Below are 144179 nucleotides of genomic sequence, written 5' to 3'. Positions count from 1 at the left end.
GGTTTGTTCTGGAAAAATGTTCTGGCCCATACTCAAGGGTTGAAGGAATGTCCACGATTTTGAGATAATCACAAAGCCACATATAAAGTAGGTGGAGGCTTCCTTTGAATCTTTTTCCCTCATCATTTTTCATTGCATCTAAACCCGAGAAGGTTTCAGCTAGAATGAGAGATACAGGGTTGGCTTTACCTGAGAGTTGGGAGGTTATGTATATGAAATACTTAGGGACAGTTTAACCATCACTTTTAGAGGTCAGTATATATTGGGCTAGGATTCATAAGCACAATCGATAGTCTTTAGTGGTTTGTCAGGCTTCTGGTTTTACATTGACGGGATGACTGTGGGAGCGATACGGGCCCAGTAAAGGTACTACGTCCAATTTCCCATTATGGACTAGGGTCTTGGCTTCTTCTTTTGAGATGTCTAATCCTGTGGCGAGTTTACCAGCATATCTTGTCTCTAATGATGGCCTGACTAGAGGTCCTGAAGTAGATATCCCCATGACGCCACAATATTCTTCATGAGTATGACACAAGTTGTAGACACCCCATTTTTGCATTCGCCTGATTAATCAATTCGTCAACTCGATCGCAACGATTCCCAATGATGGATGTTTATTCCATTGCTTTATTTTGTTACCAGACATGTTTCAGAAATTCAGATGAGTTATCTCGAACTGACAAAACCTTAGAAACCACGCTACGCTAGGAAAATATGACCTCAGAAACATAGAAATCATCATTTTTCAAACAAAAAGAAGCTTCACAATAAAAATCACTAAAAAATGATCAAATTATCAAAATACCCCTAACCTTAAAATATCTCTAGAGCCTACATTACGCTTAGAAAAACTTATTCAAACACATACAATAATAAATCGAAACCAAATAAATCATTTCGCCAATTTTCACAGACTTCAACAAAATTACGAAAATGCCCCTAATAAAGTTCACAATCATTTCACACAAAAAATCTCATAATGACAAAAACCAATATTTTCATTGAAATCCTTATGAAAAATCGATTCTAAAACATCTTAGAACATCAAAAACCGACTTAAAACGCGAAAAGTCCTCTCCGGGGGTAAAACAATAATTTCATAATTTCCATAATTAAAAATTTTAAAATTAATAAATAAAATATTAAATAATTAAAGTGAAACATTAGAAAAATTAATTTAAAAATTTAAACTAAAAAAATCGATCAATCAGACTCTCAGGCAAAATTGTTGAGGATTGCCAAGATATTTATTCAAGGACCCCTTCCATTTGGGGTCTAAAGAATTAAAGATATAATAGAGGGGGGTTCTCCAAAAAATTAAATTCAATCAAGCAAGACTAAAGTCAAGGTATTAAAGTCAATCAAGTAAGATTAAAATCAAAATTAAAGTCAATCAAGTAAGACTAAAGTCAAGATATTAAAGTCAATCAGTTAAGACTAAAGTCAAAATCTTAAAATCAATCAAATAAGATCAAAAGTCAAAACCCTAATAGAGTTCTAATTAAATAATAACTCTATTTAATATAATTCTAACTAAAATATAACTCTACCCAAAATAATTCTAATTAAAATACAACTCTACCTAAAATAATTCTAACTAAAATACAACTCTAACTAAAAGAATTCTAATTAAACATTAATTCTATCTAAATCAACCCTTAAAAAAATCTATAAATAGGGATCCTCACACCCTATTTTCGTATCAAAGAAAAACCCTAGAAAAAGTAGGTCAAGAAGCCTCCACAACCGTCCCAAAATCTTAATTTTGAAGCCCCAACTCCTTACCTAACACCCATACTTCGATTTTAGCCTGAAAAACACCTAGAAGCCCTTCAAAAACACCCCAAAATCCATAAAAAAAAGTTTGAAGAATCCAGATCTAAGAAAGAGATACCTTGCCTCGGAGATCAGAAATCAGATCCGAAAACAGAACGAAGCAAGGAGTACGGTACAAGGAGCGGTTTTATCATATCTGAGGGAACAAAATCGTTGCGCTCGAAAAAGGTGAGTATTTTTATTTTTTATTATTATTTAAGTCTTGTTAGCAATGTAGTTTTTTTTTTGGAATTAGTAGAGACCGACGTTTGTCAGGTGGAGTTGGTGCCTAACACCTTCCAACCGCGTAACGTGATCCCCGGACCTGTATTTTTTCTTTCGTAGATTAGTTTATTTGCCTTTTAGAGTCAAAGTTTGGTTCCTAGACCGTAATAACTAGGTGGCGACTCCCAAATCTCAAAGGTCAAAAGCGGATTTAGGGCGCTTTCAGTGGCGTCTCCACTAGGGACTCTTGAGGATCAAACTTGAAAAGCCCCAAGTATGAAAACATTGCCAATGACCTAATTTTTTTTTTTGTTTTTTTATTAATTTGTTAGTTAGTTTCATTTTATTGTTTGTTTATCGGCTTTACTTATTACATAAATCATTCGGTTCTACTTAGAGTACCGTGATTCAACATATTATTTTCTATGGTTTAATCAAGGGCTATTCGGAATAACTCTAAATAATGTGAGATTTGAAAAGAATGACAATGGTTGGACAACGAATTTTATTTTTTTATTTGTTCCTTAAGAAACGTGTGTAGTTTTTTTTTTTATTAAAAAAAAAAATTTAGGTAGGTGCGATCTATGTTCCAGCAACATTTTTTTTATTTTACTTTATTTATTTAAAAATAAATAAATAAGATAAATTCTTTTTAAGTAATGTTTGATTAGTTGGTAGGTTTATTATTAATTTTTCTTTTTAGTCATGCTGCCCTTTAGCAGCAAGAGAAAAAAAAATGGTTTTCTTAGGTTCTGTTAGGAAGTTTACATGAACCTTAGTGATGGTGGGCCCCTAGTAAGAATTCACTTTCAAGTGTAAAACACCTAATGTATTTAATAGTGGGTGGAGTGCTGGTAGTTTTTTTTAAATTTTTCCTTTTTCTATCTCCTTCTCCAAAGAGAAAGAAAAAAACCAGTAAAGAGAGAGAGACGTCTCTCTCTCTCTCGCTCTCTCTCTTTCTCTCTTCACCACATCTCTCCCTCTCTATATCTTCACCACCATTAATGAAGCAACAGCCTCTTTTTTCATGTTCTTCGCTGTAATAACAGCCCCAACAAGCCTTCTGGTTGTGTATGCTATAGGCAATAAAACGTCATACAGTTACATACTTCAAATTGCAATTTCTCCAGCTATATGGAACCATAGTATATTTCTTTACTTCCTACTTGGAAGGCGACAACTTTTCTGCAAGCCCATTTTACTATTATGCATACTACGTGTTTGCAAATTGCTTTTGGGTTGTGATACCAATACTCATTGTTATCAACTACTGGAAGAAGATATGCACAGCTGTCCAACTCCAGAAAAGAGCAAAGCTAGCTGAGGTAAAGTGCAACTGCAAATTCAAGATTATAAGAGATTCTGATTTTGCCTCTTCTCCATGATTTTTTGATTTTTTGTTCACTTATGCATTTGATGTGTTAATCCAGCATTACTATTGACTTATATTTGTGCTTGATTAATCCAAAGAACTGAGACCTCACACCTTGTCATCTATCTGAACTTCTTTAAGTAAAGCTTTCCAAGCAATGGTTGGTCAAAAAGAAGAATAAATTGTGAGATGTGTGTGCTAGCAGCAAAACAAAAGAACAAATGGGTGTTTATGTTGTTGGCAACAGCAATAACATTTAGCTTGTACGTAGCAACATGACAATAGAAAAAAAAAAGGTTGGAGTGTTGAGTTGTTGGCAGCATTTTGGTAGCATTTTGCATGTTGACAACAACATGATAATTCAAAACGGGTTGTGAGTGTTGCTGGCAACAACATAAAAAAATTAAATTTTTGAAAAAAATGCTTGGGCTAGTCTTACTAGCTTAGTAAGGTTTTAGAGAGAAAAAAAACTGAATAAGCTAGTTTTACTAGCCTAGTAAGGTTTTCTTCCTTACTAAGGGTCATTGACCTCCCCACGTAGCAGCAATTTTTTTGAAATTTTTTTTAAAATGAGTTAGAATGTTTTGTGTGTATTGCCAACTAAAAAAATAAAATAAAAATGCGAGTTGTGTGGTGGTGGTGGTAGCATGATGTGGTTTGTGTGTGTTAGCATAAAAAAAAAAGATTGCTTTTCTTATTAATGTAGCAAGATTTCAAGTCTTGTTAAAGATTTTTTATCTCACCACGTGGCATTTAAGAGCATGATCCAAAACCATATGCTTATGGCGGATAAAATTCTAAGAATTTTTAAAAGAAAAATTTCAAGAAAATTTTTAAATTTAATTTTTATTTCGAATGTTGATCTTAGATTTCATCGCCACCAATTTTCAAAATCTTGGATCTAAATAATAATAAAAATTGAATTTTATTGTCGGATCCAATTTTTTTTTCCATAAAAAAAGGCTATGGTATTGAATTACAAATGAGATGATCACGTTCGTTTATTGACCCTTAGTAAATTTTGAAATCTCTTTGTGTAGGTCAAATTAAATTACTTTTCAATTAAATTTTTTTTTGCATAGATTGATCGATGATTAATTATTTTTGGGCTATTCTGGTTGATTAATCATTTTTGTTTTGCCCTATCTTGACTTATTGCCTATCTGATATGCCATAATCTTAATTGATATATATCTTTGATGTGCGTACATTGATCTTGATTGATGTTATGGATATTTATGCTTTATGATCATGTTTTTTTTAATATCCATATTGTGATGATCTGATCTGACCCATGGGCCCATGTGTTTTAAAAGACTTCGAGCACACCCCACCCTATTTTGTACACCACATGCATGTTTATTGTTTTGCACGCTTGCACGTCCCATATAGCCAATGTGGCACTAGTGCGTGGCCCAATCTCTTCGGAGACGCGACGTTATTCATGAAAACCACAACTCCAGTCACGTACCTTAGGGTATATCAAACTGGGGCATCAGTACTGTCTGATCAGGTGACTCTGAAAGGTATATCAATGCACCCAGGCTAGAGCCACCTGAGCCTTTGACCTATTGTGAGCCACACAGTCACATGTCCCGATTGCCAACTTAGTACTAATACGTGGTCGGTCTCCTCGTGGGATGTCAAACCATTTATGAAAGCTACAACTCTTGACTCGTACCCGTAGGTGTATAAAAGATAATCTAAGTATATCAATTGCACTTCTTAGTCAAAATCAATGCCTAAGCGAAATCCTGGCCCGCTGTACCCTATTGTACGAGGGGGATAGACTACGTCTATTCTAGATGAGAGGTATTTAAGTAGGCCCTTACTCAGCATCGTGCGCCACCTCTCAACTGGGGATCAAACTGGCTATTTTTTACTTCAGAGAAGTGAGTTGAAGTTTTAGATTATCACCTATACGGTATATCAAACCAAATCACCACGTACCGTCTAATTGAGTATGCTCGAGAGGTATATATGTATACTTAGACAAGGGTATGAAAGTGCCATCAATCAGCAAGGTGCGTGGATCCGCTTTTGACCTTTGAGGTTTGGGAGTCACCACCTAGTTATTATGGTCTAGGAATCGAATTTTGACTCTAAAAGGCAAATAAACTAATCTACGAAAAAAAATACGGGTCCGGAGATCACGTTACGGGGTTGGAAGGTGTTAGGCACCAACCCCGCCCGGTAAACGTCGGTCTCTACTAATTCCAAATAAGACTACATTGCTAACAAAAAACCTAAATAGAAAAAATAAAAAAGATTTTACCTTTGAACGCAATGGTTCTATTCCTTCAGATTTGATAAAACTGCGTAACGTACTCCTTGCTTCGTTCTGTCTTCGGATCTAATTTCGGATCTCCGAGGCAAGGTATCTCTTTCTTAGATCTGAATTCTTCGAATTTTGTTATCGATTTTGGGGTGTTTTTGAAGGGCTTCTAGGGGTCTTTCAAGCTAAAATCGAAGTATAGGTATTAGGTAAGGAGTTGGGACTTTAAAATTAGGGTTTATGGGAGGTTAGGACAGTTTTTTCATCTACTTCTCTTAGGGTTTATGATTTGATACGAAAATAGGGTGTGGAGACCCATATTTATAGATTTTTTAAGGGTTGATTTAGATAGAATTAGTATTTAATTAGAATTATTTTAGGTAGAGTTGTATTTTAATTAGAATTATTTTAGGTAGAGTTATATTTTAGTTAGAATTATATTAAATAGAGTTATTATTTAATTAAAACTCTATTAGGATTTTGACTTTTGGTCTTATTTGATTGACTTTAAGATTTGGACTTTAGTCTTAATTGATTGACTTTAATATCTTGACTTTAGTCTTACTTAATTGACTTTAATTTTGACTTTAGTCTTACTTGATTGACTTTAATACCTTAACACTAGTCTTGCTTAATTGACTTTAATTTTTTGGAGAACCCCCCTCTATTATATCTTTAATTCTTTGGACCCCCAAATGGAGGGGTCTTTGAAGAAATATCTTGTCAACCCTCAACAATTTTGCTTGAGAGTCTGATTGATCGATTTTTTTAGTTTAAATTTTTAAATTAATTTTTCTAATGTTTCACTTTAATTATTTAAATTTTTAATTATTAATTTCAAAATTTTTAATTATAAAACTTGTGAAATTACCATTTTACCCCCGGAGAGGACTTTTCGTTTTTTAAGTCAATTTTTTATGTTCCAGGATGTTTTAGAATCGATTTTTCATAAGGAATTCAATGGAAATATTGGTTTGTGTCATTTATGAAGTTTTTATGTTAAATGCACGTGAACTTTGTGAGGGGCATTTTCGTAATTTTGTTAAATTCTGTTAAAATTGACGAAATGATTTATTTGGTTTCGATTTGTTATTTTATGTGTTTGAATGGGTTTTCCTAATCGTAACGTAGGCTCTAGGGTTATTTTGATGCTAAAGGTATTTTGGTAATTTGATCATTTTTTAGTGATTTTTATTATGAAACTTCTTTTTATCTAAAAAATGATGATTTCTAAGCTTTTGGGATCATATTTTCCTAGCGTAGCGTGATTTCTACAGTTTTGTCAGTTCGAGATACCTCATCCGGATTTCTGAAACACATCTGATAATAAAATAAAACAATGGAATAAACATCCATCATTGGGAATCATTGCAATCGGGTTGACGAGTTGATTAATCAGGCGAGTGCAAAAATGAGGTGTCTTCAAGGTGGCTAAATAAAAATGCATTGCACGTAGTAAGCTTAGAGTCTAGAAACCTTCCCTGTAGGTTACAACTCGAACTTATCGTGGGTATTCCCGGGTTGTTCATTGAATGAGACTTTGTGATTGATGAATGTATGTAAATGATGTATGAGATTAAAATGTATGGTTGTCCTCAAGGATAAAAAATTTTACTTTTAGAAATTAAAATGGGTGCACCGACCCAATAAAGAATCCATTTCTTGTAATAATCCATAATAACCCAGTCCATCTCGATCCAACAATCATAATGGGCCGGGCCATTTAGATTAAAATGGAAATCAAATTCTTTGTTAAATTCGGATTTCAACCCATTTTCAAAGAAAAAATGATTTACAAAAGGAAAGTATTTTTCAGGAAAAACGTTTTCCAGAAGAAAAGAAAATGAATGAAAAATGATTTACAAAAGATCTATTTTTGCATGAAAAATTTTTGAAATATGTTTTTTACCAAAAATCTATTTTTTACATAGACCTTGGAAAATTATCAAAATATGTTTTTCTAAAAAGAAAATGATTACAAAAAATAATCAGAATTGTGAAAATTGTTATTCAATAAAAACATTATTTTTTAATAATTTTCAAGTGTGCAATAAAATTATTTTTCCTTCTGAATAATCATTGAATGGATGAATTATTTAATGGATTGGTGCACAGAATTCAATAAAATCTCAGGGTTCATTTAAAATGTTATCAAGAGAGTAACATTGAAATTGGTTAAATTCACCTTCAAAGAGGTTTAAGGGTTATTAGTGTACCTAAGCTCAATCGTCCATCATCTAGTTAGGGTTGTTAATCCGGTCAGTTAGAACGAACGTCAACGCCAAATCAATCATCAGAAATCTTTTAGAAAATCTCAACATTTTCCAGCTATTTTTTGAAGATCATAATGCCTCAGTCATGGCGGTTGTAAGCAATGTCTCAGTCCTCGGTCCTAATCAAGTCCATTGTGGGTAGTCTTGAGTTTTCATGAGTTATTTGGGTTAGTCCGAGTCGATTTTTTTCAGCGAGGTCATGTCTTCTTTTCTGGTCGACTCTTTTTTTTGTTAAGTCAAGTTAGTTTGTCGAGTCATAAAGGTATTTGTCGCCCCATTTGAATTTGATTAGATAAAGGAAATTTTTGAATCCCTCGAGAGCATTAACGAATTAAATACTAATATGGCTTCAACGATAGATTTCTTTCTGGAGTAAGAAGATAAGAGTTAGGTGTAGACACCCCATTTTTGCACTCGCCTAATTAATCAATTCGTCAACCTGATTGCAACGATTCCCAATGATGGATGTTTATTCCAATGCTTTACTTTGTTACCAGATATGTTTCAGAAATCCGGATAAGGTATCTCGAACTGACAAAACCTTAGAAACCACGCTACGCTAGGAAAATATGACCCTAAAAACATAGAAAACATCATCTTGTAGACCAAAAAGAAGCTTCACGATAAAAATCACTAAAAAATAACTAAATTACTAAAATACCCCTAAACTCAAAATAACCCTAAAGCCTACATTACGCTTAGGAAAACCCTTTCGAACACATAAAACAACAAATCGAAACCAAATAAATCATTTTGCCAATTTTCACAGAATTTGATAAAATTATGAAAATGCCCCTCATAAAATTCACGACCATTTCACATAAAAAATTTCATAAACGACACAAACCAATATTTTCATTGAATTCCTTACGAAAAATTGATTCTAAAACATCTTAAAACATTAAAAACCAACTTCAAACGCGAAAAAGTCATCTTCGAGGACAAAATGGTAATTTCATAATTTTCATAATTAAAAATTTTAAAATTAATAAATAAAATATTAAATAATTAAAGTGAAACATTAATGAAATTAATTTAAAATTTTGAACTAAAAAAATCGATCAATCAGGCTCTCAGGTAAAATTGTTGAGGGTTCGCAAGATATTTCTTTAAGGACCCCTCCATTTGGGGGTCCAAAGAATTAAAGATATAATAGAGGGGGGGTTCTCCAAAAAATTAAATTCAACCAAGCAAGACTAAATTCAAGGTATTAAAGTCAATCAAATAAGACTAAAGTCAAAATTAAAGTCAATTAAGAAAAACTAAGGTCAAGATATTAAAATCAATCAATTAAGACTAAAGTCAAAATCTCAAAGTCAATCAAAGAAGACCAAAAGTCAAAATCCTAATAGAGTTCTAATTAAATAATAACTCTACCTAAAAGAATTCTAACTAAAATATAACTCTACCTAAAATAATTCTAATTAAAATACAACTCTACCTAAAATAATTCTAGCTGAAATACAACTATAACTAAAAGAATTATAATCAAACACTAATTCTATCTAAATCAACTCTTAAAAAATCTATAAATAGAGGTCCTCACACCCTATTTTCGTATCAAATCATAAACCCTACGAAAAGTAGGTCAAGAAGCCTCCCTAACCTTCTCAAAACCCTAATTTTGAAGTCCTAACTCCTCACCTAACATCCATACCTCTACTTTAGCTCAAAAAACACCCAAAAACCCTTCTAAAATACCTTCAAATCCATAAGAAAAATAAAAAAACTCACAAATCTAAGAAGAAGATATCTCAACTTGGAAATCAGAAATCAAATCCGGTGACGGGCGAATAGCAAAGAAATACATACGCAGATACTCTTCGCTAGTGCTGAGGGAATCGTTGTAATCGGCAAGGTCACTTTCTTTTATATTTTTTATTATAATTATTTGTTATTTTTGATCTATTTTGCAATGTAACCGATTTTTGGGAAGAAGTAGAAACCGGCACTTGCTGGGCGGGGTTGGTGCCTAACACTTTCCAACCCTATAACGTGATCCCCGGACCCGTATTTTCTTTCGTAGATTAGTTGTCTTTGTTTTTAGAGTCAATGATCGATTCCTAGACCGTAATAACTAGATGATGACTCCCAAACCTCAAGGGTCAAAAGCGGATCCGCGCACCCCGCGGATCGAGGGCGCTTTCAATGGCGACTCCGCTGGGGACTCTTGAGGATCAAACTTGAAAGACCCCAAGCATGGAAACATTGCCAATGACCTAGTTTTTTTTATTAATTTGTTAGTTAGTTCTTTTTTATTGTTTGTTTATCGACTTTACTTATTATTCTTGTTGGTTCGTTCATCAATCATTCGGTTCTACTTAGAGTACCGTGATTCAACATATTATTTTCTATGGTTTGATCAAGGTCTATTCGGAATGACTCTAAATAATGTGAGATTTGAAAATGATAACAATAGTTGGACAATGAATTTTGTTTTTTTTTTTTAATTTATTCCTTAAGAAACGTGTGTAGTTTTTGTTTATTTGTTTTTTATATTTAGAAAAAAATATTTAGGTGGGTGTGATCTATGTTTCAGCAACATTTTTTTTATTTATTTAAAAAAAAAGAGAAAATCTTTTTTTAAGTGAATGTTTGATTAGTTGGTAGGTTTATATATATATAGTCGTGCTGCTCTTTGGTAGTAAGAAAAAAAAAAGACAAAAAAAAAAACAAAAAAAATTGGTTTTCTTAGGTTCTATTAGTAAGAACCGTTTTCATGAGTTTTAGGGATGGTGTGCCCCTAGTAAGAATCCACTTTCGAGTGTAAAACACCTAATATATTGGGTATATTGGGTGAGGTGCTGGTAGCATTTTTAAAATTTTTCTTTTTCTTTCTCCTTCTCAAAAGAGAAAGAAAGGCAGCAAAGAGGAGAGGGCGCCCCTCTCTTCCTCTCTCTCTCTCTCTCTCTCTCTCTCTCTCTCTCTCTCTTGCCATAACCCCTTTCTTCTCCTGTTAAAATGAGTCAAACCCAAGCCATCGAGCACATCGTCCTATCCAAAGTCAAAGGTGTCTACAGATTCGATCATGTTATCAACTCAAAACTGTAACCCGCACTCACATTCACTGTCAAAAAGGGGACAAACTCGTCCATGTTCTCGCAGGGATTTCATTAATTCCAATCTGCATCATGCCTTCATGATTGCTCTTCGCACTCGGTCTCTGGTTTGTTGGAGAAGCGATTGAATGACTTCTTGAATAGGTTCACCCCGAATTTGTTATCCCACAGATTTTTTTTAAATAAAATAAAATCAGAAGAGAAACATTCCAAAGAGTGAACTCAGCCAGTGACTCTGTTTCGATTCTACTTGTTTTGCTTACCCAAAAGACACTGTTAGTGGAGCACGATTTGAGTCCTTGTTGTGATTGGTGCGGGTCTCATAATAAGCCTAAATAAATACCTATGTTCTGCCTTCTTCATCGTGGGCTTTAAGGTGTTCATCCCCCTATTAATTATATTTGTAACTTGGCCAATACTTGGGCTACCAGCCCTGGTTGCAGTGACTCCATCCCTTTTTGGTTGTATTACTCAACTTGTTTTTTAGCGTGTGGATACACTGGCAATGTGCACTTGGGTCTTCATTATTTTGAGTCCATGGTTCATGACTTTGGGTCGGATCTAACCCGGAGCATTTAGTTATGTGGTTGATTTGCTTTATAAGGGAGGTGAGTTGGAGAAAGAGTGGAAGTGAGTTACTAAGATACCCTTTGGAGTTAGTGATATTAGCAGTATTTATATGTGGGGGCTTTGCTTAGTGCTTGTACAGAACAGGGAAATGTCGAGATAGGTAAGCTGCCCCTCAAGGGGCCCTTTGAATTGGTTTCCTAGAATGCAGGGACTTATATTTTGTTATCAAAATTGCATGCTGGGATGGGTACGTAGGGAGTAGAAGGAATGTTTGGCCACGGTTTTAATGTTGTTTTACTGTTTTGGTGGATTGTGTTGAGTTGGATTTGTACTGTAATTTGAATAGAAAAAGATTTTAAAGATTGTTTTATCAAACAAACTTTGGAAGAGACCTACAATTTTGACTTGCATCTTGTTTTTTTTTTTTTTTTTGAAAAAAAAGGGGCTACGTTTCTCGGCAGCTCAAGTCTTTACATTATTCAATGTGGGTCTCGCTCCAAATTTGGATAAATGACAAAACCATTTTCGTCAATTACCAAGAAAAGTTGTGTGACTTCAAATGTGGATGGCCCTCAAGCTAAGCCAACCTCATTAACCTAGTAAGTTTTCCTACTTACTAAGAGAAGGTGAGTTCACCGTGTGCCACTCAAAATCACCATCTAATGTCATAGAGTTATGGAAGCCGAGATTTAAAGAACTTTCAAAAGAAAATTTTCAATCTTTATTTTGAATTTTAATTGTAGATTTGGGATTTCGTAATCGCTCATTTTCAAAAGCCTTGGATCAAAGTTATAAAAAAAAAATTAATGTGAATTTTATTTTAGGATCCAAATTTTTCCATCAAAATCTATAAGGTTGTGACATTGGATTGGGCATGACGAACCACGTGGCCTAATTACCCATAGTAATTTTGAAATCTTAATGGATTAATAACCTAAGGTCCCATTGAGAAATTTGTTGAGTCCTAAATTCAAAAATGCAGAAAATTCATAAAATTCCAAAAAAAAGAAAAAAAAATTTATGCATGTTTCAATATTGGATCTGATCGATTATTCTGTGTTATGTGCATTGATTGATTATCTAAAATTCCATGATCTTAATAAATATATACATGCTTTGATTTCGAATGGGATATTTTTGATATTTCTGTATTTTTTATCAATATTTATTCGATATCCATATGTTGATGGTTTGATTGGGTTGATCTGGCCCATGGACCTATGTGTTTGAAAAAGGCCCTGAGAACACCCCACCCTGTTTTGCATACACCACATGCACGTTTACTGTTTTGCACACTTACACGTCCCATTTAGCCAACGTGGCACTAGTGCGTGGTCCGGTCTCTTCGGAGATGCGATGTCATTCATGAAAATCACAACTTCAGTCATGTATCTTAAGGTATATCAAACTGGGGCATCAGTACCATCTAATCAGGTGACTCTGAAAGGTATTGATGCACCCAGGCTGAAGCGACCTGAGCCTTTGACCTATTGTGAACCACACAGTCACGTGTCTCAATTGCCAACGTAGTACTAGTACGTGGTCGGTCCCCTCGTGGGATGCCAAACCATTTATGAAAGCTACGACTTTTGACTCGTACCCGTATGTATATAAAAAATAATCCAAGTATATCAATTGCACTTTTTGATCAAAACCAATGCCTAAGCGAGATCCTGCCCCGATGTACCCTACTATACGAGGGGGATAGACTACGTCTATTCTAAACGAGAGGTATTTAAGTGGGCCATTGCTCAGCATTGTGCTCCACCTCTCAACTGGGGATCAAACTGGCTATTTTTGGCTTCAGAGAAGTGAGTTGAGATTTTAGATTATCACCTATACAGTATATCAAACCAAGTCACCATGTATCGAGAGGTATATAGGTGTATTTGGGCAAGGGTGGCCAGATAAAATGCATTGCACGTAGTAAGCTTAGAATCTAGAAACCTTCCCTGTAGGTCACTACTCGAACTTATCGTGGGTGTTCCCGGGTTGTTTATTGAATGAAACCTTATGATTGATGAGTGTATGATGATGAGATCAGAGTGCATGATTCTCTTCAAGGATCAAAAATTTTATTTTTAGAAATTAAAATGGGTACACTGACCCAATAAAGAATTCATTTCTTGCAAAATCCAATAATGACCCAGTCCATCTCGATCCAACAATCATGATGGACCGGGCCATTTAAATCAAAATGGAAATCAAATTTTCAAAGAAGGAAAATAGTTTACAAAAGGAAAATATTTTTCAAAAAAAAAAGTGTTTTCCAAAAAAAGTGTTCTCTAGAAAAAATGTTTTCCAAGAAAAAAATATTTTTCATAAGAACAAGATTTTTCGAAAGAAAAATATTTTATAAAGGAAAATAAAAAGAATAGTAATTGATATTTTACATGGACCTTAGAAACGTACTAAAATACCTATGGATCTAGTTAATTCGTAGCTAATCGATTGACCTATTTGGAATAAGCTTTTGATCAACTTTTACATGATCAAATGGATCAATTGATTACAAGCAAAGAAAAGTCTAATTTAGTCCATTCAGTTAGATTGGTTTAAATAGAACTAACAACTTGATTGGACGCATAGTTTCAAATCAACAGGTTCCTATTATTTCATTATGCTTGCTTCTAATCAAATGAATTAAATTGGTCACATCACTTTGCCAATCGGACTGTAAATCATTTTATTAATTTCTTATTTTGGTAAACCTGATAATGATAAAGGATGCGTCCGGATTCAAAAAAGAAGGAAATATTTTATTTGGTCGAAATTGCTCTAAGACATTCTATATCAACCTATTTTGTGTCTATTCTTTTAATACATCTTTACCCCGATCATTCTCTCAAATCACCTAACTGGTCGTCTAAGCATAATCTCTATTATTTGATCAAATCCTTTACCTTTTTTGATCGTGATCTCTAATTTGTTTCCGAAGGATTATCAATCTTCAACACGGTTAATCTACGTCAAATCATGCAAGATTTTGTGAACCAGATGAATTATGCTAGCCAATGCCACCCGATGGGGGCATGCCAAGATAACGAAGACAGACATAAAGAGGATTCAACGACTAGAATCAATACTTCAAAAAAATATGAATTACTAAGCATGCCTAAATACGACGGAACTTCCTGTCCAAGAACTTACTTATGCTCGTATGTTGGGGACATACATCTTCGAGGTTTAGGAAGTGAACAAATGGCACAATTATTTTGCACCACTTTCAAAGGACCCGCTCTTGAATGATTTATATTGTTAATACAGTCTCGACTTCATACTTGGGAAGAAATCATGGAGGAGTTTATGAGGCATTTTAGTCCGAAGATCGCTAACTTAAATCCAACACAATCGACAGTTAATATTATTAAACGATCTAAGCCTAGAAGAAAGTTTGATAATCTCAGGATGACTTTGAGTGTTGCCTTGAGGATGTTAAGAAAGAAATGATTATTACAGCCTAAATCCCCAATGCATCTCAAAGTAATGATGAAAGTCACCAGTTCTGCGAGTCTCACTAAGTTACAAGTCATTACACCAACAAATATATATTTCTCCGCCATGCTATTCAAGACCTCATCGACGCAGGGAAGATAACCTTTAAGTAAAATGTTGAGTCTGCTAAATAAAACACCATTTAGTTGTCCTAGTCTTTCCATTATTTCTTATCTCGTTAATTTTCAAGTAGTGTTAAGTTTCAAAGAATATTTCTTTTTACAAAAGTACTTGTTCTAGGCTAATAATGGAATCCTTCTATTCCAATTAAATAAAAAAATTCTTTCGATTATCATGTGTGCAACAAGTCTTCAAATTTTGAAAATGAATTGAATCTAAGGATAATTCTTGAGAAGTGCGAATCAAAATTATCCAATCCCTAGAGGAACATGAGAAAATAATGGACTTACTTAAGGAGTTCAGAGATATTTTCGCATGATCCTATGAGGATACACCTAATGTGAACATTAATATTTTTCAACAATGAATCTTTGGTCTAATGATATGGGCATGAAATATATCTCTAGAATCGAAGGTTATTCTGATAGTTTGAAGATACATCGCATCTCAAGGGAGTCATGGTTAAGAGATAGAAAATTTGTAGCATGAATTACATTCAGAAGGATCAAATGTCACCAATGAATTCAAATACTCAAAGTAATCCATCAAATTGGATTAAACACTTTAAGATCACGGCGTTCAAAATTTACCATCCCAGGTGTCAAGGAAATGAACATTATATAATGGATACCAAAAAAGGGACATCAAGTAAGGGGCAAATTTTTTTCTTTAGAAAAAATATTATTTCTAAGAGTCAGAATCAACACTATAAGAGAAGACCAGCTCAAGTACTCAATGTTAAAAATAAAATCACTCGTTCAGAAGTTTGAGCCCAACTAGGGCAGATTAGGTATCATCAAAGAGACCATACAAGGCAAAGCATTAACTAACCTCAATCAAATTATGTGATACCCCATTTAAGGAGGTCTTTCTTTGATCGATGCACTTTTCCCAATCTTACCATTTTTCAAAAAAATATATATATTTCCCTTCGCTAGCCCCTCTATCCAATATGAAAAGATAACCATTTTTTTTCTAAACCACACCAACCAACCAACCTAAGGGAGAGTATTTCGAACTACGTTTAGACCTAATTCCAAACTAAATTGGGATACATAGGCAACCTGAGAAGTTACTTCAGGCCCGGTTCAAAAAAAAAGATTTTTACTCCTAGAAAAAAATGAATAAATAATGGAGTATTTTTCAAAGAAAAATCTTTCATCCAAAGTATAGAAGAAAGAAAATTAAGAATGCCAAACTAGGGGCATTTTTTTTTTTAAATCAAAGAAAAAATATACTTAGAAATAGATAGTATATTAGACTGGGGGCATTTTTTTGGGATTTTGAACCATATATCCTTTCTTTATAAACCTTCCTAAGCCCACCTAAAAAGTCCTCCTAGGTATTACGTAAAATGGTCAAGAGACGTTCGTGCTATCGCTAATAAGGATTTCTTAATAAAGAAAAGTAAAAGCCTGCTAAGTTGAAAACCCGTAAGGGTAACTTAGGCAAAAGTCAAGGCAAAAAAAAAAAAATCAAAGCTCGTTAGATTGAAAATTCGAAAGGACGGTCTAAGCAAAAAGAAGAGCATATAAAAAAATAAAAATAAAATTCCTAACCTGCTAGATTGAAAACCCAGAAGGGCAATTCTGACAAAAGTTAAGGCACCATCAAAGAAGAATCCGAGAGGAGAATCTAAGAAACTTCCTTCAAGGCTCATGCCGTAGTAGAAAGATCAGACGAAGGACAATATCAAAGTCAAAGTTGATAAAAACTCAGAAGACATCGAAATCATCTTTGATTTTCAAAGGAATGTTCATCAGATTAAATGATCTGAAAGGGAGAAAGACAGATTAATTTCAAACTTCGAAAGAAAAATCCAAACTTTCAATGTTCATCAAATTTTGAGTTTTTCAAATAATGTTCATCTATTCAAAGTTGCACATATATTGCTCTTAAGAGTCTCAGCATTTCAAAGGATGAGGTCACTTGAGTCAAGCATATTCGTCTAGTCTTTATATCTTTAAATAAGGGCGTTCTTTTTTATCTCAGTCGTAGAAGTTCTTATTATGTTTCATATGTTCAAATTGTCTGTTGAGCAATCTTGACCTAATAAAAATTAACCATCTCAATAAATCCAGATATTGTCAAACTAGGTTTATCAAAAAGAAAGAAATTCTGATTTAAAGATCGTTTTGGAACATGTGCCTAAAGAGAATGAGATGCCTAATATGTTTTTGAATAAAAGTTTTCAAGGTTTTTCTTTCTTTCCATTAGTGTTTATTCAATTTTTTTTTTGGGATAAAAGTATCGTAAAACTTGTTGATAACTCAGATCTTTTCCCAGAGATTTTCTCAACCTTTAAGTTTTATTCTACTCAAAAAAATTTCAAATTCATTTATTTCCCAGATTCATTCATTATTTCTATGATTCTTTCCAAATTCACTGATTATTTCTCAGATTTATTCATTCCTAGATTCAATCATTCTTTTCCAGATTCATCATTATTCCTCAGATCTGTTCATTCCCAGATTCAATCTTTCTTTTCCTTACTTTCTCTTTCCCAAATTTATTCATTCTTTCTCAGATTCATCCACTCTCTCCTAGATTTATTCGTTTTGCTCAAATGCCGCCAAGGGTTAGCTTGGATTTTGCTCAGTTGCCGCCAAAGGTTATCTTGGATTTTGCTCAGCCAGATGTTGCCGAGGGTTTGCTCGGATTATGTTCAGCCAGTTGCCGCCGAGGGTTTGTTCGGATTATGCTCAACCAGATGTCGTCGAGGGTTTGCTCGGATTATGCTCAGCCAGTTGCCGTCGAGGGTTATCTCGAATTTTGCTCAGTTGCCGCCAAGGGTTATCTTGGATTTTACTCAGCCAGTTGCCGCCGAGGGTTTGCTCAAATTATGCTCAGCCAGTTGCCGCTAAGGGTTATCTTGGATTTTGCTCAGCCAGTTACCGCCAAGGGTTATCTTGGATTTTTCTTAGCCAGTTGTCGCCAAGGGTTCGCTCGGATTATGCTCAGCCAGTTGTCACCGAGGGTTATCTCGGATTTTGCTCAATTACCGTCAAGGGTTATCTTGGATTTTGCTCAACCAGTAGTCGCTAAGGGTTATCTTGGATTTTACTCAGCCAGTTGTCGCCGAGGGTTTGCTCGGATAATGCTCAACCAGTTATCGCCGAGGGTTTGCTCGGATTATGCTCAGCCAGTTGCCGCCGAGGGTTATCTCAGATTTTGCTCAGTTGCCGCCAAGGGTTATCTTGGATTTTGCTCAGCCAGTTGCCGCCGAGGGTTTGCTCAGATTATGCTCAGCCAGATGCCGTCAAGGGTTTGCTCAGATTATGCTTAGCCAGATGCCGTCGAGGGTTTGCCCAGATTATGCTTAGCCAGTTGCTGCCGAGGGTTATCTTGGATTTTGCTCAGCCAGTTACCGCCGAGGGATTGCTCGGATTATGCTCAGCCAGTTGCCGCCGAGGGTTTGCTAGGATTATGCTCAGCAGTTGCCGCCGAGGGTTATCTCAGATTTTGCTCAGTTGCCACCAAAGGTTATCTTGGATTTTGCTCAGCCAGTTGCCGCCGAGGGTTTGCTCAGATTATGCTCAGCCAGATGCTACCGAGGGTTTACTCGGATTATGCTCAGCCAGTTGCCGCCGAGGGTTATCTTTGATTTTGCTCAGCCAGTTGCTGCCGAGGGTTATCTTGGATTTTGCTCAGTTGCCGCCGAGGGTTATCTTGGATTTTGCTTAGCCAGTTGCCGCCGAGGGTTTGCTCAGATTATGCTCAGCCAGATGCCGTCGAGGGTTTGCTCAGATTATGCTCAGCCAGATGCCGTCGAGGGTTTGCCCAGATTATGCTTAGCCAGTTGCTGCCGAGGGTTATCTCAAATTTTGCTCAGTTGTCGCCAAGGGTTATCTTGGATTTTGCTCAGCCAGTTACTGCCGAGGGTTTGCTCGGATTATGCTCAGCCAGTTGCCGCCGAGGGTTTGCTCGGATTATGCTCAGCAATTGCCGCCGAGGGTTATCTCAGATTTTGCTCAGTTGCCACCAAAGGTTATCTTGGATTTTACTCAGCCAGTTGCCGCCGAGGGTTTGCTCAGATTATGCTCAGCCAGATGCTACCGAGGGTTTGCTCGGATTATGCTCAGCCAGTTGCCGCCGAGGGTTATCTTTGATTTTGCTCAGTTGCCACCAAGGGTTATCTTGGATTTTGCTCAGTTGCCGCCAAGGGTTAACTTGGATTTTTCTCAGTTACCGCTGAGGGTTTTCTCAGAATTATGCTAGTCGATGCTCAATTTATGATCAAATTATGCTCAATTTATATTCATTTTATGCTCAAATTTTACTCAGTTCCAACTTAAACTCTTTAAAATTTATCTCAGATTTTAAGTGTGCACACTTGCACAGTTGTTACATCAGTCAATGAGAATTTTCTAAAATTCAAGGATCTGACACTGCCAGTGAGAGCTCGCACTCAAAAACCTGACATTTTTTAATTTGGGAAGAGTTTTACCCTCAAGGATCCGAACACCCCGATGAATTTCTGAATCAGACTATAAAATGAACTGTCACTATCTTTGGCATTCGGATATTGCACTATTTACCAAAATAGATTTGCTATCTAGTTTGCTTCAACCCTCCGCCAAAGAGGGGCATCTATAGACATCCCATTTTTGCACTCGCCTGATTAATCAACTCGTCAACCCGATCGCAACGATTCCCAATAATGGATGTTTATTCCAATGCTTTACTTTGTTACCAAATATGTTTCAGAAATCCGGATGAGGTATCTCGAACTGACAAAACCTTAGAAACCAGACTACGCCAGGAAAATACGACCCTAGAAACATAAAAAACATCATCTTGCAGATCAAAAAGAAGCTTCACGATAAAAATCATTAAAAAATAACCAAATTACCAAAATACCCATAAACTCAAAATAACCCTAGAGCCTATATTACGCTTAAGAAAACCCTTTAGAACACATAAAACAACAAATCAAAACCAAATAAATCATTTTGCCAATTTTCACAGAATTTGATAAAATTACGAAAATGCCGCTCATAAAGTTCACTACCATTTCACATAAAAAATTTCATAAATGACACAAACCAATATTTCTATTGAATTCCTTACAAAAAATCGATTCTAAAACATCTTAGAACATTAAAAACTGATTTAAACGTGAAAAATCCTCTCTAGGGGTAAAACGGTAATTTCACAATTTTCATAATTAAAAATTTTGAAATTAATAAATAAAACATTAAATAGTTAAATTGAAACATTAATGAAATTAATTTAAAATTTTGAACTAAAAAAATCGATCAATCAGGCTCTCAAGCAAAATTGTTGAGGGTTAGCAAGATATTTCTTTAAGGACCCCTCCATTTGGGGGTTCAAAGAATTAAAGATATAATAGAGGGGGGGTTCTCCAAAAAATTAAATTCAACCAAGCAAGACTAAATTCAAGGTATTAAAGTCAATCAAATAAGACTAAAGTCAAAATTAAAGTCAATTAAGAAAAACTAAGGTCAAGATATTAAAATCAATCAATTAAGACTAAAGTCAAAATCTCAAAGTCAATCAAAGAATACCAAAAGTCAAAATTCTAATAGAGTTCTAATTAAATAATAACTCTACCTAAAAGAATTCTAACTAAAATATAACTCTACCTAAAATAATTCTAATTAAAATACAACTCTACCTAAAATAATTCTAGCTGAAATACAACTCTAACTAAAAAAATTATAATCAAACACTAATTCTATCTAAATCAACCCTTAAAAAAATCTATAAATAGAGGTCCTCACACACTATTTTCGTATCAAATCATAAACCCTACGAAAAGTAGGTCAAGAAGCCTCCCTAACCTTCCCAAAACCCTAATTTTGAAGTCCTAACTTCTTAACTAACATCCATACCTCAACTTTAGCTCAAAAAACACCCAAAAATCCTTTCAAAATACCTTCAAATCCATACGAAAAAACAGAAAACTCACAGATCTAAGAAGAAGATATCTCAACTTAGAGATCAGAAATCAAATCCGGTGACGGGCGAATAGCAAGGAAATACATACGTAGATACTCTTCGCTGATGCTGAGGGAATCATTGTAATCGACAAGGTAACTTTCTTTTATATTTTTTTATTATAATTATTTTTTATTTTTAGTCTATTTTGTAATGTAATCTATTTTTTGGAAGAAGTAGAGAACGGTACTTACCAGGCGGGGTTGGTGCCTAACACCTTCCAACCCCGTGACGTGATTCCCGGACCCGTATTTTCTTTCGTAGATTAGTTGTCTTTGTTTTTAGAGTCAATGATCGGTTCCTATACCGTAATAACTAGGTGGCGACTCCCAAATCTCAAGGGTCAAAAGCGAATCCGCTCACCCCGCGGATCGAGGGCGCTTTCATCGGGCTTAACATTTAATCGATAAAACAAAGTTCATTGACCTCGGAACAAAAAATAATTCCTAAAGAGATTCAAATAGAAACCCTCCTATCCCTAGAGGAGCACAAAGAGATGATGAATTTATTCAGAAAATACAAAAGACTTGCTTACATGGTCCTATGAGGATATGTCGATTAAATTTGGAGTGTTGTTTAACATGAAATATATACCCATCCTGTGAGAACACCACATATACAAACCAGAATAGACTCACATAGTCAGAGGAGAGATTATAAAATGTATCAGTATGGACTTTTAAAATCGATGGAATAGTTGAAGTAGCCAGTAAAAATCTCAAGACAATCATCATGAAAATGTGTCAATCACACATCACACCGGGATTAGCCAGAGAAGTTATCATTCACGTTATGGACATATTACACTTCAATACAGTTTTCCACTAGAGTCATTCTAGTGTATGGAAGCAATCTTACCAGTTAAAAGAGAAAATCATGTATCTCAAGGTTTTGATGGAAGTCAATTGTTAGAAACAGATTGGGTTTGTCAATGGAGAGGAGTCACTTGCATCTTTGACAAGAAAGTCAAAGTCAAGGATCTAACCATCAGACTACTAAAAAAATTTGAGCACTCTTCCTCGATCATAGGAGGAAGCGGGGAGAAAGAACAAATTCTATGATGAATTTCAAAAAGAAATATTTTGTTCCAATTTTTTTGAACCTGACTCAAAATCTTCAATATAAAAAGTCAAAATTAAAAGTTAAACCTTTATTGCGCTTACGGTAATCAAGGATTTTAAACTTTCATAACAAGGGCACTTCCTTTTTCTAAAGAATATAGTTTCCCCCCTTATACTAGGGGCATTCGTTTTCAAATTATGTTCAATTATCCCCAGTGCAATGTTCCTTGTCAAACTAGGAGCATTTTGGTTCTGAAACCTGGTCAATTCAAACTCCAAAGGATAAGGTTAACTTTGAATTAAAGGTTACCCTCTTGATAGCAATTTTGAAAACTCCTAAGATTCAAAGATAGTTAAAATGTTTACCAGACCTTCATAAAATCTAACTTTTTATTAAAAAAAATCAAATACGAAGTTAATCCCCCGTTTGTTCCCTCAAAAATTAGTTTATTACTCTTTCACTCCAAGTAGGTAGAGTAGAACTTTCCAAAAAGTTTAGTTCATTACTCTTTCACTCCGAGTAGGTAGAGTAGAACTTCCCAAAGAAAAAATTAGTTCATTACTCTTTCACTCCGAGTAGGTAGAGTAGAACTTCCCAAAAAAAAAATTAGTTCATTACTCTTTCACTCCGAGTAGGTAAAGTAGAACTTCCCAAAAAAAAATTAGTTCATTACTTTTTCACTCCAAGTAGGTAGAGTAGAACTTCCCCAAAAAAAATTAGTTCATTACTCTTTCACCCTAGGTAAGTAGAGTAGGACTCCCAAAAAATTAGTTCATTACTCTTTCACTCCGAGTAGGTAGAGTAGAACTTCCCAAAATAATTAGTTCATTACTCTTTCACCCTGGGCAGGTAGAGTAGGACTCCCAAAACAATTAGTTCATTACTCTTTCACTCCGAGTAAGTAGAGTAGAACTTCCCAAAACAATTAGTTCATTACTCTTTCACCCTAGGCATGTAGAGTAGGACTCCCAAAATAATTAGTTCATTACTCTTTCACTCTAAGTAGGTAGAGTAGAACTTCCTAAAAAAAAATTTGTTCATTACACTTTCACCCTGAGCAAGTAGAGTAGGACTCCCAAAAAACTTAGTTCATTACTCTTTCACTCCAAGTAGGTAGAGTAGAACTTCCAAAAAAATAATTAGTTCATTACTCTTTCACTCTGGGCAGGTAGAATAGTACTTCTAAAAAAATTAGCTTATTACTCTTTCACCTAGGATAAGTAGAGTAAGACATTCAAATTTTACTCAGATTATGCTCACTTTTGCTAAGATTATGCTCAATTTATGCTCAGATTTTACTAAGATTATGCTCAGTTTTTCTCAATTTTTACTCAATTTTACACAGTACACACACGCACACTTGCACTTTTTAGTCAAAGAGAATTTTCTAAAATTCAAGGATCCGACACCATCAGTGAGAGTTCGCGCTCAAGGACCTGACATTTTTTAGTTCGATTAGAGTTTTACCCTCAATGATCTGAACACCCCGACGAATTGCTAAATCAGGCTGTAAAATGAACTGTCACTAACTTTGACATTCGGATATCGCACTATCTACCAAAATAGATTTACTATCTAGTTTGCTTCAACTCTCTGTCAAAGATGGGCATCTGTAGACACCTCATTTTTGCATTCACCTGATTAATCAACTCGTCAACCCAATCGCAACGATTCCCAATGATGGATGTTTATTCCATTGCTTTATTTTGTTACACACATGTTTCAGAAATCCAGATGAGCTATATCGAACTGACAAAACCTTAGAAACCACGCTGCGTTAGAAAAATATGGCCTCAGAAACATAGAAATCATCATTTTTCAAACAAAAAGAAGTTTCACGATAAAAATCACTTAAAAATGACCAAATTACCAAAATACCCATAACCTTAAAATATCCCTAGAGCCTATATTACGCTTAGAAAAACTCATTCAAACACATAAAATAACAAATCGAAACCAAATAAATCATTTCTCCAATTTTCTCAAACTTCGACAAAATTATGAAAATGCCTCTCATAAAGTTCAGGATCATTTCACACAAAAAACTTCATAAATGACACAAACCAATATTTTCATTAAATTCCTTAGAAAAATCGATTCTAAAACATCTTAGAACATCAAAAACTGACTTAAAACGTGAAAAGTCCTCTCTAGGGGCAAAACGATAATTTCACAATTTTCATAATTAAAATTTTTAAAATTAATAAATAAAATATTAAATAATTAAAGTAAAACATTACAAAAATTAATTTAAAATTTTAAACTAAAAAAATCGATCAATCAGACTCTCAGGCAAAATTGTTGAGGGTTGCCAAGATATTTATTCAAGAACCCCTTCCATTTGGGGGTCCAAAGAATTAAAGATATAATAGAGGGGGGGTTCTCCAAAAAATTAAAGTCAATCAAGCAAGACTAAAGTCAAGGTATTAAAGTCAATCAAGTAAGATTAAAGTCAAAATTAAAATCAATCAAGTAAGACTAAAGTCAAGATATTAAAGTCAATCAATTAAGACAAAAGTCAATCAAATAAGATCAAAAGTCAAAACCCTAATAGAGTTCTAATTAAATAATAACTCTATTTAATAGAATTCTAACTAAAATATAACTCTACCCAAAACAATTCTAATTAAAATACAACTCTACCTAAAATAATTTTAACTAAAATACAACTCTAACTAAAAGAATTCTAATTAAACACTAATTCTATCTAAATCAACCCTTAAAACAATCTATAAATAGGGATCCTCACACCCTATTTTCGTATCAAAGAAAAAATCCAAGAAAAAGTAGGTCAAGAAGCCTCCACAACCTTTCCAAAACCCTAATTTTGAAGTCCCAACTCCTTACCTAACACCCATACTTCGATTTTAGCCTGAAAAACACCTAGAAGCCCTTCAAAAACACCCCAAAATCCATAAAAAAAAGTTTGAAGAATCCAGATCTAAGAAAGAGATACCTTATCTCGGAAATCAGAAATCAGATCCGGAGATAGAACGAAGCAAGGAATATGGTACAAGGAGCGATTTTATCAGATCTGAGGGAACAAAATCGTTGCGCTCGGAAAAGGTGAGTATTTTTATTTTTTTATTATTATTTAAGTCTTGTTAGCAATGTAGTTTTTTTTGGGAATTAGTAGAGACCGACGTTTGTCGGGTGGGGTTGGTGCCTAACACCTTCCAACCCCGTAATGTGATCCCCGGACCCATATTTTTTCTTTCGTAGATTAATTTATTTGCCTTTTAGAGTCAAAGTTTGATTCCTAGACCGTAATAACTAGGTTGCGACTCCCAAACCTCAAAGGTCAAAAGCGGATCGGCGCACCCCGCGGATCGAAGGCGCTTTCACAAGTGCATATGCCTAATATGAAAGACATGGAGATAAGAGTTCCGACACTTTTCATAGCGCATAGAAGGTTCCAATCTATCTCAAACTAGCAGAAATACAAGGCACATCTCAATATGAATTTTCCAAAGTTGATTTTCTCTACTGGGTGCATCCCTATAATAGTTGTTCTTACCAATTGGTCAACTGGGTTATTGCCTACGGCTAGCATCCTAGTTTGACACAGAAAGGTATTTTAGTACATTTCCAAGGTCCATGTAAAATATATTGTTATAAGTCATTTTTCCATGAAAGACTAAATCATTTATAAATCATTTTCTTTCCTTTTAGAAAGTATTTTCTTTTGGAAAATATTTTTTTTGAAAAATATTCTTCTTCTAAAAAATATTTATCTTCTTTTAAAATGGGTTGAAACTCAAATTAGCAAAGAATTTAAATTCCATTTTGATTTAAATGGTCTGGTCCATCATGATTGGTGGATCGAGATGGACTGGGTCATTATGAACCATTGCCAAGTTTTTTTATTTTTTATTTTTTAAATTTCTTTTTTTGAAATGGATTCTTTATTGGGTTGGTGCACCCAATAATACAGTAATTTCGAATCAGGTTTAAATAAAAAATTGCTCCTTAAGGATAAAATCGTATATTCATGTTCTCATCATTTGTAAGGTCCATTTCCAACAAGCAAACCGGGAACACCCACGATAAATTCGAATCATGACCTATAGGGAGGTTTCTAGACTCTAGGTTCATTACATGCAATACGATTTATCCGGTCACCCTTGTCCAAGTACACCTATATACCTTTCAATATGTGGTGACTTGATTTGATATACCGTATAGGTAATAATCTAAGACTCCAACTCAAATCTCTGAAGTCAAAAAGCAGCCAGTTTAATCCCCAGTTAAGAGGTGGCGCATGATGCTTAGCAAGAGCCCACTTAAATACCTCTCGTCTAGAATAGACGTTTTTTATCTCCCTCATACAGTAGGGTACAGCGGGGCAGGATCTCGCTTCGACACTGATTTTGACCAAGAAGTGCAGTTGGTGAACTTAGATTAATTTTGATATACCGTATAGGTACGAGTCTCGGGTTGGCAATCGGGACATGTGACTTTGCGGCTTACAATAGGACAAAGGTTCAAGTCGCTCCAGCCTGAGTGCATCGATATACCTTTCAGTATCACCTGATCGAACGGTACTGATGCCCCAATTTTATATACCACAAAGGTACGTGACTGGAGTTGTGATTTTCATACATGATGTCGCATCTCATGAGGAGACCGGGCCATATACTAGTGCCACATTGGCTAGAAGGGACATGCAAGCGTGCAATACAACAATATAAACGTGTAAGTGATGTGTGCCAAGTAGGGTGGGATGTGCTCTGGGCATTTTTCAAATCAATGGGCCTGATCATATCATCACAACATTGATACTACATTTAACCAAAACAAATACCAAACCAATCACATCATTAAGATCAAAATAACACATCAAACATATATCTCAATCAAGATTATGGCACATTAGATAAGCAGTGAATACAAATACTAATAATTGGTTCCAATCATTGGAATGAACATATAATTTTTTGTCCAAACCAAAGTGATTTTTTTATTATGAGTCAATCAAAAGTTATTTTGGGTGACCCTACGCAAATCGAGATTCTCAAAGAACATTGAATTGATGACAGATTGATATAAGGAAATGGGGAGGGATACCCCATTTTTTAAAACAGGTTGATTTTTATTTTGCCAAGCAACACAAAAACAAAAAACTCTTCTTTTTTTTTTAATTTTAAATAAAAAGAACCCTTTAAAAAAAAACCTATTACTGATAAAAAAAACCTTTTAAAAAAATAAATAAACAAATAAATATTTTACGGATAAAAATTGGTGTGCTAATAGAATTTTTATTTATTTATTTATTTTCTCATCCAACGCAAACCCAAATTTCTATTTAACAAAACTCAACCAAATCATTAGGTTCTCCATGGTAGGGACTCAAATCAGTTGGAATCGCATGAATCTGAGATTCAGTCCCACTATACCCCTTCGAATTGGGTGTCATTACTCTTATCTTGGCTACAATGATCTTTGGTCCATCACCATTGCTCTCAGAACCTTCTTCAATGATGAGAGATTTGGAACCGAATCTCCTAAATTGGTTTAGTGTAGTCATTGTTCTTGAACCGATTGGGAAAAAATCGAAACAAAAACTGAGGCCTCTCTGAGTTTCAAAATTAAGATCGTCGAAATTTAGATCTTAAACAAATCCAAAACATCAATAATTGTTCTAAACGCATAGAAAAGATCTAACAATTTCAAATCGAGGAAGAAAAACTCAAAAGAAAGAAAAAAAAACTTCAAATCAACACACTAATCACAAATTTCCTCTCAAAAAACCATTAGATTTCTCAAACTCAATCGAATAAGTTAGAGAAAACGCAATAAATGTGCCGAAGACGAAGGCTGAACAGATCACCAAGAACAACGATTTTCGAGTTTATTTAAGGTATGAACAGGAACTGATTTACGTTCTGTATTTTGACCAGTTTTCCTTTGAATCTTTGAATTTTTAAATGACCCGAACTAGCAAACTCTAAATTTTTCTTCGATCGAAAGAAGAGAGATCGATCTTTTCTTAATGAAATCATTTAATTTGAGTTGGTTTCAAGAGAAACTACTAGTTCTAAACTCTAAATCAGGAGAAATCAACAACTTCAATAGGAACTAAAATCGATCGGACTGAGATTTCCACCGATCGGTCTGAGAGACGGACTTGGTCTCTATTGAAGACAATGTAGCTATTTGGAAGAAAAGAGGTTTTAAAAGATTGATTAAAACAATAAGGGTTTTTAAAAAAAAATAAAAGAACGTTTTTACTAAAAGCACCCCATCTAAAAAATCAAATTAAAAACGTTAAGGGTTTGAAAATTAAAAATGATTTTTTTTTTAAAACACACCACCCATTCAATTGACTTAAATCGCAAGTCATTGTTGTTGTTAACAGCACTGATATAATTTTTTTTATTGTCAAAGATCAACGTATGTACCTAAAAAAAATTAAATAAATAAATAAAAAGCTAAAATTAAAATAAAATAAAATCCTTATGATCAAACCACCCTTATTCCATCCTTATTTTAATAATCTTTGAAATCTTGAATTATTTAGGGTTCTTCCAAATGACCCTTGATTGAACCATAGAAAATAATATGCCAAAACCAAATATTTAAAGTCCAAACAAATGATCAATAATTGAGCCAACAAGAATAAAAAAAATAAAAATAAAAAGATAATCAAACAGCTAATAAAAACAAACTAAAAATAACTAGGTCATTTTGGCAATGCTCACATACTTGGGGCTTTTCAAGTTTGATCCTCAATAATCTCTAGTGGAGTCGCCACTGAAGGCGCCATCAATACGTGGAGTGTGCGGATCCGCTTTTGATTTTTGAGGTTTGGGAGTCGTCACCTAGCTATTATGGTCTAAGAACCGAGTATTGACTTAAGATGGATAAAAATAACTGATTTACAAAAAGAAACTAAGTCCGGAGATCACGTTATGGGGTTGGAAGGTGTTAGGCATCAATCCCGTCCGGCAAAAATCGATCTCTACTATTTTCTAAGAAGATTACATTGCTAAAAAAACCTAAAATAAATATATAAAACAAATAAAAAAGATAAAAGGAAAATATACTTATACGATAGTAATAAGTCGTTCCCTCAAAACTGGTAGAGTGGTTCTTCGTAAGATATTCATCATTTCGTCTTTGTCTCTAGATCCGCTTTAGATCTCCAAGATGAAGTGCCTCCTCCTTAGATCTGAGTATTTCCTAAATTTTTTGATGGATTTCTAAGTATTTTATGAAGAGTTTATGGGTGTTTGTGAACAAGAACTAGGGTTTGAATGATAGGTAAGGGGTTAGGACTTCAAAATCAGGATTTTGGGAAGGTTAGGGAGGTTTTTTAACCTACTTTTTCTAAGATTTTCTTTGACCTGCGAAATTAGGTTGTGAATGCTCTCTATTTATAGAGTTTTATGGGTAAAGTTAATGTTTGATTAGGTTTCTTTTAAGGTATTAATTAGGATTTTGACTTTAGTTTATGAGATTGACTTGGTCTTTTTAAATTAGGATTTTGATTAGGCATTTGATTTTAGTCTTATGAGATTGACTTAGTCTTTTTAGATTAGGGTTTTAATTAGAAATTTGACTTAAGTCTTATGAAATTAACTGGGTTCCTTTAGATTAGGATTTTAATTAGGGTTTTGACTTAAGTCTTATGAGATTGACTTGATTTCTTTAGATTAGGGTTTTGACTTAAGTCTTATGGGATTGATTTGGTTTAGATTTTTAAATTAATTTTATTAAGGTTTTAATTTACGTTAATTAATATTTTATTTATTAATTTTGAAATTAAAAATTTTAAAAATTAAAAAATTACCGTTTTACCCCCAAAGAGAACTTTTGCGTTTCAAGTCGATTTTCGATATTTCGAGATGTTTTGAAATCTATTTTTTGTAAAGAATTCAATGGGATTATTGGTTTGTATCATTTACAAAAAATTTTAGCATGAAATGATCACGAACCCTATGAAGGGTATTTTCGTAATTTTATCGAATCTGGTGAAAATTGGCGAAATAGTTTATTCGGTTTTACTTTATTATTTTATGTGTTCGAAAGGATTTTTCTAAGCATAAGGGGTGCTCTAAAGTTGTTTTAATGTTAGTTGGTAATTTGATCATTTTTAGTGATTTTTATCGTAAAACTTCTTTTTATTTGTGAAATGATGATTTCTATATTTTTAGGGTTATATTTTCCTAGGTAACGTGATTTCTACAGTTTTGTTAGTTTGAGATACCTCATCTGAATTTATGAAACATATCTAATAACAAATAAAGTATTGGAATAATCATCTATCATTGAAAATCGTCACGATCGAGTTGACGAGTTGGTTAATCAGGTGACTATAAAAATTGGGTATTTACAAATAGACAAGAGCATTAATATACAAAAACAACGGGTTCGGTGATTATGTTACGGGGTTAGAAGGTGTTAGGCACCAACCCCGCATCTCTACTTTTCCCTAAAAAAATTACAGTGTTGAATATACCTAAAAATAAATAAATAAATAAATAAAATACATGGTTGATTGCAACAACTGGTTCCCTCAGAACTGGCGGAGAGTGACGTCGTGGGAGTTTTTTGACTTTTTATTCGTCACTGGATCCGCTTCTGATCTCCAAGATGAGGTATCCTCCTCCTAGATCTGAGTATTTTCTATTTTTTTATATTTTTTGAAGAATTTCTGAGTGTTTTTGAGTAAAAATTGAGATTTGGATATTAGGTAGGGAGTTTGGACTTTAGATTTTGGGTATTGGGAAGGTTGGAAGATGTTTCTGACCTTTCTTTCCTAAGATTTCCCTTGACCTGCGAGATTAGGTTGTAGAGGCTCCTATTTATAGAGTTTTTTGAGAGCTTTTTAGTTTGACTAGGTTTCTTTTAGATAAGGTGAGTTAGGATTTTAATTCATACGTACAATGAAAGAATATATTTTAAGTTTTTTTGGAGAACCCTCCTGATTATACTTTTAATTCTTTGGGCCTTTAAATGAAGGGGTTTTTTAATAAATGTCAGGTGGGCCCCACTTGAATAAGTAGGTCACCACTTAAAATTTGGCCCGTGGGCTTAATTAATTGGTTTTAATTGTTTAAAAATTTTAATTCAATTTATTAAGATTTTACTTTATGTTAATTAATGTTTTAATTATTAATTTTAAAATTTTAAATTTTTAAGATTGAAAAATTATCGTTTTAGCCTCAAAGACAGTTTTTGAGTTTCGAGGTCGTTTTTTGATGTTTTGGAATGCTTTGAAATTAATTTTTCGTAAGGAATTCAATGGGATCAATGGGAGTATCAGTTTGTGTCACTTATGGGTTTTTGGCGTGAAATGGTCGTGGACCCTATGAGGGGTATTTTCGTAATTTGGTCAAAATTTGTGAAAATTGGTGAAACAGTTTATTTGATTTTAATTTGTTATTTTATGTGTTCGAAAGGATTTTTCTAAGCGTAATGTAGGTTCTAGGGATGTTTTAATGTCAGGGGTATTTTAGTAGTTTAGTTATTTTTTAGTGATTTTTCTCGTAAAACTTCTTTTTGTCTCAAAATGATGATTTCTATATCTTTAAGTCATATTTTCCTAACGCAGCGTAGTTTCTAAAGTTTTGTTTGCTTGAGATATCCCATCTAAATTTTTAAAACATATCTAGTAATAAATAAAAAATATTAGAATATTCATCCATCATTAGGAACTATCGCAATTAGGTTGATGAGTTGATTAATCAGGCGAGTGCAAAAATGGGGTGTCTACAATTGGGTTAAGAGAAGGTTAGAGAGGTGAGGATGGATTTTGATAGAGTTTACGGTTAAGAGATGGGCTTGAGAACATAAATTACTATAAGAAATGGGGATATTTATAGAGTTTTTAGAGAATTTTTGAGGATAAAATGGTCCAACCTTAAAAATAAAGATAATGGACATGAGGTTTAAGATATTTTTTTTTTGAATTTTTCATTTTTATGAGAGTAAAGGTAAGATTTGTGAGAAAAAACAAAAGTATTTTTGGTCTTTAATTTTTTGGTAAATAGAAATGAGAGAATAAAAATACTTTTGGAAGGGTGAGTAGAGGAGTGACATGTGTAAAGGTGTAGTGATAGGTAAAAAGTAGAGCTTGGTTCATTTGTAAATAACTTCAAAAATAATGGTGGATGATATTTTTAAAATGGATCAATGTGAGAACTCCATGTATGTACTTGAAAATTCTCACCTTTTAGGGGGTAAGATTGGATGTTTTGCTAACTTTAAGAATTTTTACCAAATACCAAAGTACCTTTTTTGTTTTACCACATTTTTTAAAAAGGTATTCTTAGGTTTTCACAATGAGAGTTGACTATCTAGTTAGGTTGGAGCATTGGGGGTTTATGAGCGATCAACATGTGTCATCTTTTTGGAGGAGGTGTAAAATTATGGACTTAGAATGGACTTGGTTTTGGGGTTAGAATGGATTTGACTTTAGATTTTGATTTTGGGCTTGGGTTATAGGCTTAGGTTATTTAGGTTTGGGTATTTGGATTAAGTTAAAATGTGAACTTGATGTTGGATTCGGATATGAGTAATGAATTGGTTAATGGATAGTAGGTTTGGATTAAGGAGTGTGTATGAAATTGGGTCGGTCAATAGATTCAGAGACATGGGTTAGGAAAGCAGATATAAAATTGGATTGGATTAGGGACAAGGTTTGGGCATGTAAAACAATGTGAGATGATGCATATATGCATGAAAATGATGCTAAGTTGCAATGTGGGTCCGTTAAAAGGCTTAAAGCTCTTAATTGGAATCGACTTGAGGAATTTAGATTTTCTAATGGGTTTGTGCAAATTGGGGTGTCTACAAGAAATATGGTCCATTTTCCCATACTTAAAACATTTATTTTGCTTTAGGTGTGCATAAGGATTAAGTTAGTGGGATTTAGGATGTGAAAATGGAGCTTGAGAGGTAAAAGTATGGTAGTTGTTGTCATAAGGGAGCTGATTGTGGAATGGATAAGGTTGATGAGATGGGGGGTAGATTGTGGATAGTTAGACCTTCGATTATTAGTATAAGGACGAGAAGAAATACAAGAATCAAGCATAAATGATTCTACCTTTAGGGTATTGTTTATGGTTGTGTGCAAGTTTGTTTATTCTTGTGTGACTAATTTCTCTTGAATTATTTTATTTAACCTATTGATGAAGTGCCTAATAGTTTGGTCTTCATTTTCTTGAAGTTCATTCATTGAGAGAAAGTGAAAGAAGTCATCAACATATTCTTATACACTTTGGGATCCTTTCCTATAATTTTGTAGGTTGATGAACAAGGTCTCAATGTAATCTGGTGGTAAGTATTATTGCTTAAGCAATTCCTTCATGGCTGGCCATGATTACACTTGTTAAAAGCCTTAACATAGTCGATCTCGTTGGAGATGGTCCTATCAAGAGGAGGCTATCCTGATTAGGTTAAAAGTCACAAATTTGACCTTATTATCCTCCCAAAATTTCTATGTATTTGAAAAATCATTCAACATTAGAGATCCAATCAAGAAAGTGCTCAATGTGCAAGAGCTTGTTGAAAGTAGGAATATCCACTTTAAGCCTATAGTCAAAAGATTGTTTTGATTGCCCATTGTTGCAAGGATGTGGGGGTGCATTATGTATGAACACACGTTCAACCTCCTCAAAATCATGAAAGGGCTGATTTGTGGGTGATGGATAATGGCTTCGTCTTGCATTGGCTTCACAATATGGAAGTAGGAGAGTATAAGAAAGGATAGGGAGAAGTCTATGATAGTCAAAATAGGGATGTTTAGTTAGGGGAAGTGTAGTATAAGGATTCAATTCATCTATGTAATTCATATATGGGGTTGTTATGGTCGTTGAAGCGTCATTGAAATTATTTGATGGGTTTGAAGGGTATTTGGAGGATTAGGATTAGGAGAAACATTTTGTTGGAGCGAATATGTAGCCATTGGAGGGTGAAGGATTTTTTTTGGAGGATATATGAGTGATACGATATGATTAGAAGGTTGAGGGAAGGTAATATGAGGTGTGGGTAGTAATGCGATTTGGGCAAAACGAAAATTATGGGTAAGGTTCTGGTTATGAGGGAATTCGACATCTCTAGAAGAGTTTCTAGGGTCTGAATTATGAGGGAAATTGTGGGAGGGGTGGTGAGAATCCTTTGGGTCGTCATCTCCAAAAGTTTTCTTACCTTTCTCATTCTCAATGGTGTTGAGAACCATGCCTTGAACACGGGACTTCAACATAGCCATAACTTTATTGGTGATTCTTTCTTCAAACTTTTCGAATTGAGCTTTCAATTCAGTTTTAGTAATGAATTCTCTTTCACCAACCATGAATGTGGATCGTAGCAAGAGCTTTGATACCATTTGATGTAGCGGAAATGTGTGAATCAATATATTCGATAGGTTGTGTTCAATGAAACACTCTAAATAAATTTGAATAAATAAATTCAATTGATAAACAAACAATAGCTTGAAAGAAAATATAACACAAAACTAAAATATAATTAAAAGAGAACAGATAATTAAATTGATTGATTGATTTTCATATTTGGAGCTCCTTACATAGATAACTCAATCATAACAATTTAGAATCCTACTAAAATACTAAAAATTAATATTTCTAGCATATCTATAACAAATACTGACTTTCTAATCCTATTAGAACTCAAATTGGACACTTTTAAATACTTCTAATTATAGCCTAAATAATAAAAACTAATTTAAAACAAATTAGAAACTAACAAGGAGTTGTCCTCCTAACATAACCATGAAATAGACATCCTACTAGAACTAGAAATATAAATTAAACCTAACAAAATTAGAAATTTATTTAGAGTTGTAGATGTCCTACATCACCAACTATGGTGGAGGAATTCAAACCCATTGCTTGTTGCAATGTGCTTTACAAATGCATCTCAAAAATTATTGCTTACATACTCAAAGGGACACTAAATGATTTGGTTAGCCCCTTCCAATCTACATTATGCTTTCCCATGAACTGGTAAGAAAGTTCCAGAGACAAAGGGCCCCCGAGATGTGTTGCAGAGGTGGACTTAAGGACAGCTTATGACTTTGTTGCATGGGAGGTGATCATTTACCATCTGGAGAAGATGAAAATTTTGAAGTGTTTCATAGCTTGGATCTGGGGTTGCATCTCCTCCCTAATATATTTCATCTTCATCAATGGATGCCTCAAAGGTTATTTTGCTGGCAAAAGAAGACTTCGTCAAGGGGATCTTATTTCCCCTTATCTCTTTGTGCTGGTCATGGAGTTGCTCTCAGCTAAGCTTAAGGACCTATCTAGTAAGGGCAGCTTGGAGCTGATGTAGAATTGCAAGGACTCAGTATTGAATCACCTTATATTTTTTTATGACCTCATGGTCTTCTTCAAAGGATCTCACTCTTCTGATAAAGTAATCAATGAAGCTCTGACATGGTTTAGCAAGATCTCAGGCTTGTAGATAAATGTCAATAAGAGTAGTATTTACTATTTTGGGGTAAGAGACAATGAAAAAAATGAAAATTCTTCAAGTTCTTCAGATCTCTGAAGAAGTCTTCCCTATGAGATATCTGGGAGTGCCTCTCATCTCCTTAAGACTCAAGTTTAATGATTGCCTACCTCTTTTGTCCAAGCTCACCAACAGAATCAAGACCTAAAAGGCTAGATTCTTGTCCTTGGCTAGTCGGATGGAGTTAATCAAATATGTGCTCAGTAGCATGCAAGTTTACTAGACTAGTGTGTTGATGCTACCAAAGAAAGTTCTTAAGGGAATTGAAAGAATATGTTCTAGGTTCCTATGGGTTAGGCCTAACTTGAGCAACAAGATGCATTGCAACAATAAGAAGAGAATTACGAGAGACATTAAGGAAGAAAGGCTGAGATTTCATGACTTGGAGCTCCAAAATAGAGTTGGGATAACTAGGCAAATCTAGGACATTGCTTCAAAGAGAAACATCATTTGGGTAACCTGGATTCATAGGAAAATGATAAAAATAAGATATTTCTGGACCATTCCAATTCCTACAAATGCTTCCTAGATGTGGATGAAGGTGTTTTAGTTTAGAGAGGTCATTCTGAAAACGCCCTCGATCCGCGGGGTGCGCGGATCCGCTTTTGACCCTTGAGGTTTGAGAGTCGCCACCTAGTTGTTAAGGTCTAGGAACCAAACTGACTCTAAACAAAGGCAAACTAATATACGAAAGAGAAAAAGGTCCGGGGATCACGTTACGGGGTTGGAAGGTGTTAGGCACCAACCCCACCCGGCCAAAGCCAGTCTCTACTAACTTCCCAAATAAATCACATTGCTAAAAACCTAAATAAAAATAAAAATAAAAAATTTTATACCTTTTCGATAGCAACGATTTTGCACCCTCAGATCTGACAAAAATAGCTCCTTGTACCGTACTCCCTTGCTTCATTCTGTCTCTGGATTTAATTTCGGATCTCCGAGATCAAGGTATCTCCTTGTTTTTGGATCTGAAATCTTCAAGTTTGTTGCGGATTTGGGGGTGTTTTTAGAGGGCTTTTATGTATTTTCTAGGCTAAAATTAAAGGAGGGATGTTAGGTAAGGAGTTGGGGCTCCAAAACTAGGGTTTATGGGAAGCTATGGGGGCTTCTAGACCTACTTCTCTTAGGGTTTATGACTTGATACGAAAATAGGGTGTGAGCACCTCTATTTATAGATTTTTTTAGGGGTTGATTTGGATAGAGTTAGTATTTAATTAGAGTTATTTTAATTAGAGTTGTGTTTTAGTTAGACTTGTTTTAGGTAGAGTTGTGTTTTAATTAAAATTATTTTAGGTAGAATTATTTTTAAGTTAGAACTCTATTAGATAGAGTTAATATTTAATTAGAACTCTATTATGACTTTTGATCTTATTTGATTGACTTTTAATGTTTTGACTTTAGTCTTAATTGATTGACTTTTAATATCTTGACTTCAGTCTTGCTTAATTGACTTTAATTTTGACTTTAGTCTCACTTGATTGACTTTAATACCTTGACTTCAGTCTTTCTTGATTTACTTTTAATTTTTGGAGAACCCCCATCTAAAATATCTTTAATTCTTTGGACCCCCAAATGGAGGGGTCCTCAAAGAAATATCTCACGAACCCTCAACAATTTTACTTGAAAACCGGATTGATCGATTTCTTCAGTTCAAAATTTTAAATTAATTTCATTAATGTTTCACTTTAATTATTTAATGTTTTATTTATTAATTTTAAATTTTTTAATTATAAAAATTGTGAAATTACCGTTTTGCCACCGGAGAGGACTTTTCAAGTTTTAAGTCGGTTTTTAATGTTCTAGAATGTTTTAGAATCGATTTTTCGTAAGGAATTCAATGGAAATATTAGTTTGTGTCATTTATGAAATTTTTTGTGTGAAATGGTTATGAACTTTATGAGGGGCATTTTCGTAATTTTGTCAAATTCTGTTAAAATTGGTGAAATGATTTATTTGGTTTCGATTTGTTGTTTTATGTGTTTGAGAGAGTTTTCCTAAGCGTAACGTAAGCTCTAAGGTTGTTTTGAGGTTAGGGGTATTTTGGTAATTTGATAGTTTTTTAGTGATTTTTATCGTGAAGCTTCTTTTTGGTCTGCAAGATGATGATTTCTATGTTTCTAGGGTCGTATTTTCCTAGCGTAGCGTGATTTCTAAGGTTTTGTCAATTCGAGATACCTCATCCGGATTTCTGAAACACATCTGGTAACAAAATAAAGCAATAAAATACACATCCATCATTGGGAATCATTGCGATCAGGTTGACGAGTTGATTAATCAGGCGGATGCAAAAATGGGGTGTCTACAGATGCCCCTCTTTGGCAGAGGATTGAAGCAAACTAGATAGCAAATCTATTTTGGTAGATAGTGTGATATCCGGATGCCAAAGCTAGTGACAGTTCATTTTGCAGCCTGATTTAACAATTCGTCGGGGTGTTCGGATCCTTGAGGGTAAAGCTCTCCCCGAATTAAAAGATTGTCAGGTCCTTGAGCACGAGCTCTCACTGGCAGTGTCAGATCCTTGAATTTAAAAAATTCTCCTTGACTGATATAACAACTGTGCAAGTGTGTGATTTAAAATCTGAGATAAATTTGAGTAAAATCTGAGTATAATCTGAGCATAATTTGAATATAAACTGAGCAAAGTTTCGAGAAAACCCTCGGCGGTAACTGAGCATAATTCCGAGAATACCCTCGGCGGTAACTGAGCATAGTTCCAAGAAAACCCTCGGCGGCATCTGAGCATAATTCCGAGAAAACCCTCTGCGACATCTGAGCATAGTTCCGAGAAAACCCTCGGTGGTAACTGGGCATAGTTCAGAGAAAACCCTCGGCGGCATCTGAGCATAATTCTGAGAAAATCCTCGGCGGTAACTGAGCATAGTTCCTAGAAAACCCTCGGCGGCATCTGAGCATAGTTCCGAGAAAACCCTCTGCGGCATCTGAGCATAGTTCCGAGAAAACCCTCGGTGGTAACTGAGCATAGTTCCGAGAAAACCCTCGGCGGCATCTGAGCATAGTTCCGAGAAAACCCTCGGCGGAAACTGAGCAAAACTGGCAGAGGAATGAAGGAATTTTGGGAAAGAATGAACGAATTTGGAGAAAATTGATTAGAACGAATCGCAGAACGAATAAATCTGGAAGATAATGAATCTGGAAGAGAAATGATCGATTCCAAGAATGATTGAATCTGAAAAAGAATCTAGAGAATGAAAGAATGCCATATCTCCTATGTGAGATCCAAATGCTTTGTTTGAACCTCAAGGATTTATCAAAAAGTTTTATGAATTTAAAACCTGAGTTTTTATTTCTTTTGAACCTCAAGAGTTTTTTCGAAAAACTATTATCAAGAGGGTAACATTAAATTTGGGGTTCCTATTATTTTTTTAGAATTAACATTGCTCGAAGACAAAATGCCCCTAGTTTGACAATGTACGTGGCATTGAAGATAATTGAACACATCATTAAAAAAAATGCCCCTAGTATAAAGGGGAAAAGTTACATTAAAAAAAGAAAGAAAATGCCCCTTGTATGAAGGTTTGAAATAATTGATTACCACAAGCGCAATAAAGACTCAACTTTTAATTTTGATTAATTTTATTGAAGGTTTTTGAGTCAAGCTCAAGAGTACAAAATTATTTCCTTTCGAGTTTCATCATAGAATTCACCCTTATCTCCCTTGGTTTACTTGGGGGAGTAAAAATTTTCAGATCGATCGTAGACAAGATACTTGTGACTTCTGAGTCTATGCCTGGTTCAAACTAAGTATTGACCTTAATTATTCGGACTTCTGATGTTTCAGCTCAGACCGCTCTCAGCTTGGGATTTTCTTCTGTTTTTCTTTGTTGCCCTAACTTTTGCCTAGATCGCCTTTTCAGGTTTTCAATCTAGCAAGCTTGCTCTAGCTTTTGCCTAGATCGCCTTTTCAAATTTTTGATCTAGCGAGCTCTTTTCTTTTTTTCTTAGTTCTGATTGTTGTCAAAGTTGTCCTTTCAAATTTTTCAACCTTGCGAGCTTGCCTTAATTTTTATCTAAGTCGCCCTTTTCGGGTTTTCAACTTAGTAGGCTTCATCATTTTTTTATCTTTTTCTTCTCCTCTGAACTTCTGGAGTTGCTGTTTGATCATGCTTTGTTATCTTCCTTGACTTCTCGCACGGTACTTAGGAGGACTTTCATGGGTAAGCTTAGGACTGGATATAAAAAGAAAGAGATTTTGAGGCTCAAAAACCCAAATGCCCCTTGTGTGACATTTCCTTTTAAATTATTTTCTTTTTCTTTAAATTTTCTTCCCCATTTTGGATGTCTTTTTCTTTTAAATTTTTTTTCTTAATTTTTTTTATTGTGTGGGGAACTAGATTTTTTTATTTTGATGTGGTCGGGCCTGAAGTGACTTCTCAGGTTGCCTACGTACCCTAGAATTTTGGGATCAGACCAAAACGTAGTTCAGAGCTTCCCTCCCCTAGGTTAGGTGATTAGGCTGAGAAAGAAAAAGGCATAATTTTTCTTTTTGAAAATGCTGCAAATAGGTTGAGAAAGGATATGTTGAACTAGGTAATAGGAGAATTGATTCGGCCAAAGATGGCCTCCTAAATGTAGTACCGTTTGATTTGGTCAAGGTTGGTTGGTTCTGGTAATTCGATTCCATCATGATCTTGAAGTCTGACAGTTTTTCCTGGTAATATTTCCTTAACAATAAACGGACCCCCCCCCCAATTTGGTTTGAACTTCCCTCTAGGGTCAAAGATAGGTGTCCGATTTTCTTTGAGTACGAAATCCTCGACTTGTAAGTGACGGGCCTTGATCTTTTTGTCAAACGCACGGGCAACTCTTCTTTGATAAGCTTGCATGTGATACAAAGCTCTTAGTCATTTTTCTTCGATCAAACTTAATTCTTTATACCGTTGACGAACCCAATCTGCTTCTGGCAATTGACTTTCCTTGAAGGCCTTGAGATACGAGATTTACATTTCAACTGATAAAATTGCTTCCATATCATACACTAGAAAGTAGGGAATAGCTCCAGTGGAAGACTGTATTGAAGTATGATGTGCCCTTAGTGTGAATAGTAACTTCTCTAACTAATTTTGATGTAATTGACACATTTCCCTGATGATTGTTTTAAGATGTTTTATTAGCTGCTTCAACCTTTTCATTAATCTGAGGATGGTAGAGAGATAATGTGATGTCGAATCTCGAACTTTGAACACAAAGTGATAACCTAAGCTTTGATGTACGTCCCATTATCCGAGATCAATACCGTTTCAACTGTTTCATAATCTGATAATGGTAATCTATTCTGGGAGCTCTACTATGTTGAGAAGTCTAGCACTAATACATTTTGTAAGATCTTCTTTGATCTTATTTTATCAATTCAATATCTAATCCGTGTCAGACAACACCCAAGCTTGTACCTAACATATCCTCATAGGCCCACGTGAACAAGTCTTTGAAATTTCTGAGAAAATTCATTTTCCCCTTGTGTTCCTTTAGAGATAAGATGGTTTCTATTTGAATCTCTTTAGGAATTATTTTTTATTTCGAGGTCAAAGACCTTTCTTTTCTCGATTAAAGGTTGAGCCCGACTCTTATCTTCTGGTTCAGAAATGAAATCTATCAAATTATTAGTTAATTCGTTAATGCGCGCGAGGTATTCAAAAATTTCCTTTATCCTATCAATTTCAGATGGGGCAACAGACACCTCTATAGACTCGATGAACTAACTTGACTCAATAGGAAAGAGTAGACTCAATCTAAGGAAGACATGACATTGCTGGAAAAAATGACTCGAGCTAACCCAAATGACTCATGAAAACTCAAGACAAGTACCCACACGAGTTTGATTAAGACTGAGGACTGAGATATTGCTTATAACCGGTAGGATTGAAGCACTATGATCTTCAAAGAACAACTGGACGATGTTGAGAAATTTTGAGGTCATTTCTGACTGTTGACTTGATATTGACGTTTACTCTAACTGACCGGATTTACAACCCTAGCTAGACGATGGACGATTGGGTTTAGACACAATGATAACCCTTAAACCTCTTTGAAGGTGAATTTAACCAATTTCAGTGTCACCCCCTTGATAACATTTTAAATAAACCTTGAGATTTTATTGAATTTTGTCCACCAATCCATTAAACAATTCATCCATTCAATGATTATTTAGAAGGAAAATAATTTTATTGCACTCTTGAAAATAATGTTTTTATTGAATAAAAATTTTCACAATTCTGATTATTTTTTGCAATCATTTTCTTTTTAGAAAAACATATTTTGATAATTTTACAAGGTCTATGCAAAAAATAATTTTTTGGTAAAAAACATATTTCAAAAATTTTCCATGCAAAAATAGATCTTTTGTAAATCATTTTTCCTTCATTTTCTTTTCTTTCGGAAAATATTTTCTTCTGAAAAATATTTTTTCTCTGAAAAATATTTTTTCTCTGAAAAATAGTTTGTTATTTGGAAAGCATTTTCTCTTGGAAAATCTTTTTCTTCTGGAAAACACTTTTTCTTAGAAAACATTATTTTCTAGAGAATAACACTTTTTCTGGAAAAGACTTATTTTGGAAAACATTTTTTCTAGAAAACACTTTCCCTTCGTAAACCATTTTTCTTCTTTGAAAATTTGATTTTTATTTCAATTTAAATGGCCCAACCCACCATGATTATTGGATCGGGATGGACTGGGTCATTATTGTAAAAGAATGGATTATTTATTAGGTCGATGCACCCATTTTAATTTTCAAAACAAATTTTTGATCCTTGAGGACAATCATACACTTTGATCTCATCATTCACATCATTCACATATATTCATCAATCCAAAGGTTCCATTCAATAAACAACTCGGGAACACCCACGATAAGTTCGAGTCGTGACCTACAGGGAAGGCTTCTAGACTCTAAGCTTACTACGTGCAATGCATTTTTATCTGACCACCCTTACCCAAGCACACCTATATACCTTTCGATACGTGGTGACTTGGTTTGATATACCGTATAGGTGATAATCTAAAACATCAACTCACTTCCCTGAAGTCAAAAACAGCCAGTTCGATCTCCAGTTGAGAGGTGGCGCACAATGCTGAGCAAGGGCCCACTTAAATACCTCTCGTCTAGAATAGACGTAGTCTATCCCCCTCGTACAGTAGGGTACAGCGGGGCAAGATCTTGCTTAGGCATCAGTTTTGACCAAGAAGTGCAATTGATATACTTAGATTATCTTTTACACCTACGGATACGAGTTAAGAGTTGTAGCTTTCACAAATGGTTTGGCATCCTACGAGGGGACCGACCACGTACTAGTACTACGTTGGCAATCGGGACATGTGACTGTGTGGCTCACAATAGGTCAAAGACTCAGGTCGCTCCAGCCTGGGTGCATCAATATACTTCTCAGAATCACCTGATCAGACGGTATTGATGCCCCAGTTTGATATACCCTAAGGTACGTGACTGGAGTTGTGGTTTTCATGAATGACTTCGCATCTCCGAAGAGACCGGGCCACGCACTAGTACCACGTTGGCTATATGGGACGTGTAAGTGTGTAAAACAGTAAACGTGCATGTGGTGTGTGCAAAACAGGGTGGGGTGTGCTCGAGGCCTTTTTCAAACAAATGGGCCTATGGGTCCAATTGATCCGATCACTACAACATTGATATCACATGAATATTAAAATACCAATCCGATCACATCCCTTCACATCAATATTATGATCAACATCAAACATGTATCTCAAACAAGATTATGGCATGCTAGAAGGGCGATTAAAAATTAAATCGAATCATTGAAATAAGTCCCTAGTTCCAAGTCTCAAAAATTTATATGGCCCAATCAAGGTTTAATCCGGAATATCCTAAAACAAATTAGGATTTCAAAAGAAATTAAATTGAAGATAGAGATGTTTGGGGGTGGGGAGATTTCCTTCAAAAGTGATTTTTCTAAAAGTTATTGCCACATCAATCTTTATAAATAACAAATGCCGATAGTGAGTTTTAGAGAAAAAAAATTGACGTGATAAAAAACAATCCCCTTAGTGAAAGGGGGCCATGTCCCTTAAAAAATTGATCTCAATTTTTGATTTAAATCGGAATATAAAAACAGCATTAAGTTGATGATTTGAAAGGTCAAATTTTCAAATTAATCTCTTCCATTCCCAAATAAATCGGCAATGTCCCTTTAAAAAAATGATCTCAACTTTTGATCTAGATCGAAATATAAAAACAGCATTAAATTGATGATTTGGAAGGTCCGATTTTCAAATTGATCTCTTCCATTCCCAAATAAATCGGCAATGTCCCTTAAAAAAAATTGATCTCAACTTTTGATCTGAATCGGAATATAAAAACAGCATTAAATTGATGATTTGGAAGGTCCGATTTTCAAATTGATCCCTTCCATTCCCAAATAAATCGGCAATGTCCCTTAAAAAAATGATCTCAACTTTTGATCTGAATCGGAATATAAAAACAGCATTAAATTGATGATTTGGAAGGTCCGATTTTCCAATTGATCTCTTCCATTCCCAAATAAATCGGCATTTAAGCTTTTCTTTTCTCTAATTTTTTTTTTACCATAAAACAGAAATTCTCATTCAAAGAACCAACACGTTTTTTTTGTAAAGAAACCAACAGAGATCTGGTTTTGAAAAAAAAAAAAATCGACTCTTCGAGAGAGATCAACTGTTTTATAAGGAGCTTCCCATCAATTTGAATTAGCACCACTTTCTTTGAGAAAAAAAAAATCAATCTGGTAAAATCGTTTAAGCTTGAGTCGATCTCAAATGGAGGTTATGATTCCAAACTCCTTCTCTCTGCATCATGAGGAACTTGCAACCTTGTACACATTATGGTATCCTTTGTACCTGGTTGTGATGAAGATCTCATGGGCGATCAGAGAAGAAGAAGCTGAGAAAGGAAAATAGAGAGTGATAGATGGGAACGTTGTGGATTCTAGAGATGAAACTCAAGCTTCGATCTGTGATCGGATCGATCGGTATTGTCTTCCATTATTGTCGATGAGGGGATGCATCGATGAGAGAAGCATGAGAGAACGCCTAGGTTGCAGATCTTCTCTGCATGTTTAACTAGGTTGCTATTGGATCGATTTGAAAAAAATTGACAAAGAGAGAAAAGAAGAAAACTAAATTTTGGGCAAAGGATGAAATCGAGGAGCATGGCAGAGTTCTTGCAAATCTGTGGAAGACGATAGAATGAGGTATAAAATCAATGAAGAAGATGGTGTGGGAGAAAAATAAAACAAAATTTACGCACGGCACACCACTCTCATCAGTATGCTGTAAGGGGGGTGTAAAAATTTAAAAAAACTTTTACTTGCGGCACCCCAAGTATACCAGCACATTGTTACTGTTAAAAACTCCATTTTTTTACTTGTTGTCCATGGCAGCACAACTAAATTTTTTTTATTTTTTTTATTTTTTTTATTTTATCAAATCCATCATCACATCACATGCTTATTTAAAAATAAACAAGTTGTCGATGTATCGATACATCGCATCTACTAAAAAAAATGCTTGAAGACAAACCCCTAAAACAACAAAAATAAAAGTAAAAAATAAACTTCAAAATCCATTAGTCACTACCCCATCCTCAATTAAACCTCTCGATCTCCTTAATCATTCAGGATTATTCTAAACAACCCTCGATTGGATTATAGAAAATAACAACATACTCAAAGTTCAAACAAATAATCCACAATTGCACCATAATAAAAAAATAAATAAATAAAAAAGAAGTAGAATAAATCAAACTAAAAAATAAAATAAACTAGGTCATCCTCGCAACGCTCCCATACTTGGGGTTTTTCAAGTCTGATCCTCAATGTCCCCAGTGGAGTCACCACTGAAAGCGCCCTCGATCCGCGGGGTGTGCGGATCCGCTTTTGACCCTTAAGGTTTGGGAATCGCCACCTAGTTGTTAAGGTCTAGGAACCAAACTGACTATAAACAAAGGCAAACTAATCTACGAAAGAGAAAAAGGTCTGGGGATCACGTTACGGGGTTGGAAGGTGTTAGGCACCAACCCCACCCGGTCAAAGCCGGTCTCTACTAACTTCCCAAATAAATCACATTGCTAAAAACCTAGATAAAAATAAAAATAAAAAATTTTATACCTTTCCAATAGCAAGGATTTTGCTCCCTCAGATCTGACAAAAATAGCTCCTTGTACCGTACTCCCTTGCTTCGTTCTGTCTCCGGATTTGATTTCAGATCTCCGAGATCAAGGTATCTCCTTATTTTTGGATTTGAAATCTTCAAGTTTGTTGCGAATTTGGGGGTGTTTTTAGAAGACTTTTATGTATTTTCTAGGCTAAAATTAAAGGATGGATGTTAGGTAAGGAGTTGGGGCTCCAAAACTAGGGTTTATGGGAGGCTATGGAGGCTTCTAGACCTACTTTTCTTAGGGTTTATGACTTGATACGAAAATAGGGTGTGAGCACCTCTATTTATAGATTTTTTTAGGGGTTGATTTGGATAGAGTTAGTATTTAATTAGAGTTATTTTAATTAGAGTTGTGTTTTAGTTAGACTTGTTTTAGGTAGAGTTGTGTTTTAATTAGAATTATTTTAGGTAGAATTATTTTTAAGTTAGAACTCTATTAGATAGAGTTAATATTTAATTAGAACTCTATTATGACTTTTGGTCTTATTTGATTGACTTTTAATGTTTTGACTTTAGTCTTAATTGATTGACTTTTAATATCTTGACTTCAGTCTTGCTTAATTGACTTTAATTTTGACTTTAGTCTCACTTGATTGACTTTAATACCTTGACTTCAGTCTTTCTTGATTTACTTTTAATTTTTGGAGAACCCCCATCTAAAATATCTTTAATTCTTTGGACCCCCAAATGGAGGGGTCCTTAAAGAAATATCTCATGAACCCTCAACAATTTTACTTGAAAACCCGATTGATCGATTTCTTCGGTTCAAATTTTTAAATTAATTTCATTAATGTTTCACTTTAATTATTTAATGTTTTATTTATTAATTTCGAATTTTTTAATTATAAAAATTGTGAAATTACCGTTTTGTCCCCTGAGAGGACTTCTCACGTTTTAAGTCGATTTTTAATGTTCTAGAATGTTTTAGAATCGATTTTTCGTAAGGAATTCAATGGAAATATTAGTTTGTGTCATTATGAAATTTTTTGTGTGAAATGGTTATGAACTTTATGAGGGTCATTTTCGTAATTTTGTCGAATTCTGTTAAAATTGGTGAAATGATTTATTTGATTTCGATTTGTTGTTTTATGTGTTTGAGAGAGTTTTTCTAAGCGTAACGTAGGCTCTAAGGTTGTTTTGAGGTTAGGGGTATTTTGGTAATTTGATAGTTTTTTAGTGATTTTTATCGTGAAGCTTCTTTTTGGTCTGCAAGATGATGATTTCTATGTTTCTAGGGTCGTATTTTCCTAGCGTAGCGTGGTTTCTAAGGTTTTGTCAATTCGAGATACCTCATCCGGATTTCTGAAACACATCTGGTAACAAAATAAAGCAATAAAATACACATCCATCATTGGGAATCATTGCGATCGGGTTGACGAGTTGATTAATCAGGCGGATGCAAAAATGGGGTGTCTACACATTCAAGACATGGTGATCCACAGACTTTTTTTTTTAGGGGGGGAGAAATTCTTACATCTGGCATGACCCTTGGTCTAATAAAGGTGTGTTGCTAAATAACCTTTAGCAGGGGGACAACTACGAATCAAGACTCCACAGAGAAGCCAAGGTGACCTCCCTCATCAGACAAGACAACTGGGTCCTCCCTTTACACCTTGCTCATAGCTTGGGCAACGGGTGGAAACACATCAAATCATTGGATTTGGAAGGCATTGAAAGGGACAAATTTGTTTGGATGCTAGACATTAGAGGGACTTTCACCTTGAAGTTTGCTTACTTGGCTCTTCAACAACCCAAACCCCATGTCAGATGGCACCCACTTGTTTGGTTATCGAATAACATAAAAAGACATATTGCAACTACATGGTTGGGGCTAAGCAAGGGTCTTAAGACTCAAGACAAACTGATGGCTATGAAATTAATTCTGCAGTCCAATTGTTGCTTCTGCAGGAACTCCATTGAAACTAAAAAACACCTATTTCTTAGGTGTGATTTCTCCTTCAACTTGTGGCAGAGATTGCTAAGAAGATCCAACCAAAACCACTCTAATAGGAACTGGTGCAGTGAGGTAGAGTAGCTGTGCGACACCTCCAGAGGGAAGTCCTTGAGATCCCCATTGAATAGACTGGCCTTCAATGCTTTTGTCCACCACTTATGGCTGGAAAGGTTCAGACGTCTATTCAAGAACACCTTCCTCCCCATGGTGTTGTTAGAGAGCATCATTATGCTTGATGTCCAGTTCAAAATTCATAGCATGGAGTTCAGTACTGAGGACAATGCCTCAACAGAAGCCTTCATGACCTCTTGGGAGCTCAACCCAAGGTATGAACATAGAGCTAATGTTAAATGCACATGGTCCATGCCTCGTGAAGAGTTCCATGTGTTGAACTCGAATGGATCTTTTAGAGGCAATGTTGATGGAGAGGGAGCCATCGTTAGAGACAAAAGAGGAGACACTTTACGAGCCCTTGCCGAATGCTCCAATGGGAAGTTGGTTCTTTATCATGAGTTGCAAGCCATCCTAAAAGGCCTGAACATGGCAGCTAGCCTGAATATTAACTCTCTAAAAGGCAGAGCTTACTCAAAAGTGGTTATTGACTGCATCAATGGAGAATCCAAAGTGCCTTGGAGAGAAGAAAGAATCATAAAAACTATCAAGACTAGAGCAGCCCAATTCCAGAGTATTGAGTTTGCATTTTACTCCGGGGAAAACAACCAAGCTGCTGACTTCCTAAACTCTTACCTAACCTCTTTAGGTAGCTTTATGTTGAATCCTATGAATCTCCGTTATGAGCTAAAGGACATAGTTTGTAAGGATGCTTGTGGGCACGTTTATGAAAGGATGAAATCTCTTTTTTCTAGTTGGGGGACTGCCTAACCTCCCGTAATCTTCAAAAAAGAAAAAAAAGAAAAGAATAGAAGATGCTCAACCGGCTACCACCTATTGATAGCCAAAGGTGAGAAAATGATGAAAAAATACAAATGAGAGAGAGAGAAGTTTGTTACCACACCAATTTTTACTTATAACACACCAAACTATAAAGGGTAAATTACCATTTCGTGTGCTGAATATGACAAAATTCTGTGTTCGATACACTAGGGTCGGCAACGGATTAGTTCGGTACCTGATAAGTGCTACTCTAATACCGATCCTATTTTTTTTAAACGATGTACCTGATCCGATCAGAACAGATTAATGAATATGTGAACTAAATCCGATCAGTTTCATTTCATCCTTAATCCGAAACTGATCCGAACACATGCCTTATTTTCAAATTATCAATGTTCAAAAAATATAAATTTTAAAAAAACCTACTTTCTTATTACAAATATAGAGGGAAATCAAAAAGACTAAAATGTTTTATCTGTATGTATTTATATGAAATTACGAATAAAAAATATATTGAAATATGTTTGGATCATATTTTTTTTAGATCGGATTGGGGTACATCCGAATCCGATCCGAAATTATTTCAGTTCTAAGATTTCAATACGAATCTGATCTAAAAATCTTATTTTTCATATTTTTTCGATTCGGACATCGGGTATATTTCGGATCATTGCCACCCCTATGATACATTATTCATTTTAATTCCCAAAACATGTTTCGAGCCGCTGGTAGGTATTCTAATTTAAAGTGCTGAACAATGTACCGGAATGGGAATTTTTGCAAAAGTTCACGTGTCTTGGAAAAATGTCATTTCTATTTTTTGGTTTTAGGGTTTTATATATGCCTAATCATAATTGTAAAGAACTTCTAAAATTGTTTGAACGAGCTATATAATGTTTTGTAATGTTGAGCTAAACAATACTGCTTTATTAATTGTTAGGTATTCAACATGGTGCAATGACATTTGTTTTATTAGAAAAATAAGTGATTTGGGATCACCAATACTCAACCCTCTTACTTATATAAAAACAACCATTTAGCTTGCTTCTTTAAGGAGGATTATCACTTTAGATAATTTGATCTCCCATGGGTAGGTCATTGTAGACACCCCATTTTTGCATCTGCCTGATTAATCAATTCGTCAACCTGATCGTAATGATTCCCAATGATGGATGTGTATTCCATTGCTTTATTTTGTTACCAGATGTGTTTCAGAAATGCGGATGAGGTATCTCGAACTAACAAAATATTAGAAACCACGCTACGCTAGAAAAATACGATCCCAGAAACATAGAAATCATCATCTTTCAGACAAAAAGAAGCTTCACGATAAAAATCACTAAAAAACTACCAAATTATCAAAATACCCCTAATATCAAAACGACCCTAGAACCTACGTTACGCTTAGGAAAACTCTCTTAAACACATAAAATAACAAATCGAAATCAAATAAATCATTTCTCCAATTTTCACATAATTTGATAAAATTACGAAAATGCCCCTCATAAAGTTCACAACCATTTCACACAAAAAAATTTCATAAATAACACAAACTAATATTTCCATTGAATTCCTTACGAAAAATCGATTCTAAAACATCCTAGAACATTAAAAACCAACTTAAAACGTGAAAAATCCTCTCCGGGGGTAAAACGATAATTTCACAATTTTCATAATAAAATTTTTCAAAATTAATAAATAAAATATTAAATAATTAAAGTGAAACATTAATGAAATTAATTTAAAAGTTTGAACTAAAAAAAATCGATCAGTCGGACTCTCATAAAAAATTGTTGAGGGTTCGTGAGATAATTTTTTTAAGGACCCCTCCATTTAGGGGTCCAAAGAATTAAAGATATAATAGAGGAGGGTTCTCCAAAAAATTAAAGTTAATCAAGTAAGACTAAGGTCAAGGTATTAAAATCAATTAAGTGAGACTAAAGTCAAAATTAAAGTCAATTAAGCAAGACTGAAGTCAAGATATTAAAAGTCAATCAATTAAGACTAAAGTCAAAATATCAAAAGTCAATCAAATAAGACCAAAAGTCCAAAAACCCTAATAGAGTTCTAATTAAATAATGACTCTATTTAATAAAGTTCTAACTAAAATACAACTCTACCTAAAACAATTCTAACACAACTCTACCAAAAATAATTCTAACTAAAATACAATTATAACTAAAAGAACTCTAATTAAACACTAACTCTATCTAAATCCACCCTTTAAAAAATCTATAAATAGGGGTGCTCACACCCTATTTTCGTATCAAATCATAAATCCTAAGAGAAGTAGGTCTAAAAGCCCCCCTAGCCTCCCATAAACCCTAGTTTTGGAGTCCCAACTCCTTACCTAACATCCCTCCTTCAATTTTAGCCTAAAGAACACCTAAAAGCCCTCCAAAAACGTTTCAAAATCCATAATAAACTCGAAGAGTCCAGATCCAAAAATAAGGAGATACCTTGCCTCGGAGATCCGAAATCAAATTCTGGAGATAGAACGAAGCAAGGGAGTACGGTACAAGGAACTATTTTTGTCGGATCTGAGGGAACAAAGTCTTTGCTATCGGAAAGGTATAACTTTTTATTTATTTATTTATTTTTTATCTAGGTTTTTAGCAATGTAATTTATTTGGGAAGTTAGTAGAGACCGGCTTTGGCCGGGCGGGGTTGGTGCCTAACACCTTCCAACCCCGTAACATGATCCCCGAATTTAGTTTTTTATGTTCTAAATTAGTTCTTTATCTATTTAGAGTCATTGATCGGTTCCTAGACCGTAATAAGTAGGTGGCGACTCCCAAACCTCAAGGGTCAAAAGCGGATACGCCCACCCCGCGGATCGAGGGCACTTTCAGTCACCCTCAGTTGTTGCTCCCTTTGTATGAGAGACGGGGAATCTGTGGATCATACTCTTATTCATTGCTCATTGTCCCGAGGTATTTGGTTTACATTTCTTTCCTTCTTCCAAATGAATTGGGTTCTTCTTAAGAACTTCGTTTCCTTGTCATAAAGGTGGGTCTATAATATCTTTTCTCACAAAAAGAGGCACTTAGGGTATTTCAAAGGAGAGAAACAACAGGGTGTTTCAAAACAAAGAGAACAATGCGCATAAGGTGTTTATGGAGATCATAGGATTGATGTTCTCTTGGGCTAAACTGAACAAGGAGTTTTCTAAGATTTTCTTCAAAGAATTTGTGTTTTGATAGGATAGCTTGTGTAACTCTTATATATATATATATATATATATATATATATATATGGGAAATGTTCAGCACCCTAAGTTTTACCACACACTTTAACAAATGTTTTTTGTCCTACATGGGTTAGAAGTTTTGGAATGAGCTGATTTTTGGTGAGGATGATCTCTATGATTAGAAGATCATCCTCCCCAAAAATCAGCCCATTCCGAAATGTTTAGCCCCATGTTTACACGTTGAAAAATCGTGGACCGTCCATTTTTTGTAAATCAATTTTGATGGGGTTAGAAGTTTTGGAATGAGCTGATTTTTGGTGAGGATGATCTTCTCACCATAGAGATCATCCTCACCAAAAATCAGCTCATTCCGAAACTTCTAACCCATGTAAGACAAAACGCATTTGTTAAAGTGTGTGGTAAAACTAAGGGTGGCGAACGGGACCCTATATATATATATATATATATATATATATATATATATATATATATATATATATTTTTTTTTTTTTTCTTTCTTGTTTTTTAGTTTTATTATTCTCCTTTTCTTTGTTTTTTCTTGTTTTGGGGTTATCTCGGCCTCCTTTATACTCTTTTCCCTTTGACATTTATAAAATCTTTGTACTTATAAAAAAAATAAAAAATACTCAACCCTTTTCTCATTATAACAGTCAACTAATTTAAACGAAAATTTTATTTCATTGTGTGTTGTGTCGTTGAAATAAGTTGGTGTGACAATATGGTTTGTTTAAATCTTCTATTGGCACCCCAACTTTACTTATTACATCCCAATTAAAAATAAAGAAAGTTTAAATTACCATTTCGTGTGTTGAATATGACGAGATTCCGAGTCTAATACACTGTTCACTTTAATTACCAAAACATGCTTTGGAGTAAGTTTGCTAGTAGGTATTATAATTTAAAGTGACGATCTCACTGATAAAAAGTGATGAACTCGTTGATAATTACCAACGATCTCGCCATTAGGAAAGTAAGGGTATTTGTCTTTAACTTTACCAGCGAGATCATCACTTTTTTTTATTATCAGCGAGAATGCCACTTTCTATCATTGAGATCATCACTTTAAAAATGAAGGATATTTGTTCTTTAGACTTACCAATAAGTTCGTCACTTGTTTATCAATGAGATCGTCACTTTAAAATAGAATGCCTACGAGCGAACCCTCTCGAAAACATGTTTTGGGAATTAAAATGAACAGCGTACTGGAATCAACATTTTTTCAAAAGTAACAGATGTTTTGGAAAAAATCACATAGAAAAAACAATGGTAGAGATTAAGTAAAAGTTGGGGTGCCAATAGAAGTTCGCTCTTTTTTTTTTTTTTTGTATATATATATATATTTTGTTAGGTTTAAGATTTTATCTGAACCTAATCATATCATAATTGTAAATAACAATTGAAATTGTATGAACGAGTGTTATAATATTTTGTAATTTTGAGATAATAATTTGAGCCAAGCCTCTGAATGTTTGGTGTCTGTTTTAATCTTTAAATGGGGGTGTGGTAGATAATGAGTAGGGGTGCACATGGTTCGGATTTTGGTAAAATTGGAACCGAACCAAACATGATCGATTGTACAAATTTGGAACCGAACCAATCCAATTACCCTATAGAACCAAACCAATCCAAACTAACCTTGGTTCGGATCGGTTTTTGGTTCTCATACTTTCAAAATAGAAAAACTACTATCTTTTCTTTCAAAAGAGGAACCCTTTGAATCAAATCATAATTAATACCTATTTTTAAAATGAAAATGATTTTATGATTAAATTCTTATTGAAATTTGTAAAAATTGAAAATTAGAAGAAGCTCAATGAGACTAAAAAAAAAATACAATTTTAAAATTGGTATTTTGGATGGATTAGTGAGGAAACTAATCCATAAATGGTAGATTAACGTATCCAAGCCTAGGTTCATATAATATATTTCATCTAACAAATACGACATAAAGATTCTCGTAAAAAAATAAGGAATCAAACTCTTTGAAAAAGTTTTTCCATAAATGGATTGATTTATTTGGGAGTTGAGAGAGAGATTTGTGTACATTTTTTTATGAGTTTTTGTTAGAAAAAAAAAAGAAGAGATAAAGTTGAAGACTTTGATGAGTTACCTCTACATAATATATATATATATATATATATATATATATATATATATATATATATATATATATATATATATATATATATATATATATATATATATATAATAAATTCTTAGGATTAGTTCGGTTCTCGGATTGGTTCAGTTCTATCATACCCCTAATCTGGAACCGAACCAAATCAATCGGATTTTTTAATATACAATTCGTATCCGAATCAAACCATGCTCAATCCAAACCAATCTAATCCAAAAGACTTCGAATTGGTTCGGTTATCGCATTTACCCAATCCAATGTGCACCCCTAATTAGGGGTGCACATTGGATTGGATAAATCCGAGAACCGAACCAATCCGAAGCTTTTGGATTGGATTGGTTCGGATTGAACACACTCACGGTTCGGGTACGGATTGAAAAAAAAAATCCGATTGATTTGGTTCGGTTCCGGATTAAGGATATACAGAACCGAACCAATCCGAAATCCGAACCACTTATATATATATATATATAATTTTCATTTTCTTTATCTCTCTTCTTCTTCCAGTTAGAGTCTGAAAACGAAAACCCAGCCGCCATTGTTCTCGATCTCGTTCATCTCCCTCGCCACCTCGTCGGAAAACGAAGAGGTAACTCTCTTTCTCCCTCTCTCTCTCTCTCTCTCTCTCTCTCTCTGTGTGAAAATCTTGCCGTCGACGTTGTTGTTCTCGTTCGTCTCGAAATCGAAGATCGCTCGGTTCATACTGCAATTTTAGAACAGAAATTTCTCTCTCTCTCTCTCTCTCTGTGAAAATCTTGCCGCCGACGTCGTATGAGAACCGATCCGAACCAAGATTGGATTGGATTGGTTCGGTTTTATAGGGTTATTGGATTGGATCGGTTCCAAATCTGTAGAACCGATCATGTTTGGATCGGTTCCAATTTTGTCAAAATCCGAACCAATCCGAACCATGTGCACCCCTACCCCTAATAATGAGTATATGTTGGGGTGTTATGAGTATAAGTTGGGCTACCAATAGCAGATTTCTATCTAAATTAGCAGCCTTTCTTATTTCGAGTGAAGTCGGTGAGCTCATTTAGCCCTGTTATACTTTCCCTCACCTACTCATTTCTAGGGTTTTTCTAGGGTTTTGCAAGTAACAGAGACTGGTAGTCATGGCGAAACCGGGTCGAGGTAGACCGGCAGCGCGGTCTGGTTCGGGGTCCAGTTCTTCATCTCGATCCCGGTCCTCTTCAGGTTCGGATTCTCGTTCCCGCTCTCTTTCCCGTTCTCGTTCGCCTTCTCGTTCCGTCTCCAAATCGTTCTCCTCTTCTTCATCTCCCTCACGGAGCTCCAGTTCTCGCAGCCGAAGTCCACCTCCGCAACGAAGAAGGTTCCTTCACAAACCTCATTTTTCTCGTTCACTCTTTTTGTTTGTTTGAATAAGTTCTGTTCACTGTGAAATTCCATACAAATTTAGGGTTTTGTACTTGTAGTGTTTGTAGATTTTCATTTAAAGTTAAACAAAACGAAAACTACAGTTTGGAATTAGGGTTCTTGTTCAAGGGCATTTCACCATTTCTTTTTTCTGAAACATTGAATTTACTCGGCTAGGGTTTGTATTTCTCTTGCGTTTCGCTCTCTCTTTATTCAGATGCGGAATGAAATTTATCTGGATTTAGTCGATCTAGGACAAAGCCATCTCTACAGCCAAACACCCCCTGGCCCATTCTCTTAATTTTGCAACTATCTTTGCGGAAAATTCCTTTTTTTCTTTCCTTTTGAATAACCCAACCCCCCCCCCCCCTCCTTTTTTTTTTTTTTAATATTCTGAGATTTTAAAATAATGAGTCGTGCTTGAGTGACCTCAAGCTGGAACGTCATATCTCTCTTCTTGCTGTGAAAGTGGATGGGAATGATAGATGCTTTTTCACTCGTATCTCGATGAAAAGCATCTATGGTTCCCTGCACTTTCACAGCAAGAAGTGCGATATGAGGTTCCAGCCTGAGGTCACTTCAGCATTATTCTTTAAAATTTCAATATTTGTTTTACAGGATCTGTTTGTTACTGTAGTACCAAGTGCAAGAATGATACACTGAATTTGTTCTGGTATTCTTGGTGGTTATTGTTGAAGGGCATTTTGGTCATTTAAATAAATGTTGAATTAGTTTGGTCCATGGTTTTAAAACTCATTTTCACATCTTGTCTTGTACATGCCTGATACTGAGTTGTCTTGGACGAGTCATCTTGTTTCGTTCGGCAACGAGACATTGGTTTTAAACCATTTAAAAAATCTGGAAAATTTCTGATTGTTTTTTGAAATAAGAACTTCTATAGATGGGAGAAAGAGAGAGATTACTTGATTTGGAGGAAGATGAAGCAAATCCTCTACGATTTCATCTTGATTTAGAGGGGGAAGATGAAGTTGTTTGTGTTCCGCATTACAAACCCTTTCTTCTTTAGTTCTTTTCGTTGAAAAGAGGAGAGAAATCGATTTGGAAGTGAAAGGATAGGGTTTGGAGATGAAAATAGAGGAGATCTTGTTCGTCTTGGAAATCTCATTTGATATGTGCATCGTTTCTCTCATGGGATGCTGTCAAACCCTAATAGTTTGTCCATGCGTCTCGTTGATGGGCGATACCAAGGCGACTCAAGCGATACGTCTCGATCTCAAATGAGTTTTAAAACCATGGTTTGGTCTGTGTTAATTAGTGTTATTCCCCTTTAGTTTGTTATGTCTACTAATAAAAGGAAAATGGTATTTTGGTATTTGTGCATGACATTTTTTTTTTAATATAAAAAATCTCATTGACATTTTTGTAAAAAGTATTTATAGCTCAAAATTGAAACCTCCTTTGGTTTAAGACTTTTAAAGAGTTTAGGGGGTATATTTTTTGAGGACTTTATAGGTAGATGGGATTTGGTATGTAGATTAATGCCCTTGTAAGTTGTTGTCTTTGTTCTTGTTGTTCCCTTTGACATCTCAACCCCTTTAATAGAAACAAAAAATAGAACCCAAAATAAAAAAATATTAGCTGAAAAACCGTTTTTTATTTTTATTTTTTATAATTCCAACTGTCCTAATTGGACAGATTGATTCCTGGCTACTAGCACTAGGTGCCCTTAGTAGAGAACTGTAATATCTTGTGAGACTACTAAATAAACAGAATTAATTTCTGATGCAAAGGCAGCTCATTGGCCAATACTATATAGGCTTCTCTTTATGGTTGTGGATCTCTCTTTTTTGGGACTGCTGTGGTTTTGTTGCAAAGATATGTGTACAAGTCTCAGAGTCCAACATACATATGAAGTGTTGCATTTTACAAACCCCAATAGAATAGGATTCATGGACCAAGCTCTCCGCTCTCTCTCTCTCTCTCTATATATATATATAGTCGTCATATATTATGAATATGTACCTTTAAACAAGATAGTACACTTATTTAATATCATATTTTTCACAAAGAAATTATCAGTTGGAAAGTGCATCACTCATAACTTACCAATTATAAAGAGGATCGAATTCACAATTGATGAATATGCTAATCAATATATTGCAGTACGGAAGGAAAAACTAATCAAAATTCAAGTCTTATTTACCCATAAAAAAATTCAGCATTATCGCACTAAATGCCGTGGAGGGAAGTTGATTTTGATAAGCAGTACCTTGTCTAGCATTCCAATGCATTTTTTTTTAATCTTTGTTCCCTCTTCTAGAATGATTAAATCTCAATTGGAGAAATTGGTGAGGGACTTTTTATGGAATGATAGAAACGGGAATCATAAGTTTCATTTAGTGAATTGGAAGTTAGTGTGTCGCCAATGTTGTTAAATGTGTTGGTTGCATATATAATTTCGCACATCGCATATGCGGTGGCATATGCTACAAGAAAAATTGAAAAAAAAAAAATGCCACCGCACAAATCGCATATGCCATCGCATACATCGCATGTGCCATCACATATTGGCAGATAGCATAATTTGGGATATGTGACTGCGTTTGACAACATTGGAGTCATCCCAGGAAACTTGGTGGTCTTGGTTTTAGGAGGTTTAGGTTCGTCAACATGGTGTTGTTGGGGAAGTGGTGTGGAGGCTTGGGAATGAAAAGGATGAGCTTTGGAGGAAAGTTGTGGCAGCAAAGTTTGGGGAAGATCCGCTTGGGTGGGAGTGCCGACCTAGTAGATTTCTTTTGGTTGTGGAGTCTGGAGAGGCATTTCTAGTTTGGGAGCAACCTTGGGGGATCATATTAGATTTGAAATGGGTAGGAGTGATCGCATTCGTTTTTGGGAGGATAGGTGGTGTACTGATACCCCTTTATAGTTTTTGTTACCTAGGTTGTATTATCTTTCTTTGAGGAAAAGAATGTCTGCCTCTACCTTTTTTATTCCTAATGAGAGGGAGAGTCTTGGGATCTCTGTCTTAGAAGAAAATTGAACGATTGGGAGATTAAGGATGCTATCTCTATCTCAGATTTACTAGTCTCTTCGGGTCCTTTGATGGATAGAGCATTTCATCAAATTTGAAAAGGCAATGGTGATGGTTGCTTCTCGATTAGTTCTTTTTACTCTTTTCTTGAAGACAATATTGAGGTTTACTTTCTTTCTTTGATATGTGCTTCTAAGGTTCCTTATAAAGTGCCTTTTTTAATGTGGTTGGTGGCTTTGCATAAGTTAACGACAAATAACTCTTTTAGACGAAAAGACCTTGTTATGATTGATTTTTGTTACTTGTGTAAGTCTAGTGGTGAGTCGATGGATCATATTCTTATTCATTGTGAGGTGGCTTTTGGCATTTAGTCCTTTTTTCTCTCCTTGTTTGAGGTTTTGTGGTGTTTTCCGACTTTAGTTATTTCTCTTCTCTTTAGTTGCAAGGTCCATTTATTTTCTGGTAGGTAGAGGATTCTATGGAAGCTCATTCTCTTTGTGATTTGTTGGGGCTTGTGGAAAGATAGGAACTTACACACGTTTGAGGGGAAGGAAAGTACCATGCAAGAGCTTATCTTTAGTATTCTCGGTTTGTATTTCTTTTGGTGTAAAGCAATTTAAGGAGTTTAGGGGCTTCTTTTTTGTTAGATGGGATAATGTAATCAGGGAGTGATCGCTTGTTGTTTTCTTTCTCCCTTTCTTTGTTTCTCTGAGGATTTCTTGTCCTCTTCAAATCAATAACTTTTGCTTATAAAAAAAAAGAAGATCCTTGGAGCTGTGAAGCCTGAGATATGTTCATATGTCTACTTCCCATTTAGGACTGTCCGTGTAATGGTAAACTTTAAGGGGCTTATGTACCTGGTCATTATCAATTGTATATGACCAAACCATCTCAAGGCTGGTGTAAATTCATTGCACTTTACTTGCCGTGTTATTATCCACTTGTGTATGCTCTTAATGATGTCAAACATACACTACTCATGATGAAAATAATCCCCCAAGGTGCAAGAATGTGCCTATTGAAAGGAGGGGATGTGTTAGCCACACCCATACCCCCTCCTCAAGGATCAAGCTAAGCAACTAGCGAGCTCTTACACCCTATATTTCTATTGACAAAATGACATCCTATTTCAATCGAATTGCTTATAATAAAAAAATAAAAATAAATTCTATTTCAATAGAATTATCATTCAATTAATGTTGAACATACGAAAAAGATATGGAAATGTTAATTACGATTTGCTACATATTATCCATTAGTTCCACCTCCGCTACAAGCTAGAATTTGAGAAGTTTAAACACCAGTGCCACTTTTTAGTTCATTTCTTCATTAATAAACTTAAATCTCCCTTCGTTTGTTATTATCATGCACTTGGATATCACAATATTATTCTTGGAATATGCTTACGGGGAATATTCAAACATATAATATTAGGTTGTGAAAAATAAATGATATTATATTTGAATTCCCTAGTTACCTGTTGTGCATGCGGAAAAGACAATTAATAATCACGAATCATAGTTTTAATTCACTTGAGTTCATGTTTTTATAAGCAATGTGCATGATCCATTTTTTGTGGTTACTATTCTCCATTTTCTGTTTCATTACATTCTCGCTAGTAGTGCATGTTTGACATCATATCTTTTATATCCCCAGTCCTTCAGGAGCATCTAAGCGAGGTCGCTCCCCACCACCGTCGATTAAACGAGCGTCACCACCTGCTAGGTTAACTTTTAATTGGACCTTTAGATCAGTTGCCGCTTAATTATTGTAATTTGTTTAGATAAATACTGAATGTTGTTATCTCCCTTTTATTTATTTATCTAGGCTCTTTATCCAACAACATGAGTTTCTGTCCACCAATACAAACTATTAATTTCTTTATTTTGAATTTTTTGGAAGCGTTATTATGGATAGTGTCAAAACCTTTTGAGTTCACGTTTATTTGTTTTTTTATTATTTTAAAGATTAGATACATACGAGAAAATATTAAAAATTCTGGAACTGTATTATATGTTATCCACTAAATTATAAACATCAAATATTTTCTGCATAGGTAGTCACACCTCATGCCTCATCGATTTATAATTGAAAATTGTTCTATAACTTACTATTCATAAAATTGAGTTCTTGTTGCATGTTTGACGCCGTACACTTAAATGTCCCCAGTCCTATTGGAGCAGCTAGGCGAGGGCGCTCCCCACCATTGCCAACCAAACGAGCTTCACCACCTCCTAGGTAATGTTTTATTTAAAGCTGTTAGTTTGATCACAGATTTAATATTGTAATCTTAGGCAAGTTTTTTCTTTGTGATCTTTGATATTTATCCAAATTAACAATATTGCCACCATTTTTTTTTTGTGGAAAAGGATAGTTTGGGGAGCAATGTTGTTGAATAGAATATGCGATTTCGCACATCGCATATGCTGCAAGGAATTTTTTTGAAAAAAAAAAAATGCCACCGCACACAAAAATATGCCATCACATATTGATAGATAGTATAATTTGGGGTATGTGACTGTAGCATATACGATTTTCACTTTGAAAATAGCATATGCGCATTTGACAACTCTGTTGGGGAGTGTTAAGCCCTTTTGAGTTTCCCCTATTTGCCTTTTTCTTGTTTTGTTTTTAGTGATAAATATCTTGAAAATATTAAAAATCTGGAACTATATGCATAATTGGAGAACTTATTTGTTATGCACTAATGTTTAAGGATCAATTTTCTATTTGATTATATTGTGAAAATTTTCTTGCATACATACTGACGATGTATACTGAATTAAAATAAGAAGTCAATCTAAAACTTGCATTGATATTGTTATGTATATGTACATTAAGGGTGCAACTTGGGCAAACGAACTCGTGCCTGACTGGCACAACCTGACTTTGGGCCAGGCTTCGGCTCGACATTCTATTATTATTTATTGTGCATATGGAAAAAAGGCTTTAAATAATCATGATTCTTAGTTTTAAAGGGATTGAGTGCTTACTGTCTGTTGCTTGGAACCAATGTATGTGATCCATTTTTGAAGGGCTTATTGTCCATTTTCTATTCCGTCACATGCTAATTAATAGATGCATGTTTGACATCACACACTTTTATATCCCCAGTCCTACAGGAGCTGCTAGGCGAGGTCACACCTCACCACCGTCTACTAAACGAGCTTCACCACCTCCTAGGTGAAGTTCCATTTAAGCCTTTTGGTTTGGTCACGCATCAAATACTGTTAAATTTTCGACAAGTATTGTTCTTTTCTTCATGAGCTTAAATTATAAAATTTTGCCCGCTGTAAAAAGTTATAAATTTCATAATCACTTAGTTGATAGTATGAATAAATCTTGGAACAAGTCCTTTAAGGGAACATCCTTGCACCTCCAGCCCTCCTAGATATGGACATTGTTGCCTTTGCCTCCTCAAAATGTAGCCATCTGACAACTTTGGGAATCTGTTTTGACTGCCCATCCAAACATTACAAGTATATGTAGTGTGCACCCTTCCGTACGCGGTTTAATCAAGGTATTTACTCCCATCCTTATCTTGGATTATCCGACTCTAGATGCTTTGTTGTTTCACCTCAAATCTCCATAATCACTTACTTAGAAGAGTATGGTTCATGACCTTGAGTTTCTTCACCCAAACCTGTCCTAATTATGGGAGAATGCACAATCTTCCATTCCACGAATTGAATTTATGAGATTCCTCCCTATCATTCCATATAAAATCTCTGATCAAAATTTCAAACTCTTTTCGTGATGGAAGTTGTAATGGGGAAAGAGACATGAATGAACTGATGTACTAGAAAGTGTATTAATCAACACAATCTCCCCATCTTTGGAAAGGAACAAAAAATTTGCGCAAGTCAAGCCGTAGTGCGCTAATTGCCAAATTACACCCCCCCCCCTTACGGAACTACACTTTCTGTCAGGGGCTTAGTCAATGAAAGCAATTTGTAGGGCGCTAGTTTACTACACTACACTAGATATCTCTTTCAAGTTACCGACCTTAAAAGGGTACTTACTCTGATTCTTCTTCAACTGGATCAACTGCTGAAACTAGGGGTGTGTTTGAAAACCAGTTAGGTGTGAGAGTTCGGAACTAGTTAGAGTTACTCAGTTTTGCATGTTTGACAAACTCAACCCACGTGAGTTTACAACTCTTGGAGTGTTGAACTTCCATTTTTCTTTGTATTTCAACTTTCATTCATTTTAATGAAAGTTGATAACTCTCAAGCTTTTTGGAGGGCAGGTACGCACGCACTTTTTCCCACTCTCCCACACTCTCTCTCTCTCTCTCCTCCCTCTTCTTCCCCAGCCCATTTTCCTCTCTCTCTCTCTGCTGTCTCTCCTTCTTCCCCAGTCTGATATGTGTTTGTCTCTCTTCCCCAATGAGGTTTTTAGCATTAGTTTGAAAACCCCCCAAATTTCTGTGAGAAATCTGATTTGTGTTTTTCTTTTCTCCAATGAGGTTTTTAGCACTGATTTAGGGTTTGGAGCCCCCAAATTTCTGTGAGAAATCTGATTTGTGTTTTGTCTCTTTTCTCCAATGAGGTTTTTAGCATTGATTTAGGGTTTGAAACCCCCAAATTTCTGTGGGGATGAAGGTAATACAAGGTCAGATTTTTGGTGGATTCGGGATAATACATTGAGTTGTTTTTTTGGTTAAAATAATTCTGATAAAATTATTATTTAGATGAATGTCTATTGACAACCAAACACTCGAATTATAATCAACTCTCATCATCAACTGTCAAGAGTTGAACTTCTGAGAGTTGGACTCTCAGGATGAACTCACTTTTCAAACACACCCTAGATCAACTGAGGAAACTCGCTTTCTTGCAGCTGTTTCCCTTCCCAAAGTTCGGACATGAAGTATAGAGCTGACTCAGGCTAGGCTGCACAATCTCCTCATCTTTGGAAAAGAACAAAAAATTTCTTGGTGACTCATATTTTTTCAAATCTCTCTATTATGGTCTCCCAATGGCCTTGTGCCTATATAGCTAGTTGCTGAGGGCTAACCAAGATAGGACAGAAAATTTATAATACTAGAACCTAATACACCCAACTGAAGTTTAATATTACCAAGATCCCCAGTTTCAAAGACCTTATTTTTACCAAATTTGACGTTCATACTGTAAACCACACAACAATAATGGGGACCCCCCAAGAATCTCAACTGATTATGTGCTTACAAATAATAGGTTACCTACCTAAATCACGTGTTTGATATCTTACTTCCACCACCACCAGTATATACCTTTCCAGTGGTCCCCTTTAACAGGCTCCTAGATACATCCTTCGCAAAGCTTCAATTGTTATAATATATAGGAAGGATGAAAGCAGGTTTCCCTCTGTAATACCCCCAACACTCCTAAAATTTCGCAAAGGAGAACCATTAATCAGGATAGAAATTGGGGTCAAAGAAACTCATTCTGAACCAATTTCCTCCATTTCCCAGTGAAGTCTGAACCTCATTCCCCAACAAGTAATCAAGGAATTTTCATTTGATGTGGTCATAGATTTTGTCCACATTTATTTTGCATAGAATTCCTCAAGGCTTGATTGTACTCTAGAGTAAATACACGTGTTTTCTTTAAAGAACTCCCATCCAACATTTGTTTGCCTTCAAAAAGGCACCTTACTCTCTTATTTAATAACTGTTGGGACAGCTACATGATTCAATGCTAGCATTTTTTCTTTGATCTTCTACCCAACCTACCAAACTTGTGTTTCAGTAGTCCAAGATGCTATCCACTGCTTATTTGTTGGGGATTAAGATTACCTATGTTCTATTAACACAATAGTCTAACTCTAAATAAGCGTCTTGAAAATTAAGGGCCACATTTTGAAATTAATTCCAAACACACCCCAACAAGCCTTAAATACAGCATGGTGACTGGTCCCCCCAAGTTTTGACGATCTCCACACTCTTAACAGGTGTCACTACCTCCTCCCCAAATGGTCTCTCCACCAATCTAGCTTAGTCCAAAGAAATAAACTATCAAATGGAAGCTATCCAGTAGGTTCATAATACTCTCCTTCCTTTCCAAATGACCATCACTGACTGCGAGTGAAATGTTATTATATCTCCTTCATGTTGTACTATGAATTAATTGGATCTTGTCCTTTTCTGTTCTATCCCTATTTCAAAGTCAGCACCCGTTAGCCTTGGAATCCAGAGGGAGAACTACATGGGGACCATGCATTTTGTGGTTTGTTGGGGTTTTTGGTAGGAGAGGAACAAGAGAGTCCTCAAAGATAAAGAGCTTCTGGTTCATGGCATCATTCTCCATGCAGAAGCTCTTTTTTTTTTCACCTCCAAGCTCTTCAAATTTGGGGGTTGCTTCTTTGTGGATTTTGTTTTTAGGTGGGAGAAAATGTTTTCCAAGGAGTAATAGTCTCCCTATTTGTTGTTATTTGTCTTTTCAGGCCATGCTTGGTTGCTGCTGTGTTTTGTCTTTGCTTTCCTTTGGTATATTGTCCTTTTTCGCTTTGGGGATTTTGTTGGTTTCCTCTTCCACATATTCCCTTGTTTCTGTTTCTGATGGAATGACTTTTTTATAACTTACCTAAAAAAGTGAAAAAGAAATATATAAAATAAAGTGTACAAATGCCTTCCACGGGTCTATTCAAATAGTTAACCTGACACCTAGTAAAATGAGTTTTTACTCTAGAAGTTCCATAACATCATTGGTATTTTAGCTTGTGCATTTCTTGCTTGTGTTCTCATAGTACCATTTCTTTCAGGAAAGCATCTCCAGTTCTCGAGTCGTTGGTTCTTCACATTGATCAGCTTACGAGGAACGTGAATGAAGGACATTTAAAAGAAATATTCAGTAAGTGATTATTTCTTCCAAGTTTTGAATAAGAATAACCAGGTTGAGTATCGCATTTAAGTTTTCCTGTCTTGTGACAAGTATATCATGTTTACTATGCTAATTGGATTTGGCTCATTTGAATGATTTGCCTGACCCAATATTTGATTGAGGTTAATCCTATTTCTTGTTTCTGAACATACTTGACATACTTCAAGTAGTAGTCTATCCATCCATAAGGGCCTGTTTGCCTCAGAGCAAGTAAATTTTGTTAGTTGCAAGGTTAGCAGCTCTGACTAGGTTATTGTTCCTGATGCAGAAAGGGAATTTTGGCCCTAATGTTTGGTTGTGGAAATGCATATGTATAAGTTTCCTCTGGATTGATGTGTAACAATCTAACTAATTTTTTACCCCGCCTTACAGGTAATTTTGGTGAAGTTGTTAATGTGGAGCTGACAATGGATCGTGTTGTAAGTTTGCAAATTATATTCTATTGAACTTCCTTTCATACTGGTACATGTAATGTGAAATTCACTGCATGTTTGCAGGTTAATCTTCCACGTGGCTATGGATATGTTGAGTTCAAAACAAGAGCTGATGCAGAAAAAGCCCTTCTTTACATGGATGGGGTATGGCTTGAAGTAGAATACTTCATTGTTTGGAAATCTCATTATTTCTAGTAAAATTGATGTTTTTGTTTGCCTTGGCGCAGGCGCAAATTGATGGAAATGTTATTCGAGCAAGATTTACCTTACCTCCACGCCAGAAGGTATCATCACCGCCTCCAAAGGCTGTTCCTACTGCTCCAAAAAGAGAAGCTCCCCAAAAGGATAATGTTGGTGATGACGTTGAAAAGGATGGACAGTTGCGGCAAAGAGAATGTAGGTTTTACTTATTGCAGTAGTAGATTTTTTATTAGGGACAATATGTTGGGTTTTGTGATTTATACCAATAACTTTTTTTCCATTTCTTATTTCTCTTGAACTTGTTATAATCAGCTTCTCCTCGTCGAAGGCCTTTTTCACCACAACGGAGGAGATCCCCCATAGCTCATCGAAGAGGTGAATCTCCTCGACGGCGGCCAGATTCTCCTCAACGGCGACGTGTTGAATCCCCAATTCGTCGTCGTGGAGAAACTCCTCCCAGAAGGAGGCCAGCATCTCCAGCTAGAAGACGTTCTCCGTCCCCTCCTCCGCGGCGTTATAGATCGCCGGCACGGTTAGACTTTTTTGCATTTATGCATGTTTACCTCACTTGGTCAACTTTGATACATTTGGCTGATACTCTTTTTAATAGGGCTTCTCCCCCAAGAAGGATGCGTGGTAGTCCAGTACGAAAGCGCTCTCCACTTCCAATAAGGCGTCGGTAAGCTTAGTGCAACTACTAAAATTGAAAATTTTATTTTCTGAAAGATGTACTTAGTTCTAGATCTTGACCAAGCTATTAACGAGGGTATTATCACATATAAGAATTTTCTGTTTAAAAAGCAACAGCGATGCTGTTTACTGATATTGTGAAAATTGATCTTATTCTTAATTGAAAAAAACAGGGTAAATAACTCTTTCACTACCTATGGTATGGCATAACTCTATGTTGACCTGCTAACATTTTGACAATTACACTTACCTCCCCTGTAGTTATGTAACAGACTCACTTACCCCCTTTCTGTCTATTTTAGTTCAATTAAACAGTTAAAATGTGATTTTTTTTTACCTTTGGTATTGACCATTTTACCCTTTTTAAAATATCATTCTTTCTCATTAAAAAAAACATCCTTGTGAAAAATTGGGTTCGTGCATAAGAGAGAATGTTTAGATGGATGCATTTTTATTTTTTTCAATGAAAGAAAGATAAAATTAGAGGGTAAAATAGTAATTGACATTTGAAGGTTATAAATGTTTGTCATTGGGGAGAGGTAAGTGCAATTGTCAAAACTTTAGGGGGTCAACATAGAATTATGCCGAACCATGGGGGTCAAAGTGTAATTTACCCCAAAAAATCTCACTCTTGGAGGGGAAAATTATGTCTGTTTGATCAAATGTGTTGGATTCTTTCTTAATTATGGAGACCTGCTTCTTTTTCCCTCTTGAGCCATTGAATGCTTAGTTTTACTTGTCAAAAAAAGCTTAGTTTTGGTAAAATGGAGCATTAATGGAGGGGCCCGTTGGCTTGTAAAAGATAAAGGAGTTTTTTTTTTCTATACAGAAGCATATAACTGTCCTAAACAGAGTGCAGGATGTGATGCATGTACAAGCCTTTTATATGGTCCATTACAAAATGGTCTCAGCTTGGCCTAACTTTGAGCTAAATCTTAGCTTAAACCAGGCTTAAATTAAGGGCATAGCCAAAGAACTTGCTGAGCTTGGCTGAAGTTGATCTGGCCCATTATGAGTCAGTCACAGGCTGCCTGTGTACCAAAGAAAGCGTAGACAAGATTTGCTCCATCCTTTAGAAGATTATAGAATCTAATTCTATATGCCGAGTCTCTTCCACATTATCTTCGTACTAATTGCCGTCGTACAATGCAAATAATGTCCCTTTCACATTGTCCTCTTTATTGAGATAGGACGCTATATTCTCATTTTTAATGTTTTGAAAGTTTTGCAGCCTATGGGTTCATCATATTTTCACTATAGCTTGTTGCAGCAACTCTTGAATGTGTGTCTGTTCTCAGAAATTATTACTTGTGAAAGCTATACTGAATCATAATCTTTACCTGGTATTATGTTTTCTTTATCATATTGTAAAAGTTGTTTTTTTCCAGCTCTCCACCTAGACGGGCACGTAGCCCTCCTAGAAGGTCACCTATCAATCGTCGGCGTAGTCGCTCTCCTGTTCGTAGGCCTGCTCGTTCACGTTCAAGATCAATCTCTCCTCGCAGGTAACTTTTAATGTGCGTAATTTGTAATGATGAAACAAGATTCACACTGTAAAACGTGATGATGGAACAAGATTCATGAATCTGATCCAAATAGTTGGGAGTGGGTCTTGGATAATGATGTAATTTTGGATTGCAAATACTTGAATTCCGGCAGTCATTGATACTTTTTATTTGTTATGTATGTTTTGTATGACCTTTTGCATCCTCTTATGCGGTGTTCTTGCTTTTTATCTACAACAGGGGCCGAGGGCCAGCTCTAAGACGTGGGAGGTCATCATCCTATTCTGGATCACCCAGTCCTCGCAAGGTCTGTATCATGGTCTTTTTGTTTTGCAGTTTGAACTTGTGGTTTGTCCCTAGTTGAAAGGAAGTCGTTTGGTTTGTCTGTTTTTGTTTTTTGTTTTAAAAGCAATGTGGAATCTTGGGCATTTTTGGTTTTGAAGGTAATTTAGGAATCTCGAGTATTTAATTGCAGATCTAATATTCTTTTGTACTTCAGGGAGCCAGGAAGATTTCAAGTCGTAGTCCCAGAAGGTAACATGGTGTTCATTTAATTTTTTTCTTCCTAATGTTTATGACATCATGAAAATGACCAAATTTCTATGATAATGACAAATTTCCTAGGTTGAATGTTTTGCTCTCTCTGGTGGCAAAGCCACTGAGGCTAACGTGTATTTATGCAGTGCACATGGACCTGCGGGCCCTACAAGTAACCAAGTGCGGCCCATTTGGGCTGTCTTGGCTGGCCCATAGAAGCATGTGAGGTGGTTGGGCATGAACTTGAAGCCTGATTCTCAAATGGGCCGGGCTTCAGCTTTCATTTTAATTAGATAATAATACAGTATCGGCTTGTACATCTAGTTCTGGACCGGGTTTAGGGATTTATTTGTGCTTTTGAAGGTATATGTTAGGCCTGACCTCGCTTGGGCTTGGCTCTTTTAGGTTTGAAGCCGTGCTTGGGCTTCACCTCATCCAATCTCACGGGCACTAATATGTTCACCTTTTTATTCTTTAATTTGTAGGCATTTGTAAACACCCGTGTGTTTGATACCATTTGCAATAACCCTCGCTTCAATTTTTCTGTTTCATTTCTCAACGGCTGCCGGGCTTTGTATACAAATCCCAATTCCATCCCAAAAGAAGTGGTCTGTCAGTTTTTAGTGACTATTCTACTGTGTACATGGCCTCAGGCTTTCATTTATTATTCATTCATCTTTTAGAGAAAATTTCTATGTTTCTTCATATCCTATACCAAGATGTTTCATTGATTTTTCTTTGTTAGTGTTTTGTTTTTTCTAGATATCCTTGATAGTATGAGAGAAATGCCTCCTGTTTTCCTCTCATGCGTAGTGTTAAATTTCTTCCCATATAGATTGATAATTTTAATTTCCACTGGATTTCGACTCAAAATTTAGCTGACAATTTTCTGCACACATAGGAAATCATTATTTATTTTGCCAAATATTTCTGTGACTAGTAAATTTTGACTGAAATAATCAAATTGTTTTGCCAGAACATTTGTAAATGGCATGATCCATTGAACCGTGGTCATACATACCATTGTCCATGTTCCAATTAGTTGGATATTTTAGCAATATATTCGTACGCATTTGAAAACAAAAAAGATCTATAATAATATGCTTGAATGTCAGAATGTTGTACCATATATTTTTATAGCATGCTAAGGTCATGTGACACTGTTATTCTCATTTTCATGTTGAATATAATTGTTTTGTACAATTGAATTCTCATGTGTCTGCTCCATCGTTTCCATCCATGTAAATTTCCAATTATTACTGAAATATTTGTATTTCCAGATTCACAAAAGTTGACATCAAAACCAAAACTTAATTCCTTGCATGTATATTATGAAACCCCAACCCCAAAACTTTTGAAAAGAATTGTTCTCTGTTCTAAGCAAATAAGAGAAAAACTTAGTTTCTCTAGAAATTTTCCCCAGTTTATAATTGGTGGTTTATTCTATGTATGTAGGCCTGGCAGAGGAAGAAGCAGTAGCAACAGTCGCAGCAGTAGCAGCAGCTCCCCTTCGCCTAAACGATAAATAGTTCCTGATAACTATTGTCACCTTTTTCTTTTGAAAATCTGAGTCTCATGTCATTTTATGTATGAATTTGGTGGTTGCTCTGCCCCTGGAAAAAGGGATATTACATGTGATTTGGTTTTATGCTTTCCCTAGCAAGCACTAATCGACATTTTTTTAGAGTCCGAATCTTGCAGAAGTCTGAATGTTGAAACAATTTGCACTAATTATGGGTCTTTGTAGCATGGTTGATGTGCATACTTTTCCTGCAACATCAATGTTTCAGTATATATTTTTTTTCTTCTTATATTGATTTACATTTTTGTAGATAATCCCTAGAAATATCTTTCCAGCCCAGCCCAGCCCAGCCCAATGTATGTTGGGATTTATTGTAGTCTGATTGCAGGGAATTTGTTTTCTAGGGAATTCATATTCCCAAATGTGAGCGTTAGAAAAAAATTTATTTTCTTTTGGTTGTGGGAAAACATTTTCCCCCTTCGGGTAGAAATTTGCTTTGGGACGGTAAATGTTTTTTAGATACACCTGAATCCTTTTGTTTTTAAAGCGTGTAAGGGGGAGGAGATATCTGTGGACCGTTTGATCTTGGTTCAGCCCTAACTAGGTCTTTGTCATTTTTTTTTTTCTAGCAATAATCAACTCAATATCAACATCTGACTATCCAAACTTGATTGGAATTGAAAATCATGTCGAGTAGAAATGATTGTGATTGGGCAAATTGTGTTGCCACACAAACCAAACACATTTATGAGTGATGATACTATTGACTTTTAGGTTGAATTTACGTTATCATCGAGTTACTGATCTCCTTAAAAATATTTACATTTTTTATATATTTAAAAATGGTCCTCTCTCGAGTAACTCTAAAAGGATTTGTCGTTTGGTGCCTGATTAAATCTCTCATTTTATGTTATATGCCTTTTGTATACAAGGATTGAAAACCCGTTTAACAAAATCACTCGATGTATGTAGTCTCATAAGATAATGATGGGATAATATCTATGATAAGGAGACCATCATCGTCACAAAAAATCACTCTATTCTAAAACTTAGAACCCCATTAAAAGTGTGTACAAAAATCAGATTATTTATAATTTTTCAACTGATTTTTGATAAGGATGATCTATTCATCATAGAGATCATATTCACAAAAAATCAGTCCATTTCTAAATTTCCGATCCAGGTTTTGAAAAATATTTAGTACAATGTTCAGTTCTCTTTAGGGCTTCCAAACACTTCCCTGTATATATAATTTGTACTCAAATGAGATGCAAATGAGAGGTAATCTTATCATTTTGTTACATGGAGAGAAGGATCCTCACCACATTAGCCCAATTGACACCTCAACTCTTTTGGATTTATGGCTTAAGTTAAAAACAATTTTCAAAGAATTTTATTGTAATACTCAAGATCTTCGAAACCAACTCTAAAGGGATGGTGAGATGGCCAGGATCACGTTTCAAGAATGGGAGATCTTGAGTTACAATAGTCCTTTCTAGACCACCTTAGGAATTTATTTTAGAAATTTTCAAGTGCATGTAGGTGTAGGGGATTAGTCGGGTGGTTTTGATACCTTAGATTAAAAAACGCATTTAGAATTCTTGAAATTTTTTAACTTATAACACTTGAATGCATATTTAAATTTGAAAAGGGCAATGGAAATAGAATTTCTCATTTTTTTTAATTTTACATCCACGTGGCATCAAGAATATTTGTAAATGCCAACTTGGACATGCTATTTATGTGGATAAAGTGTTCCTATAGGCTATAGTCCATTACCCAATCTCATCTAATGACAAAGTATACAAACTTAGGGTCCCTCAAAACTTGTCTTTCTCAACTCAACTCAACTCAAAAATCTAAATCCAAGAAGAAGATAAGGCCTAAATTTACTGGAAGCTTCGATAATCGATAGGGGGGGTTGGGTTGGGTTGGGGGTGGGATTCTTTCTTCCTCATTTGCCTTTTTGGAGGCTAATTGAGGTGAGGTGAGGAGGCAAGGTGAAGAAATATGGGGTTGATGACGGCTTTAATAACAACAGTTCCCATTTCAACACGCCCATCAAAGATGATAATGGGTCTACCTCTCTTCCTTCTCAGAAAACAACATCGCTTTCTCTCTTCTTCTGTTGCAACTCCGCTGTTCCTCTCCTCATCTGTACGTAATTTATTTTTTAATCCTTCATTTATTTATTTTCTCAATTGATTGCCTATCAAAAAATATATATTTTCATAGTTTTTGGAAGAAAATCGATCAAGAATGGTTCTTTTGGGTTGAAACCACCTAAACAGATCGTTATCTTAAGTTTTTTAGACGATATTTCCATGTATATTAGTCAATTCGACAGTAAATAAAAAGTGTTATACTCAACAGTAAATAGTGGTGAGTTAGATGGTAAAGATTGCAAACTCAGTCAATAAATAAAAAGGCTTCGAGTTTGACAATAAATAAAAAGTGATGAACTCAACAGTAAATAAAAAAAAGTGATGAGTTCACTGATAATGAGGGACCATTAAGAAATAAAAAGTTTACTAAATGTCCTATTAAACTTCCGCGTGTGCAAAACTTAGAGACTATTTAGAAATAAATCCCTCCACCAGGGTCCTTTATGTAATTTTCCCTAAAAAGAATCGATTCGATACATTTGTTATGTACCCATAGATGCTATATTGGATTTGAATCAGATTTTGGATCAATCTATATTGATTGACCGTCTTCAATATGTTTTTTTTTCTAGCAAATACCACAGTTTTTGGTTTTGGTCTCAAAAGTATCCTATACTAGTTTATTGGATGGGTTTCAGCTTAATAATTGTTTTCCAAACCCATTGTCTTGTATGAGTCAAACCCTTTAAACCAGTTTTTCTATATATAAGCAAGATTGATAGATGCTCAATCATAAAATCTCACTTCATATGTAGTCCAATGTTATCGGTAATGTTAAATTCCAACAATGTTAAAATTGTAATTCATTAGAATATTATTTATCTTTTAAAATATGTTAGGAATATTATAGGGAGCGTACCTTATTGTCGCAGCGGAGATCCGAACCTTGCTTCGTGTCACGTTGAGTCGATCGTCGGAGATCAGAAGTCCAAAAAACCGTCACGTTGACGCTACTAGAGGTGTCGCTGTTTCCACGCCTTAAACCCTAGGGTCCTCTTGATAGAAACCCAGAAAACTGCAACTTAGAGAGAAGAAGTTTTTGTTTTGGAGAATCTTATTTTCTGTTTTTTTTCGTTCCCTTATTCACGTCCCACATCTTATCTATTTATAGTCAAAATAAGAAGTCAACTTTATTAGGACTCTTAACTCCAAAAAGGAGTCCTAATACGTGAATAATAAGAGTTGGGTCCACATGGACGCCCAAAAAACAACTAACATCTCCCACTCGTCCATGGTAGGACTCAACAATCATCTCCTCATCTCAAGTTATGCATGTATTTTCTTCATACAAGAAAATAAGGTGTGCGACCAACGGGAGTTTTGTTTCTGGAGAGAGCTTTCTATCTAACTGACAAAACACATCTCATCTCTTATAACTCACATATGCCCCAGACTTATTTGGCCACATCGAATTGAACATTTTCCAAACTCTCATGAGTCTAAGCTCTAAACAATGATCAACCCTGTACACAATGCATGGGCTTTCTTTCAAAAACAAAATAATTTGTAAAATTATATATTTTGTTGAATATACAATAGTATACTTTTAAAAAATTTGATAGTAAAAATATCAGTGCCGGCACAAGCTCCAATCATTGTGTACAATCTATCATTAGAATGTGATGCCAAATAATCTTCATCAAGCCCTCATGTTGCTTAGTTTTGGTTAAGTTACTTTCCTAGTCATGTTCCATTAGACCTTATCAATCGTAGTCATAGGTAACATGTTAGAGTCAGTAAACATTAACTTCTACTTTACATCATAGTCATAAGTCACTAAGGGCACAATAATTACCTAATTATTTAAAATGCTCACATAATAAGGAAACAGGGAATCATTCACTTACTTGTATAAATAATAATAAAGGTAAAAAATAAATAGTGCATGTAGTATGACTTACATGCTATGGTGGAGCTCCTCAAGAGTTCGTCAACCTCAACACCATATGGATCCAAGTCTAGTCGCACCGTGAGCGCCTAACCTGAACTTCCCAATCCAATTGCTTACCAAAGCACCTGATTAAAGTTCACATCCGGCTTTATCAGGCTTTATGATTCTACAAGTCTATGAATCATAATCGATTCCTATGAATCTCATCTCGATAATATTCGAGGTAATGATAATACAATTATCAAGCTCGCAATCATTGCGCCTTGTAAAATTGTTTCAACTCTTAAGGTTTAATTGTCTAAATAATACCTTCCTGCTCGTAGTCTATGCCAGGGCAATCATTATGTGAGTGAATGATCTTAGCCTGATGACGAAAAACAAATCCATGTTGAAAAACATAGTCAAAAAATGTGTAGGCATAAGATAATCTAAAAGGAATGCAATATACTGATGATATAAACGAATGGAAGGAATAAATATCTATATATAAAAAGAAATATCCAATAAAACAAGAAGTCTATTACAATCACAAATCAAAATCTACGAAGTCCCAAACTCGTAACATGAGTATGATAAATGTCTCGAGGAATAGGTTTAGTCAGAGGATCTGCTACCATCTGACCTGAATTAATATGTGATAAAACTACCTCCTTCTATGCTACCATATCTCGAATGTAGTGGTAGCGAATATCAATGTGCTTCGATTTTCCATGCTATTTAGGATCCTTTACATATGCCAGTGCTGCCATGCTATCACAATACAATGATACAGGATGTGAGGCACTATGTACTATACTGAGTCGAATAAACCTTCTCAACCACACAGCTTCTTGAACCGCAACATTACATGCAATGTATTCTGATTCCATCGTGGATAATGCAACACACGACTATTTCTTGCTAGACCAAGAAATAACACCACCTCCAAGCAAGAATGCATAACCTGATGTAGGTCTACGCTCATCTAGATCATTAGCCCAATCCGCATCACTATAGCCCTGTAATCGCAAATCTGTTCCCTGGTAACATAGTGAATAATCTGCAGTTCCATGCAATTATCAAAAAAATCTTTTTACTGCCTTCCAATGAGCAGTTCCTAGATTATTTTGATAACGACTGACCAATCCTATTGCAAAGCAAATATCCGGTCGAGTACACATCATAACATACATCAGACTCCCAATTGCATTTGCATAGGGCACTTGTGTCATCTTATCCTTCTCTGCATCCGTCATAGGACAAAGACCAAGATGTAAGGAATGTCCCTTCTGGACTGGAGTGTCTATGGGTTTACAATTTTGCATACAGAAACGCTCGAGCACTCTATTAATGTAATTCTCCTGAGACAAACAAATAAGTCTCTTAGAGTAATCACGAGTGATCTTAATTCTAAGTACAAAATTCGCTTCACCCATATCCTTCATTTCAAAATTTGAGGATAATCACTTCTAGGTGGTGACAATCAACTCCATATCATTTCCAGCCAGCAAAATGTCATCAACATACAGAGACAATATTAAGAAATTCTTTCCACTCCGTTTAACATACACACAATGGTCCTCTTCCATCATCGTAAACCCATTTGTAGTAATGGCTCGATGAAAACATAAGTATCATTGCCTGGATGATTGTTTCAAACTATAGATAGATTTTTTAAGCTTGCAAACTTTGCGCTCATGTCCTTCTATTTTGAAGCCTATAGGTTGATATATATAGATCTCCTCATTCAAATCTCCATTGAGAAATATTGTCTTAACGTCCATCTGAAAAAGTTCTAAGTTTAAATGTGCGACAATGGCTAAAATGAGGCGAACGGATGTGAGTCTAACTACTGGTGAGAAAGTCTCATCATAGTCAATACCCTCTATTTGGGTATATCATTTCGCAACCAGACGGGCTTTATACTTATCAATAGTTCTATCAACCTTTCGCTTGACTTTTAGAATCCATTTGTTTCCAATAGTCTTGTGTCTAGGTGGAAAATCAACAAGTTCCCAAACTTGATTCTTCATCATAGAACTAATTTCATCTTGCATAGTAGTCATCCATTCTTTAGAAGCAGATGATGACAATGCCTCCCAGTAATTCCTAGGTTCATCATCATCAAATAAAGCAGATATGAATGATTCCCCTTCAATCTCAAATCGACGACGGGGTATTGTTCCACGTTTACTCCTATGTAACTCAAGATCATCATTAGTAACATCTAGTGGTACACTCCCACTATCTTCGACGATTATCGGATCATCAGAAGGTTTAGTTATCCCACCCTCGTTGAGAATAGGTGAAGGTTCCTCTTCTGATTCCGGAGCTGGTTCTATCAACTCATAGAACTCATGTGATATCTGAGTTTTCTTTCTACTTGGGAAATCATTCTCAATGAAATCCATATCTCGCGACTCAATCTCTATTATTCCACCATTGTCTCGTTCATATATAAACACAAAACCCTTAGAATGTTCATAATATCTTATAAACGTGCATTTCTTAGCTCTCATGTCTAACTTCCCAACTTGATGGGAAGGAATATGAACAAAACCAGATGATCCCCATGGACATAGATGACCCAGATCGGGTTTTCTACCTGTCCATAACTCATAAGGGGTGGATGTAACAGATTTAGAGGGTACCCTATTGAGGATGTAGGTTGCAGTCAAAAAAACATCTCCCCAAAAAGAAAAAGGAAGGTTTACTTGTGCCATCATCGATCTCACCATGTCTAAAAGGGTTCTATTCCTTCTTTCTGCTAAACCATTTTGCTGCGGAGTAGAAGGAATTGTTAATTGCTTACGGATATCTTTTTCTTCATAGAGCCTCTTCATAGTCTTTGATAAATAGTCGCGTCCTCGATCAGTTCTGAGAGTCTTAATTTTTCTCTCTAACTGATTTTCAACTTCCAACATAAATTTGTTAAAGCAATCTGATGCTTCAGATTTATGTGAAATCAAAAAAACATATCCAAATCGTGAATAATCATCAATAAATGTGATGAAATAGGTCGCTCCATGGCGTGCCCTCACATTAAGTGGTCCGTAGATGTCAGAATGGATTAACTCAAGGGAATTAATGCACATACCGCCTTTCCAAATGGTTTCCTACTCAACTTTCTGGTTAGACAGTGTTAACAAATTGGAAGATCGACTTTTGAAAGTGAACCTAATAATCCATCCTTCACTAGTCTTTTCATCCTATCTTGCCCAATATGGCCTAATCTAGCATGCCATTTCACAGAATAAAAAACAACATCATTGGAAATCGAATAAGCAACAGGGTTTAAATTACTAAAAACAATACCTAATTTAAACAAACCATTTGAATTAAAAGCGTATCCATAAACAACTGAATCCAAAGAAATGCTGACTGTTTTTAACAAAAAATGGAAATCAAAACCTAAATCTAATAGCGATGAAACTGAAAGTAAATTACGTCGAACTCCTGGCGCATAAAGAACATCGTGGAGTAATAATGTGCGTCCTGTATGCATCCGTAGTTGGTATGTTCCCACTCCCACTACGTTTTCACTGGGACTGTTTCCATAAAAATCTTCATGCTACAATGCGGGACTCAACGAAACTCTACGAACTCTGATCTATCCTTTGTTATATGTTTGGTTGCTCTGGAATCTACAATCCAATCAAGATCACAAGAGTCAGCAACAAGCACCTCTGTGCAAACAAAACAATGAAAGGGGGGGTTTAGAGTTGGTTTTTACCTTCTTCGGCTCAGTGCATTCACGAGTGAAGTGTCCCAGTTTCTTACAGTTGTGGCATGCCATTTTAGATTTGTCTTTCTTTCCACTCCGTTTTCTTCTGCGGCGTTTGAAATTCGGGTTCTTCTTAGACGCAATATCATTAGTCTAAGTTCTTTTCATTGGCTTACACTTAGGTCTGAAGTTCCCACACTTACTGGATTCAACAGTGAAAGCGACACTGTTAGTCCTTGTAGACTGATGTTCAGTTTCTAATTCAAGATGTCGCGACAACTGAGAGAAGTTAGTAATACTCTCATTGTGCGTCATATTAAGTTTCATCTGCTCCCAAGAATCTGGTAAAGATCTCAAGACAGAAAGAATTTGCTGCTCATTTGTCAGAACATTTCTAGCAGCTTTCAGATCGCGTATCATTTGAGACATTTTCCTAAAATGCTCAACCATGGTGTCATTGGGAGCCTTCTTATATGAGTCAAATTTCAGCGTCAACGCGCACAATCTGGTTGTTGAAGTACCCGCAAATGACAGTTTCAAAGCATCCCACATATCTTTGGCAGCTTGATAACCCTCGAATTTGCCAATAAGATCATTATGCATGCTACTCAGCATGGTAAAGCGAGCGCACCGATCTTGTTTCTGCCAATTCAGGTATGTGTCCATACTACGACAGTGTTGTGCAAAAGTCCCTTCTTCTGATCTGTCCATAACTACGGTCAAATTATCCAAGACCCCTTGCTCATCTAAGAGATGCTGGATCTTACAGTGCCAAATGTCATAATTATTACCATCCAGTTTCTCTCCCTTATTTAAATCCGTTACTACGTTTTTAGATGGCATTGTGAAATACTGTATATATAAAAGAAATGCACAAATTAAATAATATATATATATATATATATAGGGGGTGGTTCATGGGATGTTTAAGAAACCTGCTGAGAAACCACTGGATGTCAATCGTTGGATTTGGAGACAACAACGGCTTGGATCGCTTAAGACGTCAATTCAATCTTTATAATATTTATATATAATTCCCAACACCTCCCTCCTTTTTATATTTTTATTTTTTTAAGATAAACTCTCTCTCGTCACTGTCTCTTCTGTCTCTCTCTTCTCTCTCTCTATCTGAAATCAAATGAAACCCACGCTTTTCTTCTCTCTCTCTCTCTCTCTCTCTCTCTCTCTCTATCTCTCTTCTCTCTCTCTATCATCTCTCTCTTCTCTCTCTCTATCTAAATCAAACTCTCTCTCTCTCTCTCTCTCTCTCCCCATTGCAGATCGATCTATGAAGAAGATATCAGGTTGGGCTTTGCCAATTCAGAATACCCATTGAGGTAATGGAATTGATGATTTTTTGGAGGCATGGAAGCAAAATGAGACACGAAGCTTGAGGCCTACATCTTGGACCATCTTCGCGAGATCAAGGTAACCTGACCAATCATACGTTCCCATGTTTTCCTTCTCAATTATCCCCTACCAGACTGAAAGCTTAACGCCTTCCAACCCTTAGAGTTTCAAGGTCTTTAAACCGAACTTGATTTCTCTCTCATGGTTCAGCTTATTGCAGTTAGAGATTGTATCCAGAGGAAGCCCAACATACAATTGCACACCATCCTTCTACATAAACGAATAATCATATTTAGAACAAGGAAATAAAACGAAACCCACAAACAATTTTCAGATATAAGAAGGAAGATAAGAACATCATCAAGAGGTAGAGAGAGAGAGCGTGGGTTTTTTCCAAACTGTTGACGTCTTCATGGGAGGATGGTGAGCAATTGTAAGAGAGAGAGAGTGTGGGTTTTCCCCAGACTGTTGTGGGTTTTGTTTGATTTCAGAGAGAGAGAGAGAGAGAAAGAAAAGAGAAGAGGCAGTGAAGAGAGAGGAGAAGAGAATTTTTTTAAAAATTATGTTAATGGAAACAAGGAGTTAGTTTAAAATAATAAAAAATTAAGGAGTTTTTTTAAAATTTGTAAAACTTACATTCTCATTTGAAATGACATCAAAACACATCTCACTCGTTGTTATCTCAAAATCTAACGTCTCACAAACGTTGTTTTCTTACATGGTTTCAAAGACGTCCGTGGAACCGTCCCCATATATATATATATATATATATATATAATTAATTTTTTTTGTTATATCTATCAATTATGCTACACACAAAAAATTTGCTCAATCCCTCAGATCAGCCAATCAAGATCAATGTTATGACATCAGATCGAGAAACTAAACATTGACGATTGTCAAAGTTAGCAATCATCTCTTTTGATCTTAATTGTTTAATCCTTGACGCGCAAATTTTAAAGAGGAACCCCAAAGGTTACCACTCTAAATTATAATTAATTTAATAAATATTTAATTTGATTACAAAAGTAATTGTTGATATCAAGTTCTTCAAAGAACTATAATCAAGCAATTAAACATGGACATATCATAGATATACATTTGCATGGTATGTGCTATATTATAAGCAAGCAATTCTATTTATTTTACTGTTCATCCAAACCATTCCTTAAAGGGTGATTTACGAAAAAAAAAAAAAATCTTAGAATTAATAAATTGTTTTAAAGCTACATCTCATAGTACTCAATATAAAATTGGTGAGCTATTAATAACCGGTGTTATTTAACTATACAACCTACTGTTGTATATAAAAATATTTTTTTATTTCAATGCATTATATCAAGAATTATTGAGTTCTGTTGAACTCGGAGCAATATAATTATACAACAACCATTGTATAAAAACAAAACTTTTTTCAATGCATTATATCAAGAATTATTTAGCTATACAACCACCGTTGTATACAAAAAAAAAAATTAAAAACAATGTCTTTTACCTGTACAACCAGTCTTGTATATTAAATAAATTTCAAATCAATGTTATTTACTTATATAACTACCGATATATATTAAAAAAAAAAAAATTCTAAAAACAATATGTAAATTAGAGAAGAGTTCTGTTGAACTCCATCTACTCCATTTCTTCTTACAGAACCACTAACCATGGGGAAAAAACCGCCTCTCTTGTTAAGGCTAAGGAAAAAGGAGCAAACCAGGCCATCTTTGATGACTCAAGATCGACTCTTAAAGAGGAAAGAAGAAGATAATTGAAGGAAAGTTGGGGAGTTTGATGACCAAGCAACAACCTTTGTCGCGTCGGAGCTTCGATCCAATAGACGAACTGAGTGAATCGACGGCCATAACATGGATCTGAGGCAACCTAGGTACGACTGAATCCAGATCAGAAGGTCGCAAGCTCGATCCATGCTTGCCGCACAAAAAACAACAGATCAGGTGAGTCTGATCTGTTTTCTTTTCTCATGTTCTTCGTCTAAAACCCTTTGATTCTTCCTCTTTCTTCCCCTTTATCGATTTTTATTTTATTATGAACTTCAACAAATAGGGTTTTAGCAATGTCCGACGAGTGTTCGACGAAAAAACCCCCAAATTTCTAGTTAAAAATCGATTAAAATAAATTTATTTCCAAAATCGATTTAGGGATTTAAAAAATTATTCGAACAACACAGCAGAGCACGAAACATATTCGGCTCTGATACCAATGTTAGGAATATTATAGGGAGCGTACCTTATTGTCGCAGCGAAGATTCGAACCTTGCTTCATGTTACGTTGAGTCGATCGCTGGAGATCGGAAGTCCAAAAAACCGTCACGTTGACGCTACTAGAGCTGTTGTTGTTTCCATACCTTAAACCCTAGGGTCCTCTTGACAGAAACTCAGAAAATTGCAACTTAGAGAGAAGAAGTTTTTGTTTTGGAGAATCTTATTTTCTATTTTTTTTCGTTCTCTTATTCGCATCCTACATCTTATCTATTTATAGAAAAAATAAGAAGTCAACCTTATTAGGACTCTAACTCCAAAAAGGAGTCCTAATACGTGAATAATAAGAGTTGGGTCCACATGGACGCCCAAAATACAACATTTCTATCAAGCGAATGAACAAAGCTAATTCATCTGACTTGCTATAGATGGATGTCATAAAGGATTCCTAATCTGGTAGTTTCTAACATTGGATGGTGTATATAATCCTATGTTATTAAGGCATTTCATATGTTTAAAACCATATAATATAACCTTATTTATATGTACGTACTTGTAATGTAGTATATAGTATACATGGCAACCCATGCCCAGTCAGATTTCTACCATACTTTATTTCTTCCCATATTCTTTGCAAGTCATAGTTGTCATGGTATGTGCATGATTTATTCCTTTTAAGTCAAACTTGTAACAGGGTTTGAGTTCTCATGAGCATGCTCCGATCACCCTTTATACTTGTGATTTACAATTATAGTATATAAATTGTTTTATACCCATGATTTTATAAGAAACATTGCAGCTTCTGACCGTAGAACTTCAGTTTTTGTTCAGAGAAAAGGCAATTTCTGTTATCAAAGATGGCCATATCTTGTAAAGCATACTACCAATAAAGTATTTTGCAGCCAAGTGAAAGTGGAAGATGGTGTAGATGATGAGGCATGTGAGCTAGTTAATGGAGTTGAGGTTGTCTTAGGGGAGGGTTCAGATAGCATACAGGCTTATCTATTCACGGCAGTGAAGAACAACAATGGAACCGGCGTACTATTGTTGTCTGATGTTTACGGGTTTGAAAATTCATCTACAAGAGATTTTGCATATCGTGTCGCGTGCAATGGTTACAAGTATGTTGCTTGACCTTAAAAATGTTTAACTGTGTACTACCCCTTGCAATTTCTAGTTTACAAAATTAAGGATTTGGAATTTCAAATTTAAAGTATATTGTCATTCATTTGCTAGAGGATTTACCACAGAGAAGCTAGAATTGCTTGAACCCTATGTAACATAGAATTGGACCATTGGGCTTGTAGACACAGACATGAAGTGTCTGACTCATTGGTTTTGGCTAAACTAATATCTGGAAATCCTTATAGTTATATCAATTGTGTTTTATACATGTATCTGTATATGAATTTTTATCTTTAAAAGACGAAAGCCGGAAGCCCAAGCAGAACACAAATTCAAAGACCTAAACAGAATTTGATGAATAGCTATCCTGTGGATGATCGTAGTACGTTCTTCCTAATCAACCTCTTGATTATCATAATTTTCAAAAAGAAGGGGAAAAAACGAGAAAAAGCTAACAAAGTGTATCTATCCCTCAACTAAAAAAAAGTGTATCTATCTTGACAATCATTTATGATATTGGAAACCTTTGCCTCTTCGGGGCATTCATTGTAAAAAAAATGAGAAAAATAATTAAGCCCAATAGGATTGGAATATGACTAGAACAAAGGAAGTACTCTCGAACTCGGGAAATGACTGTCACCCGATATATGGATTTGTTATCTCAATGTGCAAGTAATTATTCACTTACTTACAAATAGAAGAAGCATGTTAAAACCTTAGCTTGACAAAGCTAGACTTCAAATCATAAGGAGTAGAATTCAAATTGAGTCAGAATACAAATCATTGGATCTTATCTCACATCTGGCTTGAATAGGAGAGAAAAGGCTGTTTTGGGTTGGCTGACCCCAGTTTTATCCTTATCAATTGTATTTATATGGACCACCCTCGTGGGTTTCGTCTTTAAAGGAGAGTATTCTGGGAAGATATATCGCCTTCTTATATTTCTGTATGACCTAAAGCAGTCCCCACGAGTTTGGTTTCAACGTTTTTCTAAGGTTATTTTATCTATAGAGTTTTCTAGATGCCACTCAGATCATACTTGCTTTATTCGTCGAGGAGTGAATGGTCGTTGTGCCATTGTCTTGGTTTATGTGGATGATATTATTATTGGTGATGATGCACAGTGGATTGATAGAGTTAAGGTGTAATTGGGTCGTATTTTTGAGGTTAAGAACTTGGGTTCACTCAAGTACTTCTTGGGGATAGAAGTAGTTTGCTCTCATCTTAGTATTTCTTTATCTCAGCGTAAATACACATTGGATCTTCTTCAGGACACTGGGATGCTTGATTGACGTCTTGCTTCCCCTCTTATGGATCATTATCATCGTCTTTATACTGACTCTGGTGATTTCTTATCTAATCCTTCTTCTTATCAGAGACTTGTAGGTCATCTGACTAACACTAGATTGGATTTGCCTTTTGCGGTTAGTGTGGTTAGTTACTCCGCGTACTTCTCATCTTGATGCCGTTTATCATATTCTTCTACTTGAAGTCGTGTTCTGATTTTGGACTTTTTAACTCTTCCACTGCTCAACTACATTTGTCTAGTTTTACAAATGTTGATTATGCTAGTTCTTTCACAGATAGGAGATTTATCTCTGATTTCAGTACTTTTTATGGTGATAACCTTATCTCGTGGAAAAGTAAAAAATAGAATGTGGTTTCTCGTTCTTTTACTGAAGCTGAATATCATGTTATGGTCCTTGCCACATGTGACCTAATTTGGATTCGATCTTTGCTGACAGAGTTGAGATTTCCTGTTTCTGGTTCTTCTATTTTGTTCTGTGACAACAAGTCTGCTATCATGTTTGCTTTTAACTCAGTTCTTCACGAAAGAACTAAGCATATTGAGGTTGATATTCACTTTCTCAAGGAGAAAGTTCGATCTGATAATCTTAAGATAGTCTTTGTACCTTCTTCAGATCAACTTGCCGACATGCTTACGAAATCTGTTGGTTTTTCTGTTACTCAATTTCATCATGTCAAGCTGGGTTTAGTTGATATATTGCACCGGCTTGAGGGGGAGTATTGGAAATAATTTAGTTTAGTAATATTAGGTTTTTTTTTTTCCGATGTTTATATGTAAGCGCATTTATGTCTATTCACTTTATCAGTTAATATAAATTCCTGCCAAGTTTTCATTAAGAGACTTGACAAACTTTTCTAGAATTTTTCTGTATAATACTATTTGGCTATCACAATTGATCATTATAGTTGGAGTAGGATTTTCTCATAATGGTACATCTATTAATAGATTCCTAAGCTGGTTTGTTTTTTTTTTTTTTTAATACATGAATCTGCTAATGCTATCAGAGTAGAATCTGATATACAAGTTTGCTTCTTGGATGCCTTAGATATAGCAACACTGCCTAGTGTAAAGATCTAGTCAATAGTAAACTTCGAATTAGACTCTACATTATTCCGACTTGCGTCACTATATCCTTCTAATACGTTATAATATCCTTGATAATGCAGTTCATAGTCTAAGGTCCCTTTCGAGTACCTTAAGATACAACATTCCAATTCTCGGTATTTGGATTGCTAGTAAACGGCACACCATACCTACAATGTGTGTTATATCGGGTTTTGTACAGTGCATAACATACATAAGATTTCCATTAACATTGACGAATTCTAGTTGAACATTAGAACATCTAGTGTTTGTCATTAACTTGATGCTAGGATCCTAGGAGTAGGGGCTGATTTATGATCAAAATCAATGTATTGTCCTTAAGATCTTAATTTGTAGCATCACATCATCCTTCCCTAGATCTTTTGTATCAAAATTAGATAATAGAAACATTTTCGTTTCTTCAACAAAGCAAGATTAGTGCCAAATTAAAGAAATATTTGAACTTGAAATATAGTGGATGTGGCATCCAAAGCTAATGTAAAAAAATTTGAACTTGAAAGCTAAATTATGTTAATGATGAGAAATTATCTTAAATTCTCGCAATCAAAACAAATTTCTCTAAAACAAAGGCAATGGTCAAAGTAAAGAAATTTCTGCTGATGCAAATGATGAATTTACATGTGGCTTAGAAGACCTATGTAAAACCCCTACTCTTGAGAAGCCAAATTTAAACTACACTGTATCAATATGAAATGATGAACGACATTGTTCTTTATATGGTATGCAAAACAGAATAAGGGAATGGCTATGTGTTGTCCATCTACCAATGTGGTTCAAAGTTTGGCTATGTATTTGCCATTCTTTGCCTTTTTGGCTGAGTTTTTAAATGATCGGTCATATGTATATTTTGAATCACACTTGAATTAATCATGTGTCTAATTTTTATCGTATATTGAATTTCTTACTTCGGAAATAAGTGAAAAGATGAAACTAACTAACTAATGATACATGTATGGTACTGTAATTAAATATATGTTTGCAAACAGATAAAGAAAGTTATTAATAGATGTGGATTTGATAAGTAGTAAAATTTTACTAATAAGGCACTATGTATTTTCCATCATCCAGGGGTGGTGTAATGTTTGGTTGAATGTATGTTACCTCAGTCTTCTAAGGCTATGTGTTGTGATAAGAAAAAAAAGGAAAATTATTAATGATACAGGTTAGGTTCAATATATGATGCAAACAAATAAGAAGGTTATTAATATAAAAGATTTGGTAAGTTGTAAAATCTTTTGACTTTATGTATCACTAGAACGTAGTATGTGCAAACACACATGTATTAAAAGGGCTTGTTTGTAATTTAAAATATTGATTAAAGGGTCCTTGAAAATTACATAGAAAAGGATATTTTTGTAGTTTTGAAATTTAAGCAACATTATACATTCCAGTTTTCTTGGTTTTTTACCAAAAGACACTGATTATGTTAAATTTAAATATAAAAGTGGGGGCATTTATTGGCCACTCAAATTTTGGTGTTGAACCACTTCTACTCGGCCTTCTCTCATTATAATTTTAAAGATACTTGAGTTACCTCGAAATACTAATAAATTTTTAATGACAAGCTTTTCTGTATAAAACTTCACAACTGTAGCATGAAGCGTGATTGCGAGATTAAGACTTGTATTCCCTTTTTAGATGGAGATTTTTCTCTCCATCTTGTATTTCTTTATTTTTTATCGGTGTTTGTGGCATTTCACTTTAATTGTCAATAGCCTTTGATGGAATCCAACCCCACTGATTACAAGTATACTTCTCATATACTTTCCTGCTTCAAGGTATGTTTCAAGCACATACTTTCCGTTTCGAGTTATTTCATTTTTTTGGCTTGTATTTTTCTTTTTTCTTGATTTTGTTGCTCGAACAGGAGGGTCTTCTTTTCCTTCTCTCTTTGTATAATTTAAAAAATAAAATTTTAAAAATTGTACCATGGTTACTATAGACCACAAGGTCATGTCTTAATGAGAGGAGCTATTTAACTTTTTCTCTTTACGTACACATGCAGATATATAAAATTGATGCTTTGCTCTTTCCTTCTTGATGCACCATTACTTGATAATTTTTGCAGTGCTTTGTGTTGATTAACTGTTAATTGCAGTGTTCTTGTCCCAGACTTGTTTCGTGGGAATCCATGGACAGAGAACCGATCCAAGTCCGAGCATGAAGATTGGAGAGCTGGACACCCCACAGAGAGGGTTGCAAAGGACATAAACACATCAGCCAAATGGATGGTTGATGAATTCATAGCTGCAGGAATGTCAAAAAAGCTTGGAATCATGGGGTTCTGCTTCGGAGGTGGCAGACTATTAGAGACACTAGCCCAAGACCAGGGAACCTATTTCAGTGTTGGTGTCTGCTTTTATGGAACACGGATGAACCCATCTCTAGCTGCGAACGTTAAGGTTCCCGTCTTATTTATATCTGGTGACAGTGACCCACTTTGTCCGGTCAGCACGTTACAGGATATCGAGAAGAGCATTGGTAGTGCTTCTAAGGTTGTGGTGTTCAAGGGTCGAGGTCACAGGTTTGCCCACCGTCCAGAATCTTATGAAGAAGATAGAGATGCAGAAGAGGCATTTGTGATCATGAGAAATTGGCTGCATGAAGGCTTGCTTGTAAACAATAACTGAATGCTTTGTAATCTGTAACTCTCATATTTATGTATTTTGGAGGTGATGTTGGCCTTTAAGGTAAACAAGTTAGTTTGTGGGATTTTGATCATGATCATAATATGTGTTCTCTAAGAAGCATGTATTTTTGTTAGAGTCGTGATAATCTGACTCGAAAAAAATGTACTTGGTCTGTACGGGTTGTGTAGAAATACTGAATTTTATTGATAATTCTTGGATGAATATTACAAAAGTCCCAATAGGGTATTTATAGGCATTACATCAATCAAGATATATGAAAATTACCTAATATAAATATTCTAGAATATCCTAATTGATATATTCTAAATATCAATATATATTCTAGAATATCCTTCATCACAACCTTTCATTTGTGTAAGATACACTAACAATGATACAATGTATCTTATGCATTTTAATACAGTACATCTTATTCTCTAATAGGTTGACACTTGCCATGCGTACAGATTGGGTATGTTTTTTCGAGTCATTTTATCGTTAGTCTTTTTCTTTATTATGCCTTATCCTTTTCTTTTTCTATCTTATGATGTGAATCAAAGAGTAGCAAACATTGGTTACTTTTTGTTGTTTGCTTGTAAAGACAAAACAGAGTAAGGAAGAAGATTTGAAAGCACTCTAAGCATTTGCAAAGTGCAAATTGAAGAAAACTATGGGCACTTCTTTATTTCTTATTTACTTTGAAGTCAAAAGGAATGAAAAAGAAAAAGAATCTTTCTAAACTGACTTCTTTGGACACTGCTGATCTTGCAGTGTCAAAGGAAGTCCCGTTCAACATTTTCCAAAAAAAAAAGAAAAAGTGAGGGGAGCTAAAGTTGGTGTGAATAGTTTTCTCTTCTCTCTCCCTCTGTCTCTCGAAGAGAGAGGGAGATGGATAGGTAGGTGATGGCTATGGTGTTTGTATGGAGATAGGGAAATGGATGGATAGTTGGTGACTGTGTGTGTGTGTGTGTGTGTGTGTGTGTGTGTGTGTGTGTTGGTTGAGATAGAGTGGATTAGGGATGGCAACTGCTAAGCACAATTATATTTTTTGGGTGAAAGTTTGAGATACCCTTGTGCTTTGAAGCTGATTACATACCCCTTGAACTCTGTCTTCTCTAAAAGAGGTAAAATGACTTAAATACCCTTAAAACCTTTTCTCTTTCTAAAAAGGCAGGGTTTTGAAGATAATCATAGAATACATCCTTTAAGATAAATGTATTTATTTTTAAGCCTTATCCTTTTATTTTTTTTTTAAATCTTATGAAGCAAAGATACTCAAGCACTGGTTACTTTTTCTTGTTTGCTTGTAAAGACAAAACAGAAGATTTGAATTCAATCCAAGCATTTGCTAAGTCTAAAGTGCAAAAATGAAGAAAACTAAGGGCACTATCTTTTTGTTTGTTTACTTTAAAGTCCAAAAAAAATGAACAAAAGAGTCGAGGTTGCCAAACTTGGTGAGTAAGGAGAGAATAGTTGTTTCACTTTTCTTTTGTCTCACTCAAACAGTCCTAACCTGCTTTGCCCACTCTCTCTCTCTTATAAACACCCACTAATCAGTACAGTTAGTCACCACCAATCTATCCATCTCCTCATCTCTTTACAGACTGTATAAGAGAGAGAGAGAGAGAGAGAGAGAGATTTTATTTTGGGTGATTTAGACGTGCCCTCCATGTTTTCAAACCAAATGAAGGTCATAGGCTTAAAAAAATCGAAATAACTCATCTAAGCATTCTCACCTTCACCCATTGTATCAAAAGCTGTGTCTTAAAGAAGATCAAATGAAAACATTATTCTTTAATGGTAAAACTTCCAAACAAAGATGGAAAATCTTTTTTTTAATATCAAATTTCATTGAATCATTAAATTAAACATGATCAAATGATAGGAAACCCTAGTTCATCTTCATATTCTTAAAGTAGATGAACTTAGGATTTTTGGTTCAATTTAATGATTTATAAAAGTTCAATCTAACAGCAAAGATAATTTCATTTTTTTAAAAAGGGACGGTGTAATAAATGTGATTTTCATAAAATCACAACTACAAAGATGTTTTCAATATTAAAAAAAATATGATGTTATCAAAATAAACGTTGTTAACAAACATAATAGGTCAATGAAAATCTAGGGGGGCAAACCTAATCTTGCATTTCACGGTGTGAGAGGGGGAGAGGTCTTACTAAAATACCCTAAAAGTTATTTAACCTAGACGTTGACAAGCCTTAAAATGTGTGAATTTTTGGTAGAACAGTGAAGGATTTTTGAAAAATAAGTTGGAGAGATGATGGTATATAGGTCTTTTTCACTAGTCCTTGAGAGATGACCCAGGTCAAGAGACATGTATGAATGGTACACTAGCATGTAAGACCAAAAAAAAAAACGGGTGTTTGGAAAAATATTGACATACTCAAGGGCTACAAGCACATCCTTATGTTGAAAAAACGATTATTATGAATTCCAAAAAAAATTTGAGGCTCTCCAAACAAGCGGCTGAGATGGAAGGAAAAAAAACCCTAGAGATTCCCAAGTAAAGATCCAAGGACATCTATATTGAACCCTGGGAAACCAGTATCGAGATGGACCCATAGAAAACATGTACCACTGCCTACTAGTCCCTAAGAAAGAAATAAATACTCATCTTTCTTTGTATGTATAGTCACAATCACTGCTGAATAATTGCCAAATCCGAACTCAGTTGTCACCATGCTTTTCTCAGCAGGAATTTTTTTTTTTTTTGGATAGAAAAATGCTTTTGATTTTTTTTTTTTTTTTTTAATTTTAAAGTTCAAAATTCAAATTTATATTCAAATGTTGTTTCACATTATAGTATTATGAGACCCACTGTTACAATGGGGTACTATCGAATCTGAATAGATAGATACATTTTAAACCCAAGGGGGACCAGAAGATAGGTAGGTGTGGGAGATGTGTGGGCCCAATTTGGGCATGAAAATGTGACACAATAACCATGCACATGGTTATGTGCCCACATTGTGTCTCCTCCCACGCACACCTGCAATAATGTCCACTTTCACTTTCACTCACATTCAAAAGAGAAGAACAACATAATAGATCCAACCATGACATAGGTATTCAAAAGATAACCATAATTGTACATAGAAATTTTACAGCCACAACCATATAATATATAACATATATAATATTAGTTGGAACTTCTTTAAGTAAAATTTCACAAAAATCTGAAACCCAAACTCACTTTCTTTCAAGAAAAAAAACAGAAAAATAAATAAATCCCATGGATTCTCAAAAATAAAATTAATAGTTTAAAACAAAATAAAAGAACCCAACCCAAATTCCAATCCTCTTTTTTCTTTTCTTCTTTTATGATGGAGAACTATTGAAGAGAGAAATTCATTCATTTAGTCAGAGGAGGGTTTGGTCTTCGATCGGTACAAGAGGATCTTCTTCTTCTTAGAGTTGGTGTTGTCAATGGTGAGGACCACCTTGCCTGGTTCACCGATCTTAAAGCTGTTGCAAATCACGGGCTCGTCGCTGCTTGGAGTTATCTTCCTTGCCTTCTGTACAATCACAGTGTACCCATCTTCGGCACTTGGCACAAACTCAGCACAGTAGTTTACTTCCCATCCGACAACTCGGACCTCCCATACAAGAAGGCATGTCTGCAGATAAAAACACCAACATTACCCCAATTAATCATTCCATCAGAAGATATTAAAATTTTGAAACAACCATTATCAATTAACTTAGTAAAAGAGGAATTATTTATTCACACAATTAGTGAGGGCACACTTGGTTGAGCAAGATGGCACAATGGTTGATACCAATACCACCTAGTTATTCCATTAGAAATTATTGAAACTATGAAATCAACTGTGTACAAGAGGAAGCATTTTATCGAAATAATCAAAACAATTGGTGATTGTATCTAATTGAAATTAAACATACAGGGCATGAAGGGCAACACCAATACCATATAAATCCTTTAGAGAAGATTGCAATTGTACAAATTGACCAGGTACAAAAGGAAATATTTATTCACATAATTGGCACAATTGGCTTGACTGGAAGTGAAAACCAGATGCCATGACCCATGGTTTACAAGACCGATATGAAACATTGACCCCAAAACATTGAATGTTTCAAGAATGTATCGGCCAACATTGTATTGATATTTTCATTAACCAAAACATTCAATCGATGAGATACTTTAAACAATGGCCATGACATCCCAATCAAAAAAGCATGTCTACAAATACCAATATTTTCAAATTATTCCAAGAAAATATTGAAATCGTGAAATAAACCCACTGCAAGAGGAACCATTTATTCAAATAATTGTTGTTCATAAGTTGAACCATTAATTCACCATTTATAATTTTAAATGATTTATATTTTCATCACTAAATTTCTGATTTCCCATCATTATCTCAAGTAGAAAATCGCATACTTAGTGTAAATAAGTTGAACCCATGGTGCTCAATACATCAATCAATTAGGGGTTAAAAAAGAGAACAAACCTCAGAAACTGGTAATTCCACAGTTTGCTTTGTTGCTGGCTTAATAATGAGCTCTGTAATTGTATCGGTGGTGCCGAATTCCTGATCACCCTCCTTGCTCAATCCCCCATACTGAACTGGTACTTGCTCAGGAGCCACATATCTACAAAATCACAAAGAATTTAATCCAAAAATAAAAAGAAAAAACAAAAAACAAAAAACAAAAAACAAACCTAACATGAAACAGAGCAGAAGATAAAAATGACAAATTGAAGAAACCACCACTAACTTGAAAAGGGTTTCAGCAGATTTCGATGGTCCTGCAAAAACAAACTTGCTCTTGGTCCTCTGAGTCAAGAAGGGACTAATCATCCTATTAAAAGCAAGATACCACCAAGGAACATTGATGAAAATCTGCAAAAATCAAACAAACAGAACTCCAATTCGATTCAAATGAATCAAAAGAATGTGCAAATTGTTTAATCATTAAATGAAAAAGAAGATCACCAACCTGTTTGGCTACGAACTCGGGATAATTGTCTTGGAGCAGAGAGAGAGCCTGATTGGTAGCGATCCGAAGCTCCCTCTTAAAGGGTCCTGGAGAATTCTTGAGATCGTTAACTTGAACAATAGTGCAGATCCCACCAGGACTGAAATCGAGTTTTCGGATACTTTTCTCCAAAAACTGAATCCTCCATCGAAGAAACTTCTGACTCTTCTCCTCATCAGAGAAGGTCTTTTGGTATAATTCTTTGTTCTGAAACTCTCCAAAAACATTGTAGCAGACTGGGTGTCCTTCCTTGTCGAATCCATGCATGAAGACAACTTTGTCGAGATCTGTACCAAGATCTTCTTCAAGAAGACCATCGATTCCAAATTCTTTTCTCCAACGGACAGTGTTCTTGATCATTGTGAAGGCTTCCTTCACCTTGAAATCTCTGGCTCTCAGAAATTTTAACAGAATCACATCGCTTCGATCGTCACCCAGAAGTGGAATCCCAAAAATAAAGATCTCTTCTGGTGGAGATTGTTCTTCGATACCAGGGCAAGGAAGAGGAGTCTCCTCTGTTTCTTTAACTGGTTGGACAGCCACGATTGTTTCTTCGATTGCTTCAACGGTCTTGGTTCCATCTTCTTCGACTACCACCACAGCTGCTTCAACAACTTCAGTAACCAAAGCAACTGGCTCTGCTGCCTTTACCGGCGGTGCAGGTGTTGATGGTGTTGGTTTTTCTTCTTCTGGCTTAGTGGGTTCTTCTGTAACAGTTTCAGAAGCACAAGGAACCGATTTTTCTTCATGGGTTTCTTCCGGAACCGATTTCTCTTCATGGATTTTTTCCAGAACCTCTGGTTTCTCTTCTTTTGGAGGAGAAGATGGTGGTGGGGGTAGAATTGTAAATTCATGGTTATTGAGGGCTTGTTGGATAAGTTGTTTGAGTTCATCAAGAGCTTTCTTTTCTGGGTCTTCCAGATCAGAGACTCTGTTACTCTCCTCTTTGAAGGAAACAGACTGAGAGATGGCCGTTTCGTCTTCGGTCTTTGTTGCTGCTGTCTCTTTGGGTTTGTCTGTCTCAGGTTCTGTAGGTGGTGATGATGGTTGTTGTGGTTCTTCTTTCTCTTTGGTTATAGTTTTCTCAGATGTGGGAACATCAGAGACCACCACAACCTCCTCTGGTGCAGTTGGAGTTTGGGTTTCTTCAGCCATGGAAAGAGAGGCTTTAGAGAGAGAGACAGAGAGAGATGGAAATGGGTTTGATCAAACGGTCGAGATGGAACAAGGAGAGATGGAAAGAGTGAGAGATGGAAGTGAGAGGGAAGAGAAGAGGGGGAGAGGTTTAAGAGGAGGTGAGGTGAGGTGAGGTGTTTGTACACCTGGACTTAGTGATAAACAGTCTGTCAAAATCAGTTGTACAGCTTGTTCATTTCTTCTTTCCATATTAGGATTAGGATATTATTTACACAAATCCCTCTACTTTTTTGTGAATACTTGAGATTCATCCTTATGTTTTAAAATTGATGAAATGAAATATCCTTTGACTTCGGTCTTCTCTTATATACCAATGTTAAATAATTTAAATGCCCTCATCTCCACCTCTAGTTTTCCCTTCCAACACAATTAATATTCAAGCTTTTAATCTCTTGAATAGCTAGAAGTTAGGATGTTCTTGGACATGAGTTTCACTTTGTATGTCTACCTTCTCAATGACCACAAACATGGACTTTATTATTATGGTAAGAGGTTTCTTGAGATTATTTCTTTTTCTTTAATTACATCTCCTGTTAATTTCTTCGTACCAATAGATTTTCTTGATGCATATCAATGATATTGGTTTTTGAAAGAAACTTGAGTTTCACGAAGAACCCTATTCGACCACAATGAGGAGCTTTGGATTCTCAAAGTATGGTTATTGTTGATCAAAGGCATGCATCCTTAGAACCATCTCGTGGTTCCTATGCAGAGAGGTTTTTCAACACTCTTTACTTTATGAAAATCCTATCTTACCTTAAATTTTGAAGGTTAAAAGAGATAGAATTTTAAAGTTGAAAATGAAAAAAAAAAAAAAAAAAGTTTTTTTTGGTAAGAAATTTTATATGAGGTCATTCAGGTAATTTCCAGTAGTCTATCAAGGAATATTGATTTCAAGGGAAGCATATCTCGAATATTCTATAAAATGAGGAGGGGTTATTTCTAAAGCACCCCCCACATGTAATTTATTATTTCTCTCTCCCTAACGGCAACTTGTCATCGTGGTTTGCCGTCCAAAGCCAGCACAAACAGTCTTGTTCTCTTTGTTGGTGGGTCCCACTTTCCCGTCGGTTTCGCAGTAAAGAAACCTGTTCGCCGTTTTTTCGGCGTGTGTTTGAAAAAGACGTTAATATGTGGGACTCAAAATGATTAGATCCAACGGCTAGGAATCATCAATCAGATGCTTCTTTTTTTTTTAACGTTGTTGGTCTACTTAGACATTGAGTCAAAAATTCGTACAACCAACAGTCACAAAGAAGTGATGGTGGGTCCCGCAAATTTTTTTTTTGGGGGTGACGTAGACACCTCCCTCCAAGTTTTGGTAAACATTTGAAATATCCTAAATTTTCAAACTTATGATTTGCTGGCCCTTGACCTAAATCTTCTCACATAGACTAATGGAAATTATCTCGATACCCTTAACTTCAACCTCTATCCTAACTTTTTGGATTTTTCTTTGCAAAACCAATCATCTTTAAGTTATGCAATCACCTTGGTAAATTATTTTTAATCTATTTAACCTCATCTTCAATCGATTGAATAAAATCACATATTTTTTCATTATCCTTATATGCATATAAGATTCAGTTTGATAAAATCTAAAGGTTGCGGATGAGAAGAGGGCAAAATTTTATCCAAGAAGTTGAGGTTGATTGGTTTTGGAAAGGAAAATGAAGGTTTTTTTTTTTTTTTTAGTGAAGTTTGAAGACAATGGTATTTAGGTCAATTTCATTAGTATATTAGGAGCGACAGAGGTCAAGGGAGACATGTGATCAGTATAAAAATATAGGGGTTTGATTAAAACTTTAAATCACACTCTTCTTTTACCCCTAAAAAACAAAATAGAAAGAAATGTTATGCTGCATCTGAGGTCCACTGACTTAAGACTAACATACGTTCCAGTGTCACTAAATCGATTGTGCCCACTACCATCTTTTCTCGACTTTTATCTGATTTGGGTGGGACTATGGCCCACTTAAAGGAATAAGGCTAAAATTGTTGATGACGTGTGAAAAGGATACTCATTGTTGGACCCACCACTCATCCACGGTAGTAAAATGGTGTTTTTGCTCACTTTTTGTCGCGACTTTGGTTCGAAATTCGAATTAGTTACGCGGTGGTGTCTAGAGTCTAGACTAAATGTAGATGGTTCTGATTTTGTAGTTCAAGTCCTACCATAATAATCATCTCCATCCATGTCAACACCATGTGTTCGTGCGGCGATTGGACCAAATATTCCGCAAACCCTCTAATCCTATTCCCACCCAATAAAGCTCAAAGAACTAAGATCACCAAACCCTAAACGAGAGTTACTATAGGCACCGCAACTTTTATTATTACACTCCAATTAAGGATAAAGAAAATAAGTGAGGCAATAACGAAAAATTCTTTTATCGATCATTGTTATTTATAACTATTAAATCCTTATAAGTATTAAAAAATTATCGAGGACAATTGCCCCCACTATAAATCTACCCCTGATTTGAGTCATTTTTTAGTTCTTCCTCTCTCGTTGTTTATGTTGAAAATTCTTTTTATCATGTTTATCAAATAATAATAATAATAATAATAATAACATTAAAAATGTGAAAAATAAGATTAAAATGCATTACCAAACACTATCGTTATCTTTCTAGACAAAACTTTATCTTGAAAAGAACATTTTAAAAAATTACTTTTAAAATATTCATTAAAAATCATACAATTCACTTGACTTAACAATTGAGCCAATATTTTTGTAAAAAAAGATGATTTTATTTGAGAGTTGCTACTAGTACCACCAACATTTACTTATTACACCCCAATTTCTTAAATTGTTTATCACACCCTAGTTAAGGATTGAACTACACTCTTTACACATTACAAAGGGTGGGCTCAGATTATAATCTCAACATTATAATACATTATAACATCCTTTCAAACAATTTCAATAATTAATTGTTTATAATTATAATTAAGCTTATATAAAATCCTAAATCCAAAAAATAGAAATCTAGCAAACATATATATATATATATATGAGAGCTTCTATTGGCACTAGAATATTTAATTATTCTCAGTCATTCACTTATTTTCTTTTTTCTTAATTGGAGTGTAATAATAAAAGTTGTGGTGCCAATAATAACTCTCTTTTATTTTAACAAACACAAAAATAAATAAATAACATCGTTAACAAATTTTGACAATTGTTATTTTTTTAAAGATCAAAATTTTTTTTTCTTTTTTGAGAAATTAGATATCAAAATGAATCATTCATCACATTTTATCATGTCGACGAGGTGGTAGGAATAAGTGTGAAAAATATGAGAATAAAATCTCCTCCAACACCTTAAAACGTGTAGCACAACTAATTGCATTCCTTAGGTGATTGAGCCAACTCTGGTGGATGGTTCGTGATTCCATCCCAAGATCCAAGTCAAGTCAATATTATATACGACCATTAGGTAAAATTACATGTCATTTTTTTTTTCTCCACCGATCCTTTAATAGATGGTGGATAGTGATAGATTGGTGCCAACTCATATTTTTCATATTTAGAATCGCAATATGGAAGTTAACTTACTCTGGTCATGTCCAGGGGTTATGCTCTGTCAGACGACTTCTTCTAACTACGCACGTGAGTCACTTTTGGATCATGTACTTTTTTAACTTGTAAGTATTTGTTCAGTTAGTATATGAATTGGTTCTACCCTTGGATTGAGAATCTCATGACACACATTTAAAACCCGAAAGTCAAATATGAGAGTCAAGGCATGATATGTGTATGTTTGGAATTCCGTGTATTTTTGCCACAACAAATTTCTTGAAAATCGATAATTTCTAATGTAATGTAATTGTAGCTAAGAGATCAATACATCCACAAGGTCGAAAGTCATCACAATATAATATCCTCCTAATCTAATATCCATATGATTCTCACTAGTATAAAAGTTTGTATACTTTTTCTTTTATTGAAAATTTAAGAGTTTTTAAATGCATGTTCGCAACTAAAAATTATTAATCAAGATTATTCTTTTTTATTTACTCTATTTTTAAAATCAAGGCATATTCTATTATTTTCTATATTTAAAATTTTAATAAATATTTTAAAAAGTATATAATCAATTTTCAAATGCTTATAATTTTTCTTTTGAAGAACGAAGAAAAAAAAAATCCTTTAGTACACATTTATCATTATTCATTACTTATCATTTTTAACTAATTATAATAGAGGAAATACGAGGTGTTAGGCACAAGCACATGTATCTCATTCCGTTCATGCTTAATATTATACATTCTTGTTGCCCCATTGTCTAATGAATTTTTCGTTCACCCCTTGATGCACCTTCATACCAAAAATCAATTATTTTGATATTTTTAACCATTTATTAATTTCATCAAGAGCACGAAAAATAGCATTCATTACCCATATTTATACTATATGGTGAAAAATGGTTAGAAGTTTTGTACTGGACTAAGTTTTGATATGAATGTCCATTCTCATGTTAATTCCTTCTCTATTGACAAATCCTCTCTTTCATCTCTAACAATTTGGGATAGCTAGCTCCCGATGCGAATTCATAAGAAGGGTCAAGGATGAGGGAGAATCCACTAGGTCCTAACTCAACTCCTTCGAACTCTTTTCTTAGAGAGTCCTTTTGAACTCAATGTCTTATCTTTTAGGTTCTTCATCTCCTTTATTAATCGAATTTTCCTAGTTTGCAAGTTTTGTCAATTGGCTCAACCAAAGTTTTTGTAAAGAAAGAGAATACTTCATAAAGGCCAGGAGGGAATAATTGCCCGTCGTTGTCTTGGTTAACAAGTTTGGAGGGAAGGGTTGTCCATCTGATGGGTCAGTAGCCTCAATTATGAGTTTTGATGAGACAACTAAACATGAAGTCATCTTCTAGTGTTGTGTTGTCTATATCTTTCAAATCCTTTGTTTGTAATCCTAGGTTTACTTTACTTCTTTATAGTGTAGTTCTGTCACTTAACCTAAAAAGGAAGATCGAAAATTCACTAAGAAAAATGTGCAATAAGGTAGTATTTTTTGTAACCCATCTTTACCACCTTTGTCATTGGAGTTTTTTATGTGAATGTCCATCATAATAGTGTTTTACGTTATTGAATTAGGTTCACATATGTGTCTAATATCTCGATTCACGTTGCTTGAGTTTTTCTTTCATCACCTTCAACTTCTCAAATTCTTTGATTATAAATCATATATTATAGTTAAAAAGTAATAAACAATTATAAGCATAATAATATATATATATATATATATATAAAAACACTATACAATTTTGTTCATAGTTGTTTACCCTCCATTGCTTTTCTAAAAATATATATATATATATAATATTTTATTATTATATTAATATATATATATATATTATTTTATTTTAAATAATATTATGTGAGATTAGCCTCTAAGTTTACAACCGTAACATTCTTTGTCGTGTTTCGTTCATTCAAAGATTAGATTGAAAGAACGAATGTGTCTCTCGTTGCTATTTTAATAATTATTTTTTTTAATCTTAATTTATTGAAATAAAAGGCGTCATCAAATTGTCCCTAAATTTTTTTAAAGTGCAGCAGCCAATCAAAGCCGTTGATAACTTTCGCAAAGAAAAGTAGACACGTGTGATTACATCGATGTTTGGGAGATTTCGTGTTTCACCATCAAATCAAATAAAAGATTTAGAAATTATTATTATGTTAAATTAAAAAAGGAAAACCACTCTGTCCAGATTCGTGGTGGTGTCGTTAACTTCAAAGTAACGGCGTAACGTTAGGCAAACGGACACTTCACCTCAAAGTGTGGGCCACGTTACGAGGTGTTGGTGTAGCAGGCCCGTGATTCTCTCCGCAAATTTTTTTTTTTGGATAACACCCTTCTACGTTTTGGTGAATATGTGAGATACACTGTTTTTTTTAAAGTGATGATATGGCCCTTGGACCTTGGTATTATCTACTAGACTAATAAAATGACCTAAATGCCCTCGTCTTCAACTTATAAGTTCCTAAAACTCTTGATTTTTTATTTTCAAAACTACTCATCTTCAAGCTCTAGAGTAATCTAATTTTTTTTATTTATAAAATTCTATTTAACCTATCCCTCAATTCATTTTGAATAACATTGCCTTAATCCTTTATAGAGAACTCTTAAATGACTTGTTTATGTTATAAGATTAAACAAATTTTGAAGTAGATTGAAGATTAGGTTAAAATTTTTATCAAAGAGATTGATTTTTGGAAGAAGAAAATAAGGGCTCTTTTTAAAAGTTGAAGATGAGGGCATTTAAGTCATTTTATTTTATTTTATTTTATTACATAAGAAGAAAGAGGTCAAGGGGCATGTCATCAATTTGCATGAAACCGTAGGGGTAACATACATATTCATCAAAACATGAAGGGTCATATCTAAATGGAGAAGACTTTACCACTTAGGATTAGGTATAGGATGAGGAAGGGCAATCCTATCCGATCCGACCCGACCCGATATAACGTAATGGAGTTGGGATTGCGATACTGGTGGGTCAGATAATTAACTGACACACAGACGTGGAGAGACGGCTGGTGCAGATTACAAGGCTGGAGTGTGTATATAATTAATTAAAGGTTGAGAGGAGGAGTGTAAGAAGCAATGATTAAAGAGGGGAATATTGAATATTGAATATTATTATTATGTTTATGTTTATTAAAATAAAAGGTTGATGAGGTTTAGAGAGAGTCGTTGATAATGATGAGAGACAAGTGGGTATATCTTTTCGTTACAATTTTCCAGCTGTTTGTAAAGATATTATTGGAATCCAAAGCTGTTCACAACCACAACAACCTTTTTTCTTTTCTTTTCTTTTCTTTCCTTTTTATATTTTTATTATTTATTATTTAATATAAATTAAATTAATCCAAGTAGGTAAGTAATAACGGATTATAATGTGGAGGTCCACCAGCGAATTTGAGAAAGAAAGATGTGACCACCACAACACAACCAACCTAAGACTAAGATTACTTATATGGGGGTGTGCGTTAGTTAATGGGTCGGACTGAGACACAGCCCATATTATCCTGGAATGGACTGGCCTAATTTTGAGTCCTTGTTTGTCCAGACTCCAGACCTATCAACATAAAAGGGTTGGGTCTGGATTTAGGGATCAAGGCCTTTGGGTGGACTAGTCCGCCCACCCGACCCGACCCTCAAAAGAGCCCAAATGTAGTCAGCTCAAATTTGGATTTGGGCTCACTGATTTTTATCAAGGCTTGAGTTGGCTCCATTAGTAAATGGGCTGGATTTAAATGTCCTGTTTCAGTTTAAGGCCTTGTTCATTGCCATTTCCTTGCTCTATACAAGCCAAGGATTTTTTTATTTTTTATTTTTTATTTTTTATTTTTTATTTTTTATTTTTTATTGGGGGTGGTGGGGGGGGGGACAATCTATAGGAAAATTCACAAGAGTTTATGGTTCCTGGCTGAAAAAATGGGCATTTAGGTCATTTCTCACTTGTATATGAATAAAGATCCAAGTCAAGGGGCTTACATGAGTCTTGACCTTTGTCTTCTCCACTACACTAATGTAAATGATCACATTATCCTAGTCTTCATCTTGAAACCAAAAACCTTTTGGTTCCTCTTGCCAAGAAAATTTTTACCCTACTTTCAACTTTAAGATTAATCTACTTTAACCTTCAAATGCAAAGAATCAGATATGATTTTAGAAGTAGATAATGTGATTTTTTTTTATTATAGAAAATTATAGATTTTTAAAAGGGATTAAGATGATGTTCAAAACAATAAATTGACAATGAAATTAAGATTAAAAATTAATTTCCATAGAGAATGAAGATGACTGGTATTAGAAAGAAAAATTAAGGATATATTGTTTTTTTTTTGTTAATGTTAAAATGAGGGTATTTAGGTTATTTTGAGAAAATTACTTAATAGACCCTATATAAAGGGTTTTTTCTTCCTAACCAATGCCTACTTTTTGGGCATTAGCTTGATAGTTCATTTAGTAAACTTTTTCTTTCTTAATGGTCCCTAAACCTCATCTCTTGTTATAATATTTTTAAAATACCTATACTACCCTTTTTCACTTACAAATGTAATCATTTCCAACGATTGTTTTTACTGTGAATGACCAATGGAGCATGATATATCCTAATTTTTTCCATTTATTTAAAAAAAAAATGAAGAGAGAAGTTGAGACTAATTTTCATCTAGTATTGAAGACGAAGAGGTTGATCGCTCTGCTTGTCAATGAAAGGAAGGGTGGCTTAAACAACAAACTTAAAACTTGCAAAGTAGGACCTTGCAATATATTAGAGTGCATCAATGATAATGCTTACGGGGTGGAACTTCATCCACATTTAAACATATCTAATGTGTTTAATGAACAACATTTGCTATCTTATTATGTCGCCTAACTCGTGGTCGAATTTTTTTAAGGATGGAAGAATGATGTAGTCAAAGTTAGTTGTTGGAGTTAGTTAATAAGTTAATTATTTGTTATTTCAAATAGTAACAACCTGAAATAGTTGTTTGTGGGAGTGAGTTAATTGTTATGTTTCTATTTCGCCTATAAATATACCATAAAATGTAATTGCAAAATTTTTTTTAGTAGAATACGATAAATTAGATTGAATTGTGCAATTTTTTCTTCTGCAGTACCTCGACGTGACATGAGCGTGAAAGAGGTTCAAGAATTCGTTTTCTTTTTATAAGGGCTAAAATCACTTATTTTGGCTTTTTGACCCCATATTGTAGGGTGGATCTCGAAAGATATGAAAGATCTCCCTCCAAGCCGTACATACGACTTTCATCGAATACGGCTTTCCAGATTCAAGAGAAATTTTTTTCTCTTCCAACTTGGCTTCTCTTGAAGTTTTGACACAAATTAGTATAAATTCCCAGATTGATTGCATCATTTAACTCAACAAAACAAAATTTTAAATTTCAAATATAATTTTAGTGAGACTAAGAATATCAAAATGATTGGATGTTTTTTGGGATGATCTCAATAATGTTGAGAACACATATACAAATAGATTCCCAAAAAAGCTACCTATGCGAGCATCAAAAAACAATAAAATAAAAATAGAGGATGACCAAGAAGTTGGCATATTCTAATTCTTATTTAATTAATTCAGAATTCTCATGGTTACTTCTTATCTGATTAGTTATTGTTATTAGTTGCTTTGAAGTAGACTAGTTATTCTCAGAAAGGAATAAAATTGGATCCTAGCCAACGCAATCCCAACCAAAAATATACCTTTAAAAAAAAAAACCATTGTCCTCTAATCATAAGTGGGGGTGATTTCTAATCATTGGATCAAAGATTTGTCTGATTGGTGATTTCTAGGAATTGGGTTTAAGAATATTTCATCATGGACTTGAAACAAATGATCCTAGACCATAGGGCCAGAAAAAACCCAAAAGAAAGCCACCATACTTTTTTGGAGTTTGGAATCATTTAAATCAATCCCATAATAAACCTACTACTGATGTCTTAAAACAGCTTTTATTTAGAATCTATCATTAAAAGAAGAAAAAAAAAATGGACCTAAGGTGATTTTCATTATAATCACTTCTTAAATAATTTTTAAGGGTGTTTATTTTACCAAATTGGATTAGCTTAATCCTATCTAGAAAAGTCCAAATTGAACACAGGGAGAGTCCTTGGTCAAATGAAATTTACATAAACTAAAAATCTACACTTGAATGTAAATGTAAGTAAAATTGCCAATTTGGAGCAATAGCCAAAGTTCAAGAGATCTATGGAACATTTACCCATTTTATGGGTTTTTATAGAATGATCTACACGACTCATTTTCCGCTTAAACCCCTCCATTACTTAATAAGGTGGTTTACTTCAAAATTCCCAGAGTTCATTGGGAGCCTCTTGCCTTCCTATTGGAGGGATCCCCCATATGTTCAACACTGCATCATTTTTACCTGAAATACCACCAAAAAAAAAGTTTCTCAAACTAACAGAATCAGATTCTGGGAGTGAATGATAACTAGGCAGTGTTTTGAAACCTATATATCTGTCGATTGGGTCCGGTTCACAGATTCAACTGTGGAAAAGAAAATGTGATTTCTATATATTTTATTTCTAATTTTAAGCGTAAAATCCAGGATCAATGCACCAGTATTTAAATCCAAGATAAAAAAAAAAAAAAAACGTAACCAAGCGTAATTAGCAAACAAAAGGGAGAATAGAAAGGATCTATTGACTAATGGTTTACCTTCTGTTAACATCAATGGTATGAGAACTTGATTTCAGCAGAACTCCAAGTATGATTTTCTACACAGAATGCCTGGGTTGCATCTTGGAACTGTACACGAAATTAACTTATCTTCCAAAATTGCAATCATATGCAAAGCCTTATCTTCCAAAAGTGCAATGTAGAAATTACAATGCAAGCCAGCCATGACGAATTATGAGTACCTTCCCATAAAACAAATTACAACTTCGACCATGAGCCTTGTTTTCTTGTTGGCCATGAAGGTAACTCTCTGCCTGACCCTAAACCACTGTGCTCAATCCTTAAATCTAAGCCTTCCACATCCATATCATCTTTGGAGTCATCCCAATCTCGATCAATACTCATAAATTGCTCCTCGGGCTTTACAACCCTAGAATAATTATAGTCAGTATTTTTTCTCAACCCCTCCTTTGTTGCCCCTTTCTTCGACAAGCCAGTATTATTGCTCAAATCATCCACTCCCAAATCTGAATAACAGTTCCCAAAGGAGTTTATCTTTAGTTTGCTTGCCCCAGTATTATTAGTATCACCACTGTTATTCTTGTCTGTTTTATAGTGCTCCTTAAGGGTAGATTCAATAGTTTCCAACACCCGGTCTCCAAACTTCTCCAACTTTTTCCTGAATCAAGTGAGCAGAGTCAAAATATAAAGATTACTACAAGATCATAATTCAAACCAGCCTGAATCTTACATGCCAATGCCGCTAATCTTAAGAAGTTCTTCTCTTGTTCTTGGAATTCTCTTGCTGATCTGCTGCAATGTGTCATTTCTAAAGGGGAAAAAAGAGAGGAACTTGTCAGGACTTGAATTGATCGAGGGGATCAGGAATAAAAAATGTGGAAGATACTAAGAGAAAAGTAGCACACACCGAAATATCTTGAATGCTTTGACTTCCCCACCAAGTTCTTTCATAAGAGCAGTTCGAAGCATTCGTAAAGAAGCAAAAAGTTTGGCTGAGAGATTCTGCAACAAAATACAAGCAATCATTTTAACACTTAATGAGAATAATAAGAAAGATCATCAAGCAGAGGAGTCAGAAATCGGAAGGAAATTAACTAAATTTCCTTCCGAATCTAAATTTCATACTGAGGTTGGGTAGGAGTAACTAAATTTCTTACCAAATCTACTTCATACTGAGGTTGGGTAGGAGTGTAATTTTGTGAGGAGCTGATCTTTCCGGAAAATAGTGGGCCTTTTGCCGGAATCACTTCATATTTGTTCAGCTTAGTCGCGTTTGTGGAGACAGGGAACCTTCAAGATAAATAAAAGGAAAACGTTAACAACACAAGTAAATATTTCATTTCTCTATTTTTTTCTTTCTTTCTCAGAAGCAAGTATATAAGCAAGTTGGTGCAGCAAATGTCCATGGTTTGAGCAAACTTGCTTATAAACCATGTAGTGTAGATAATGGAATGTCGGATGAATTCTACAGTCGCTTGTTTTTATACTCAGCACCAATGGTTGACTTCTTGGTCTGGGTAAGCATTTTTGTAACCAAAAACATTTACTTAACTTTTTTGGTTTTAAAAAGAAAGAAAAATGTAATAATCAAATGACGGATATCTTGTCTACCAAAAATTATATTAGCAAAATGGCGGTTGTGAAGTATAAAAATTTCAGACTGCACATTAATATAAGTCCTCCAATGTTAGCCAGACACTCAGCACCAATACGTCAGTACCCTACATAACTCACTATTAATTTTTTTCCTTTTTCTTTGTGAGTACATATATAAAAAGAAGAGAGAAACAGGGCAAGCACCAATTTGTAAAGAAACCCAAGAACACGAAAACTACGGAAAAGCAACCTCTTTAGCTAAAAATAGAGAAAAATGTATTTATCAAAAAATAGAGACAAATGTATAAAGTTAATAACTCCTTTGGCAATGGAAAATACATAAAGTCATCGGAAGTTACACCATCGAACTCCTTAAGAAAGACAACCCAATGGCATATGAAAGTTTCTTTTAAACCACCACGATGCGATACACTTGTCTTTCAACTATGCGACCATTCCACTCCTTACAAATACCCAACCCCATTAACAGTGGGAACATCTTCCACGTAGTCCTCTTTTTTGAAATCAAAATCCTCCAATATTGACCACATGATCAAGGAGAAAGTTAAAACAAATTGCCACCTGTGATTACCACCTTCACATGAATTTTCTACCCCGAGTATTGGAAGAGAGATCTCTTTACATGCATATGTCTTTTAGCAAATTCCTCTTGGATAGAGAGAAAAAAGATGGGAGAACCTGGGGGAACATAAGTGCCTCTTTCCCAAGAATTTCTTACACATTTTCTCTTGTTGGTGACAAATGACAAAACTAAAATTTGAAAGGGCAGAAAGGACTTCATTGAGGTTGCTTAATTCATTAATGGCAACTCATTAACGGCGTGAATCCAAACATAGAATTGATTCTAGAACATGGGCACATGAATTTGTAGTAATCCGACCTTATTTTTGACAAAAAAATGTATTAACATTAATTCTAGCTTCACTTACTTGTATTTTGTATCTAGATTGAATTCATACCTATTAACTCCATGAGCATTTGTGCTCAAGTCTTTTAAGAATGTTGAATTGCACAATGAACTTGGTCATATAAAATCGCATGTGTAGCTACCTAGCAATCCATGACAAGCATTTAAAAAAGATAAATCATATCAAACTTCAAGTTCTTGGACACTAGATATAATTTTCACCACTTCAATAAAATGGAAATGTGATAGTTAACGTTCAAACGCATCATAAATGTATCTTAGCCCATATAAAAAGACAACTTAGTAATGTGGAAGCTTGAAATTGAAAAAATAGAAGTGCACATAGGCTAAGCTCTAGTTTCTGGACTTAGAATTGCGGATTAGGACCCTGATTAAAGACCTAGGTAAATAACCTCGCTTCTAAGCCTAGGAACATCAACAAAAATTTCATGGTTTAAAGTTTCACATGGTCTCTGGATGTTTCGGCCAAGACATCCAGTGAAAACATTGATCCCAAAACATTGGAGATTTCCTTTTTATGTGGAAAAGGCCCACATTAATAATTATGATCTTACGTATGGAAAATTCCTCAATATCTATCTTGTTCATTCGAAACAAAATATTTTCTTTGTGCGTCGGTAAAAAAATGTGTTTTTATTTTTTTTATTTTGAGGTTTCGGGAATGTTTCAGAATGTCACAGTCAAGACAGCCTCAGGATATCGCCCAGAGATAAGATCCTAAATCTTGGAAATTTCATCTATATGCAGTAGTGGAAATACACGATTATTGGCTTCACCTTTGCATGACAATTCACATACATAGACTGATAATGTGGGATGACATCATAGTCGAAAGCTAACTAAGGATTAAGGTTTATCAGATGTCAATGTTTGGTTCACACTGTAATATACATGCAAAGTAAAAAAAACAAAAAGACATAACTGAAAAGTTTTAACAAGAAACAAGAACATGTAATAAAAATGAAACAGAAAGAGTAAACTATTGTACCTGATAATAACTTTCTGTCTACCAAATTGAAGATTGTCAGTCTTAGATTCATTTACCTATGGAACAAAATTAGGAATAAATAAATAATGATGACATAATAGAAGAGAGGAGCGATTTTTATTGTTTACCTAACAACCTTCAAGACTAAACAAATTGAGTATAAAAATCAAAATAATAACTCCATATACCTTTAACACTGATGATACAGATCCAAAAAAATCACTTCTTTTGACTTCCTCCACAAGAAAATTCTCAATAACAAGATGGCGCATTATTCGCGAAGCTTCGCCCTTCGCTAGATGTTTTCCAGCTCCATGAAAGCTCAAGTTTTCATGTTTGAACTTCTTAACCTAAGTTTAACAATAGCCAATATCAGATTAAATTTATGAAGTAGGGGGGAAGGAAACACGGAGACATTTTCTTATTGTAGGGACATACATTTTGACTGAAGGAACCCCTATAAACTTCAAGGATATGAGATGATGAATACTGCTGACCTGTTGATTTCACTAATTCAACCTAAGCACAATATATTCATGTAAAACAAATAAAAAATCAAAATGAATTAGGGCAAAAATAAGTAATGAAATGCAAAATAAGAAAATATAAGATATTTTTTCCCAACCAATTGTTTTGCTGTGTCAGTGACATCTCTTTCAATATAACTTGAAGTCTTGGAACAATTGTCACAAGTTTTTCTACAGTTTGAAGGATCGAACTTTTCTCCAAAATGAACGAGTTGTAGGAGACGTCGGCAATCAACATCATTTTCACAATAACTGACCTATTAACAAACAAATTGATCACTTCAGCAAGTATTCCATTCGAATCGTGGAGGTAACAAAAAAAGATCAGCTTTCGAGGAAATACCATACGCAAGAGATTCTCAATATTTCTTTCTAGTATTCTATCTGAATTTGACACACAAGATGCAAAAGAACTTTGCTCTATGACTCCTTGGCAAATCATATGCTTGGCACGCATCTTCTCAAACCAAAAAGAAAATGTAAGTAACAACGAAAATACAAAGAAATAACAATAAATATTCATCCCAGCAGGTTAATGATAACCATGTCCAAATGCACTCTATAATTGAATCACAAGGATGATTTTGTAATATTTGCATGTAACGTACATAATCACTGTAACTGTAATACAACACACAAGATGATCGCTGACCATCTCTACCAGCACGGCCACACTCCTATGCAATAACCATATAACTTATTAGAGAAAATTAGAAGTAAAATCATCACCACAAGCATATCTCAACTTTGATGTTTTAGATATCATACCATGGAGACTTGAAAAGAAAACCTATAAAAAAATAATATAGATTTTCAAAAACTTACCTGATGGTAATCTTCAATAGATTTCGGAAGAGAATGATGAATGACAAACCGAACATTAGGTTTATCAATACCTGAAATCTAAAGGTTAATACATGGTACATATCAGCCATCAAGAAAGCAACTAACATGACAATTAATGATACCCATTCCAAAAGCCACAGTAGCACATATTATATTGATCTCATCTTTGCTCCACTGCCTTTGAACAAAAGCTCGGTGATGAGGATCCATGCTAGCATGATAAAATGATGTTTTGTGGCCACATTCCTGAACAAAGAAATATTGCTTACCCTTAAGCCTCATAAATATGAAATTGAAACGGGACAGGTATTAAACAACATTCTTACGAAAAATGCATGATCAAATTAAACCTACAAAATTTGCATCTTCAAGACATTAGTAGAAAAGTGTTAGATATATCGGTATTTTATGTATCATAAGGGCATGTATAATTTAATTTATTTTTTATTTTTATATATACCACGGTTCATAGTGAGAGAGTCAAGTTCAATTCCTCTCTCGCTTTATCTCTCTCAAACCCTAACTCTAATCTTCTACATGGTATCATAGCATTCCTTGCTGTTTTGATTTTGGGGTCTTTCACTTTCTTTTCCTACAATTCGTACAAATCAGATTTTGTGATACAATTTCTTACTCATATTCATTGCTTGTTAAAACCCTTACCTTAGAGGATTGGCGTTGTCGTGATTATTAAAATCCCTAATGTGATCACATATCAAGGGATTTTCTTGTTGGTGGTTCGTGAGTGGTTGTAGTGTAGTCCTACGATTTTGTTTGGAAATCTTATGAAGTCCTATGATTTAGCCAGCGTGTTGCAATCTCATCTGGAGGAGTTCTCCATATTTTTAACGTGTTGCAATGTACCCAGAAAGGGCTCTGGGTGTTTGCAATTTCTTTTGGTGGTGGTGTTCCCCTTCACTTTTGATATCTACGATTTTTCCCAAAAGAGTTTTAGGGGATTGGAAATTATTCCATGGAACAGAAGATAGTTATCGAGATATTGACTGATTTTTCTAAGGTCCAAGTAACTTTCATTTGCTTAAATGGAAGTAATTACATACAGCGGTCAAAGGTTGCGGAGTTCTTTCTGAAGACTAAGTAAGGGTAAGAAATCTCATCTAACCCAAGCAAAGTCTAACTCTTTTGATGAAAAATTCATTGAGGTATGGGAGTAGGAAGATGGTCAGATTGTTACTTGGTTATGGAATAGTATGGAATCACAAATCAGTGCTAACTAGATGTTTCTGGATATTGCGAAGGAGATTTGGGAATGAGTGAGGCACATGTATTCAGGATCCAACAATATAACCCAAATTTATGATATCACTCTACAATATTTCTCCTTACAACAAGATGATAACACTCTGGATCAGACCTTCGCTTCATTGATGCATATGCGTGAAGAAATGAATTAATATTAACCTATTTCCAGTTATATCTTTCAAATGCAAAAGTAAAAAGAGGATATGGATGTTATTTGTCTTCTTTCATCCCTCCGATTAGAGTATGATGCAGTCAAGTTTCAGATTTTAGGAAGTCTTGATCATCTTTCCTTGACAGATGTTTTCTCCAAGCTAAAACGTCATTCTATCAGTAGTCGTAGTCCAAAGGTAGTCGTGGTGGGCGTGGAGGTAGAGGTAGTGATGGTAGAGATTCAGGGAAGGTCATGGAACCCAAAAGTATACTCATTGTGGTAAGGATTGGCACACTATTGACTTTTGTTGGGATCTTCATGGGAGACCAATTGTCCCTCAGGCCTCATTATCTTCAGCTTAGGATGTTCAACTTATTATTTCAGATGATCAGAATATAGAGAAGAAATCCATTGTCTTTTCTCGAGAGGAATATGACAAACTAATCTCCAACTCTTTAGCTAATGCTACTTTAGCCCAGACAAATAAGGTATCCATTTGTTTATTATTATTACGAGCCCTTGGATCATTGATTTTGGTGCATTAGATCATATGATATTCTCACTTATTGTCATCTATTTCTCCAAGGGCAGAACCAAAATTTTATTGTAATCGGGGCAAACTATAGTTAATGGTACAGGTGAAAACCTTGAAGATGAATGGTTTTGTGGACAAATTTAGAGAGTTTTGGTTGGAAGTTGAAGAAGAGGATATTTAGGTCATTTTCAATTAGTCTATGGGAGAAGGCCTAGTCAGGAGGTAATGTCATCTTCAAAAAATTGACAAGGGGGCAAAAATTGGAGGGGGTGAGGACATTGCCCCCACTGTCTCCTTACTATCTCCGCTCATGTCTTTCTCCATCTTTTTGTCAAAATGTTGAATTAGCCGATGGGTCCTTTTTAAAATTTGTTGGGTTAGGAACTTCACAACCCAATCCTAGTCTTTTTTTATCCTCAATATTTTATGTTCCTAAATTTTCATTTAGTCTTCTTTCTGTGAGTCAACTTACAAAGAAATTGGATTGTTCAGTGACATTTCCTTTTTTCAATGTGTGTTTCAAGATCTAAAGATGAAGAAGATGATTGGTGGCGGACGTGAAGTAGATGGTCTGTATCTTCTCGACAGTGCTCTAGTTTCAGCAGTCTTCATTCATCTTCCAGTACCTTTCAGTGCATTGTTGGCTTGGTCATCCTTCTCCTCGTGCTTTGTAGAGTCTAGTTCCTGCTTTAAATAAAGACTTCACACTTTATTGTGAAGTGCGTCAGTTTAGCAAACATCACCAAGTGTCTTTTCTATTTAAAGCGAGTCATAGGGAGTCCAATCCTTTTGGTGCATTATAATGTATGGCGTCTTTCCCCCACTACTTATTTAGGTTTTAAATATTTTGTTATTTTTGTTGATAACTATTCAAAGAGGACTTGGTTATTTTTAAAGATCATTCTAAGTTGTTTAGTATATTTCAGTAGTGTCACATGGAAATTCTAACCAATTTTGTACTTTTTATGCATTTTACGTTCTGATAATGCAAAAGATTTTTTTTTTTTTTGTCATTATACTACTTATTTGTAGTCTCACAATATCATCTATCAATCATCTTGTGTTCATGCCCTTCAACAAAATGAGGAAGATGAACGTAAAAATACCACTACATTTTTTAAGTTACTTGTGCCTTAATGTTTCAGATAAAGGTTCTCAAATATTATTGGAGTGAGGTTGTGATTATTGCTTATCATCTCATTAACCGTATGCCTACTGTTGTCCTTGATGGTACTTTTCTACATCAAATCTTATTCTTGATCGTCCTTTTTTCATCTTCCCCCTTGTATTTTTGGATGTGTTTTGTTCATCACTTGGGTCCTGGTCATGACAAGTTAAATCCCAAGACTTTGAAATGCATGTTTTTTGGGTACTCTCGTACCCAAAAGGGTTACCAGTGTTATAGTCCCACATTACACAAACACTTAATTTGTGTTGATGTTACTTTTTTAGAACCTACAACATACTTTTCTACTGGGTCGTTTGTTGATGCTACATTTGAGAGTGTTCCTTTACCTGTTCCTATTTCTAAACCCAAAGTTTCGAGTTTATCACAGGAGGACCACTACTACACTGCCAACACCAACTTCTTTGCCATCTGAAGATCCACCTCCAGTATTGGTACCTCTTTTCGCTCAAGTAATAGATGTTGCTTCATCTTCTAGTGAGTTACCTATCGCTCCTCACAAAGATACTCGTTCTTGTGTTACTAGACATCTTATCTCTAATTTTGTTTCTCATGCTTCGTTGTATTCTTTTATCTACATTGTTTCTTTTGTTTTTATTTCTAAGAATCTCCAAGATGCCTTATCTCACCCAGAATGGATGACAATTATATTTAATGAGATGGATGCTTTACATCATAATGTTACGTAGATTAATACAAAAAGATGGAAAGAATGAAGAAATTTTCTAAGCCGGAGGATCAACCCTTTTAAAATTTGTTGAATTTGGTCAAACTCTAGGGAACCTAGTCGCAATGGTATATAATTTGAAATGGAAAATTAGAACTTTTAGGACAATTGCACTAGCTAGGCTCCTAACAACTTGAGGGTAGAAAAGTAAATGACCTTGAGCTTCTAGAGACTTCTTGTGGGTGGGCAAAAGGGTCAAGGTCCTTTGATTCTAGTCAATTTGCAAGGAATTTAATAGACAAAGCCTTGAATTAAAGATAATCATAATGGACTGAAAGGTCAATTTCTCTAATTGAGTCTCAACAAATTGGGGACAAAAAGGTAATTGGCTCATTGTGGGGACCAAAGGTGACCAAGAGTCAAGATTAGAGGAACTAGACAATTACTAGAAAACCAAGGTTGCCCAATTAATGAAGGCTTAATGCATGGGCAAGGTGGGAAAATGGTAGGATTTTCTTGAGGAATAAGTAATTAAGGGAGGGGTTTAAAAAGTAATTTCCCTAAGCAATCTAGAGCACTCAAGTGCACTTATCCCCAACAAAACTGCCTAACCGAATGGGCCTTTTGTGAGTGAAGTTCTGTGCAAAATTACATAAGTTGATGACTCACCCAAGGTCCTATGTAAAAAGTGTTAGGGTCATGGTTGACCCATGGCCCTAAGGAAAATTAACCTAGGCCACGGGTAACCCATGACCTAGCTTAGTTCTAGGCTTTAAAAGGTCTTTTTGAAGAGTTGGGTCCCCTAGATGAGCCACGCTAGGACTTTTGATCGAATTTAGGTTGAACTATCGTGCTTGCAGGTTTCAAGAAACTCAAAAATATATTGTCAGAATTACGTCGAACGCGCCACTCCCAGGCAAATTTTCATATTGTTCTTGACCGTATTATACAGGAAAGCGAAGAGCACAGACAATGTGACAAATGATATGATCTCATACAACAAAACTTATGCTGCAAGTGCAATTGACGTGGACATTATAAATCAAAGTGCTCAAATTGGGAGAATGGAGCAAATGTGATCAAAGTCCATGCGTCTAAACTCGACGAGTAATGAAGAAATCGAGGAAGAAATCAATGAGCTTGGTTTAAGCGAAAGTGAGGTTGACGAGTATGAGGCATCATTATTGGCTATTGAAGAAGAATCTAAACAACTGGCACAAGAAATTGTGGAGCCACTACATCCTTTGCTTTTAACACTGATTTTATCCATTGAAAAAGAAAAAGGCAAATAATGTTTTGGGTAAATCAATGAGTTACATTACACATGGAACATTTCAGAGAGTCGGCTTCAGTTTTTACCCGAAAATAAAAGTCCAACAATTATTTATTTGGTTTGATGATATCTATTGGAGCATGGACGGTGCATTGGTTGAGAAGCAAGTCAGGAACAGATTACATGTGGATCATAGGAACTTGATTTGCTGTGGAATTACCACAATTTTATTTTTCTAGTGGCGAAATCTTCCTAGTGGATGAGAATTGATGGGGACATCAAAGCTTGAAAAGGAAAATTTTATTTTATTTACCTTTCTATTTTAGGACTTTATTTTTATGTTTTTTGGGCTTATTTTCATATTTATTGGCATGTGGCCTTAATATAATATTTAGGGATAATTTGATAACTTTATAATGCATTTTATTTAAGTTTATAAGGATTGGAAAATTAAAAGAGAAAATTATGAAAATTAGGTTATTTATTTGGTATTTTAGTTTGATTAGGATTTTTAGATTTACTTTCCTTATATTTAGAATTTTTTTTAACAAAGAATTTGATTAATAAAGAAAGAGTTTCTTTCATGGAATTTCTTGAAGTGAGTTCACCATTCTTGGAGTGATTCCAAGGTTATATCCTTTTATCCCATATATTTTTCTTTTAATTTAATTTAATTTTCTTGATTTTCTAGAATTCAATAACTTTGAATTCTTGAATTTTGATTCTTCAATAGTTTTTAATTTATGAATTCTTGAAACCATTTCCCACAACCTTTAATCCTTACCCTAAAAACCAAATTTCCCTAACCCCCTTATTTCTCATCTTCTTCCCTCACTATCTTGCATCAAAATGTATATCGAACAACCACATAAGTTGTTGCTCAGGGGGAGACTGGGAAAGTGTGTAAACTTCGAAAAGTACTCTATGAGTTGAAGCAATCTCCACGAACATGGTTTGGTAAGTTCAGTGATGCAGTTCTTGCATTTGGAATGATGCAATGTTAGACAGATCATTCAATTTTTCATTAGAAAACTAAAAAGGGATATATGTTGCTGCTAGTCTATGTTGATAATATTATATTAACTGGTAGTGATGTTGATGAGATACAGAGGTTGAAGTCTTATTTTCAACAACAATTTTATATCAAGGGCTGGGGAAAATTGAGGTATTTCCTTGGTATTGAGGTAGCTCATTCAAGTCGTAGTATTAGTCTCTCTTAGAGGAAGTATGTGCTAGATTTATTATAAGAGACAGGGTTACTTGGATCCAAACTAGTAAGTGGCCTCATGAATCAATAATTGAAACTTACTGCTAAGCAGGGAGATGTGTTTGATGATCCCAGCATATACAGAAGGTTAGTTGGAAAGTTGAATTATCTCACCATCACAAAACCAGACATCTCACAAGTTGTTAGCACTGTGAGTTAGTTTATGCAAGCAACTAGGATGTCACACTGGGTAGTTATTCAACATATTATGAGGTACCTGAAAGGATTTCTAGGACGTGATTTGTTGTACAAACCTAATGATCATACTAGAATTGAGGGATATACAAATACAGATTGGGTTGGTTCTCCCTCATACAAGAGGTCTACCACAGGTTATTGTATCCCCATAGGAGGTAATCTTGTTTCATGGAAAAACAAGAAGCAAACAGTGTTGGTCAGGTTAAGTGTAGAAGTTGAATATAAAACCATGTCTCATATTCCTTGTGAATTTATTTGGTTGAGACATTTTCTCCAGGAGATTGATTTCACAGTAAAAACACCTATGAGTCTTTTATGTGATAACTAAGCAGCCATGCATATAGTTTCCAATCCGATTTTTCACGAGCGGATGAAGTATATCGAGGTGGACTATCATTTTGTTCGTGAGAAGCTTGAGTGGTGAAATTGCCACAATCTGAAGATCAACTTGTTGATTTGTTTACTAAGTCGCTCGGAAGTAATAGGGTTACTTTTCTTTGTAACAAGCTGAGATTATATGATGTGAATTCTCTAGCTTAAGGGAGAGTGTTAGATGTATTTTATGTGTCATAAGGGCATATGTATAATTTCATTTGTTTTCTAGTTTTATACTTACCATGGTTCATAGTGAGAGAGTCAAGTTCAATTCCTCTCTCTCTCTCTCTCTCTCTCTATCTCTTAAACCCTAAGTGTAATCTTCTGCAAAAAGAAGTAAAAAAGTGACAAAATCATACGTCAAAGTGGATGTTCTTCAAGAGATGAATGAACTAAAATACCATTATTGAATAGTAAAACAACTAAATTACAACAATGTACAATAAAGAATGACAAGTAAAAAAATTCCATAACATCCCAAATCACTAAATCCCTTTCAAATGAGCACCGTTTGTCAACCAAATTCATATAGGAAAGTCAGGGCTTTTACAGATATATGATAAAGTCTGGATTAGGTTTAAGAAAGGGATTTGGTTCCTTGACACCATACCTTGATGAGCTTCACCATTCACAAATGAAAATATTTATAGAAATTTTAATTAATTATATCCACAAGTGTTGAGTGACTGCCATGGCCATTCAGATATTTATGTTTGCCATGTGTTTGGGCAAGTTTCGTGGTCAATGATTACAGTTAGGCAAGAGTTGTGCATAGAAAAGATCAGGCTTAAATCCAGTCCCTATTGAGGTCACTTGGACCACAACTCCAAAAGACCAGGCTCAACAATGCCTTTCTATGATCAAGTCAATACAATGGTTTTCAGACACATTATCCATATGCCATCTGGATTTTGTTGAAGCCCAAGATTCAACCCACTTTCAGTCCATTTAGAGCCTCATTACAAAAGTTCGATATGCCCATCTTCTTTTGTTTATTTATAGGCTTACAATGGTAAATTTTGACATATTTCCAAGAAACACACTGAAATATTTCCACTTCCACGAAGCTTCACACAGTTTAACCAATGAATTCTTTTTGTATATATTTCGCTGAAAATGACTATTCATTTCCTTAAATGTTTCCCAAAGCAGTAAACTTTAACTGAAATAAACAAATGTTAGGTATTAAAATGCAAGACTCTGGTGGAAATATTTTGATAAGCAGTAAAATTCGACCGAAATATTGCTTTGAATAAGCAAGCACATATAACCATCTATGTTTTAATTAGTAAGATATATTAGTAATTCAATTATACATATTTAAAACTAAAAATTATCAGAGGTGTTGTACTTGGTAGCTTTTTCATTTAAGCAATTGTTTTACGTATCTTGTGTATCCCATTTCCATCTAGAATGCAGTTGTTTTAAGTGGTCAGGCACTTAAATACATGCACCAACATGTAACGGCACACTACTGATTTTCATTTTCATATTCCATACTTTTGTTTATAGTAGTTTGATAACTTATGAGTGTGTTTTCATATATGTTTTATTATTTCCTACAAATTCAATTAAACTTTCATCAAAATTTCCATCATTTCCATGAAAATTGTATTAATTTCCCTACTGGTCGAAGTGTTTCTATTTCCAAGCTGAACGAAATAGACACCGAAACCAAAATTTACTACCTTGTTTATGGGTAAACATAATTAAACTAAGACTAGCACAATATACAGTAGACATAAAAGTAGGCGAGGGCTACCCAGGTAAACTTTCAATTAAACTTTCATCAAAATTTCCATCATTTCCATGAAAATTGTATTAATTTCCCTACTGGTCGAAGTGTTTCTATTTCCAAGCTGAACGAAATAGACACCGAAACCAAAATTTACTACCTTGTTTATGGGTAAACATAATTAAACTAAGACTAGCACAATATACAGTAGACATAAAAGTAGGCGAGGGCTACCCAGGTAAACACGATTAAAAAGAAAAAGAGACTAAGACAAGAAACATGACCTTTCCATGTTGTCAAACTAGTGACATGCCCCTTGATCTCAGTCTTCTCTTATGAACTAATGTAAAATGACCTAAATTCTTTGATTTTTCTTCCCAAAACCATCAATCTTCAACCACTTAGATATGAGGATGATTATGAATGAGGGCATTAAGGTCATTTTTCATTTGTCTGCAAGAAAAGACTGAGATCAAGGGAGCATACTATCAGTATGAAAACATAAGGAGGTATCTCAAATATTCAGACAAATGTAGAGAATCACGTCATCAGTTTGAAACCATAAGGGTCACATATCATATAAAGGGGAATGGGGGTCGGCTGGCTGCTTCAAGGTCGGGCTCAAACCTTCCTAGTATAGATTTACAATTGCTAGTGTACAACCACTTCCACTTGTAAATAACTCTTGGACAGAATCATCCTAAAAGCTTTCCATCTGAACAAGCCTTAACATTCGTAGGAATCTTTATCTTCTCTTGAATAGATAGGGAAACCAACCCCTCCTTCCTTGACAACAGAACAATCTTCTCTAGCAAGCTATCCCAAGTTTTAGGCCAACTAGAAAATTGTTTTTATTCGAAACAATGGGTAACATGCCCGACTAATAACAAGAGAGAAGGGGATTTGGAGAGAAAAACATTTAAGTGCTTTTAAAGTCTTGGCTTTGATAATTATCTTTTGAAATGAGAATAAAAAATAACACGAATTGTATTGATAGGCAATTGGAATAATAAAATATGGTTGCAAATAGATCATGCTTTTTCATGACAACAAATGCAAAAATTGAAAATGACTCACAATTGAATAGGCCTCACACAAAAACAACAGAGAATTTCTTAATTAGTTGTGATCTCTAGTCAAATTTTTTTTGATAAGTTAAATTTTATTGATAAGAGGACAAGAAGTCCTCAAAAGAAAACAACACGACTACTCTCCAATTACAATAGCCCATCTATAGAGAAAATCTTCAAAAAAGAAGCCTATGAACTACTTACACCAAAAGAAAAGCAAACCAAAAATACTAAGAATAAGCTCTTGCAAGGTGTTCTCTTGCCCATCAAATGTGCACATATTCATCTCTTTCCTCAGACCCCAACAAATTGCAAAGGGAGTTAAATTCCAAAGAATCTTCAACCTGAAAGAAAAGGAAGGGGACGTCCAACCAAAAAGGAGAGAAACAATAGAACAACGAAACACCAAGACACCTTGAACAAAGAAAGAAAGAAAGACCAAATAACCACAGCCACCTCGCAATGAATACGGATACGATCCACTGACTCACCACTAGCTTTGCATAAACAACAATAATCAACCAAGATAAGACCCTTACGCTTAAGAAGATCTACCATTGGAAGTTTGTTCAAAGCCACCAACCACATGAGGGACACTTTAGAGGGAACCTTACAAGATCAAATGAAGGAAGAAGGAAAACACGCCACTAGGTCGCCTTTGAGCAACGAATGAAAATATTTAACAGAAAAACAACTATCTGCTCTATCTTTCCAAATTCGACGATCCACCTTGTCCATCAAAAGACTTGTTGAAGCTCGTAGATCAATCATAGAGATTGCATCCTCGATCTCCCAATCATTCAATCTTCTTTTGAGACCAAGTTCCAAGATTTACCTCTTTCATTAGGGATCAAGAAGGCAGAGACAGACATTCTTATCCTCATAGATAGCACGTATAAACCAGGGAACATAAACTGTAAAGGGGTATCACTATACCACTTGTCTTCTCAAAAACAAACACAATCACCCCTACCCACATCAAACCGAATATACTTTGCCATAGAAGCTCCCAAACTAGAAACACCCCTCCACACACCACACTCAAACGTAAGTTTGCTCGGTTTACAATCCCAACCAAAAGGATCCTCCCCAAACTTAGCGGCCACCAATATATTCTATTTAATTTGATTTACCCGGATATACTATAACAATATAAAATTTGTATTGATGGGTACTAATGGAAATAAAAAATTATGGTTGCAAAATTTTTTAATATAAGTTTTACTTTTTCATGACAAAAACAAAAGAGAAAAATATGATTACATTCACAATAAAATCGGCATCACAAACACAACAGGGAATTTCTAACTTAGTTGTAATCCTTATTTCATCACATCTTTTGATTAATATATAACAAAGAGCCATAAGAAATAGACAAACCTGTAACTTTTCGGCTACTTTCTCACAGTCCATTCTTGAAAGACAATAAACAATGCCACATTCGTTGAAATGATTTTCCTTTATGAATTCATCAATCTCATCCAAACAATTTTTTTTCTTGGGGCTCACAGAGTACCTGCAATCTTTACAATTAAATTCTTTCAAAGTTAATGATAGTAAAGCATCAAACTCCATACGTACCACAAGTTTGACCGATTGAAACTTTGTCGAAAAACAATGCAATTCTCAAGTCCAAGAGCTTGCACAACGTCTTCCTTCACAGTAGCTGTTGCAGTGGCAGTTAAAGCCAGTACTGGGGTATTGGGGAATTTTCGTTTCAGAATACCAAGACCCTGGAAAGAATCAGTACAAGGTTGGACCATAAGACACAGCAAAAAATTTCTTTAAAGCATAAAAACTAACAGGTTTAGAAAGCTAAAACCTGATAATCCGGTCTAAAATCATGTCCCCATTGGCTTACACAATGAGCTTCGTCAATAACAATCCTAGAAAGTGATTCACGAGCATGCAAACTTTCCAAGTGTCTCAAAAGAACGTCACTTCTGTGCTCAATACGAATATGTTATATCAACATGGAGACATAAATCTCTAAGGTGTTCATCCTCAAATAAAATATGAAGGTAAAAGAAAATAGGTTTTCCATGATCTAATTACATTGTCTTATCTTCCTAGAACATGATTGTACAATTGATTTGGTAGTCTTGCCCAAGAGAATATACTAATCATTTTTCACTTCATATATTCTCCTAGTTTCAAGATAAATTATAACGGAATCTAATCTCTTCATTCTATATCCAAATGACAAATGCCTCAATTCTAAAACAACCTATAACCTTGCCGTATATAATATAATAAGAAAATTACTAAAAGAGGGTTGTTTTTCAATTAATTATTAAAACAATTACTAAAAATGATTTAATACACTGAGTTGTCCAGCGTTTGAGGCTCCTTCACATATTTGAGTATTAAAATGAGTAAGACTCACCTTACTAATTTAGTAAGATTTGAAATCTAACTAAGGGTCATTGAGTTCACCTTGCAGCATCCAAAAACATGATCCAATGCCACAGGATGTAGAGGAAACTTTAAAATAAAATTAAAAAAGATTATTTTTTTCTGTTAAATTTTAATTTTAAATTTAGGAGTTCAGTAGCCGTCCATGTTTCAAACCTTGGATCAAGCACAAAAGAATTATTTTTTTGGATTTGAGCTTTTTTCCATGAAATCTAGAGGGCTGTGGTGTTGGATTGCCAATTTGGTAATCCATTTGAGTTCAACAACCCTTAGTAAGAGTGAGGGAAGTGTTTTTCACCATATCCTCTTGCATGTTGAAGGGCCAAACTCAAAACCTAAAACGTTGGACTGTCCAGCGTTCTCAGAATATGTATAAATTGGTTTTTGTAATTTTTAAAAAATTATTATTTTTTTTATAATTAATTAAGAAATTAACCGTCTTTTAATTATTTTCCCTAATATAATAAGATTGCCCATTAGAGAAGATTTGGAGGCAGGAATGTAGTATTGAATCTTAAGAAACCACCGGAGTGGCAACTTGGTTTAGAAAATGCATACAACTAAACCATTAACCAACCTCAACAAAAAAAAATTACCTTATTGTTGTACAATCTAAATAAAGCTCCTTTGTAGTGACTTGGACTATGAAAGGAAATAATTATGGGAAACTGGTTCTGCAAATTTAAGGAATGAGTTGGTATTGGTTTTAACCCCTTTAAGGAGATGAATAAGGCTATTTATGTGTAGAGTTTAGGAGAGGAAAACTATGGCCTATGCTGAAAGGTGAATGGAAGTAAATGTGGGAGTAGACACTACAGACAATCTGGTACTAATGTTGAGGTCAGCTCCTACGATGTGAGGGTTTGGAAGACATCTCAAAGGTTCATACGGGTCTAGAAAGAGATTTACTTAAGGGAAGGTGTTGAAATAGAGTGACAATTTGGAAGGATTTACAATGAAGAAAATCCCCTTTGTGAACTTTCCAATTTTCTATCAAGAAGCAAAGTGGAAATGATCTCTAGTTGAAAACTGCTTTGAGAGGGTCACTTTCTCTTTTTTAGCAATGAAATGGAAGCTTCGTCATCTTGATTAACTAATAATTACAAGTGTGATTTTCCCTACCAAATTCTTTGGCAATATGTATATACTCAATCCATTTTCTCATTTCTGAAAAAAGTCATACTAAATGGGTTATGCAAGCACTTACTAGTATATATATATATATACACACATGGGCCAGGCTTGCCAGCCAACGATATAGCCAATGTGTTTTGTCCTATATGGGTTAGAAGTTCCGGAATGGGCTGATTTTTGGTAGAGGATCATCTCTATGGTGAGGAGATCATCCTCACCAAAAATCAGCCCATTCTGAAACTTCTAACCCCAGATTACAAGTTGAAGAATCGTGGAAAGTCCATTTTTTGTAAACCACTTTTGATGGGGTTAGAAGTTTCAGAATGGGCTGATTTTTGGTGAGGATGATCTCCTCATCATAGAGATGATTCTTGTCACAAATCAGCCCATTCCGAAACTTCAAACCCATATTTTCAAAACACGTTGGCTATATAGTTGGCTGGCGATCCTGACCCTATATGTATACAAGTCTTTGTGTGCATTGAATTTCTAGATTCCAGTAGAAAAACTTACTGAGCAACTTTTTCTGGTGTGACATACAACAACTTGTATTTACAGTTATCTGAACTCAGTTCTCTAAGAATCTCTAGCCGTTTATTCCACTCCATCTTGGAGCTCAAGTAAGCAGCAGGAACGTTTGCCTACACAGTATAATTCAAAGGCCAAAATGTAAATTATTAATTGAAAACTAGATAAGATGACCACAAGGAGAAAAAAGGCATTAATTAACTAGATTTACTAAGGCCCTGCTTGGTACAGCTGCAAAAAAAAAAAAAAGCCATAAATCAGTGTACAAGTAGTGCTTGTTTAACCCTCCACAAATTTTTGTTTGCACATGGTTGCCCTCCTGCAACCATAAAACACCATAAGTTTTTTCCCTTGGGACCTTTTCCCTAAAGAATTCACGCAAAACTTTCTCAAACTAAATATCCCTGCAAACCTTTGTGAATTCTGCCCACAGAAAGTGTCTAGGTTAGAAAGATCATATGGAGGAAGAGAAGATCTAGAAAGAAATTAAAGGAATGGGTGGCGATAAGGCCTCAGAGCTTGATGTTTTCACTATGGCTTTCTTTGAAGTTAGCTGTGAAAATTTTTTATTAATGATCTAAGAGTACTATGAGGGAGCTCACCCTGATAACTGCTCAAAAATAGTATATACATCACTCTAATCACAAAGAAGCTTGGTCTGGAAGATATTTTGGAAATGAGGCAGATCAACCGTATGGACACATTGTACAACATCATTGCTAAAATGCTTGCCTTAAGAATAAAAGTAATCCTTCCATCTATCATTGGCCTAGAACAAGGAGCGATTTTCATAGGAAGAAAATTTCTGAATTGAGGTAAATGGAATTATTGACTCGAGAATTTGGCCAAGAAGCCCAGGGATACTCCGAAGATTGATCTGGTAAAACCTTATAACCATGTCAATTGGGAGATTTCAGATTATATTTTGGGATGAATGAGTTTTGCAAGCATATGGGAAGGTTGGATATCAAAACTTGTATTGTCAATATTCGTTTCTATTATGGTAAACGGAAGCCCGGCTAGTAAGTTCAAAGTCTCCAGAGGTTTGAGATAAGGCAACCCCCTAATATCCTTTCTTGTTGGATATTGTGCTGAAGCTGTGGAGAAGCTTGTCATCAAAGTAGTTGAGTGTTGTAATATTAAAGGTCTAAATGTGAAAGACGACACATCGAATTCCCATATGAAATGTGCGAAAGACACTCTTTTATTCCTTGAAGCATGGAAAAGCTAGATTCATTTCCTTAAGAGGTATACTGCATTGTTTCAATGTTGTCTTTGGGCTAGCAATAAATCTCTTAAAGAGAAAGGCATTTGGGGTCGATGAAGTAGATAATCTAGCCTCAATTGTCTGCGCACTGGATTGTGAAGTGGATAGTTTCCCATATCCTATTTAGATCTCCTTCTCAGGGCTAATTATAGATCGAAGACCCTTCAGGTCTCAATCCTAGTTTCCCATATCCAGATTCTTGTCCAAAGGTGGAAAGATGGTCCTAATCAAGAGCTCCCTCTCTAGTATCTCGTTAATTTATGTCTTTCTTTACCATGCCCAGTCAATTTCCATTCAAATCAACAAAATGGTAAGGACCTTCTAGTGGGATGACAAGGATGGGTATTTTAAGTCTCACCTAGTTGATTGGAATATGTCTTGTTCCCTGAAGAATAAGGGCAATCTAGGCTTTTATAAGCTGATGTACATAAATTAGGCCCTGTTATGTCGGGTTTGGTGATATAAAATCACCACATTCTTTTGTTTCTTAAGGTGATGGGCTTTTCCACTTATGTAGGGGTATTTTGCGTATGGTCCTTTCATCAGCTTATGAGAAACAAAAGGGGTCCCTAGATGGTAGTTATGGTCCATAAAAGAGGGTTTTTCTCTTTTATTAGAAGGTGTGAGAAAGCATTGAATCTCTATGTGGGTATTCTTCTTCTCTTGTAAAACCTAGACGCTCAAGGTTCTTGGGGACAATCTTCACATTGTAGTCACGGGCTTGTGACAACGGGAATGGGATCGATTTCTTATTTGGGTTCTTACTAGAGTTGGGTGTATAGATTTGGTGGGTTTCACAGGAGAGTTGGAGGTAAGTATAAACCTCCATACTTGGAATTTCTTCCTTGAGTCTTGGATTTCTACTTGCCGGCTTGCTCGTGGATGTAACCCCATTGTGGGTGAATCACGTATATCTTGTGTTGTGGTTGTGTTATTTTCTCTACTTTCTTTATAATTACTTGTGTTTGCTTTGCAACACATTCTTGGGATTTGGTTGTTGGAATTGATTACTTTGGTGTTAGAAGGGATTAATTTCAATAACTTGGGATCTAGTAATGATGGCAAAGAACCCACCAGTCTTTGGAGGAGAATATTTCAGGAAAAATATGGGAGGGTGGGCGACTTGAGCCTAGGATTTCTTTTGGTTGATGTATGACATACCCGGGATTCAAAAAGGAATGCTCATATTGAAGAAAGGACTTTGTTTCAAAGTAGGCAAAGACAATAGAATTCTGTTTTGGAAGAATTGTTGGAGTGGGAAAAGTCTCTCCTCTTATGCCCAGTTTCTTGCGTTGCACTCCTTCAAAGAAAATTTGACAACTGAGAGGTTGGATCCATCGACTGTCTCATTAATGGGATACATGGCATCCCCTTATCCATCGATTTAGAAATTCCTGAACTAAATAGAAGGTGATAAAACACTGGATCTTGATTTTAGAAGAAAATTCGACAACTGAGAGGTTGGATCCATCGACTGCCTCATTTATGGGATACATGGCATCCCCTTATTCTGAAAATGAGGACTCACAAACTTAGAAGATGACTGAAAGGGATCCTTTTCAATCAAAACTCCTTTTATTCGAGATCATAAACACCCCTTCTTTCCAGTTGCCTCAATCTGAGGATCCAAAACCCATCCAAAGTATCTTTCTTTGTCTGGGTTGTAGCTTTAAAACAATATTTGGACAGCGATCATCCCTTAGTATATCATTTCCCTATTTCATAGTTGGCAGAGCATTGCTTTTTCTTATAGAGTTTGTCCTTGGAGATCTCCTTTACAATGCCTTGAGATCTCTGGAGGGAGAGAAATTAAAGGATCTTTGAAGGGAACGAATTGCCTCTTCAAGAAGTTATAATTACCATAAAAGACTTAATATGCTTATGGGATAAGCTTTTCACCAACTTCAGTTATTTCTATTTTGAAGACTTAATGTTCAGACAAGTGCATGCTTTTCACATAGAGAGTTGGCACGTCTTACTTCTTTTTCTTTTCTGTGGCTGTTATCTTGGTAGGTTGGTCTCTCAAAAACACCTTTTTTGTATATTTTTTTTCTACTAAATTTTTTACTTTCCAAAAACAAAGTTTGCACCACAGACCACTACATTTGCATAAATTTTTTGCTAATTTATAACATTTTGCAGTCTACCAAACAAGGCCTAAAATAGCAAACATTACCTGCAACAAATGCATAGTTTGATCCTGAATGAGTGAGAGAAGTGGTGAAACCACTAAAGTTATTCCTGGATATATAAGAGCCGGAAGCTGCAAAATAACAGAATTGAGTTTATACAAAGAAAAGAATATAAATTTCCATGTAATTCAAAGAAATAAAGAAATGAATACTCAAAAACACCCCCCAACGAATTACATACACAAACCAGAATCAGTAACCTTTTTGAAAATTGGATCTCTAGATTTATTACCCCGGATACACCGAATTGGGTGATAAATACTTCAATTTTAAGTGTAGATGTTGTACCCTTTCCATTAGGAAATTTGTCAGGAGTGGTCATAAATTCTTGACCACGGGTTCAATTAGGCATATGAATTTGTGGAGTGGAGCAAAGAAATTGATAAGTGCTAAGTATAAGGCATATGATGATCTACATAACAGATTGGGTATTATATAAGGTGAGAAAGATAGCTAGCAGAAACTAAGAGAAAGAAAACTAATGACTTAGATAACATTAGGTGCATGAAAGGCAAAAATGAGGATCTTGATGGGATATGACGAATTTAGGAAAAGGTGGTGAGATTATTTTCAGAAATTATTAAATGCGGATCATATAAGAAAGTTGGAGCTAGCAAGAGATGTCTGAGGGAAGTGAAGGCAAACTTTCTCTTTGGACAAATGAAAAAATCAAAGAAAAGAGGAAGAATCTCCATACGATTTTCATTGACTTAGATAAAAACATGTGACAGAATACTTAAAGAGTTAATTTTGTGGGTATTAGGAAAGAAAGAATTCTTGAATGGGTGTATTGACATGATGAAATGTATGTGTAAGAGGATTGTGACTAGTGCAAGAGCAAGAGGAGAAGAGATGAATGAGTTCACAGTTACAATTGATTTACATCAGGCAGTGTAGTTAAAGGCAAAAGGCATACTTAACATACAAAGGCCTTCTAATGCCTGAAGCACAAAGCACAATAAAATTATAAAAATCAAAAAATTAAATAGAGAAAGATGGTTCTAGATATTTTACAATTATAACATATATAACTATGAGTTCTATAAACAAGCTGAAGTATTCAACATTTCAATCTCCATAAATAGGCAATTAAGCACCAGATCACAATAACCAATTGCAAGCAAGTAACAAACTAACAATGATGACCAAATATGCATAAAACATCATAAAAATAAGAACTAGAAGCCATAAATTAAAATTTTAAACCACAAAGTCACAAAATCTCATTCGATATATGTACACCAAGAGTATTAACAATAAAAAATAAATTTCAAAATGCAAAAATAACTTCTTGTTTTTTATAAGTATAAATTTTATTAAACCAAAAGAAAGAACAGATGGGAGGCCAAACTAGCCAGTCTACAAGGAAACCAAAAATCAAAGAAACTACAAATCAGAAGAGTAAAGACAACACTGCACTCTATCCAAACAATTATGTCTAATTTAAACATGAAACCTTCAAATAAGACCCTTTAAATTCTTTACAGATTTGCTCCATAAAATTAACGCCACAATGGCCAAGATGACCGCTTGCAACGAATGCTCCTTCCCTTGAAAAGCCCTACTGTTCTGCCATCAATATCGTGAGTTTCATGTTTTATTGAGAAAAAGTGTTCCCGGAATTTTGGTGTATTTTGTTTTTAGATGGGATGCAGTTTGTACCTCTTAATCTAGCATCCATGAATGCTTCCTATTTGTAGGTAGATCCTCGACCTCCATTCTCTATCTCATTTTCTATTAATTAACTCGTTCACATATCAAAAAAATAAAATAAAATAATTGAAAACTGATATAGAAAACCATTGGGAATGAATATACCTGGTATGTCAGGCTCTTTCCACCTCCAGTTGGCATCAAAACAAAAACATCAAATCCGCTCATTGTTGCATTGATCACCTCTCTTTGATTGGGACGAAATGAATGATTACCAAACACTTTCTTGTTATAATACTGAAACAGAAAACAAAGTATTAATTTTTGGAAAGAAGCCATAGGGCACATAGGAATATAAACATAGTTAGATAAGCACCTCCAGCTTCTTAGTCCATGGGAAGTCACCACTACTCCACCTTTTATCATTTGATCCATCAATGTAGTTAACTTCAACAAACTTTGGAATATATGCATCCTTTTCTACAGGACCCTCTGGAACACCAAACCTATCTAAAGAAGAGAAAGATTCAGATAATAAACCACACTTGTCACAGCTGTCTGTCACATTAGGTATACAAACAAGGCTATCAACTATCAGAGTATCAATACCTACTGAAGCAGTTTCAAACTGAAAACCCCTGGAAGACGCTGTGGACGCTGAAAAATTCAACTTCTGTCTTTCTTCATCCGTTGACAATGAGTGAAGGCATTTACCAAGCTGCTGAAGTCGCTTAGACAGATGCAACCTAGATATAAAGACGCACACATACATAAGAACAGAAAATGCACACTTCCATAAGAACAGAAGATGCAAAATAATAAGGGGAAAATACCACAAAAAAAGGGTTGATTTTCTTATTAATTATAAAAATAAATAAATAAATAAATAAAAAATTACCCAAAACAATCTAAAATGTGGGACTGTCCAGCATTTTGTAAAATTGCTGAACTCTCCCGCGTTTTAGGTTGAACATTGGAGATGAGTAAGGCTAATTTTACTAACTTAGTTATGAACTTTGAAAAAGAAATCACCATTTAATTTTAATTTTAAATTTGGGAGTTCCGTGGAAGTTCTGTATCCGGCATTTCCAAAACCTTGGATCAAGCCTACAAAAAAATTGTTTTTCTTTTTTAAATCTGGGTTTTTCCATGAAATCTAGCGGGATGTGATGTTGGATTGCCAATACGGTAATCCATTTGAGCTCAATGACCCTTGGAAAGATTTCAAATCTCACTAAGTTAGTAAGGAAAGTGTTTTTCAAAAAAGATGGGAGGCTAAAAATGTGGGACAGTCCAACAATTTCAGAGAACGTTGAACAGTCCAACGCTTTAGATCTCTTTAATTACTTTGTTCAAAAATATTATTTTTTCAGTAATAAATAACAAAATTAACATTGTTTTGATAGTTTTCCATAAATAATGATGAATAGTATAATTGGAAATCCAAAATATACAGTAATATGTAGACCAAAAAGTGGGCCAACCTATCCTGATAAAGCTTTTGTAGGTGCATTGGACTAAGACCAGTGGCTTTGCCAAGAATAGGGTTGGATATGGTATTTAGAATGACCTTCATCTCCTTTAAATGTCTTGCGGCTTCTGGGCAAAGGACCACCTGGATCAATTTCAAAAATAAGTTATCTCAAGCAAATAAGAAAATTGAGACATCGGAAGCCAGAACCGGACACAGTTTTAGTGGCAAACATGTTTCATTAAGAATTTCAATATTTATTTATAATAGGAGTGAAACATGGAAGCTTAGACATTGACGATTGAGCCACGTAAAACACATTAAGGGTCTGTATGTTACAGCTTCCAGGTTCTATCAGGCTTTTGTGTCAGGGAGAAGCAGAAGCCCAGAGCCTAAGAAGCATGGTCTGGAAGAATCTTATTTGTTACAGAAGCTGCAGAAGTACTGAGTTTTGCACAGAAGCCTGAAAAGCCTGTTTGTTTCATAGTTTTTAATTGCTGAATTCTGCAAAAATGACCAGAATGCCCTTACATGTGAAAAAAAACTGTAATATGCAATATTTAAAAATAAAAATAAAAACTTGATAATTGTTCATACACTTATAAGAAAATATATAACATAAATCTGTCATTAACATGTTTTAGTTTATCACATGCCTTCGATCAACGATAAAGTAAAAATACAACTATTAAAACAGTAGTCAAAATATAAACCAACATTAGAAGTAAAATATTGCATCCTATCAATGCATATCTAATAAGTTTTTCCTATGTCTTTTCATTATGTCCCACTGTATAAAGAAACATGCCTACTTGTTCTTTAACTAAGATTTTTCTTTGATTCTGTAATGGGCTTCTCCCTTTAAGTAACTCACATAAATTGTGAAAAACATGTTTCATCCTAAAAAGATCATTACACATCGATCCACCTTGTAAGATCTCACGTAAATAATCTGCTCCTAAATAGCGAGGATTCCTCCTTAGCTCCCTTACCAAAAGTGTTTCATAGTATTGTTGAATTCCAATTACAACACCTGTTAACATAATATCAAATCTCAGTTCCTCATCCGTGGTATTTGTGTTCTCAACTGCATTGTTGGTGGACATAATATCATTGTTGGTGTTTGTTCCTCATTGGTTGAGGACATACTATCATCCAAATTCATATTTTCATTAATGACGTAACATACAACAATAGACATATATTAAGACAAACCACACCATACCAAAAGATACATTCCACAAACATCAACACAATTCCACAAATTCAACACATTTTACAAACAGAAACATAGAAATGAAATACAATAAAACAGATAATGTATTAAAAATAAACCACATAAAGTCAACATAAAATTAAAAAATAACACATCATAATTGTCATTGTCATGGTCATCTACGCAAGATGACAATAAAGAGACATGAAATATTATCTAATGACAAGCTCGAAAATCCTCCAACCACCCAATACGGAGCTCATTTGACCGCAACATGAAAAATACCTCCCTGAAGTCTTTCTTTATACTAAAGAGTTTCAGGGTAAAGCAGTAGAGCTCACTATTAAGGATAATCTCTGTGAGCCCATCTAAGAGATATATGCACTCCCTAATAGTACCAAGTGGTGGAGATGCTAGAACTGGTGTATTATTCGCACTTGTGGCACTATTCCTTGTCTCTACTGCTTCCACCAATCGATTAATCCATTGTCCCAACCTTTGCACATTCTACCTTTTGTCGTCGGGGATGTGCTTGGAAATCCGTTGCAATGCCAGATCTCCTGCATGATGGAGCAACAAATGCAGGGAGATCATCATCGAGGTCCTCAGGAGATATATACACTGGTGGCGAATTATCAATTGGTTGGGAGTCGAGAGCTTGTGTCTCAGGAATAAGAGCAGGATCATCACCATCTTCAAAGTCTTCCTCAATTGGTCTAGAAGATCATGTGACACACACACTGGACCTTAGGTACTCTCCAGTTGCAAAGATCCCACTAAAAAGTATATTCAACTCCCGAGCATATTCTAGTCTTGAGTGACGCCATTGTGAGTCTTTGGAATTATTCTACAAAGTTGGATATAAAAATTGTATAAGTTAAAAATAAATTCTAAAATTTATATTCCCCATTCAAGAATCTAAATCCCAATAATTACCTCCAACCACATGTCCTACCAAGCATCGTCTGCCAACACTATATTGTTATCGACAACCAGTACAACTTTTAAGCTTGTTCCATTGTGCCCAAAGGCTTTTTGTCCTATCACAATGATTCTTATGCTTTTTCTTATCGTAACGGTATTTGGTTTTTTGCTTGAAATTATGCTATCAACATGGTATAACCTGATGTATTGAGTGTCGTACCCACCTTTTTACCTTTCTTAACCAATTCCACAACAATTTCTACCCATATTTTGTCTAATTGAGTGTCCACTTAGCTACATCTTTGGGACCTATTTTCTTTTCCAGATCAACTCGCCATCTGACAAAAATATGCAAACGAATATCCCTTTAGCAATGCACTTCAAACTATCACAACTCAAAAATAATTCTCAACAAATCTAGTTCCTTTGTGTTGGTTCAATTTCAACCTTGATCTCACACTTGTAAAATTTCATATATTTAAACAAAATAAAACATAAGACATTGCTGATATTCAAGAAAAGTTTGAAATTTCATCCATTACAAAGGAAATCAGCAACTCAAATCGGTACATTGAGCCATGGGTATCCCTTCTACTGTTTTTATTTTATTTTATTCTGGGGATGGGCTTTGCATTCCCAATAGCCATGGCTTCTTCTACACAAATCTTTGAGACATGGGCTGTTGCTATATTTCTATGTTCCAAACCCACAACAAACCAAAAATAACAACACAGAGCTTTGGTTTCTCTGATTTCTAACCATAGTTGGAACTTGATTTCTAACCATAATTGGGATAGGACATTTTACATAAGTGTGGCTGTTAATCATCTTCACAAAAAATTCAATTTGCAAATAAAAAATATAATGTACAATATGGATTTAATCGAAACTTCTTTGAAACTCACAGACAATTAAAAAATATGAAATTCGAGGCTTCGATCCTAATCAAAAACTATGAAATCCATGAATTTCAGTGAAGAATAGGTTTTTATGGATCATCAATTAGATGAAAACCACAGATTTAACAAAAACATAATCAGAAAGCATGAAATTTGAAGAATTGAAGCTTCAATCCTCTTTGAACTCGGAGATCCAACAAAACACAAAAGATCCGAACTATCAATAGTTCATGGCTTGCGCCCATTCATAAAAGATCTGAAATTTATTGAAGGAATCAACTTTTCTTACCTTTGGAAGTCAAACAGAACGTCGATCGGAGCTTGATCGAAGATCTGCTGATTTCAATCATGCCGTAAATCCCTTTTGGTTTCCCCTCTCTATGGTTCTGTCAAATGTGAGAACGGTAGAGGAGGAGACCTTTTCGTTTCTTGTTTATTTTAGAAATAGAAGAGTGGTAAAACCGGTATTTCACCCAAAGCCATTTTTCGATGTTGGCCTCTTGAATTGGCTCTCATGCAAAAGTAACCCCAGACCTGCTTCTTCAAAATGGGCTTTTGGACTTCGAAAAAAAAAAAGCAAAAAAAGCAAAAACAGTACTAACAAACGTGCCTAAAAGCCTACAAAAAAAGTTGTAACAAACAAGCCCTAAGAAGATCAATGGGGCTTCTTGTGGAACGGGAGGGGTTCAAAGAAGAAATTCACTTTGTTAGATGGAATTTGGTGAGTAAACCTAAGAGTTTTTGAGGTATTGAGTCAAGAAAGAAAGAAAATGATATCTTCCTACGGCATTTGAAGTAAGGAAGGGAGTTATAGGAGTGCATAAGCCTTCCTTAATGTGTTTAATTCATGACAGGAAATTGAGGGAGTATTAGATGTTGGGAAAAAAAACGCTTGGTGCAGGGAGGGAAAGCTTTGGTAAATCTGTCATCGCTTTAAAGGTTGATCTTACAAAGGGAATTCCGGTGTATCACTGTTTTTCTAGAAGGAATGAGGGGATAGTATGGTGCTCGGCCTTTTTAGAGACTTGTTAGAAAGATAAAGTGATACATTTTTTCATTGGAGAAGTTGGAAGATGATTTGTCCAAAAGATTACTTCTTGGTTGAGTCTTTCTATGATAAGTTGGTTCATCCTAGACTCCTCTTGGACGGCCAGCTTAGAGTATTCACGAATACACGCATTCTCCTCTAATCTGATCAACATCTAAAGGATAGGTTGAAGTCTCCCATTAACATGCAAGGGAGGTTGTAAATTCCCAAAAGAGCCCTTATCTCACCCCATAATTGTCTTCTTTCCAAAGAAACATTAGAGCCATAGATGAGAGACAATTGGAACATTATACCATTGTTGATCATTTGACTTGGATAGTCAAATGGATAGCTTGAGCAGCCTTTTGGATCCCAGCAGATCCATATCCTACCTCCAAGAGCAAAATCATAATTATCCATTAGATTCCAACCCAGATAAACATTGTTGAAGACCATTTGCTTATTGCCTCTATACATTTTCGTTTCAAGAAGCCTCAAGACTAATATTTTCTGGCTAGCAATCAGCTTCCTCACCTCTGATTGCTTAATGGGGTTGTTGAGAACCTTAATGTTCTATGCTGCAATTTGTTTCATGGGTACAGGATAGGAGGTACCCTTTGTTGAATCTCGGTTTTCTACCACTACTGACCCTCCCCTCTTTGGGTCCTCATCCCTTGTGGCCTTGGGAATCCATTCCTTCTTGGTTGGCTGAGATTTCTGGCATTTGTTGGTAGAATGTCCAAACAGAACATATGTTGAACACTTAGGGGGCAACCACTCATATAGGACTGTAGCAATTCTCTCATCCCAATGTCAACTTTTAACATTTTGGGGGGAATATCCACGGCTGAACCCTTGACACATACAGCAAGCGTACTCTAATATCAGCATGTCCGCTGTTTGGGAATCCATAAACAACGGTTTGTCAATCTGATTGGCAACATAACTAAGGCCAGATGATATCCCCAAGTGTTTTGGAATTATATTGGACTACCTAATTTTTATATTTTCAGTATTAATGATTTGTATGTGTTATTATTTATTTAAAATCAAGCATCTGAGGCTTACGCCTCAAGGCACTGGCCAGCCAAACCCCTTGTCTCACACCTCAGCATCTTTTTTTAAAAGGTAAAAAAATGATTTGAACTATAGAAATTTTGAATTCAACTCATGCAATTTTACAAGTTCCCCTCCCCAAGTCTTCCTAATAAGGGAACTTTCTTAGATACCTAACATATCCTCATTGAAAGAACACATGGAGAAACTTCCTCTTCTTTCACCAACAAAGGTTATAATCCTCCAAATCCACAGAAATGAACACTTACTCAAGGAATTTTGGAATAGCAATATAACATTCCACAATCAAACAAATGTGGTTCATGCATGTCCACCAAATTAACAGTTAACCAATAATTCCATGTAAACCAACCTACAAAATCTTAGAAACAGCATAATTTGCTAGTGTCACACCATTCATTGCTATAAATCAAATCATCTCTCCACAACTTTTAAAAATAAATCTTCGCAAATTCCAATGTGTCTCTCCATAAATACACTGCATATGACGTAGTGACTTCTCTGATATCCCAAATTCTCTTTCTTCTTTCGAAGTGAAACCTCCTAGCTACAAAATTCAATAGCAATTTTCAAAGAATCTCTAACTACATTATCTTCAACCTTACGAGGCCAAAGTTACAAGGCTCCATACGGAAACTAATGCATCTTGTTTAACCAATTGATAACTAAAACAAGCATCTTTTTGTTAGTGTAACATAGCAAACATACACTTGATGAAGGATGGTTATCCCCAAAAGCTAAAAGAAAAGGGAGCGGTCCTAGGAGATTTGCCAATATTGTTAGCCCACCTTATTTTCTCTCATGCGCTAGGAATAGGGATGAAACTGAAGACTCCTTGACTGAAAATAATGTGAATAAAATCTTGTATAAGAGAGTTTCCTTTCCCAATACCAGTACAATTACTTCTAACCCACCAGGGGTCAGCTGAGATGGTAAGAAGCGACTGGGTTTGCTCCCCAGGTTGTGACTTCAAATCTTTATATGCCCCTCCACAGTAAATGTGACTGCTTACCTGTCGTAACACATGACTGGGCGTGAAGCTGCGTGTGGCCCCTGGGAGATTAGTCTTACCAAACGTGGGGATACTTCTTGTGTTTACAAAAAAAAGTACATTTACTACCAGTTACAATTCTATCATTCTTTTTAAAGAGAAAGGAGATTATGCAAAGAAATGTATAAATAGCATTTTGTGCAATCAAAAAGTGAAGATAAAAAGTGATAAATGACATTCCAATCAATGCAGCACGGAATATACCTTGTCCCCCCAGTGTTCCTCCAACAAGAGATTTCTCTATCAGTAAAGACAAAAGAAAATTTGAGGAAAGAAACCCAATATGACATGAGAAACTATAATGTACGTAGGCATGTTAGGAGTTTTTTAATAAAGATAAATTATTGCATGCAATACAATAATGTGTATGAGATGTACCATATCAATGTTATGGTGATCTATTGACGATATAGATTTGCATCAATTAGGAACATTAGAATATTGGATTGAAAGACAATCGTCTTTCCATATTGGTGGATGTTTTCAATCTATATAAACCCAATTGACAAATGTAATCATAATCCAAGAATTCTCCATAAATTAGCTTTTCTACATTTTTTTTCATCACATTCAGCATCTTTACTTGATTAGATTCCACTGAGACCCACCAAAAAAGCAATGAACTACATAAATTAATAACAATAACAACAAAAGTATTAACATATTTATTTGCTAGATAAAAGTACTAACATAATCAACAGCCAGCAGTAGTTAATCTTGGTTTGGAAAATTCCCCTTAGTCACCAGTTAACATATTCACACCCATCCAATAATAGACCCCAGTTAAGTAAACCCGGCATTTAAATACAGAAACCTGCAAGACAGAAATCCCATTCACAACATGTCAAAAGGAGAAAAAACAAGCATGTCAGCAGTATTGTTAGGAGCTGAAATGTATGCCCATATGATTGACAAGCAACAGTTAGTAACCTACAAATAATATGGTCTGAAATAGGCATCAAACTTCCAGTGGCGAACAGGACACCCTGACAAATAGTTGTTTCAGTACTTTATTATTACTTACAGTATCTCATGCTACAGGAGTCCAAGGGCTGCTATTGGCTCATCTTCTCATGTTCAACTTAATATGGGAATTATTCCTTTAAATTCATCTGAAAGAATTATTTTATTTCAAACTGTAAGCACAACTAAATAAGAACATTATTTGTCGTCTTGATATCTTCCATATGTCCTATGTGTTTCTCATAGAGTTCCAATCGATGCTGACCTAGATGTTAAAGTACGTTTTTACAAGTGTATAGAGGTAATCTAGTTTCTATGCAAAATATATAATTTCACTTTTCCTTTCTATTCTTTTGCGGGGGTGGAGATGTAGATTCTATTTGTTATGCTTTTCAAGTTTAATGAAGTTTGTCACTACTTGCTTGCAACATGAACATTTTCTGGAATTTTTATTTTTTATTTTTTATTTTTTGATAGGCAAACAAATATATTCATAAAACTAAAAGGAGGTCGAGGAGACCAACCACAAATACAAAGAAGAGAAAACCAACAACAAGAAAGCGGAAAAGCAAAAGAACCAAACTACAAAGTGAAAATTCCGGGATTCGTACCATGTCTAGTTCTAGAGGGGGGGTAAATAGGATAATTAAAATTTCTTTCGATTTATCCAATTTTAACTTAGATTGATAATTTAAATATGTGTTCTAAGTCATTCACCTAGCCTCGATTTTGCACTCATGTCTCTAATTTGCATTTAATGAAAATACACTTGGAATTTAACCATGTCATTCAATGGCACATTCATATACGATTTACGTATTCAGCATTCATAGCATCCCATGACATTCAAAACATTCAAGTGTAAATTGTGGAATTATGAAAACATGTACGAGACATAAGATATCTAATGGATCGGCAATATGCCTATATCCATTCTCACAGCTAATCTTTAGTTTGCAATGCAATTGAAATTCACTTAGAATCTAAGCATTCATGGCATGACATACATAGCATAGTGTTCATTCATAACATGCATTCATCTAAGGGTATGTTTGATTGCACATGGAAAATAGGGTGGAAAATGAATTTCCATGGAAAATGACATTTTTCAAGTGTTTGATTGCACATGGAAATGGAAATTCATTTTCTACCCCATTTAAAAAGTCCATTAAATCATGGATTTCACTTTCCCACCCATATGGGTGGGAAAATGAAATCCACCCATATTTTCCATCCTCAATTCTTCCCTACCACCACCACTACCACCACCATTACACTAACCTCGCCGTCGCTGTCGACTCCGTCTCCGACCACCTTTTCTCTCTCTCTTCTTCTTTTTCTTCTTCTCCTTCATCTCCATCCCTCATCTCTTCCGCCACCACCACCACCACGTTCTCCCCCCATCTTCCTCACTTACCTCCATCTCCGCCACCACCGTCGTTGTCGTCGCCGCCCCCACCGTTGCCGTCGTCGCCACTGCCCCCACCGTTGCCGTCGACGCCACCGCTACCATCATCGTCTTCACCGCTGCCACATCCTCCCCCCTCTCTCTTCCTCTCCCCATCCTCTCATCTTCTTCCTCCTTCTCCTCTTCTTATTTTTTCTCATATTTTTCCATGATTTTATCCAAGTGAAATCAAACAATGGAATTTGATTTTCCAACCCTACCTATTTTCCACAACTAATTTTCCATGGATTTCAAATTCCATGGAAAGTGACTTTCCATGCAATCAAACATACCCTAAGTATAAATTGATAGAGGCATTTTCACAAACACGAGACAAACATTTTATAGTGGTTCGGCAACGTGCCTACATCCACTCCCAAAGTTCCTACCTAGGAATTTGGTGTTCACTATCAAAGAGATTTATGGTTCACCTCGAACCTTTTACATAGAATTTTTATACCTAGGCTAAATTATAAAACCTTAAGATCAAGAGAACGTATTTTCTCGAAATTATGAGTTTTGTTCCTCGGAAACTCACGAACCTCTACTCTTGTTAAGAATCCTCGATTCTAACAAGAGCTTAGTTTTTTAGGGCTGAACCAAATAACCATATACATATGTTTATAAAATTAAAAATCAAATCAAAGACTCACTCAACTCTATAAGGTTTGCCAATGGAGATCTTGAGTTCTTGGAATCCTTGAGTCCACGAGAGCTTTTCGACAGTCCGATATTCTAATCACGTCTTCAACTTCTTCGGCTCTTCGTGCTTCACTCCTTCTTTCAACATCAACTTCTTGCTCCAATAGATGTGCCACTGTATGTACAAGGTGAGGTTTGATGGTTGGAATGGGATCAAATGAGAAGTCTAGGAAAGTTAAAAGGGTTCACATAAATTAAACTCTCATGAGAGTAGAGAAGACTCTCAAGGTGTAGAGAGAGGAGAAGCAATCTTCTCTAGGGTTGATCCAAAGGAAGGGTATGGGTTGAGAGGATTTTCAACAAAGTTTAAGGTCTTCCATGGTTAGAGAGAGGGTTAAAAGAGTGTGGAAATGGGAGACTTTCTTCTCTCTAGCTTCAACCAACTCAAAGGAATGAAGTGGAGTTGGTATATATGAGAATGGGGCAAATTCATGGCCCAACGGTAAAAAATAGCACCGTCAATTCCTTACGGTGGCGCTGTAAGCCACAAGTGAGACACATCAATAAATTACAAAAATGCCCCTGTAGAGTGTTTTGACCATAACTTTCAAACGGTAGCTCCGTTTTGCATGTCATTCGGGCGGCTGATAGATATTACTATTTAGAACATCTCCAAATTGCCACCAAGGGGTGGGACATGATAAGATGGGTGAAATGACCAAGATACCCTTTTTGCCTTTTCGGGTCAAATCGAACTTTCGGGAAAGCTAGTGCCGAAACGGTTCGAAGGTGTGCTAGATATTACCTATATAATGCCACCTATAAAGCACCAAGGACAGAAAATGGGTTTAGGATGGTCAAATCTCTAATGTCCCCTCTGTGACCATTTTCGATTCCCGAAAAGTCTGATGAGAGAACGGGTCGAAGAACGAGTTTCCCTAATCACTACGGGTCGACCTATCACTCATCTATATGTTGGGAAAAGGTCTTAGGTGGTCTCATTACCTTTTGAGCTTCAAATACACACATTGGAGGTTTTTGTCGAAGCACGTGTGGTTAAGCAACTTAATCGGAGTCTTCATCAGTCTTCAATGGTAAATCGATCCGACACTCAACATATGAAATTAACACAAAGAATCCCACTTAAAAACAAACTTCTTAAAAAACATCCCTTTAAAGGCTTCATTCAAACTTGCACCAATGAAACAAAAGACTAAGCACCGTCAAAATCATCTCATGAAAAGATCTCTCCATGCCAAAGAAAATTCTTCTATTTCTTTCTTTCCATATGCTCCAACAAATAGCAAAAGGGAGCAAAGCCCAGAGAATCTTTTTCTTACCAATGAAGCCATTAAGACCATAGCTCCAAAAAACCTCAATTGACAAAAAGGGAAAAACCCACAGCAAGTTGGACAAACACAAGAAATGAGACCAAATTTTAAAAGCATATGGACAATGAATTAACAAACGGTCAACGGATTCCCCATTCGCCTAACACAAACAACAAAAATTTGGGGTAATGAAACCCCTAGACTTTAGATTTATACTCTTGTTTTTTGTTTACCATTTATCTTTCTATATGAGGGTTGTAAGTTGGTGGGACTTGTGATTTTACTTGGGTAAGTTATGACAAAATAATTGAAGATGGGTTGTTTGGACAAGTGAAGGGATAGTAACCACTTGGTAGACAACCATTGGGTACGTACGGATGACTTACCTATGATACGTCCTCAACCCCAAATTAAGCCATTGAAATTAAACTATATGGGAGTAATTATTGTGGAGGGTTTTTTAAGCCTTCCACTCCTCGAGATGAAAAATTGTCTTTTGATTGTAAGCTTGACCTTAATTCAACGATCTCCTCCTCTTTACGACGATAATCTGACTTTCCTCGGCTCCTTTGTTGGTGCTACCTTAGTTAATTTCTTTTGATGGTGGGTTTGACCTTGACCTCTCAACCTCTTCCTCTTTAAGACGGTGGCCTAACTCTTCCCTGCTCCTTTGTAGCTTCTAGAACGGTAGAAGATAAGAAGGACGAGGTCTCGGTATGGTGTTCACCAACGATCCTCCAGAGATTTTGTTAGTACTCAGATAAAAGAGAATGAAAGAGAAAGATGAACAGTGGGCTAGCAAAGTGATTTTTTACTCGTAGGATTTCAGCCAGCAATCAACCCCTTTCTCAGTTTGATAGGTTGATTTTTATAGAAGAAATCCAGAGATAGGTGTCACCACACAGCTGGTCCAGGTGTTAGATGAGTTGTTCAATTAAGGTGCAATTAAGTGCTTTAGAAGATGGATCAATCACTTGTAAGTGAGATTTCAATCTAATGTGTAAGTATTGCAGATCATTAATGTGAAGTAACAAAAGTCTCTAACACATGGTGTCCCATCAGTCTGATAAGACCCTTCTTGTACTTATACATGTGAGGTCGTGCTCGAACTTAGGTAATTGCTCAGGATCATTTATGTGCTATGGGTCTGGCCGGATACGAATTAGGAGCCTGATTAGGAACGAGCTAAGGTAAATACGATCTTGGGTTTAGATCAGGAATGGGTTAGAGATCGAATATAGGCGTGGGATAGAGTCCACTATATGATATTGTTCATATGTGGATTGCTTTTATCGTGCGTTTTAAATGAGTCCAAGAGCTTGGGCTCTGCACGCTCATGAAGTTAGCTTTGTGCCTTTGGGGTGGATGTGTCAAAGTACATCACACCCTCACGTTCTGATAAGCTCTTGCCTTTGGTTATGAAAGATGGGACTTGGTGCATGGAAGAGCTCTTATCTCTATTAGGTCTGTCTTGCTTGACTTATGGATTATGAGTTTGAGCTGAGGTCTTGACCAATCTGGTTGGTTTCTTTTAAGTCAGTCGTAGTTTGTCATCCTACACTCATTAGCCTAGGGTCCAGCCATATTCTATTTTGGGTGATCTTGGTTCGTACCAAAGTTACACTCTATTTATGTGTTTAGTTTTAATTCCTTCCTAAGTGAGGGGACCTGGCTCTGCTAAGATGCTGAAATGTGTACTTGGTTGAAACCGTGCTTCATACACTTTATGACAAGACTACGAACTACTAACTTCCTTCCTTCTGTAACGTACTCGGCTGAGGGTGTAGAGCTCGGGAACTTCTTGTTTACTAGTTTGATTTAAAACTGACTTATAACTCTAAGTAGGACCCTCTTATTTCTTTATGACACATGTCCTTATCGTGTTGCATGACGAAAATGGCCTCCATAATTATACTTACTATAGACCTTTAACTTTAATGAACTTTCTTACTTGTCGTGCATCATGGGAAATGTCCATGAATTGGAGATTGGCAGAAATGAACCGGTGTATCAAGAATCACTCCAAATAGAATATGAAATTATGAAAACTCAGTCAACTTAAGTTTAAGTTACCAAATGAAGTATTGGATCATCTAATCTAACTGGCTTCTTTCACTGACCTACTTTACTAAAGCTAAGCCTATTAGTTGTGATACTTTGGAGTGATTGAAACATAAAAGTAATAAATATAACCGACTTACAATGCCAGGAAGAGTTCTGAAACAAAGTAAGAGATAACTAACACGTATATACGAGAAACATAACGGACTGCATTGATCAAGGACATGAAACAACAACACTATGATCAAGTAGTAAACCCTAGAAATGAAATATCAGAATAAATTTCATGTTTACGAAACTGAGGGCAACTGGAAACCTTGAAATGGTACATTTTTGCATGTTTGTGAGGTTAGAAGTTGAACCAAAAGATCCAGATTGAGAAACAGAGAACTAACCTTGACCGAGAGCGAGAGAGGCTTCAAAATAGCGCGGGATGAAGCATGCGCCGCGCGTGTTGAGGCAGATTGGAGTTTAGTTTTAACATCTCGTCTGGTCCATGAAAGGGACCGAGTCGTCGAGGACGAATCGCCCGATTTATTCGAGTTGTCTCGTTCAACAATGACGTAATGGAATGACTTTTAAGGAACGCATCAGGTTTGAGATGACTTGTCAAACCGTCTCCTTCACCGACAATGCCGAGATGAATCCGAGAGTCATCTCGGTCTACAACAAGATTTAAAAAGTTGGACTACTTTTAAAACTCAACTCAATCGATTCAGATTGGACTCAGGAGAGTCAAAAAGACCATCTCCCATTTTTTACCCCCTCTCAATCCTTTTAATTTCTCACATCTTCTTTCCTTAGTATGTTCGATATAGAATTATGCATGTTTAGGATTATCGACATTTACAAGTACGTATACTTAAGTTCGCTACATATTTCGATAACTTAGAAATCTACCAACATTAGAATAATACGATATTTAAACTTAGAAATAATCATATTAGAACTAAAAGAAACCACTCGTCAAAATACAAAAAATAAAAAATAAAATTGATAAAATGACAAAATACCCCTCATGGGTCCCACATATCCAAAATGTCTCGAAAATACCAATGTTATGCTTGGAATATGATTTTGATTCTAACAAGACTAAAATCGATGAAAATAAAGAAATTTATAAAGAATTGCAAAAATGACAAAAATACCCCTTGATATTTGATTTTTTACTTAAAAATTTTGAGTCTTAGGAAACGTGACTAAAAATAAACTTCTAACAACATTTACGTACATTGAGAAAATCTAAAAAACTCACACTCAAAAAATTTTTAAAAAAATTACATAAAATTACAAGATTTTACATATTAAATGACGATTTCCATCACATGAAATGACATCAATCAATCACATAAAATAACGATTTTCATTATATAGAATGACACTGATCAAACTTCTAACAATATTTACGTACATTGAGAAAATCTAAAAAATTCACACTAAAAAAATTACATAAAATGACGAGATTTTACACATTAAATGACGATTTTCGCTACGTGAAATAACATCAATTGATCACAAAAAATAATGATTTTTATTATATAGAATGACACTGATCAAACTTCTAACAACATTTACGTACATTAAGAAAATCTAAAAAACTCATACTCAGAAAAATTGAAAAAAAAAATTATATAAAATAACGATTTTCACCACATGAAATGACATCAATCGATTACATAAAATAACGATGTTCATTATATGGAATAACACTAATCAATCATGACAAGACAATAAAATTAAAAGTTTAATTTTAATCATGAAATTGGGTATTAGACCCTTGCTGATAACAATTTGAAATTTTGCTTATTACACCCCAATTTGAAAGAATGTGATGTGTCAATAGTAATTATTGAAATTCAAAATCAACCAATCAATTAAGAATTTAATCGATTGTGTATTAAAATTTAAAAATCAATCAAACCATCATAAATCGAAGTATAATCATCGATATAACTCAATTCAATTAATTTCACATCCGATAAATCCAATCCACGATCCAACCTAACAATATTTAACCCAATCAAATCATCCAATTTTGATCAATTTTATTATTATTTTTTTAAAGTTTCTATTGCCACACTAAATTTTACTAAATCCACGCCAACCGATTGTGTGATTTAAAAAAA

At 35.1% G+C, this 144179-nt stretch overlaps 4 protein-coding genes across 8 annotated transcripts; 2 read left to right on the top strand and 2 right to left on the bottom strand.

The window, feature by feature from the left end:
- Window positions 1–55093: 55093 nt before the first annotated feature.
- On the top strand, window positions 55094–70495 carry SR45 (arginine/serine-rich 45). Of its 4 annotated transcripts, XM_086440550.1 has the most exons (14): window positions 55094–55415; window positions 60108–60176; window positions 60621–60689; window positions 61566–61634; window positions 65199–65287; window positions 65690–65736; window positions 65815–65895; window positions 65979–66147; window positions 66265–66484; window positions 66563–66631; window positions 68031–68147; window positions 68388–68454; window positions 68647–68681; window positions 70140–70495. In XM_086440550.1, the coding sequence occupies exons 1-14, from the start codon at window positions 55198–55200 to the stop codon at window positions 70207–70209; spliced, it is 1389 nt and encodes a 462-aa protein (XP_086296676.1). In that variant the 5' UTR covers window positions 55094–55197; the 3' UTR covers window positions 70210–70495. The 4 variants fall into 4 exon arrangements, with proteins under 4 accessions (XP_086296676.1, XP_086296678.1, XP_086296677.1 ...); XM_086440552.1 differs by lacking the exon at window positions 60108–60176; XM_086440551.1 differs by lacking the exon at window positions 61566–61634.
- Window positions 70496–72119: 1624 nt separating this feature from the next.
- On the top strand, window positions 72120–87923 carry LOC147404543 (alpha/beta-Hydrolases superfamily protein). 2 transcript variants are annotated; one of them, XM_086440549.1, is made up of 4 exons: window positions 72238–72363; window positions 80966–81267; window positions 82363–82652; window positions 87168–87923. In XM_086440549.1, the coding sequence occupies exons 2-4, from the start codon at window positions 81238–81240 to the stop codon at window positions 87697–87699; spliced, it is 852 nt and encodes a 283-aa protein (XP_086296675.1). In that variant the 5' UTR covers window positions 72238–72363; window positions 80966–81237; the 3' UTR covers window positions 87700–87923. The 2 variants fall into 2 exon arrangements, with proteins under 2 accessions (XP_086296674.1, XP_086296675.1); XM_086440548.1 differs by lacking the exon at window positions 80966–81267 and having other exon boundaries at window positions 72120–72363.
- Window positions 87924–90765: 2842 nt separating this feature from the next.
- LOC147404542 (patellin-3-like) lies at window positions 90766–93992 on the bottom strand. Its single transcript, XM_086440547.1, has 4 exons — window positions 92686–93992; window positions 92464–92588; window positions 92196–92337; window positions 90766–91337 (listed from the first exon to the last, which is right to left on the bottom strand). Exons 1-4 carry the CDS (start codon window positions 93877–93879, stop codon window positions 91077–91079), a joined length of 1722 nt encoding a protein of 573 aa, XP_086296673.1. The 5' UTR covers window positions 93880–93992; the 3' UTR covers window positions 90766–91076.
- A 9586-nt stretch (window positions 93993–103578) lies between these two features.
- Window positions 103579–138085, bottom strand: LOC147404541 (ATP-dependent DNA helicase Q-like 4A). The gene is made up of 23 exons (XM_086437857.1): window positions 137990–138085; window positions 131143–131355; window positions 129429–129559; window positions 128321–128690; window positions 128110–128241; window positions 126276–126362; window positions 122818–122945; window positions 120578–120698; window positions 120337–120488; window positions 120136–120271; window positions 109158–109281; window positions 109015–109085; window positions 108798–108866; window positions 108533–108646; window positions 108288–108446; window positions 108101–108181; window positions 107851–108012; window positions 107663–107718; window positions 105287–105419; window positions 105037–105131; window positions 104860–104937; window positions 104148–104787; window positions 103579–103854 (listed from the first exon to the last, which is right to left on the bottom strand). The coding sequence occupies exons 1-22, from the start codon at window positions 138083–138085 to the stop codon at window positions 104367–104369; spliced, it is 3129 nt and encodes a 1042-aa protein (XP_086293983.1). The 3' UTR covers window positions 103579–103854; window positions 104148–104366.
- Between the last annotated feature and the right edge of the window lie 6094 nt (window positions 138086–144179).

Source organism: Akebia trifoliata, chromosome 4, assembly GCF_017979445.1.
Source record: "Akebia trifoliata isolate Shusen 1 chromosome 4, ASM1797944v1, whole genome shotgun sequence".
Classification (NCBI taxonomy): Eukaryota; Viridiplantae; Streptophyta; class Magnoliopsida; order Ranunculales; family Lardizabalaceae; genus Akebia; species Akebia trifoliata.
This window is presented reverse-complemented; position numbering and strand designations above follow the sequence as displayed.

Coding starts and splice junctions, on each gene's coding strand:
- LOC147404542 (XM_086440547.1), bottom strand. CDS start 93,879: ATGGCTGAAGAAACCCAAACTCCAACTGCACCAGAGGAGGTTGTGGTG. Junction 92,338..92,463: donor TCTGCTGAAACCCTTTTCAA/GTTAGTGGTGGT, acceptor GTGATTTTGTAG/ATATGTGGCTCCTGAGCAAG. Junction 91,338..92,195: donor TGGAATTACCAGTTTCTGAG/GTTTGTTCTCTT, acceptor TTTTATCTGCAG/ACATGCCTTCTTGTATGGGA.
- SR45 (XM_086440550.1), top strand. CDS start 55,198: ATGGCGAAACCGGGTCGAGGTAGACCGGCAGCGCGGTCTGGTTCGGGG. Junction 65,896..65,978: donor CCCTTCTTTACATGGATGGG/GTATGGCTTGAA, acceptor GCCTTGGCGCAG/GCGCAAATTGATGGAAATGT. Junction 66,485..66,562: donor CGTTATAGATCGCCGGCACG/GTTAGACTTTTT, acceptor TCTTTTTAATAG/GGCTTCTCCCCCAAGAAGGA.
- LOC147404541 (XM_086437857.1), bottom strand. CDS start 138,085: ATGGTAGCGGTGGCGTCGACGGCAACGGTGGGGGCAGTGGCGACGACG. Junction 131,356..137,989: donor CGGTGGTGGCGGAGATGGAG/GTAAGTGAGGAA, acceptor TGTGTCACATGA/TCTTCTAGACCAATTGAGGA. Junction 108,647..108,797: donor ATTACAGTTACAGTGATTAT/GTACGTTACATG, acceptor TGGTTTGAGAAG/ATGCGTGCCAAGCATATGAT.
- LOC147404543 (XM_086440548.1), top strand. CDS start 72,217: ATGGGGTTGATGACGGCTTTAATAACAACAGTTCCCATTTCAACACGC. Junction 72,364..82,362: donor CGCTGTTCCTCTCCTCATCT/GTACGTAATTTA, acceptor GTTTTTGTTCAG/AGAAAAGGCAATTTCTGTTA. Junction 82,653..87,167: donor GTCGCGTGCAATGGTTACAA/GTATGTTGCTTG, acceptor TGTTAATTGCAG/TGTTCTTGTCCCAGACTTGT.